We start from the raw sequence: 144,179 nt of genomic DNA, 5'->3' as shown, positions 1-144,179 counted from the left end.
AATCCCTGTAATTTTGGGCACAAAACAAAACTGCAATAAGCTTGAGAGTGGTTGCTTTTATCGCAGATAGGTGACAGATCTTGGTAGATTTAGTTTGTTTCACATTTGAATGATGTAACCTGAGAATCATTTGGAACTGTATAACATGGTGCCTTGTATTAAGAGCATACTGGTCCACAGATCACGTGGCCACCAATTGTTTCTGTATTCACTTGATCATGATCCTGTAATAAATCACATAAAACTGAGATGACGTGCATCTAACCCTAACTCTAATATACTGCAAGTGAAGCAGAGAGCTTACTTTTCTGGCTCGCCATTTGCAAAGTTATGAAGGTGGGTTTTCAAGTGTGACCTGAAGATACCTAAAATCAGAGTGGGTGGGAGGAGTGATGGAGGCATGAGAGGAGTGATGAAGGGGTGAGAGGCATGATGGAGGGGGTTAGAAGAGTTATGGAGGGGTGAGAGGAGTGATGGAGGCATGAGAGGAGTGATGAAGGGGTGAGAGGCATGATGGAGGGGGCTAGAAGAGTTATGGAGGGGTGAGAGGAGTGATGGAGGGGGTGAGAGGAGTGATGGAGGCATGAGAGGAGTGATGAAGGGGTGAGAGGAGTGATGGAGGCATGAGAGGAGTGATGGAGGGGATGAGAGGAGCCATGGGGGGTGGGAGGAGTGGTGGAGGGGTGAGAGGAGTGATAGAGGTGTGAGAGGAGTGATGGAGGGGATGAGAGGAGTGATGGAGGTGTGAGAGGAGTTATGGAGGGGTGAGAGGAATGATAGATGGTTGAGAGGAGTGATGGAGGGGTGAGAGGAGTGATGGAGGCATGAGAGGAGCGATGGAGGGATGATCTTTAGAAATGTTGTATTACTCATTTAACTGTCTTCAAAATACTTTGACAAAATGTGTATGTTTTTATCAGCAAAATGAGGCTTAATGTAACTGTTTTAATAGTTAGCTTTAAAAAAACAAAATAAAACAAGAAAAAGCTCAAAGTGCCTTCAACAGTTTGTGTGTATATGTGTTGTGTCTTTGAAGTTTATCCTACTTTTCTTTTCATCAGAAAAAATAAAAACAAAATGTGCTTTCACTGAGCTTCACGGGGTTCATTATACGTTACATTAATTTCAACAGCGTAAAGCAAAAAGAAGAGACACACTCCTTGAAACACACACATATGAATGCACAGACTTTAATGTAAGACACTCATGGAAATACAACCATTTAACCACTTTTCAATCCCACACAACAATCTAATTCGTTGCCTGCATAAATATAACGGCTAATTACACACCACAGACACACAATCACAGCAAAACCTGGCAACATCAAAACCGTCCATGTGAAGAGAGAGACACAAGGTGTGTGAAAGCTCATATCTGGTGGTGCAGGCAGGTGCTGCAGTGGCACTCGGTTTGATTCATCAGCCTCAGCTCGTTCACCTTCACCTGCAAGACGGCGCAGAGGAGGCGGACTGCCGTTAAAGTCACAAAGGAGTGACGAAGAATCAAGACGATTTCATTCAAAGGGTCACATTCATGTTGTTTCATCACCATTGACAACAAGTATCCGTGTGGCCGATGTGTTAATCAGTGACATTTACTACACTGTGAACGCTAATGAAAGAAATGCCATAATCACATAATGTAAGGAAAGTTGAAGTCACTCATTGTCGTTATTCAACATGAATATCATCTGAATTGAGGACTTTTGTTGGAACCTATTGAAGTAGATCAACACGTTTTCTTTTTCGTCGAAGTGGACTAATGATATGTCGCTAAAGAGAAATTCTTAAATTAATATGTATTTTCATTTAGTTTATAAGTTGTTGGTTTAAAAAAAAAAATTGTTATATCTCGGTTGGTAGAGCGGTCGTCTCCCAATCAGAAGGTTGTCGGTTCGAATTCCCATCTCTGCCATCTCTGCCTGCTTACAAACCGACGTGTCCTTGGGCAAGACCCTGAACCCCAAACTGCCTCCAGTGGTGTGTGAATGCGTGACTGTGATGAGCTATGCAACGTGCTTTGGGGCTGCTCACACCGCTATAAATAAGCACTCTATTAGTGAAATCCATTTACCATTTTGACCATTTCATTGATTATAAAATGGCGCAAATGAATTTGAAGAACTCTTCGGGTTTCCTCAGTCGAGGTTGCGTGATGTCAATAAATGATTTTGTCCACTGGGTGTGAGGTTCAGTAAAAGTTTGCCGGTATGTCTGTGACGCTGAATAGAGACGTTAAAGTGATGGAGAGGAGAGAGGGTCCATGTTGACCCTGGTGTCCCTCCAGCTTCCCGTACCTCATGGTATTCCTTGGCCACGCAGCACGTGGCCTCTGACGTGATGTTCTTGCGGTTGAGCATGGTCTCCATGGCCCGGAGAGGCGTCGGGTACGCTCTGGAGAAGCAGCAGCCCTTGCACTGATAAATCGGATGGTCTAATGTGAAAAGGTCGTTTCTCTGCAGAGAGCATTCCTCACAGCCCACTAGAGGAGGTTTAGAAAAGGAGGAGTTCAACACTGAGGTCAAAGCAGCGTGCACTGTTGTACTAGAATCATCTGCTTCCTGAGATCACCATTGGAGTGCAACGTGTCCGAGCTTCGCGCCCAACGTTCAATAGATATTTGCAACTTTCATTCATGATCAAAATGAGTTCTCTTAACCCAGGAGGCATCACACCCGGTTCTCCTACAGACACCTCGGGGCGTGCGACAAACACAGCAGACCACATGCTGGCCCCTTCACATACACACGTATAACCTCTGTTTATCTGCTGTCTAGAAGCGATATCTTGATCGCTCTCAAAAGGTGGTAATTTCCTCTATTGCAAATGATTAATTAGCCGGAAACCTCCCAGAAGAGGCAAATTGACAAGGAAACAAGTCTTGATAGTTTTCTGTTCTGTGAGATTATTTCCAGACTTCTGTACATAGATTGAAATCCAAAGCCAAGAAAAAGGCTGCGTATAGAGTATGCATAATAGAATAGTATATGTAGCTATAGTTCTTTTTTTGAGCATTGATTTTGAGCATGGATGTTTAAGAGCTCCATTTTCATTAGCCCTTGTCTAATCGCTGATGCAAATTCTTTAAATGTGTCTTACTGTTGGGTGCCTCCATGTTGGGGTAGGAATCCACTACGTGAAGAAGCAAACACAACAGCAGAAGAGACAGTCCAGCCCACTTCACTGAGCCCAGCGCAGGTACAGCAGGGACCTAGTAACACGGGAGACAAAAGAACATCATCAGACTGAAGGTTTGTCGAATCAAAGTCCAGGAAATCAGACTTATTACCATGTTGAGAGGAAGTTTCTGTCCGTGGATGGGACTCGTTTGTGTTGAAGACAAGTCCACCTCTTTATATACCGTCTCCTCCTGGTTACTACCTTGATTAGATGAACCTTATCTAAGATCTGAGCGAGCCGCTGGCCACTGTGTCCTCCTCTCCTAATCCCCTTCAAGCCTGCGACTGATAAGAGCAAAGCCTGGGGAAAGCTAAACACCCGGCCAGGTTTCAGGTTGATGGGGTTTCTGACTGACCGGAGGACGTTTGCACGTGTCTCAAACTACCATAAAATATCAAACAGGTCTTTATGTTTCTGAAAGATAAAAAGGGCAAAGCTTTGACGCTAGGATATCAATCTTTGGTGTAAAACTTTCTAAGGCTTGTGTTTAAATCTGCCAGATCTTTCGTCTCGTCACTGTTGCAAAGAAAAAAAAGTAATTGATCAGATTCAACATGAATAGATTTGAAAGAATTCTCTTCACCTGATGGGTTCAGTGATTTACTCATTTCATTCAAATTTAGTCCATGAAAATAAGAATGTGATTGTCATACTTATGTTATGTTTCGTTGAAAAATCAATGTGTAAACAAAACTGTGAAAATCAAACTTTAGTGTGAAACAGTTACAATATTTAGTGTTTATTAAAGCACTTCATACACATCTTGGGATCTTTTTATGTTCATGTGTCCCATTTTCCCTCTTTGATCCTGTTCTAATGGGAAATATGACCCATTTTCATATTTCTGAATAATACGAGAAAGGCCTGGATGGAAGAATGAATGAATTAATGATGAAGCATTTGATATTTATCCACCCATCCACCTCCAACATCTGAAATGTCAAGGATGAATATTCACTTCTTCTCCTAGATTTTAATAGTGTTTACAGACATCTCCATGTCTTGTCCTTGGTCGCGATGGTGACAAATCCTTTGACCTGAGCTCCGGATTTTCCGCTGACTAAATGTGAAAGACAAGATGTTTACCCACAGAACTATGACGCTCTTTGACAGTCTGTAGGTATTGTTGCTGATACACTTCTACCACTTTAATTACAGCCTTAGATCAGGGTTTAGTAGTACTCGTTGCTGAATTGTTTTTGCGTCGTCCATAAGCTAGATGAACTTTAAACCAGAAGTGTCCAAATGAATCAATTCGGCCAAGTCTGGTCTCAGTGGGGCTACCGTTTACTCCGCCATCGTTTGCACATATGGACGTTAGCCTCTCGGTTCCCCGATGTGGCCCAGGCTGGCCAGAGAGCGGTTGGCTAAGTGAGTAGCAAAGTGTAGTCCACGTTTTTGGTTGTTTTTAATTCTCTGAAGTGCAAAATATCAAAAAGTGCAGAGTGCATTGGAGAGTGCAGGAGTGTGGCTTCTCCAGAACAGAGAATAACGTCACATTCCCGAGTTTGATCCGGACTGGAGTTCTCTCCAGGGAAAAACTATTTCGTTTGGCCGACATGAACACTCTCACGAGCTCTGAGCCAGATCAAACAAGCAATCTTTGGTCCCCTTCAAAAGCTCGGTCTCAGTTCGTTTACAAACTATCCTCCTAGTGGGCGGGGTCAGAGGACAGGGGGAGAGGACGCAACGAAGTGAGCAATGCATTCTGGGTACTAAGCAAACAAAGCTAACCGCGTGAATGAGAAGAAGCAGACACAGAAAGGAAAAGTTGGAAAATATTTTGCCGGCAGACATGGGAGAGGAAGAAGTAATGAAAAAGACACGTATTGATATCTGGTCTGAAGTCTATAGATCGTGGTTATTTGTGGCTACTCTTTAGCCATGAGCTAACTAGCCTAGCCCCAATGGGCTACAACAGCGGATCAACCAGTGTTGGTGTGGATCAATCAATAAGTCATGTTTCTTCTTTACTTCCTCTCTGGTCAGTCTTTGTCTCAAACGACAGCGCCCCCAAACCAACAGCTGTTGTAATTGCGTAGTATTTTCCAGGCGGTTTGATCCGGTCTTAAAAATTCATGTGAACGCCACTGAAAAAAAGCACACGTGTCCATGTTGTAACAGGGCATCAATTTCACTGTGGGATTGCATTTTTTTATTCATTTATTTCAAAAAAAAAAAAAGAGTTTTTAACATGGCTTCATGGTATGGCAGTGCACTGGAGGGAAAGGGAGATTAATTACTGCAAAAATACAGAATCACACTGCATGTTTCATCTCTGTTCATTAAGTATTTGCTGATTGTGATTCTGAGGAGAGGAGATTTCCTTCTGAGGCAGTAGGGCGGAGTTACGTGATGCACCTGAATGCATCACCCATGTATTATCAGCATGAAGTTCGTTTGCCCGTAAAAATCCACAAATTAGCGTCACTGTTGAAGCCGCTGGTTCAAAGTGTGTGAAAAACGTCTTACCGTCTTGTTGTCCAGAAGCTACAGAACGTTCTGGTATGCACCGTACACTGGAAAAAAAGTCCTGGTAATAATGAGGGGTAAAACTTAAAGGTGCATACTGACCCACTTAAAGCACTGTCTGCATAGGAGGAGAACATTTCTTCAACCAGATCCTGAGTGGATCTCTGCAGTGCAGAAAGACAGAGAACAGGAGCTGACAGTCTAACATGGTGAACTGCAAATAATAAATGGATTTCACTTATACACCGCTTTTCAACCGCATGAGCAGTTTTACATTGCTAATTACAGTCACACACCAATGGATGGGCTTTCGTGTGGTCCCACTGAAAAAGTAGTGGTTGGTGCGGGGAAAAACTGCGACCACCGGCTACGATTCATTCTTCACCCCACCGTTGAGGTACCTAGCAGTGAGGAACGGCTCTGTGAGGAGGAGCACTGCCATGTGTGACCTGTGTGACGTAGGTTGTCTGCTCTCAAAGAACTTTTGGAGTCGCTCAGGTTGGTTCAAACAGCCATTTATTGCATCCTCCTGGACAAATACAATTGGAAGGGAATAATGACTTCTTGTGGTAAGGGCACATTTAGCAGCCTGTAGACAACACAATACTAACAGTGAGCTACCTCTTTTTAAAGTGATATAAAAAAAACCCCAACAAATACAAAAGCTAAACTTCACGAAAAACATGGCGAAAATAAAGACAATAGTACAAACAATAATTTTGGTACAGTAGTGTCATTATTTCAATCAGTATATGCATTTTTAAGTGGATATTTTCACAAGCCCTTCAGCCACGTAACCTGCAGTAATTCCCTCATGAAAAATAAGGAATTACCCACAATCAGTGTTGACAACTCCTCAGTAAGGAAAGTAGCTATTAGCTGTCCTCAAAGTCGCTGGAAGTTGCTAAATGACATCATCACTTAATTTGGATAATTGGACATTGGCCTGTAATTGTAAGGCACGCTGTCAGAAAGAGGAATAACGTCGTGGAAGAGACGAAGGAAGCACAAAAAAAAAAAGGTCCCGAATATGTTTAGACCTGCAAATGAGCTTTCCGCTGCTGATTCTAGTTTTTTTGGTTTTTATTTTTGTCACTGAGATAAGCCATCACTTCTCAAAATAACTTCAAGCCTAATGCTTTGTCTAGACCACATGTGGTCTGAATGTTGACCCGTGGGCCTTGAGTTGAGAATGTGTGTTTGTTAATCCAGTAAATTAATGACATTTATGTCATTATAACAGGGCTCCAGACTGCAAACCATATGGCTGCATACGCAACCTTTTTTTTAAGAGTGTCTAAGTTGAAATTTAACGTGCAAGTGAACTGCAACTGGTGCTAGTCTGCAGCTGCTTGCCAGTGTACTGGAGCCAGCATGTGAGGTGTTTAGGGACCATCAGTAAAATGTGGCATTTATCGATAAGGGACATGTTCAGCCTGTGTCCTATTCATGATTGATACCAGAAGAGGATGGTGGAAATACATTTATATGTTCAAATTTAAATGTTTTACAGATATCAAGTCTTGTATTACTGAAAGTCAATGCACCATAACTAGGTTATACAAAATCAACTACTCATCAGCATGTATGGTGGATTAATAGCTGTGGCCATGCAGAACCAAAATAAGGAGGTGAGATGACCAACTAAGAAAGTTGGAGAATTTAGTCTGGAGAGCTGTCATATAATATAATGTAATATAATATAATATAATATAATATAATATAATATAATATAATATAATATAAATCCTGAATTAAGACTGCTAAAAAGCTGAGTATGAGCATAAAATTGTTTGATGGTCTGGTACATGCTGTGGAGGAGAATGAGAGCCTCCTAATTTCAGTAATAAAAAAAACTGTTCCCAAGTCTGGCTTTTTCTTTGCTGAATTCTTAGAACAAATTACCATATGTTTGATGATCCTGGTCGAGAAACACCAATAGAAGCTTTTCACAATCCTTCAGCCTCGCTGTCTTTCCATTATCGCTGATCAGGAAACAATCATCATGCACCGGAACATAATCATATTTTTCAGATATTTTTACATGGATGGTGAAAAGGACACACAAGCCTACATGTGATGACCAAACCAGGTGTTTGTCTCACAGTTCACGTACCAGGTCAAACAGACCCATTATTAAACTGACATCAGGTCCACCTGGGAATTGATCCGGAGATTAGTAAAACTAAGACAAGGCTTATTAACATTAGTATTCACTTTGTATTCACCAGTGCGGGTGGTATGCTTTCAGGTGACTGATTTTTCCATGACAAGGTTTTTAAAAACTGCACATATCACTCTCCAAACTCTGTCCACGAACCATTTTTACTAACCAACAAACACAAAGGAAGTTTGTGTTTCTCTCCCTGGGGTGCAGTTATTGTTTCAGTCACTTACCATATTGAATATTATTTTCAGCATATAATTTCTTCCAGTAGAGATGAAGACAGCAGCAATTTTGTGTTCTCTTGACAGTATTTAAAAAAAACAAACCTTTATTGATATGTATCTTTAAAGATCTAAACACTGAAGCGGATGACATTGGTAAGTAACCAATATTAACTTTGGCAGGAAACTGGAGTTATTGAATGAAAAAAGAAGTGCAAGAGGGTTTTCTTGTGTAATTCTTAATATGTGTGAACCCATTTTCTTAGGATATCAAAAGAAATAAAGCCAAATAAAAGGATGGGACATTATTTAGCATTAAATATGGACAAAAACACCCATTACACTATTACACTGTGAAATAAAACGCTGAATTTGGTCAAAGTAAAGTCACACTGAAGTTAATACTAAGACATGTGATCCAGTAAGAGTAGAGTTCGCGGAGTAGATGAATGCCACATCCTGCAGAAGAGTGACACAGTGTGGTGAAACGTGGGATCTGGCCTTCCTCACAACTCACAGGCGAACTGCCTCAAGGCGCATTCTGCTTAAACCTCGTCCCTGCAGTCGCTAAATCCATCAAACTCAAACCCCCTTCACTGGGGGTACTGTGAGGGTTGGTATTATGTTGTCACATTTTAGTTTCCAAAGACAACTTTAGATATTTTCTAATGTGTGTATCTACATTGTAAGTACAAAAAGTGACAGTGTTGTGTGTGTGTGTATAGTATAAGCATTATCTTTACACAGTTGTGTTCTGCATATATATTATGAGTACTAGTGTTGTGTGTGTGTGCTCTTGCCTCATGACAAGGTTGTAGGTTTGAATCTGGTCAAGGAGTGTGCATGTTCTCCCAGTGTGTGAGTCTGTGTTTCCTCCAGGTCCTCTGGTTTCCTCCCACCGTCCAAAAACATGATGGGAGGCTAACTGCTGACACTAAATGTTCCCGAGATGTACCCCCCCTTACCTGTCCAGATCCCCCCTTACCTGTCCAGATGTACCCCCCTTACCTGTCCAGATCCCCCCTCACCTGTCCAGATGTAACCCCCCCCCCCCCCCCCCCGTCCATTGTACATTTTCACTGAAGGCATATAAACTTGAATGAATCAGCAGATATAAAATTATATAGTGAACAAAAAAAGTGTGACATTTCTGAGTGGAAAAAAAAAAAGATCATAACTTGTTACCACCCGTCAATAACTCGTGGTAACGAGATAATAACACGTTCCCACGTACAATCATGTAAATTATATACGCGTAAAACTCATCTTAACCCCCCAAAAAAACAGAGGCTGCAAACCTCGGCAGCTCCAAGATCTGCCCTGCTGAATAATGCATTCTTCTCGTCACTATAAATGAATGGGCTCGGGGCATAATTTTCAACATATCAGCATTACATTGTGAATATCTAACCTGCTCCTCCTCACTCTATTCCTGGATGTGCCTGAATCAGCTGCTACATCACATATGGTCTTCATAAGATGAAAGTCATGTCTGACCTCGGCTGAAACAATAGGAGATGCTTGACTTACCACCTATAAGGAGCAAAGAAGCACCCCCCCCCCCCCCCCCCCACACACACACACACACACACACACACAATGGTAGATCGCAGCTCTTCAGCTGTTAACGTAAACACGCGCCTTCAGATAAAGCGCCATTAAAATGCAAATTTTAACGCTAAGAAATCCAAACGTTCATGACCTATGTACTTTGGCTGTTTTGTAGTTACTGATACACCAGACTGAAGGCATCGGCTCATGACCAAGATGTTCTGCTCTGTGGAAAACTGTGTAGTGGAGCTGCATGTAGAACAGTGTGCAGGTGTAACTCGGCATAATACCTGGAGGCGACGTTGGTCAGCAAAAAAATGTGGCGAGCTGCATGGATCGATGACAAAAGGAAGATTTCTATCTTTTATACTCCCTTCAACTGTTTAAGGATTTTGTTGTGACACAATGAAAATCGATACATTGGCGAGAAGAGATCAAACATATTACACCTTCTTCTTCTTGTTGCACTTTTTACCTTGTTTACTGTTCTTCTGTGTGTTGCCAACTAGACTTGGCAATAAACCTGATTTTATGTTAGATTCATGGTCTCTGGTTCTTCTCTGGAGGAGCTTCATGAGGTCTCTGGTTCTTCTCTGGACGAGCTTCATGAGGTCTCTGGTTCTTCTCTGGACGAGCTTCATGAGGTCTCTGGTTCTTCTCTGGACGAGCTTCATGAGGTCTCTGGTTCTTCTCTGGAGGAGCTTCATGAGGTCTCTGGTTCTTCTCTGGACGAGCTTCATGAGGTCTTGGTTCTTCTCTGGACGAGCTTCATGAGGTCTCTGGTTCTTCTCTGGACGAGCTTCATGAGGTCTTTGGTTCTTCTCTGGACGAGCTTCATGAGCATCTCATCCAAACATCTGGACTGTAATAATAATAATATAATAATAATAATAATTTATTGAAAAAGCACATTTGAACAGGTGGGTTATTAGGAGTGTTTTGAAGTTTTGGATTGAGCCTGTGTTCCTGATGGGTTGTGGGAGTGAGTTCCAGAGGGCCGAGGCGGCAAAGGCTCAGTCCCACAAACTCAGTGGGGTTGATGAGGAGGTCGGTGTCGGCAGAGCGGAGGCGGCGGGTGGGACAGTGTTGTTGCAGGAGGTCGGTGAGGTCGAGAGGGGCGAGGTTATGGAGGAACTTGTAGGTGAGGAGGAGGAGCCTGTACTGAATGCCATATTGCACAGGGAGCCAGTGGAACTGTGGGAGGATGGGGGTGATGTGTTCTGAATGTTTTATAGTTTTTGTAAATGAGTGGTGGAGGGTCCATACAGAAGGCTTTTGCAATAATAGTGTCTGGAGGTGATGATGACGAGTATTTCAACTGTGGGAAGGATGCAGGTGACATTACAGAGGTGGAAGAAGGATGTTTTAGGTAAATGGTTGACGTGTGTTTGAAATGTGGGGCTGGAATCCATTAAGATGCTGAGGTTGCAGACAGAAGGGGAGGGGGTGACTTTGTGGCTGTTGGCAATGAGGAGGGTGAAGTTCTGTACAAAGGGAAGATGAGATTTGGCTCCGGTGATGAGGAGTTCTGTTTTATTGCTGTCGAGTTTGATAAAGTCCATCCAGGTTTTGATGTATGAGAGGCAGTTATTGATGGTGGAGATCTAAAGTTGGGTATGTGCACTATATATATATATATATATATATATATATATATATATATATATATATATATATATATACACACACACACACACACATATATATATACACATACATATATATACATATACATACATACATACATACATATACATACACACATACATACATACATACATACATACATACATACATATAAACACACACCCACACCCACACCCACACACAATATCGGAGTTACAGTATGTCGGCCGCTCTCGTGCCCCGCCGCTCTGCTGTAATGTAATATACAAGGAGAGCCCCTGCAGCTCAGACCGAGAAACCCCATCGACGAGACAAAACTCGAGGCGTGAACGTGGCAGCCATTTTACATCATCACAGTGAATGAGTGGAGCCGGACCAGTGCCGGGACTTTTACACTTTTTCTGTCTTTTAAATATCACATACCTAAGTAATCCGCACCATACACGTTGGTGTGCCAGCGGCAGGTAGGGCGAATGCTCGTGACGGGCCGGTGATTGTTGGTTGTTCGCTGGGTTAGAGCGCGGGTCGCGGGGCTGTTTGAAACAATGTGAAACTGGTTGTTCTCACCGGCTTTTTGAAATGGACTCTTCCTCTGTTGCGGCGACACGCGGACTGAACACGACCCGCAGGATCCGCCGCTGGCTCTCGAAGCCTCGGTGGATCGTACTGAAAACGCGAACTCGTGCTTTGTCATTCCGCGAGGTCCGTGGCGACATGTGACGTTGTAACAATGGCCTGACAGACCGGGGAGCAGCGTGCTAGCTGCGGCTAGCCCTTCTGACAGATGCTCATTGTCACTGAGTGCTAACAGCACGAGCAGTCAGACGCCGCCTCGCGCTCCCAGAGGTCGCAGGACACGCGTACCCGTGTACAGACACGCGATCTGTCCAGCCGTGGAGCCCACATGGAGCTGCAGAGGTGGAGCGGACTCCCTAACGCTTCATGTTATTGTCCTGATGAAGGTCTGTTTAGCCCGTTAGCTCCGCAGACTAGCCGCTAGCTGCTAGCTGGCTCCAACGTGTGCGAGCCAGACCGCCCCTACCCCCACCTACGCCCCCTCCCCTGCCCGACCCGACCCCCTCCCCACCAGCCGCCACCTTTCAATCTGGGCAATAACAGCGTCTGCATGTGAAAGCTGTCAGACTATATGCCGAGGCCTCCCGGTGGCTCGTTAAGGCTGCCGGACTCTGGAGCTCAGAGGAAACACGTGCTGAGCGACATGTAATGGTTAGCAGACAGCTCTGGACGGAAGGCCAGGCCAGACCACCACAGTCTACCACAGTCTCGCTCTGTCTGGACCAGACCACCAGAGTCTCGCTCTGTCTGGACCAGACCACCGGAGTCCAGCTCTGGCTGGACCAGGGTCCAGCTCCGGCTGGACGAGACCACTAGAATCCGGCCCCGGCTTTACTGAAGGCCATACCAGACCACCAGAGTCCAACGCCGGCTTTACTGAAGGCCGGATCGGACCACCCGAGTTCCGCCCCGGCCGTACCAAACCACCAGAGTCCGTACCCCAGCTCGACTGAATGCCGGACCGGACCACCAGAGTCCCAATCCGGCTGCAGCGAAGGCCAGACCACCACCAGCTGTCCACGTTTAGTGGGGTTGTGGAGTCCAGCGTGGCTGGACCCTGTGGGAAGGTGGTGTGATCACGTTATGTCCTGCTAGAGACGAGCCTTGTTCGTTACATTGATCACCGTAATCTTTAGCTTGGCGTCTCAGTGAAGACTGTCAGTACTCACAACGCGAAAGGCTGTGCCTGGTCAGTCTCTATCTCTCTCTCTCTCGCTCTCTCTCTCTCTCCCTCCCTCTCCCCCTCTCTCTCTCTCTGGGGGAACAGTGTGTCAGCTGTCTGTCCTGTGCTGAAGTCAGCACTGAGAGGCTACTAACATATCATTTAAAGAGCAGAGCACATAAACTAGGTACAACTGACGAGCCACGATGGAACATCCTGCCACATGGCCTCTAACACAGCAGCACCCACTGTTTTTTTTTTCCTTCTTTTTTTTTTAACAATGTGGGGTTTCGGGGGTAATTTGGATTGTGCATTGTTTATGTTTTACACAATACATCCAGGGTGTGGGCATCAATTACATTCAAGAGTTCCTTTAAGTGTCAAGTTAGTGAAGAGTCTCCAGGTTGTGATGCTCCACATTAGTATGCTAATCCTTGCTCTGCTTTAATGTTGGTATCAATAGTAACGATGTCACACATAATCAGAACTGTAACCAGTCAAGATGGCTCATGTGTATTTTTTAATGACTTTTTGCTGTCAGTTCTGACTTTACACTTTCTTGATCATACTCTTTAAGTCTTGCCCTTGACCCAGGATTAATTTGGCTCATTGCATCTACACAGATTTCTGGAGACATGGCCACAGAACATATTAATGGAAATGGTCCAGAAGACCCAATGGACACCTCTGCTGCAGTTACCCATTCTGAGCACTTCCAGACTTTATTAGAAGCTGGTTTACCACAGAAAGTTGCTGAAAAACTAGATGAAATTTACATAGCAGGTAAGGAACTATATAAATATACTTGCATATTCAATATGCACTTTTTATGTTTATCAATTTCTTGCATGTATTGTCATCTTATCACCTTTTTGAATGTGGGAATTGGGATCCTGAAGCAACTTTTTGTGGTTTCCTACCAAAATGGGTACTGCAGTGCTACGAAATATTAAATTACACATTACTTGAGTGAAAATGTGTAAACAACTGCAGCATTTGCATTCCCAACATGGTTGGTGGCGTCAGGGCGAAGGGATAGTCTTTTTCTAGCAGTGTATAGTAGAGTATTGCATGTAATTAGTGTTTTCCTGTAAATTCCGTCTGCATTTTTTATCTTGTGGTGTGAGCTCCAGCTGAAACCAGTGTAGCCTGGGAAGCCAGACATGTTTGTAGGGGGTTGAGCAGCAGTGAGGTAGGTTGTTTGGGTGCTCACGTGTAGAAAGTAGTGGTGTGGACCTTTAGCCAGATGGGACTGAGGCAGAAACAATGGTACCAGGTGTGAGACTCTGCTGGGGCAGGTGACGGACGGCCTGTAGACGTATAGAGGGGCGCCGACAGATCAAGTTTCAGTGTCACATCTGTTGTGATTAGTTCAGTAAAAGTGTGCTGGGTGGAGAGTTAAGTGCGGCCTGGACACTGAACCCATTAGATTAGATTAGTCCTGCTCCTCGCAGCTAATTGTAGTATCCATTACTTATTCATTACCCATTTTGGAGACAAACATGTGAGATGCCTCCATTGGATGAGTTCATTTGTCATTTCTGTGCTTGCAAGTGATGTTTGCTGGTGTGAGTAGCTCCTCATTTCCTTCTCTTGTTTCTGTTGGTCCTCCAGGTTTGGTGTCACACAGTGACTTAGATGATCGGGCAATTGAGGCTCTGAAAGAATTCAACGAGGAAGGTGCTCTCCAAGTCCTCTTGCAATTCAAGGACAGCGACCTCTCACATGTTCAGGTATGTGTACAACCTCGCCGGTACGCTGTGTGACGCAGTCCGATCTCATTCCATGTCTCCTTGTCTTTGACTGACACTTCCTGTACGTTCAAGCGCCTGAATTTTCATGTTGGTTGTTTTTATTAGTCTGATTGTATTTAGAAGCTTCTATGTTTCTCTTAGAACAAAAGTGCCTTCCTTTGTGGCGTGATGAAGACGTACAGACAAAGAGAGAAACAAGGGACCAAAGTGTCGGACACCAATAAAGGACCAGATGAAGCCAAAATCAAAGTGAGGCCCCCGGCTCGCTCTCGTCACTGTCAGCTATGATAAATGCCTGTCCAGTCTGCAGTATAATGAATTCGCCATGTCCATTTAACTCCCAGGCTTTACTGGAGAGGACTGGATACACACTTGATGTGACAACAGGACAGAGGAAGTACGGCGGCCCCCCGCCAGAGTCGGCCCACTCTGGGCCGCAGCCGACCATCGGTACAGAGGTACCAGCAGCACCTGAGCAGTCCAACCAATCTACTGTCGCCACAAACATCATCAAATCAAACACTGCATTTTCCTGTTTCTTTAACCAGATATTTGTAGGCAAAATCCCCCGAGACCTTTTTGAAGATGAGCTGGTTCCACTGTTTGAGAAGGCCGGGCCCATCTGGGACCTGCGCCTGATGATGGATCCCCTCAGCGGCCTGAACCGCGGCTACGCCTTCGTCACGTTCTGCACGAAAGAAGCTGCTCAGCAGGCGGTCAAACTGGTGACTTGATAATGTTTTAACAAGAGCATCGAATTTAATGCTGACCTCTGAAACGTGTCTGCTAATAAGCTGTGCGCTCCGTTATACGTCTGTGTTTTGACACTTGAACTCTCCCGTCTCCGCAGTGCAACAACAATGAGATTCGACCGGGTAAACACATTGGCGTGTGCATCTCCGTGGCCAATAATAGACTGTTTGTTGGCTCCATCCCCAAGAGTAAAACAAAAGAGCAAATTGTTGAAGAATTTGCTAAAGTCACAGGTGAGTCACAGTGGGTTTCCTGTCTGTCCAGATGATGACGCTTTTTTTTATTTGATCGGAGTGATTCACGTCACTGTGATGGTTTACCGCTAAGATCTGATTGGACACTAAACGTGAGACGATTGATTCACAGTCGTCATTTTAACAGTAGAATTTAAGTCCCAACTTGCCTTGGTGTGAATAATTGAAGCTGTTTGTCTGCCTCTCTCTTGTTTCTGTCTGCAGAGGGTCTAAACGATGTCATATTGTACCACCAGCCTGACGACAAGAAGAAGAATCGAGGCTTTTGCTTCCTGGAATATGAAGACCACAAGACGGCAGCTCAGGCCCGCCGCAGACTGATGAGTGGGAAGGTGAAGGTGTGGGGGAACGTGGTGACCGTGGAGTGGGCCGATCCCATTGAGGACCCAGACCCTGAAGTCATGGCCAAGGTGAGAATCCCGGTGCAGCTGCAGCTCACCTCGCTCCTCTTCCTGCCACCCAACCAACCAGCTGGCCGTGTCTCCAGGTCAAGGTGCTGTTTGTGAGGAACCTGGCCAGCACTGTGACGGAGGAAATCCTCGAAAAGGCCTTCAGTCAGTTTGGGAAGCTTGAGCGAGTGAAAAAGTTGAAAGACTACGCCTTCATCCACTTTGAGGAACGGGACGGTGCTGTGAAGGTAAAAACACACCTCACGGTCGGCTTCTGCTTCCAATTGGTTATTGTGGTTTCAGCTTGTCAAACCGGGTTGTTGATGAATTTTGCCAGGCTTTGGCTGATCTCAATGGCAAAGACCTTGAAGGAGAGCACATCGAGATAGTGTTCGCCAAACCACCCGACCAGAAGAGGAAAGAGCGTAAAGCCCAGAGGCAAGCGGCTAAAACACAGATGTAAGTGGAACATCTCCGCACGAGAGGGAGCCGGCTTCAGGTAGCTTCATGCTGATGTAGACTGTCTCTCCTCAGGTATGATGATTACTATTACTACGGGCCCCCCCACATGCCCCCACCCACGAGAGGCAGAGGAAGAGGCGGGCGGGGAGGCTACTCCTACCCTCCGGACTACTACGGCTATGAAGACTATTACGATTACTATGGGTATGATTACCACAGCTACCGAGGCGGCTACGACGATCCGTACTACGGCTACGATGACTTCCAAGGGTCCGGGAGGGGCCGAGGAGCGAGGGGGAGCGTCCGCGGCGGTGCCAGTCAGACCAGGGGCCGTGGTGCTGTGACGGCGAGGGGCCGGGTGGGCTTCTCCCAGCGAGGTAGCCTTGGAACAATCAGACGTAAGAACAAAACCTTTTTGATACCATCATGCTGATACACGTCCGCTGGGGGAAATCCAGTCGCTCACACTGGGACTGGTGAAGCCACGTTTCTGCTCCACATTTCCTAATTGACACACACGACCCCTGATCTCCACTGGGCCTCCAGCTTTTCTTTTTTTTTTTTTTTTTTATTACCAGTGAGGAAATGAAAGCGCAGAGGAGGTCGTGAGGATGGAGTCGGGCCTCGGTTTTCCTGGCTGTAGCTCCGATTGGCTGACGTGTGCGCGTGCTCACTCTGTCTTTGTTCTGATTGGTTCAGCAGGGAAACGGGGCCGAGGGCGGTCCTGACCTGTCACCGTGGATACTGACTTGATGTGTGGGGTAACACCATAAGCTGCAATGGAAGTTGAGACAACGACGAGCACGATGAAAAGGTCCAATGATATTCCAGCCTTACAGAAGAAGCATCTCCCTTCCCCATTTTTTTTTTTTTTTTTATACTCATATTTTTGTCTGAAACTGCCACCTTAAAGAAAAAAAGAGCGTGGGATTCTGAATTCTTGCCACAGCCTCTTTGCCCCGAGTCCCTGTATGTAGCCCTGCTCTACAGGGTTTTATTAATTGCCCTTACAATCTCCCCCTTCCCTGTCCCTGAACATGCCATTTTTGAATAATTATTGAAGAAATTGCACTTTTTAAGTTGTTAGGTTTGAAGTGGCTCAAAGGAGCTTGATGTATATTTTTGTGCTAATGGCGATTTTTATTGTGGGAATCTCCATGTTAATAATTGTTTGATCTGGATGTTTGAAAGAGAACATTTGCAGGGTTTTACGGTGTACCCACCTGGCATGGATAAGTCAGGCATTCCAGGAAAGTGGTTCTTTTTAAGAACTTGTCTTTAAGGGTTGGTTGACTACCTCAGTACAGAGGACTAAACTACCCGGCCTGTACTGTAAATAGGGAAACTATATTGATGAAAGCAGGGCTTGTTTCCAAACAAAATATGCACAAGAGCTGCAGCGCAAAAACGATGTACTTAATGTAATATAGTCATTTTAGCTGCAGCTCTGCAGACTGCAAACAGTCAAACTGGGCATGCAAAACAATCTCATATGATGAGTCCGAACGAGCCCTGCTTTGATCCTATTTTGAACTGAACTAGCCACCTTGCTTCTTCAGAGTATGTAGTTACTGGATGTATAGGTTTTTTGGAAAATGTTACTTTTGTAAAGGCTTCAACATCACAGGCATACCAACTGCCTTTGATTTAAAAAAAAGAAAAGAAAAAAATAAACAAAAATAAAGCCCTGCAGTGTCCCTTTTGTGCCACTGTATTGATCCAGTGGGTTTGTTTTTATATGGATACAACACATTTTCCAACGGTGTCACGATAATGTCAGAAGTTGATGAAATCTTCATCTTGTTAAGATCATGTTTGTCTTGGATGGTCCAACACAGCAGCTACGTGAAGATCTTTCAGGTTAATCTTGATGGATGATGACTGAATTGCCATATTGCCCCGCCAGTGAGCAAGTGTGCCTAACACCCGCTGCTACGACTCGGCCGGGATGAGAATCCCAAAGTGGTAGAAGGGATACTGCAGTGAATGATTTCCAGGTATAGCATCGAGGAAACTGCTCTTCAATCCCAGTTTTCTACACAGTTAACTCCCTCAATAAAATCATACCAACCACCTTTTGAAAAAAAGATGTTCGCAGTTTTAAACTATTGTTGGTGGCCAACAACGTTTTTTGCATTCCTGCAAATAAATTGTTTTATACTGTAAAATGGAGGTGAGTGTAACTTATTTTTGTAATAAAGTTTTTGATTTCTATGTGTGTCTTACTCTTTGGTTAAAGTCTTCATTAGGTACAACGGACGACACCGCTTCTATTCCTCAAAAGCGACGTGGACGTAGGTCATCATGTGAGATATTTCAATAGGTGTTGAGGTGTCGGGGCAGATTACACCTTCAATCATTAAAGAACTCAATACAAACAAGGATGTGAGGAATTAACATACTTGGTCACTTGCAGTAAAAAAAAAAATACATTGTGAGAATTTTTCGGTCATAATCACATTTTTATATCAAAGTTTGTGCTGAAAAATCAACATGCCAGCCTACTACCAACCACATCTTGAGTTCAGAGGTGACGGATGTCACAGTTAGAGGTGTGTTCCACAAAACATCAATATATTCTCCTGCTTCAGTGCATAAACAATTACACTTGAAGTATACTTTTCTCAATTTAAGCAAATTAAGGGGAAAAAAAGCCATTTCATTATTCTGGCCTCATAAACGAGAACAAAAAAACTGGCTTTTACAAGTTGAGCCTCCCTGTGATGCTAATGAATTGGCTCAAGACTGTCAGGGACTACTTTACTGAAACATTTTACTTTGGGTTAAAAAAATAAAGCTTTTCTTGGTCCTTTTGACTCTAGCAGTAAAAAAAAAGAAAAAACTTCCCAAAATGGCAAAATAAAGGGAATAAGAAAATTAGAACAACTCTTCAATAATTATTTATTCCATTTAAAGATCTAATAGAAACATGTGGAATCGGTCAAAACAACTATCTGGAATATCTTCAGTTTAAACCAATAATACAAATAAAGTTTAATCTCCAGCAGGTTGACCTGAATTTACCTCAAACAGTAAGAAACCTCCTGAAGATCTCGGCACCAAAATCACTTTCTAAAATCATTTAAATCTTGTCATGTTCAAATATCTCAATATCCCTGCCCTCCTTCCAGATGGGAAGAAGATATCAACATCAGTTTGGTCACAAATCTGTTGAAATACATTCAAAATGAGCAAAAAACACCAATATACAGCTCATACAGGACAATATCCTTCACAGAGTTCATCACACAGGACAAAGGATGTTCAAGATGGGTCTGACTTCCAGGGTGGTTCTATCTGGGTCTGGTTACCTCAGGTCCCCGGGGTGTTTCTGCGGAACTCCCCACAATATGCCCCAGCAATACCCTGTGGGAAAACACACACATCCCATTACAAACACACACAGTTGTATTTGACTTATTTTTGTATTTGTTTGTTCGATAATCAGTTCATGTTTACATCTGGAAAGTACTGCTCAGGTACATTTAGTTCCACATCATTTTCTTGTTAGAAGGTGTTTTGCATCGGTGTGGTAACTGTGTGATGTCATTATGTCATCAACCGGTAGTGTCTCACTACAGTGTGTCTCACCACAGTGTTTCACTAGTGTGTCTCACTATAGTGTCTCACCACAGTGTGTTTCACTGAAGTGTCTCCCCACAGTGTGTCTCATCACGGTGTGTCTTAGTAAAGTGTCCCAGTACAGTGTCTCACCAAAGTGTCTCACTACATTGTCTCACCGCAGTGTCTCGCCACAGTGTGTTTCACTAAAATGTGTCTCACCACAGTGTGTCTCAGTAAAGTTCTCATTATTGTAGTTGGACTAAATCTCCCTAAGTAGAAATAAATGCACTGGGGTCGCGCGGGGGACCCATCCAAGATGGCGGCCGCAATGATACGTATATTATATTATGCTTGTGGTCCTCTACTGCGCGCTGCCGCTGCGCGCTCCCGGGGAGGAGCTTCTCTCCACATCGGCGCTGCGGTTAACGTCACGCCGGGCAGCGCTCGCTGACAACCAGGCTTCAGCCTTCAGACGGACTCAAGTGACGTGATGTCACCACGGAGCTGAGGCCGAGCCGAGGCCTGTCAGGAGGACGCACTGACTCCCGCAGACCCGGGGAACCCGCAGACCCGCAGGCCTGCAGACCCGCACGACATGCAGGACCGAACCAGGCTGCGTCTGTTTTCTGCAGATTCATGATGGAGTCGCTGCACCACAGACACGAGACGACCACCGACCACTGACAGTAAGAGCTGCGAGTGTGTGTGTGTGTGTGTGTTTGTTTGTTTGTGTAATGGGATGTGTGTGTTTGTGCGTGTGTGTACCTGTATGTTTGTAATGGGGTGTGTGTGTGTGTGTGCGCGCGTGTGTGATGAGGTGTGTATGTTGACAGCATGTCTCTGTTTAACATCAGAATCGTTGATGAAGATGATGAAGGTGATGAGGATGATGAGGATGATGAAGGTGGGAAGGCTCAGAGAGCTCGGTCGTCAGTATCCAGTTTTCTGCTTCCTGTTGCTGCTGCTGCTGCTCTGCACCCTGCTGCTGAACAGGTGCTCTCACTCTGTCACTCTCACTCTCTCACTCTCACTCCATCACTCTCACTCCATCACTCTCACTCCATCACTCTCACACGCTCACTGTCACTCTCACTCTCACTCTCACTCTCACTCTGTCACTCTCACTCTGTCACTCTCACTCTGTCACTCTCACTCTGTCACTCTCACTATGTCACTCTCACTCTGTCACTCCCACTCTCACTCCGTCACTCTCCCACTCTCACTCTCCCACTCTCACTCTGTCACTCTCACTCTGTCACTCTGTCACTCTCTCTCCCACTCTCACTCCGTCACTCTCACTCTCCCTCTGTCACTCTGTCACTCTCACACTTTCCCTCTCTCACTAAGTCACTCTCACTCTGTCACTCTCACTCTGTCACTCTCTCTCACTCTCCCACTCTCACTCCATCACTCTCACTGTCTCACTCTCACACTCTCCCTCTCTCACTCCGTTACTCTCACTCTGTCACTCTCACTCTCTCTCACTCTAACTCTCTCACTCTAACTCTCTCACTCTCACTCCATCACTCTCACTCCATCACTCTCACACGCTCACTGTCACTGTCACTCTCACTCTGTCACTCTCACTCTGTCACTCCCACTCTCACTCCGTCACTCTCCCACTCTCACTCTCCCACTCTCACTCTGTCACTCTCACTCTCCCTCTCTCACTCTGTCACTCTCACTCTGTCACTCTCACACTTTCCCTCTCTCACTCCGTCACTCTCACTCTGTCACTGTCACTGTCACTCCCTCACTCTCACTCTGTCACTCTCTCTCTCACTCTCCCACTCTCACTTCGTCACTCTCCCTCTCTCACTCTGTCACTATCTCTCTCACTCTGTCACTCTCTCTCCCACTCTCACTCCGTCACTCTCACTCTCTCACTCTCCTTCTGTCACTCTGTCACTCTCACACTTTCCCTCTCTCACTCCGTCACTCTCACTCAGTCACTCTCACTCTGTCACTCTCTCTCACTCTCCCACTCTCACTCCATCACTCTCACTCTCCCACTCTCACACTCTCCCTCTCTCACTCCGTTACTCTCACTCTGTCACTCTCACTCTCTCTCACTCTAACTCTCTCACTCTCACTCTGTCACTCTCACTCATCACTCTCACTTTGTCACTGTCTCACTCCATCACTGTCTCACTCTCACTTCGTCATCCTCACTCTCACTCTGTCACTCTCACTCTGTGAATTTCACTCCAACAGTTGGTCACTCTTTCACTCTGACTCAATCACTTCAACACTTCAACACTCCATCTCTCCATCTCTCCAACACTCCATCACTCCAACACTTTGTCATGCCATCGCTCCACCACTCTGCGACTCTATCACTCCATCATCCATCACTCCTTCAGTCCTTCATGCTCCTCTCAGGTCTTCATGTTGGTGTTCTGCAGGTATCTGCACATCATCATGGCGTTCTGGTCGTTCCTGGCTGGAGTGGTGACGTTCTACTGTTCACTGAGCCCCGAGTCTCTGCTGCCCAGCGTCCTGCTGTCCATCAGACCCAAGGCCAGGGTGAGTCCTCATCCCCCTCTCTCCTCATCCTCACCCCCCTCTCTCCTCGTCCTCATCCCCCTCTCTCCTCATCCTCACCCCCCTCTCTCCTCGTCCTCATCCCCCTCTCTCCTCATCCTCATCCCCCTCTCTCCTCATCCTCATCCCCCTCTCTCCTCATCCTCATCCCTCTCTCTCCTCGTCCTCATCCCCCTCTCTCCTCATCCTCACCCCCCTCTCTCCTCGTCCTCATCCCTCTCTCTCCTCGTCCTCATCCCTCTCTCTCCTCATCCTCATCCCCCTCTCTCCTCGTCCTCATCCCCCTCTCTCCTCGTCCTCATCCCTCTCTCTCCTCGTCCTCATCCCCCTCTCTCCTCATCCTCATCCCTCTCTCTCCTCGTCCTCACCCCCCTCTCTCCTCATCCTCACCCCCCTCTCTCCTCGTCCTCATCCCTCTCTCTCCTCGTCCTCATCCCTCTCTCTCCTCATCCTCATCCCCCTCTCTCCTCGTCCTCATCTTCCTCTCTCCTCGTCCTCATCCCTCGCTCTCTCTATCATCAGTGGACTGAAAGTCAGCAGAGCTCATTAAAAAAATAATAGAATCATAGACTTCAGTTTGTCGTGATTGATCTCACTGTCGGAGGGCATTTTTGAAGCAGAGAAACTTTGTTTCATGGAGAAGCTTTGAGAGCTCTTCACTCTCTCAATCGACACATTCTGTCATGTTTCCCAGCATTTCTTCCTTTCGCGTTGTAAAACACATGATGAGCGTTACTGTCATGATCCTGCAGACGTTCCAGCAGGAGTTGTTTCCACTGGGCCACAGCTGTGCTGTTTGTGGGAAGATCAAATGTAAACGACACAGGTGAACACACACAAACACAGTGTCCAGCTGTTAAACCATGGAGATGTTATGCTGCCCCCTGGTGGAGAGAGCACTCTAACTGTTGCGTGTGTGTCAGACCCACTCTGTTGCTGGAGAACTACCAGCCGTGGCTCGACCTGAAGATTCCCTCCAAGGTCGACGCTTCTCTCTCGGAGGTAAAACGACGCCGGCGTTTTGTGTCACTGCCGCGTCTGACGTTCGGCTCGCCCACTGAGCCCCGCCTTGTTTCTTTGGCAGATCCTGGAGCTGGTCCTGGAGAACTTTGTGTACCCCTGGTACAGGTAGGCTGCTTGCTGAGCGGCGGTGTTTTGCGCCGAGCGGCTTGAGCTGACGGGCGCTCCTTGTCTTCCAGAGACATCACGGACGACGAGGCGTTTGTGGACGAGCTCAGAGTGACGCTGCGCTTCTTCGCAGCCGTGCTGGTCCGCCGAACGCAGAAGGTCGCGCTCAGATCGCACGCAGTTCGAATGTCTCAGCTGCAGATCGTACTGATCTGACCCGCCACTCTCTCCCTCTCAGGTGGACGTGGCGTCGCTCATCACACAGAAGCTCCTCAAAGTGTCGATGAAGCACATCGAAGTCATTAGCAAAGCGAGGCAGAAAGGTACCGCTGCCGTTGCGACGCCGTCCCGGTCGGCTCCTTCGGAGAAACTGACGCTCTCTCTGTTTGTGGCCGCAGTGAAGAACGCGGAGTTTCTCCAACAGGCTGCGCTGGAGGAATACGGCCCCGACCTCCACGTGGCCCTGCGCAGCCGCAGAGACGAGCTGCTCTACCTGAGGAGGCTGACCGAGATGCTCTTCCCCTACATCCTCCCTCCCAAAGCCTCGGACTGCAGGTAGCTGCAGGGGCAACACGCGGGCCTCAGAAGAAGACCTGGCATGTTGTGACCTCTCTGTGACCTCCTGCTGCTCTGCTCTCCTCTCAGATCTCTCACTCTGCTCATCAGAGAAGTCTTGGCTGGTTCTGTCTTCCTTCCTTCAATGGACTACTTGGCTGATCCTGTGAGTGTAGACGTGTTCAGGGCAGGAAGTCAAAACCTCTGTGCTTGAGTGTGCCGGTTTTAGAGGACAGATCGGGACCTGGTTGATTTGATCCCGGGTGGGTCGGACCAGAAAGTGATGCTTTAATGAGCTGAGATCTGTAAGAAGATGATCGTCTGATTCACATCCAGATACGAAACACAGTCAAATTTTTGTTTGCGAGCGGGACTGTGAAGGACGAAGAGTCTTCACGTGTCATGGGGTTGAAAAGAAAACGGCATTTACATGAGTAGCTTTTGACAGAACCTGAATAGGTTCAAACAGACAACTGTGAAGCTAACTTCCTGACGACCGCGTAGCTGTGACAGATCTCTGACTCCTGATCGCCGATTTCTGACTCCTGATCTTTTGACTCCTTATTTCTGTTCTTTGATTCCTGACCTCCGCCCTCTGATCTGTGCTGGTAATTGGAGATGAGGGGTGTAGATGATCAGACTCGGGGTGGTCCTGCAGTTGGTTTTCTGTGTTTCTGGCGTGTCGCCGCTCAGCTTGTCGAGTTGACAGTTTTCACTGTATCGGTTTCAGGACACTGTGAATCATTTACTGTTGATATTCATCGACAACTCCCCGGTAAGTACCTGCTGCCCGGCGCTTTGTATCCCGTGTTTTAACAAGTTGAGACAAACTGTGTTTTTTTTCACCACCAGCCTGAAGAAGCTACAGAGCCCTCCTCCTCACCGGTTCCTTTCCTTTATAAGTACTCGGATACTCGGAACAAAAAGCCCTCTGTGAGTATTTTATTCCACGCAGCAGTGTGTGTGTGTGTGTGTCTCACGCTGCTACTTCTTATCTGACCAGGTGCTGAAGTTGGAGTTGAAGGAAATCAGAGAGCAGCAGGATCTTCTGTTCCGTTTCATGAACTTCTTGAAGCAGGAGGGAGCCGTGCACGTGCTGCAGTTCTGCCTCACCGTCGGTGAGTTTTTGCACTGTGGGAGGAAACTCCTGCACACACACAGGGAGAACATGCAAACTGCACACAGAAAGGCCCATACAGTCCAGTTTCCTCTTGAGCGAGCTGGACCGGCAAAACATTCCCATTATGAACTTTAAATTGACACCTGCAAGTTTTTCTTGCTGTCTACTTGATGAAATTGTCTGTAATTTTGCAAGTACAAACAATTACTATTGAAAATTACTCCAATCTCAACGTAGTCAATTTGAAAGAAACATTCTGGTGCAAAATCCAGTGAAATGTCCCGCGGGGGAGGAGGTGATTAATCCCCAAACCAACGCGCCCTGCTAACGACCCTATTCACATACGTGAGGTCACATTATGAATGTTATGAATGTGCCCACGAATGACAGGCGAATGATATTCGTAAGGCGTCGACGTGCAAATGCAGCGTTAACCAACATCTCAGATCGATGATCCAAATCTTAAAAGCGTCAAAGCAGCTTCTGCGCGTTTGGTTGTGATTGTGTGATTCAGGCCGAGGGAGGTTGTCTTAATGTCACCACCATTTGTCTGACTTGCTCGCCTTCAGAGGAATTCAACGACAAGATCTTGTGCCCCGAGCTGTCGAATTCGGAGAAGATGATGCTTCACGAGGAAGTGAAGAAGATCTACGAGACCTACTGCCTGGACGAGAGCATCGACAAAATCCGCTTCGACCCTTTCATAGTTGAAGAAATACGCAACAGTACGTGAGGAAGACTTGTACCTGAATTAAAACGCCCCGAGCAAGCACATATATACAACTTTGTCCTAATAAGCATGTTAATCGTGTGTGTGTGTGTGTGTGTTACCCTTACAGTTGCTGAAGGCCCGTATTCAGAGGTGGTGAAGCTTCAGACCATGAGATGTTTGTTTGAAGCTTACGAACACGTTCTGTCGCTGCTGGAGAACGTCTTCACCCCCCTGTTCTGTCACAGTGACGAGGTTTTCGCACACACACACACACACACACACACACACACACACACACACACACACACACACACACACACACACACACACACACACACACACACACACACACACACACACACACACACACACACACACACACACACACACACACACACACACACACACACACACACACACACACACACACACACACACACACACACACACACATTTCTTCAACCAAGCGGAGCTCCAAGTCACACACCTCATCCTCTCTCACTGGTAGCAGACGAACGAGCCCACTGGGTATCCACATGTTGAGCCGGGAAACCTTCCACACATGTCCCCGGTATACGGTATTAATGTCACTAATTAAAAAAATCTGTCACTTTAAGTCATTTAAACATCAGTCGCTCATTATCATAATTTGATACAAAGTGAAAAGTTTCACGAAAGCAACACAATAAATAGTATATTGTGATGTTATTATATGAAGCGTCCGTCACGCAAATAAATAATGTCTGTGAAGAGACGGAGCCTCTCCGCCCTCCTCTTATAATTATTCAATGTGTGGATTCACCTGATATGAGCCTCCGTAGAGCCAAATAACATAATAGCAGTTTCCCCAGAGTGAAAAATGAATAAATGAATCACAGACTCTGGCTTTCCATAAAACGAACAAGTTGTCTGGAGGGATTTTTCCCACTGGGGTGTAACGGTGGGATCGGACAGCAACATACATGGTGTCGTGTTAACTGATGCAGCCGTCAGTGGTTCCCTGACAACGAAGACGTGAAATTCTTTTCTGACTTCACGGTAAAAATCTGGAATGTTCTGGAAAAGTGTTTCCATCCAGACAGCTTGTAGTGGACAAGGAGAGTCTTCAGAGGCGGCGTGACGTCTTGTCTTCACTTTCACTTCTTTTGTTTTTATTTTATGAACTTTATTTGTTGTTTTTCATTTGCACACAGAACAAGTCAACAAATAGACGCTCACCCCAAGGCATGGGGGGGGGGGGTGGGGTAAGACAAAAGATGTCACATCGATAAACTTTTACTAACTACCACCTCCTGATGCAGCAGTGAAGAGAAACATCTCAGCCTCCTCAGTTTTTTTTTCTTTTTTTTATTGCGTTTTTTACTTTAACAAGGCAAATTACAACATCAACAGTAGAAATACATAAACAAATATTGCTTAATTAGCATCCATACAATTAAATATCAAGGTGCCTTAAGAACAAATAATATTCGTTAAAGTATTTTTGAAAAATATTAGGAAAAAACAATACACAAATCCAAACAAACAAAAAAAAAAAACGGCCTCCTCAGTTTTAATTGAAAACTCGCCACACAAACAGAGGTGCTGGACAAACTCTCATTATTGAGGCATGAAAGAAATTCTATTTAACAGATATCCTGTCCCTACAGGCCTGACGGTAATGAAACTGATACCGTAGCTATTTTAAGATACCACAGGACGGTGCATTACCGTGGTGTCGCCCGACGCCAACACCCGCGGCTCAGCTGTGACTCACAGTGGCCGGCTGAACGTTTTAAAAGGAGGATGGAAGCAGTGCTTTTCATGAAAATGTTTTGTGGGTGAAAAACCAATGAAAGTGATACAGAAGAACGTTTCGGGGCTCCAGAACCTCTTTCTCCTGTCTTTCAGTACTTCCGCCAGCTCCTCAGAGGCGCCGAGTCGCCGGCCAGAAACTCCAAGATGAGCAGGTGGGTTGAAAGCACTTCCTCACTTTTCCCTGATTTTGCTGTCGGTTTCGCAGAACTTTCCACGTCGTCCGATCGGTATAAACTGACCGACGAGCTGAGTGACGATGAGGAGTTTGGTCGTGGGGGGAGGGGGGGACTGTCGGCGCGAGGACTGTCAGTGTCTCCCGCCGCTAACTGCTCACTGTGCGTATTGTTGCAGAACTAGCCTCAGTATGGATGACATCCGGTGAGTATGAGGCGCCGGCGGCGTGCCGATGGCTCCGGCGGCTGGCTTGAGCAGCGCTGCTCCATTCAAGACGCCTCATTGTTACCAGCCTGTTCGGTCCGGGCTTCACTTTCACCAGACGGCGGAGCCGCACGGCTCCTCTAATGTTTTGTCTGATGGCGGGAGCGTTCAAACTCTCCCGCTTCAGGCCCCTGCAGACTCCCTTTTTAAAGCCGTAAGAACAAGACGAAAGTTCGGCAGTGACATCAACAAGCTGCCGAAAAAAACGTTTGTTCGGGCAGGACTGTTCATACTCCACAAGACGGTGCTTGAACTCAAAGCAGGCCACGCCCCCTCAAAGCAGGGCACGCCCCCTCAAAGCAGCCACACGTCTGTGAAGCGGCGTTTTTCAACTTTTCGGCTGCACAGTTTATTTCTCACTTCCTGTGCTGTCAGAAATGCATTTCTCTGAACTGTTTCAGTAATAAAAGAGCAAGTTTTTGTATGTGTGCAATGTTTGTCCAGTTTTAACTGCAGGAGCTGACCACTTTGAGTGATGCGTTCAGGTGCATCAAAATATGACTGATAGTGATTAGTGAGCTGGAACACGCATGCGCAGCACAACTCGGAAGTTTCGGCAGCTGGGCTCCTCCAGAGCTCGGCCAGGACGGTCCCGCACTGCCCACACAAATTTGTTCGGCCAGAAGGAGCCGGCCGGCGGAAGTGACATCATTTTGTCCGGCAGCATACGTCACTGCCGAACCTTTGTCTTGTTCTTATGGAGTATGAATTGGCCTTTAGACCGAGGAAGGCGAGCAGGACTTATTGGAATGTTTGATTGATGAAACTAATCGGGTGGTTCAGGCTTTAATTCTCATGTTTTATGATGCATTGGCTCTAAAATTACACAACTGCACTGCAGGGAAAAGTCCTTTTTGGTTCTTTTCTGACATTTTTTTTTTGCAGTCGTCTTGGTATGACGGCAGACCGCACACCGGAACTTCCACACACATTCATTGTCGTGACCGCTCCCACCGGTGGAGCCGGAACCCCCTCCATCAGGCCGTTCGTTTCTCCCATGCGTGTCTGTGTCCCCCCCCCCCCCCCCTCTTCATGGCCCCGCCGTGTCCACTCTGGTCCTCGTCCCCTCCATAACTGCCTGCCTGGTCCCTGTTCTGCTTCTAGCTCCTGGGACTGGAGCCCCGAGTCCCCCTCCTCACTCTTCGCCGCCTCTGGCAGCTCCTCACCTGCATCCTTTAACTCCCTCCATGCCCAGTCCACGTTCACAAACCTCCCATACGGCTCGCTCTCCCACCGCCACTCATCGCCCAAGTAAGTCAGGGTCCATCTGACGCGGTGTCCGGATCGCGGCTCCTGCATGCGTGCAGCTCCTCACGGCTGCGCACTTGATCACACAACTTGTTTAATTATGGTCCATTGGAATCGAACCCGAGGTTTGTCCATCAGATCCCCGCTTTCTGCTTTGAGCTGTTTTCGTTTGCGTCGGGGCCCCCGGCGGCGCTTCGGCGGAAACCTCCGGCGTTTCATTGTACGGTGGCTGTGAAGTGGCGTTCTGGCCTGCGTTTGGCTGCTGTGGGTTTTTTTTCTTCTTTTTTTTTCCCTGCCCTGCACAGTCTGCTGCCCTCCCCCTCCCCCCCCCCCCCCGTCTCTTCTTTTCTTCTTTCAGCTGCATGTGCCGTGTGGAGGAAATGTGTGTGTGTGTGTGTGGTGTTTTATTCAGCGGCGCTGATGCTTCATGTCGGAACTGCAGGAACACGTCAAAGAGGGGCGAGTCCTTCGGGATCAGTCGCATTGGCAGTAAAATCAAAGGAGTGTTCAAGAGCACAACCATGGAGGGAGCCATGCTGCCGTCCTACGGGCTGGTGGAGGGAGAGGACGACATGGTCAGCGTTAAACATTCATGTTTTTATCACACACACACACACACACACACACACACACGGTTGGAAACACGGCAACCCAAATCAAACATCCCGTCGCTGCTCTTCATATTTACTGATGGAATTGAACGATTCATTGAACCAAATGGCACAAATCCTGACAGCTTTGACACTTTCTTCACACTTTAAATGAGAATGGCCACACGGAGGCGCTGGTGAGTAAAGAAAGGAAGGCTGTGAGCTGGCAGGCCAGCGAAGCTTTGTTCCCGTGGCAGGTTTTGAGAAAGCTTCAGGAAAAAGGTCCAAAGTGTTTTCTAAAGAAACAAAAGTCTGATTTTAAACAAGAGCGGTCAGATTTCTGACCTCCGTCAAGGGTCGACACAGACATGTTGCACATCCAGATCAGCTTTATTTATTAGGTTTGATGATCAACGTGATTTTATTTTATCATTTGAAAGAGCACAATATAAGACAATACACTGCAAAATGAACAATTTTGTATTGGAACAATTATTTCTTTGATCAAAAGGAGCTCCGTGTACCAATTTTTCTTTGAAGATCATTAGTTCTCGAGATATCTTGTTAACAGACAATAATGACCTTGATCCAGAGCAAACCTCCTGCTTCAGCACATCTGAGCCATTCAGAGCTTGAACACCATTTCCTGTGTGACGGTAGAAGTGATGCGCTCGGTTCTTGCGGACACGAGCAGCAGTTTTCTGAATCGGCTGGTTCAGAATATTCCAGGAGAACCAGGGTATAGACAGTGTTACGGTCTGCTGGAGACAAAAGCACAAAATACTTCATATTTAGTTGATGTCCAGGGTGTGAACCAGTTTGAACCATGGAAACACGAAACAGTAGTGAGCCCAGGATGGATCCCTGTGGAACTTCATGTTTGCTTATAGTACCTCCCCACTTCAAGAAGTCCTTTTAGGGACAAAGCGGCAGGTTATTGCTGAGTGGAATACTCCCACCTTGTGTTCAGTCAGTCTTCAGATGTACGTCTTTGACGATGTTAGAGAACCGTACGTTTATACTGAAGATATAGCTGGCAGGTCAGAAGCAGCCCGGCACCATTCGATTTTCAGAAAAGAAACAACAGCTGACAATTTCAATCAATTAGCTGTTGTTTGTTGTTGATTTGCTGGGACCACGTAGTTTAATAGTGGACATCACACACTTGTGAAAGCTGAGCCGATTATTGATGAAGCAGTATTAAAACCAGTGAAGGAGCGTTTGGATTAACATGAAGAAAACATCCAACACGTTTCCAACATTGTGGGAAATAAACTATGTTGAGTTTGCATTATTTGTCTGAAAAGCTTTCAACTTGCTCAGATTGTGTGAAAGTAAAGACGAGTCATTTAACCATTTAACTGCCATTCTAACCTGTTCAACTCCACTTTGTTATGTTTGGTTTGCAGGTGGAGGAAGCCATGATGGTGCTGGAGGACGACTCCCCGATGGAGGCCGCTTCCACCCCGAGCACCCCCCGGAACCTCTCCGCCTGGAACATCACCATCCCGTACGTCGACTTCTACGATGACGACATCAAGAGGGAGAGGATTCCTGTGTTCTGCATCGATGTGGAGCGCAATGACCGCAAGGCAGGTGAGGCTGGGTGGAGTCACCTCGGAGGGGTGGAGTTGCCACGGGAGGGGGAGGGGGAGGGGGAGGGGGAGGGGGTTATTCAGTAGACTTTTCCCACTTCCAGTGTGAACAGAATTGATGGTTTAGTTTGCCGAGTGGCGCTCACCAGCGACAGGAAGTGAGAGCTGGAAACAGGAAGCTGCTGTGTCTTTCTCCTGCAGTGGGACACGAGACGGAGAACTGGTCTGTCTACCGCAGATACTTGGAGTTCTACGTCCTGGAGTCCAAGCTCACCGAGTTTCATGGTTCGTTCTCAACGCACCATTTTCACCTTTTTGCTGCCTTACTGATGATCTAATGAAAGGCTAATAAAAGAGAGTCTGACTTGAGAGAAAAGTGAGAGTGAAAGAGGTGTAATGCACTTCCTTCTTTGCACCTCGTCCTTTAACGTCTCTCTGTCCACAGGCTCGTTTCCGGACGCACAGCTCCCCTCCAAGAGAATCATCGGCCCCAAGAATTACGAGTTCCTGACGTCCAAGCGTGAGGAGTTCCAGGAGTACCTGCAGGTGAACAGTCCCGCCACTCTGCACTTCTGTTAGATGAAACACAGGATTGATCGATTGATTGATTGACAGTCATATAAGAAAAATCTCCAACACATGCCGCCCCCTGAGGTCCAGGGTTGGACGACCTCTGTCTGCAGTCGCATCTGACGACCTGGAGAAAACAGCTAAGAGATGATGGGGGAAGCTTGACGCCACATGCGACTGCAAACAGAACATTAAACATTGTTTAAAAACATTTCTCAGGATGGAACATTTGTCCTCCTTCCCCAGAGGAAGTTGCCAAGAAATCCACAGTCAAATGTTGACCTGCTGTCGGTTTCCTGTTCCTGTTCCGTGTGTGTGTGTGTGTCCGTCTCCAGAGGCTGCTGCAGCACCCAGAGCTCAGTAACAGCCAGCTCCTGGCCGACTTCCTGTCCCCTCACAGTATGGAGTCTCAGTTCCTGGACAAGATGCTGCCTGATGTGAATCTGGGTACGTTTCTCTTCCTGTCCACACTTCCTGCCCACACTCGAATGAGAACGTGGCCGATGACTCGCGACTGTCTTCACGTTTGAACAGGGAAGATCATCAAGTCCGTCCCCAGCAAGCTGATCAAGGAGGTGAGACGCCGACCCGCTCGGGACCCGCGGAGGAACAAAGTGTCGTTCGTGAACGCGATGTGCTGTGATGTTTTTGTCAGAAAGGACAACACCTGGAGCCTTTCATCCAGTCCTTCTTCAACTCCTGCGAGTCTCCCAAACCCAAACCCAGCCGGCCGGAGCTCACCATCCTCAGCCCCACCTCGGAGAACGATAAGAAGGTACCGCTGCACTGCAGCCGCCGTGTTCCGGCTCCATTCAACAAGCTGATAAACCAAAAGTCAAAGTGTCGACATTTCAGTTCATTTCTGCATTATTGTGATTTTAAAATGTCCTTTTAACCCTTCATGTGGCCACTTCCACAGCATTTTTGATTAGAAACAAAAAATGTATATAAAATGGGATTTGCACTTAATACTGGTACTTTAAAGGATGAAGGAGCTCATGAGGATACAGTAGAGTAGAGTACAGTACAATACATGGTGGTCCTGTCGTCCACTTTCCTTTCACAAGAGTGTGTTTGAAAGGTTTTAAAAGGGTGTGTGTTTCTCTCCCTCAGCTTTTCAATGAGCTCTTTAAAAACAATGCGAACCGGTCGGACATGGCGGAGAAGAGACACAATCAGAACTACTTCATGGAGATGATCACGGTGGAGGGTGTGTACGACTACCTCATGTATGTGGGTGAGTGTTTCTCTCCATCTCACTCTCACCTCAACATTGGTCTGCTGATTCAGGAGTTCCTCACTCCTTTGGCTTGGTTTTCATCTGCAACGCAAAGAGAAACCCATGATAATCCAGGTCCACATGTTGATAATCCAGGTCCACATGTTGATAATCCAGGTCCACATGTGGATGGTCCAGGTCCACATATTAATAATCCAGGTCCACATGTTGATAGTCCAGGTCCACATGTTGATAGTCCAGGTCCACATGTGGATGGTCCAGGTCCACATTTTTATTCGAACCTTAAATTCTGCTGAAGACGATTCTCTATTTCGCCAAACGGCTAAAATAAGTGCAAAATGAAGCGAGAGCACTTTTGGTTTCTGTCCAGGCCGAGTGGTCTTCCACATCCCCGACTGGCTGCACCACCTGCTGATGGGAGGACGGATCCTGCTGAAGAACACGCTGGAGGCCTACACCGACCAATACCTGGAGCACAAGCTGCAGCAGGTGGTGCAGGAGCACCGGCTGGTGTCGCTCATCACTCTGCTCCGAGGTGAGCGGCCGTGCAGCTCCACCGTCCTCCCCGTCCTCGCCGTCTTCGCCGTCCATCAACGCTGACGCTCCGCCTTCTTTCCGCAGACACAGTCTTCTGTGAGAGCAGCGCTGCCCGCTCTCCTCAGGACCGCCACGCCAGGGCCAAGAAGACGTTCGGGGAGATGCTCGGTTACATCCCAGGTAACTTCCTCTCCTCGGCACGCCTGTCGGCTGTCCTCCTCAGCACCGCGCAATATTGGACTCACATTTAATTGATCTGCAGACTTTCTGGCAAAATGTATCGGCGAAGACGCCAAATACGACGGCGTGCGCCTCCTGTTCGACGGACTGCAGCAGCCCATCCTCAACAAGCAGGTGTGTCAGCACAACGCAACGTCCCTCTGTTGCTTTTTTCTTTTCTTTTTTTGGACGTGAGGATGACAGTTTGCTCCTCCCTCTAGTTGACGTACGTGCTGCTGGACGTCACCATCCAGGAAGTGTTTCCTGAGCTCAACAAGGTATCCGGAGCCACAGTGAGTTCATTCTGTCGTGCCGCCGATGTGGAAAACCACGTTTCTCCTTTAGAAACACCCACCGGAGTAAACTCTGAACGTTAGCCATGTAGCATTAGCATCAGATTTGATCAATGCGAAGGATTCGTAAACAAAAGACGAAAAGAAACGTGTTGGGATTGGATGAATTGGTTTCAGGTTTCTTCTTTTGATATTTCTGCTGTTCTTTCTTCATGAAAATGTGTTGTAAAAAAGATGGATCCAGTAAATGTGAATATTTCTAAACTCTTTGCATTAAAACCATGTGTTAGAAGATGACTCTGCTCCGGTCTGAAGACGATTCTCTCGCTGATTCCTTCTCCAGGTGAAGTGCTGGTTGGAAACTTGTGGCCTGACGTGACTCTGAGGTTCGTCTCTGTTTCAGCAGGTGCAGAAGGAGACGTCCATGATGGCTCCGTGGATGTGAAGCGAAGCGACATGAGACATGACGTCCTGCAGCTCGTCCTGACGACGTCCTGCAATCCGTCCTGACGGTGTCCTGCAACTCGTCCTGCAATCCGTCCTGACGGTGTCCTGCAACTCGTCCTGCAATCCGTCCTGACGGTGTCCTGCAACTCGTCCTGCAATCCGTCCTGACGGTGTCCTGCAACTCGTCCTGCAACCCGTCCTGCAACCCGTCCTGATGACGTCTTGCAACTCGTCCTGCAACCCCTCCTGACGTTGTCCTGCAACTTGTTCTGACGATGTCTTGCAACACAGAGGACAGAAACAATATTTCCTCCACGACACAAACAAATCCTGTGGAGACTCGCTGCCTCTTCTCCTCTCCCTGCTTCTGATGGACATTCATCGCCCGACACCACCACCTCCTCTTCCTCTCCTCCTCCTCCTTTCTTCTTCTTCCTTCTCCTTATCCTCCTCTTCCTCCCCCCACTCTGAACTGTTCATCTCTCTCCAGTTTGTATTCTGGTTTGTCCGCTCTGCAGAAGGAGCGTCGCCCTCAGTGATTCTCTCACCATGTTTCCTGTATGAACACCAGTGAAGTAAATTTTTTCAATGTTTTAATAAAGATCAGTGTGTCGATGTGCACTGCCTTCCTGATGAGGTCACACACCGTCAGGCTACTTGGCGGCGTCCTGATGAGGTCACACACCGTCACCAACGTGGTGCCGGGGTCACTAACGAGCTTCTGGGGTCACCAACGGTCACCAACAAGATTCTGGGGTCACCAATGGTCACCAGCAAGATTCCGGGGTCACCAACAAGATTCTGGGGTCACCAACGGTCACCAGCACGATTCTGGGGTCACCAACAGTCACCAGCAAGATTCTGGGGTCACCAATGAGATTCCAGGATCACCAACGAGATTCCGGGCTCACCAACGAGATTCCGGGCTCACCAACGCGGCCACCAGGTGGCCCTCAAACACCACAGGAGTTGCCTGCAGGCCTGTTCTGAAAATAGCACAACTCACAAATGACAATGTGATTTTATTCTGTTGCTAATCTTTTTTCAATCAATCAATCAATCAATCAGTCAATCAATCAATCACATTTTATTTGTATAGCCCTTTACAATAACCCAGTGGTACCCAAAGTTCTTTACAACAAAGCTATAAAAACAATACATTAAGAAACAAATACAAGAATAATACATAAAAGCAATAAGTAAAACACAGGTGATGATTGTGGGAGGTGCGACAGTGCTGCAGGTTGTTGGAAGCCTTCCAGAGATTCACACAAACAAAGCATAAAAATTCGCAAAATGCTGTCAAAAAAGACCTGGAATTAATTATTCATGCTTTTATATCCACAAGACTTGATTACTGCAACTCTGTTTTTACCTGTCTAAATAAGTCAGCTCTAAACAAACTGCAAATCGTTCAGAATTCTGCTGCGAGACTTCTAACAGGTGCACCTCGAAGGTTTCACATCACGCCAGTCTTATCGGCTCTCCATTGGCTCCCTGTAAAATTACGGATTGATTTTAAAGTCCTAGTGCTGACTTTCAGAGCCTTAAACGGTCAGGCCCCTCAGTACATCCTGGACCTTTTGAAGCCGTACTCCTCTGGCCGTACTCTTCGGTCATCTGGCCAGAACCTGCTTGTGGTCCCTAAGACACATTATAAGACCCGAGGGTCTTTTCAGTCCGTTGCCCCTCGACTGTGGAACGCTCTGCCCCTATCTCTGCGCCTGGCGGACTCTGTTGTCTCTTTTAAGAAGAATCTGAAAACATGTTTATTTAGGAGAGCTTTTGGTTGATGGATTTTTCACTAGTGTCACTTTAATTTTACACATGTATATACATTTTATATTGTTGTTTTTACCATTTTCTCCTGTACAGCACTTTGTGATTTTTATCTGTGAAAGGCGCTTTATAAATAAATTTTACTTACTTACTTTTACTAAAGAATAAATACATTGCCCTAGGCAGAGTTAAAAGCCAATCTAAAAAATTGTAATCACACTTACATTAACATATATTTAAAAAAAAGACATTCTAAAATAGAATAATTTAAAACATGTCTATTATCCATGAAGAAGCGCTGCTCCCTCCATTGTGCAGCTGTGTTACTTTGTCCCGATCTCTGCGTCTCCACTGCGTGTTGTTGTGTTTAAATTGGTGTTCATTCTGTCTCGTTCATTGGATTACTGGTTTCTTTGATTTTATATTTTGAATTTCTATATTTTATTTGATTGTTTCTTTTCCCCCCCCTTGGTCGTTATTTTCCTAATGCTCGGTGTATTTACTGTTTTTCTTTTCTGCCTGATGGGAGCCGTGGGTCCTCGCTGTGGCAGCCACGCCCCCTGGTGGCAGTGTTTCCCTTTTCTTTGCAGTGTCGCTCATGTTTGGTTTCCTTGGTTTGGTGAGTCACGTGGTGCCTCGGGCAGACCAACCCCCTGGTCCCTGTACAGTTATTCCTTTTTTTTGCTCCCCAGCAATAGCAACCCCCAACCCCCCCTTGTTCACTGTATCTTTAATGGTTGACCTGGTTTTAATGATCTCAGTACCCCTTTTTAATTGAGCATTTAAAATAAAGTTAATTGTGTGGGAAATCATCACTTCCAGCCCTGATTTGTGAGCGAATCTGCAAGTTCTTTAACGCGCCGGTCGTGTTCCGGTCAAACCTGACCTATTTAAACTTAAAACACTCGTAAATATTGTGTTTTACATCTGATTGCCTCAAGGCTTTATGGTATCCTCCACACTATGCATTTGAACATATAAAAGTGGTGATCACCTCTTTCATTGAATTTTGAGTGTTTTAATCAACCTTGTTACACCTGTGGTGTTCCCGGTCAAAAGTGACCGCCATAGGAAATGAATGGGCAACCCTACTATAGTCATCCATAGTCATCCTCCCTCATGATTCCTGATAATACAATGTATCATATCGTCACACAGACTTCACAGGTGTCTGTTATGTAAAATCATCTCTTTGCCACACTTTTGTAACCATCCCCCACCTGAACCACACCTTCCACACTAAACAATGTAGCATATCTTCACACAAACTAGACAGGAGTCTGTTATGTGAACCACACCTTCCTTCTCTGTCGAAGAGGTTCTGGTCCAGCTTTTTGGACATGATGAAAAGTGCACTAAAATTGAACCAGAGCTAGAGGAGGATGTCTCGGAAGTGGGAGACAACAAAGATTTTGATCCAGACTTTGAGGAGACTGACCAGTCAGCAGATGGAGAGGGAGAGGCACCTGAAGAACAGGCACCTGAGGAGACATTCCAGTCTGAGAGGACACTTGCTCTGTTCTTCATCCCCCCAGGACAGAGGAAATAGAGCGAGAGTGGAAAACATCATAAAGATGACACCAGGGCCAACACGGTATGCAACATCTCATGTGGGTGACATCAAGTCCAGCTTCCAACGCTTTTTACCAGAGTCCATTGAGGGAATTATCCTGGAGAGGACAAACCTGGAGGGGAAGTGTGCGTTTGGGGACACCTGGAGCAAAATCGACCTGGTCGACCTCCAAGTCTACATCAGTCTGTTGATTTTAGCACGAGTATATTGCGCAAACTACGAGGCTACAAAAAAGTCTGTGGGATGCAGAGTCTGGCAGGCCTATATTCTGGGCATGTCCTGACAACAGTTTCATGTCCTTTCAAGAATTATTCGATTCGAAGACCAGCCTCTGCCAGACTGATTAGGAGTGTGCAAGCCCCAGCCCCAACCTCTGCCCTGGCTGATCTCCCCCCCACACACACACTTTTACATTACATTCATTGTATTACATTAATTTTGTAATACATTTTTGCTGCCGATTTGTATTTTCACTGCAGTCATTTTATTCTATAAATTCATGTTAAACACAACTTTGAGACATTGTTCACAGCTAAAGAATGTTTGCATAACAATTTGGTGGTGAAAAATGTTTTTTTGTGCTAATTTAAGAGTAGTTGCAGTAAAACAGACCGGTCAATTTTGACCGGGAACACTAAAGTAAGGGGCGGGAGGTGAACACCACCCGAGGGTTAAATATTTTTTAAGTATCTCCTCGGGCGAAATTCCCCAGGTAGTGTTGTCTGCATCCTGTTTAACAAAAACACCCTACCACTCTGCCACATTAGATTTAATGTATTTCTTTTATAGCTTTAATTATATTTCTTTGTAAAGCTTTTCTGTATTTCTTTAATTTCCTTGTAAAGCATTGTGAATTTGGATGGTGATCTATAAATACATTTGCTTCGCCTTGCCTTTTTTTTTTTTTTTACATTTTTACATAGCATTGAGGTTAAAAATCTATATTTGCAGTGTTTCTTCGTTTTTATGTCCAGAAGATTTTGTGGCTGATCGACCCATGTGGGGAAATTTTTTTCTATGAAATGTTGATTTTGTTGTTTTGCTTATAGTAATAGAAATAAAGTGAATGCTGATATTAACTGTTTCCCACCTCGTTAAGTCGTTGATAATTATTGTGAGGAATCATTAATGTGATCAGTGCCTTCACATAGATGAGTATCATTAATAATTACATATAACTAAAGGCAAACTGAGAAAATATCTTATTTCAGAGGAGAGTGTCAAACCGGTAGCCCTTCGTATGACTCTGTACCGCTGAAGTTCTGAAAGGTCGTGACCTCTGTTTCGTGAGTGTCTCTGTTAAAGGCCCAGTTATAAAAAGAGTTTGAGTGTCTGTGTCTGTGTCTGTGTCTGTGTCTGTCTCTGTCTCTGTCTCTGTCTCTGTCTCTGTGTCTGTGTCTGTGTCTGTGTCTGTGTCTGTGTCTGTGTCTGTGTCTGTCTCTGTCTCTGTCTCTGTCTGTCTCTGTCTCTGTATCCGTCTGTCTCTGTCTCTTTCTGTCTCTGTATGTCTCTGTCTCTGTATCCATCTGTCTCTTTCTCTGTGTCTGTCTGTCTCTGTCTGTCACTGTCTCTGTATGTCTCTGTCTCTGTATCCATCTGTGTCTGTGTCTGTGTCTGTGTCTGTCTCTATCTCTGTCTCTGTCTCTCTGTGTGTGTGTGTGTGTGTGTGTGTGTGTGTGTGTGTGTGTGTGTGTGTGTGTGTGTGTGTGTGTGTGTGTGTGTGTGTGTGTGTGTGTGTGTGTTTGCCCATAGTGAGAAGTGATCGGCTCCTGAACAGGACAAGCGGGCCAGAAGACGGAGGGACAGATGGACCCAGCAGCGCCCCCCAGTGGGCAGACAAGTTAAATTAAACATGAGATGTAAACCTCTCATAAATCAGACATTGCAGGTCAGGGTGAAACCGAGTGGGACACAGTTGTACATAATGCTTCAGATTGATGCCTTTCACTTGTGTATCTTGCGAGATGAGCTCCAGATGAGCTCCAGCCCTCAGCGCTTCACGCTCGCGTCCTTCATCCTGTGTTCAGAGCTCATGGCGAACATTTCAGATGGAAGTAGGTTGAACTCTTCAGGGCAGTTTCTTTGCCAACCAATCCTGTTTTCTGAACACCCATCTAGAGGTTTGCATTTACAGAAGTGCCGCTGAACACACATGACAGTAAGTGTTGGAAGAAAGATAATCAGAGAGCGAGTGGGAACGTGGAGCGACAGCTCAGGGATCGACACGGTGGAATCAGCAGAGAGGGAAAACTGAAAATAACTCAATCGTACAACGCCCACGTGCGATTACAAGAGGTGTGCATCGCTGCGAGAAGGTTGCCGCTCTGGTGAACGGCGGAGAGGCTGAGCGGCACAGGGTTCTGTCGATGGAAGCTTTACAGCCGTGAGACAGCTGTGAGCGCCGTGCAGATGGCCTGAGTTATTCATGAATCATCTCACTTCTTCCTATGCTTCTCCACACGTCACCACCAGCTCCTGGTAATAATTCATGGACGTTTGTTTATTCATGCACATGTGTGCCGAGCACAACAAGTCAACTCAGGGAGGGGCTGCGTCAGACTGCAGGGTGACAGTGGACCGGGACCTCAGCGCTGGTGGACACATTCAGTCACATTGGGTTGGTTGGGGGTGGTGTGTGTGTGTGTGTTTGTGTGTGTGTGTGTGTGTAGGTTCTACTTTCTGCCCCCACTTTAAATTTGCACCTCAGTCACACACGACACGCCCACACTCGCTGCACGGAGATGGAGCTTCACTGTTGCGGTTATTTCCATTTTTAAATTATTCATTGACTCGTCACTGGGAGGAAGGACACCTTCCATCATCCACCCAGCACACCAGGGGTCTTTCCAGGGTTTCTCCACAGTTCATCCAGGGTTCATCCAGGGTCTTTCCAGGGTCTTTCCAGGGTTTCTCCAGGGTTTCTCCAGTGTTCATCCAGGGTTCATCCAGCGTCCTTCCAGGGTGCTTCCAGGGCCTTTCAAGGGTTTCTCCAGGGTTCCTCCAGGGTCTCTTCAGGGTTCCTCACTGGTCTCTCCAGAATTCCCCCAAGGTCTTTCCTGGGTCTTTCCAGGGTTTCTCCAGGGTTCATCCAGGGTTCATCCAGGGTTCATCCAGGGTCTTTCAAGGGTTTCTCCAGGGTTCATCCAGGGATCATCCAGGGTCTTTCCAGGGTTTCTCCAGGGTTCATCCAGGGATCATCCAGGGTCTTTCCAGAGTGCTTCCGGGGCCTTTCCAGGGTTTCTCCAGGGTCTCTTCAGGGTTCCTCACTGGTCTCTCCAGAGTTCCTCCAGGGTCTTTCCTGAGTCTTTCCAGGGTTTCTCCAGGGTTCCTCCCAGACGTAGGTAGTTGTGCGTTATAATTTTTCTGTTACATTTACTTGAGTAACTCTTTGGATTAATTATACTTGTGAGAGTTAACTTTATTACAAGTCACTTTTATTTATACTTGAGCACAATTATGAAGAAATAACACTACTTTTATTTTGAAATATGTAAAAACAATCCCATTATTTTCCTCTGGTGGAGAGACAGCAGCCTCTGATCAACAACAGTGGAGATCTTCTGCAGGTTGGACTGCCTGAGCAAGCCTCATCAGTAGAACTCTTTCCAGATTGTCACACAGTCCATAGCTGAGCTACCAAGAACAAAGGTGCAGAAAATGGCAAAAACAATCTCAAGAAACAATCTCTACAACACTGGGCAACATGACCGCAAGTGCACCTGTACCATTTAAAAGTCAAACGTGGTGGCAGTACGTTGTTTCAGAAATGGAGGGCACACAGCAAACTCTGCCACAGTCATGCAATTGAAAGAGGTTCTTCACGTTTGCAACGACTTTTGTTGGGCTTTTCTATTCTCTCTGTTAAAAGCACCGAGGATTGACTGCGTTGTATTTGGTGCTTTATAAATAAAGTTGAATTGGGTTGAATTGAACTTGTTACCGAAGTCAGGTTGCGAGATACTTAGAGCTCCGTCGTCGCTTTGAAAGTTTGAAACAAGACAAAAAGAAACTCCTGAAGGAAAAGGAGGATTTGCTCGGAGCTCTAAAGTCCAAACAAGGAAAGTTGTGAGCTGAAGAACGAGGCAGATGAAAGTATACCTGCCCTGAACTCTGAGAATGAGGACAAATTCAGCTGATTGAGATGGTTTCACGAGATTTCAGCCAAATTTAGATTTTGTTTTTGCTTTATATTAATAGAAATATAGTGTTGAACATTGATATTTTGTGTTTCCCACCTCGTTAAGTCATGGTTGATAATTATTGTGAAAAATTTTTAACTTCTTCAGTGTCTCCACATTGATGAGTGTCATTAATAATAACATATAACTAAAGACAAACTGAGCAACCTTGTCATTTCAGAGGAGTGTGTCAGTGAAGTGGCTCTCGGGTTCAAAAAGGTTTGTGGCCATTGTCATAGACCAGAGATGTCCAGCCTTTTTTCAACCAAGATCTACTTTCCAAGTAGCCAACCTCCCGAGATCTACCAGTCCGGTGTCAACTCTGCAAACCCTGCAGTAACTAACCTCACAACACTTGTTCTTGTCGTCTGTTATGACCCAGAGGTGTCTAGGGGTGTCGGGTGTAACAATCAAACTGCCCAGGGGCAAAAAGAACAAAAAAGATGACTGAAAACCCAGTCTGAAAGGACAAATAAAGGAATTTATTCACAATAATATTAATCTCTCTCTCTCTCACCCACACATACACACAGTGTATACCTGAAATGGGTGGACTCCACCACTCCATAAATTCCGTCCCCTTGTTGGACTGAGGTCTGTGATGAAGAGGTGACGGACGCTCTGGAACAAACAGTGACTGACTGACAGGCCGGTATCTCTGCTGCATCGTTGGCACGGCGCAGCGAATCAAGCCTACGCTCGCCTCTCCTTCTCAAGCCGTGGGCCGGTTTCGGCTTTTAAAAGTGCTGATAAAACTCTGAGCCGCCTGCAGTGAGTTTCCTGTCTGGACTCTTCACTTTCTAAATGGACTCGGATCCACTTTCACCCTGGGCCAGAGGAGGTCTGACCGCATGGCCTGTTTATCAGTCAGCAGTTATCTTCAGCACTCAGCTCAGTTCCTGTCACGCTCCCCCCTCGCGGGAATAACAGACGACTCCTCGCAGGGCAGCTCCTCCCGCGGTGCTTTGCGGACCTTCCCTGCAGCTCGTCTCAGCCAGGGGCCGCCTCGAAATGGGACACGTCTTTCTTGAAAAGTGGCACAAGTGGCATCCTACGTGGCGCTCATGTAATCATGAAATTTGGAAAGTTAAAGTCCAATAAGCCTCCCCCAGTTCATTTTTAGCCGGGGGGCCTCTGAGAGCTTATTGGCGGAGCAGCAGCAGCAGCAGCAGCAGCAGCATCCATCAGGACGGCTGGAGCTCGCTGAGAGCTGCTGTCCTATATTCAGCCGTTGTAACGTGAACACGGCATTCCCTTTCAGCATTACAGCATTACAAAGCCAGGGAGAGAACAGTAACAGGATCATAAAACTGAATTGACTGAGAGGAAATGGAGACGTGCAGGATTTGTTTTCACGCCATTAATGCTCATGAGCGCAGAGGCATTGAGCTGGAGAAAGGGAAGGAGTGATGCTTCGTCGTGTTGGGTCAATTATTATCTTTATTTATCATAATTTTTTTGGCTTTGGTTTGTTTATTTAATGCGGTCGTTTTTATTTTGCTTTGTTGTTTTGTCAAACTTCATTGATTTCTCACACGTCTGAAATAAACGTCTCAAACTCAAATACTCAAATTTTAACAGAATGGTGTTGTTTCTTTTTCGGTGACAGTTAGTAAGGAAAAATCTGTTTTGCCTGACATGCTTGACGTGTGATGAGGTGTGATTTTATCAGAACCGGTCATGGTCATGAACCATGGTGGATCCAGAAAGCCGTGGAGATCTGGTAGCGGGCGACCGACCCCCCCCCGTCAACCAGGACGAGGGGGGGGCCTACACCCTCTCACACACCAAACATGTCATGTAAAAAAGAACTTTCCCTTCTCATTGTTGCTTAAAAGAAATAAGATCTTTTTTTCTTTTTCTTGATGTGATGTGTGACTGTGCTGGAGCTTGATAAGAACACATTAAAACTGCAGCTCTGCATGTGTGTGTGTTATTTAATGCATGTTGTTACAATGAAAACATCGGGAAGACGTGTTGTTAACATGCAGTCAGTCCTCCACCGGCTGTTTGAAGCTGTGGCAATACTTTGAGGCCACACAAACATGACTGACCCAGATGGTCACTTCTCCCATGTTGCACCTCATCTCATAAACACTCGGATAAGAAGGATGTCTTCCCCACAGCGACGGCTTGGGCAGGGTGGGGAGGGGGAGGTGGGGGGGGGGGTGAACCTCAGAACAACAAGGGATCTGCCCTGATTCGGGTTTGGCCTATTTGGTCTCACATGCTACATCTGTTACTGATCCAAGATAGAAAGACAGAAAAACCACAATAAAAAAACAAAAATGCCCCCAAAAATAAGTTGAAAGTGTTTGTGCTGAACTTCAGAGAAGAATCATTTGCATTTTCAAGTTAAGTTCAGATGCGAAGGTTCACGCTCCAGCTTCACATTTATTGATAAACAAATTTGCACGCTATATTTTCTTGTGTTTTATATTATTTATCTGAGGAATATACTTAGATGAGGTGTCAAAAAATATGGCCCAGTTGTTCAAACCGGCCCACCAGAACATTCAGTCTGGGATTATCTGGAAAGGTGTAAAAATTACACATAAAAACCCCCCCAAAAAACGAGTGAAACCTGTGAGATCGGAGCTGATAGAGCTGAAGCTGTGAGGAGATGAAGCTTGTTGAACGCTGCAAACACTCTCCTGACCTACAATGTAGAGATGGTATACAGCCAGGCAAAATTCATTTAATCTCCAGTGATAATAAAACGTCCAACGGTTTAAAACATGGATATTACTCAGAGGTTTCACATGTAATTAAGTACAGGACATTAGTACAAATCGTGAATCTTTTTTCTACCTATGCAAATACCTGATCATGAGGTTTAAATGGTCTCGTTGCAGGAGATGAAGTCAGTTTTCCTGTGTGCTTTTTAGCAATGCCTGGAAGTCCAGCAGCAGAGCTTGATGAACACAAGACACAAGAGCAGCTGAAAAAGTCAGCTGTAACTAGAATTAACTGGGTTTTTTTTTTTCAAATGAACATTCAGAAACTGCAAATCTCACACAGCTATTTTTGATTTTACACAGATATCTTCACACAAACCCCGCTCTGAACCCTGAAGGAAGAAGCCTGACTCACCTCAGAATGTGTCTCTGAAAACAGGTTTGAACAAAATCCAGTTGATACCTCAAACCAGGAAATCCTAATAAATCTACATCTGTACATGTGACTCAGTGTGTCTATCTGTAGCTTCAAGACTCCAGAGATCACCCATAATGTAGCTATAAATACGGCCCTCAGTCTCAGTGTGAGGTTGGAAGTTGCTGGTTGCTGTAATGTGTTGAGATTCACAGGAATTGCCCCATACTGCTGAAGCTGGGGTTGAACTGGGTCACACACACATATATATGTCTAAAGAAGACTACACTTCTCAGTACTGTACTTTAACGTTCTTATTTGACTGTCTGTGTGACTTTGGCTCTATTTTTGTGTAAAACAAACCAATCATTTCAATGCTCCGCTGCATGATTTAAACTCTGTATTTGTGATTATGGAATCTGCTACAAAAGAAGCAGCACAGTTGTAGACATGTTGTAGTGTTGTGGTGTTTTAACAACACAGGGCTTGTAGTTTGTGGTGCTGCAGCAGTGTGAGATGTAGTCTTTACTCCACTTCCAGTCACCATCGAGCTCTCAAGAGCTAAAAGGAGAGCAGAGTGCACAAGTAAGTCCTTTTCCTGGTGGTGTTACAACACGACAGGTCAAGACTTCATGGTGCCTCCTTAAGGTACACCGTGGGAACTTGGTACCTTGTGGCCCTGGGCTAAACTGTGAGGGATCATCATAGCCGGTTGAGGCCCCCGAGATGCAGTGTGATGAGCCACCAGTATGTGGTTACACTCGGACACTCACCAACTCAAACACCTGCTGCCTTGCAGGGAGTGCCTCGGCAGGCAAAGGCTCAGAGGAGGCAAACTCCCATTTTAATCCTACGACCCAAGGACCTCGCTGGTACCGGGTTCTGAGCAGGTACCAGGTCATGAACAGGATGTAGCTCAAGGTACTGTGGGGGGAGGAGTCTGGCTCCTCCAGCTGCTGCAGATGAGACCAGAAAGGTCTTGTAGCAGATCTAATGTTTGTGATCATTTTGTTTCTGGAAAAGTCTCATCAGGTTTGATCATAAATCAGGGTTGAAATATACGATCAAAGCAGATCCGCTGGAGCAAGGGTGTCCAATCCAAGTCCTAGAGGGTCGCCATCCAGGTCCTCCAGGACAGAGATGTTCCAGGTCTGGAGGTCTTCCAAGACAGAGATGTTCCAGGTCTGGAGGTCTTCCAAGACAGATATGTTACAGGTCTCGAGGTCTTCCAGGATAAAAATGTTCCAGGTCTGGAGGTCCTCCAGGATAGAGATATTCCAGGTCTAGAGGTCTTCCAGGATAAAGATGTTCCAGGTCTAGAGGTCTTCTAGGACAGAGATGTTCCAGGTCTAGAAGTCTTCCAGGATAGGGATGTTCCAGGTCTGGAGGTCTTCTAGGACAGAGGTGTTCCAGGTCTGGAGGTCTTCTAGGACAGAGGTGTTCCAGGTCTGGAGGTCTTCTAGGACAGAGATGTTCCAGGTTTCGAGGTCTTCTAGGGCAGAGGTGCTCCAGGTCTAGAGGTCTTCCGGGACAGAGATGTTCCAGGTCTAGAGGTCTTCCAGGACAGAGATGTTCCAGGTCTAGAGGTCTTCCAGGACAGGGATGTTCCAGGTCCTAAATCTGGACAGGGATTTTTCCATGGAAACATGAGAAATAAAACATGACAAGAGCTCCAGATCAGCAGAGGCATTAGCATCAAAGCTAATCTGTGAGGGTGAATTTGTGAACACATGAATACTGCAAGCTGCAGAAAACATTATTATCCAGTAAACAATTGCTGACGGGAGACGTTTTTTTTCTTCTGGACCGCTTGATGTATTCTGTATCTGAAAGCTTCTTAAAACACAAAATTTTCTGTTTAATTTTTTTCTCTTACGTCGACATTTTCAGGTTTCTTTAAGGACATTTTAATCCACTGTGGATATTTATTGTGTTCATCACTTTTGGCACTGAAACAAGGAAAATGTGGGACTTATGTTATTCACAAGTTATGATGCCGAATTTATCCAAATTCGGTGGGGGGTGTAAAGGTGATGAATAACATGAATAAAACTGAACTAAGAATGCCGGTCCACTGAAATGAAACAACACCACCGGTGTGAGTTGAGTGCACCAACATGGAATTCCATGTCCACGGACTGTGGATCTCGTCTGCAGCCTGAGTGAAGCTGTTCAGAAGATTCCCTCAGCTGCAGGGTCAATAGCGGCGGTGGCCGTGTTCACACATCACTGCCAGAACTGGCAGGATAAGGCGGGTGTGAACTCCTCGTCTTAAAGCCTCCGTGCATTTACTGACGTAAAGGATCCAAACGGAGCCGCTGCAGAGGAGAGGCTGAGGGTCACCACAAACCCTGTGAAAGAACTGGGACTTTTCTCTGTTTGGCCTCTTCTAACAAAACACACATAGGAAACGTAACAATGTAAAGAAATGTAAAGTGTAAAAATGAAAGAAAACTAGAGTTCGATTTAATGAGTCCGTTTAAAAAAAAAATACCAGATGTTGATGAGCAGCAGCCTGAGGATGTGTCGGCTCACAGAAAAGATCATCAGTGACATTATGAATAACAAGAGGAAGACAGATCTGTGATGGTTTGTAGAGAAGCTCCCGAAAGGAGCCTCTGATAGGATGCTGCTCTGCTACTCTGCTGCTCTGCTACTCTACTGCTTTGCTGCTCTGCTACTCTACTGCTCTGCTACTCTGCTGCTCTGCTGCTTTGCTGCTCTGCTGCTCTGCTACTCTGCTGCTCTGCTGCTCTGCTGCTACTCTACTGCTCTGCTACTCTGCTGTTCTGCTGCTCTGCTACTCTGCTGCTCTGCTGCTACTCTACTGCTCTGCTGCTCTGCTACTTTGCTGCTTTGCTGCTCTGCTACTCTACTGCTTTACTGCTCTGCTGCTTTGCTACTCTGCTACTCTACCGCTCTGCTACTCTGCTACTCTGCTGCTCTGCTGCTTTGCTGCTCTGCTACTCTGCTGCTTTACTGCTCTGCTACTCTGCTGCTCTGCTACTCTGCGGCATTACTGCTACTCTACTGCTCTGCTGCTCTGCTACTCTGCGGCTCTGCTGCTACTCTACTGCTCTGCTACTCTGCTGCTTTACTGCTCTGCCACTCTACTGCTCTGCTACTCTGCGGCTCTACTGCTCTGCTACTCTGCTACTCTGCTGCTCTGCTGCTCTACTGCTCTGCTACTCTGCTGCTTTACTGCTCTGCTACTCTACTGCTCTGCTACTCTGCGGCTCTACTGCTCTGCTACTCTGCTACTCTGCTGCTCTGCTGCTCTACTGCTCTGCTACTCTGCTGCTCTGCTGCTACTCTGCTGCTACTCTGCTGCTCTGCTGCTCTGCTACTCTGCTGCTCTGTTACTTTGCTGCTCTGCTGCTCTGCTACTCTGTGGCTCTGCTGCTCTGCTACTCTACTGCTCTGCCACTCTACGACTCTACTGCTCTGCTACTCTGCTGCTCTGTTACTCTGCTGCTCTGCTACTCTGCTGCTCTGTTACTCTGCTGCTCTGCTACTCTGCTGCTCTGCTACTCTACTGCTCTGCTGCTCTGCTACTCTGCTGCTCTGTTACTTTGCTGCTCTGCTGCTCTGCTACTCTGTGGCTCTGCTGATCTGCCACTCTACTGCTCTGCCACTCTACGGCTCTGCTGCTCTGCTACTCTGCTGCTCTGCTGCTGCTCTCCTACTCTGCTACTCTACTGCTCTGCTACTCTGCTGCTGCTCTGCTACTCTGCTACTCTACTGCTCTGCTACTCTGCTGCTCTGCTGCTTTGCTGCTCTGCTGCTCTGCTGCTCTGCTGCTGCTCTGCTGCTCTGCTGCTCTGCAATCAAAACCAAAAGTAGATCAGATCAGATCAGATCAGATCCCAGATAGCAAAAGGCATTGATTCAACGTTGGATTTTGGTCAGATTGGTAATTTTTGGTTGAGGTTGAAAAAGCTATGTTGTTTCAATATTTAATTACAGTTACTATTTCAACAATTGAAGAACTGTTGTTGAATTAATGAAGTATAGATGTTGCATTTTCAATGTTGAAATTCCCTACATTGATTTGACATGGTTTCAATGTGGGCTGCTGATATTTTTATTATTATTATTACTTATATGGCTTAAAAGGCCTAGAAATGACACTGAGACAAATGGACAACAGATTCTGAGATTTGACTCACTAGGTACAACTGACATGAACTTGATATCCCGCCCAGAAGTGCCTTAAAATCAAGGTCAAATTTCACAAGGTTGAACTTTAATGTGATATATTTTGCAAATATTGCAATTATTCTACTCAAATTAGAGTGTCATTACATTTTTGTATTGTGCATTGCATCATAGTCAAAAGGAGCTGCATACTTAATCCGTATTTGATTAGATATGTCAACACAACCATATGCATTGGAAAATCTATAGCGGTTCCAGAGTTATGGCTTTAAATGATATATTAATTTAATATAGACTGTATAATAAACACATTCAGATATACCATGCATTTGATCCATATTCCAGAAAAAAAATGTGTGATTAGATATGGCCGAATAGAACATATGACAAACTCCAAAATGCCTATACTGCACAATATTTTGTCTTCATGTCGCATACTGGGTTCGTATTTGACCAGATATGGTGCATATCAACAAAAATATACTTTAGAGACGTCCATATTCTAGACCGAATCCAAAAACAGATATAGGGATTCTGGATATTTTCACCCTGAGGACATTTATGGAACATCAAATCAAAATATTATTCATATCATTTTATAATATATTTTCTTCATGATGTGGTTTATATTTGACCAGATATCTGCTCTATTTGCGAGCAATGAAAATCTCATGAGATCAAGGCAGTAGCAGTTTTAGGCAGCTGCTCCACTGACTGCGGCCGCCTGCACACCTCAGAGCAGGATCTGGCTGTCTTCAAGGAGATATGCTCTCCATGAGGACCACAAACTATACATTTGGTGTAAAATCCTTTTTCCTGTAAAATTGTTAAATTCAAAGATTGCATGTATCTCGTATAGTGGAATAAAGTATATTCCACTACACGAGATTCATATCTGTTAAATGTATGTTGTTGATGATCATGATAATGATAATAATAATAATGCTAATACAAAAGGTTTTTCATACAACACTTATCAAAACGAGCAATTTCAAAATGCTTGGCAGACGTAAAGTGAAAAAGGACAGAATACACACACACACACACACACACACACACACACACACTCACACACACACACACACACACACACACACACACACACACACACACACACACACACACACACACACACACACACACACACACACACACACACACACACACACACACACACACACACACACACACACACACACACACACACACACACACACACAGTCCCACATGTACTATAACTACAATTAATGCAATTTCTTCTGCCACGATGAATTTCCAAGCCTGGTGCGGATGTTGACTTCTGTAATTAAATTCACGTTGTGCTTTGCAGACGGCTGGAAACTGTCTGGAGATTGCAGCTTTATGTCATGCCCCACGATGTTCATTATCGTGAGAACGCACGTGATCTCGTCACGCGCGCTTTGCATAGTAGGTAGAATAAGGTGTGATCGCTGCGGGAGGGGTCTCATTTAGTGATGAGAAACCCGACTCCTTGAACGGACTCACGGGTTTTTGAGTCGTTCATCCAAGTGAATCGGTCATCCAAGCTACTTAATTAAGAAGAAAAACAAAACACATAAAAGCACAGATTTTTTTTATATTGCAGCTTTCTTAAGTGTAAGAGACATAAAGCAACACTGAGCCCTGAGCTGAGATACAGGTGATACTGCCTCAAAGTCCATCTGCAGCTTTTGATTGTTTCCCTCCTCGATCTCTTCAGAGTCTGAAAAACATGAAAAAAATGTCAGTTTGGAAACAATGAGCAGTTCTAAAACCATCAAACATTTTAAAGGACTGTTTTTCAAAGACAATCTTGTGAATGTCGCAATTGCAATAATAATTATTAGTTACTATCATTAGTTGTCCAGGGTTGCAGTTTTGTCGGCAAGTTGTGATACGATAGTGAGCATCAGCATGAAGCCTCGTTCCTCCACACCTCTGCTGAGTCTGCAATATTAAAACATCTCATCTGTCGTAAAAACTCCCGTTATTGTTCAAACTCCCGAACTGTCACTTGGCCTGGTGGCGTAAAATAAAGTTTGAGTTCTGGAGGGGATTTCATCCTTACACACTGTGAGAACAAATTAATTAAACCTGAAATTGACATTTTTGGTTTGTGGGAGAAAAATCTCTCAAACTCCACACAGGCACAGTAATAAGATGTAAACTCCACACAGAAAAAACACGGGAACAACAATTAGACGATGTCCTCTGCTGTTTGAAACCTCAACGATCTGAACAGAGGCATCTGGAGCCCGTCTCTGCTGACATTGAGCAAAAGGCAGGGATCCATGACAGAGTGAGATGGTGTTTAGGGAACCTTGGTTTGTCAAACTATAATGGGGAGATTCCTAATCCTTTAGATCTTCCTTTGATGACTTCACATTTTAAAATTAAAAACTTCATTTTGAGCCACTTGGCCACTTAAACGAATGAAATAAACTATAATACAAGGAAAACAACATTCCTTCATACCTCAATAAATAAAACAGGCACTGGGTGTTTTTAAGACTTTAAGGCTTACTTATCATAAAATAAAAGCAACATCTCATTTAAAGTGCAACAATGAAAACCAGCCAACACTAAAAATCAGTCTCACACAACATAGCACTTAATATATTTAGTCACATCATGAATTTACACATTCTATTTAAAGTCACAATGTATTGCCTTTAATATGTCTGCTGCCAGGCTTTTGTACTTGCAAAGTCATCAATGAGGTCCTCATATGCCAGACATCTCATGATTGATGCTGATTATTGCAGGACCAGTGAAGCGATCCTGTCCCTGGATGACCTCTGACCTCTGGTAGGTCTCGAGCTTCAGCTTTGAGAAAAAGTTGGCTCGTTTTTATTTATTTATTTATTTAATTTGACCTCATACTGGTTGTACCAAAAACAGGCCACTGACCTTATAAATCTGCAGATGAAGATGGTCCTACTGCTTCCTGGTCAGGAGAAGGTCCTGAAGAATGGGATGGTCCATAAAGCTGGAAAGATCCTTCTGGTTCAATGCCGGGAGCTCCAAAATATTTAAGAATTGCTCCTGTAAAGAAAAAGCTCTTTAGGTTTTCAAGCAAAAATTGTCATCAGCATATATTCCTATTTCATAACTGCAGTGATGTTGCAGTAATACACAAAATTAAATCAAATTAACCCGCTATTATCTTGAACATTGTAATGTCCAGTGTCCCATTTAAAGCATGTACATGATTATAAAATTATTGTCTTTAAGGGGGATTCTGCATTATATTACACACTGTACAAGTTAAAGTAATACAACTAAGATAAATGATCTAATACCACAATAGTATAAAATAAACATCAATAGGCCAAATAGTTAACATTCACTTCAAAATAAAGCTTTACACTTCACATGTGTAATTGCAGACCTATTTAATGCACACTACAATTGTTACAGTACTACTAAATATTGACAAAATATTGTTAAGAGTCAAAATACTGAGAGACAAGCCACACTCACAATTAATTCAGAAATGTTCAAATTATGCTTAATCTCCTTTGTTTTCTGTGTTTAAACACTCAGCTACATCTGTCTACAAAAAGTGGAGTACAGATTGAGTATTTTCCGAAGGTTTTGTGCTGCTGTCTGGCGTGTGACCACTTTTACAAACAATTGAGATCAGAAGTGATCAGGGTGGAGCTGTTGACATGTTTTTGGGCCTGTGAGCAGGTTGAAGTGTTATAAGGTGTCAGAGGAAGTTTATATACAAGGAGCTTTACGGAGTTTTGTTTGACTTATCTGATTAACTCTTGTCAGTTTATCTTAATGTGGCTCCATGTTTTCATGAGGTTCTGTTTTTAAATCATGCTGTATACTGTAAATTACACTTACAGATTGTTGAGTCCAGTTTACACTTCTGTTATTTTGATGGTTTAACACAGTAACAACACTGAAATGCCAAATACAATCTAGTTTCAACTGGCAGAGTTGGAAAAACATAATTTCACATTGTTTTCACTCAGAAGCTTTCGACAGTTCATTTTGTTGCAATTCAGTATATTTTAAACATTTATCTTCCTGTGAATTATCTTTAATTAGTATTAATTAAGTATACTTATTTTAGTTATTACTATACATTAGTTAAGTATTAATTAGCATTAGTCTAATTAGCATTAGTTGTTGCCACAGCTATTGAATTGTGGTTTATGTTCATTAGAAATGTTACCAGTTGTGTTGATATATACTGCTGTGAAATCATAAATTCAGTCATTTCTGATGTTAAAAATTATTAGTTCCAGTGTTTATATCATTATTCTTGTAACACATTTGGCTTTATAGTCACTGAACCTCATTCTAATATTCAACGCTTTTTCCATCTCTAGAATGAATGTTGTCGAAGATCAGCACAATCCACTGATGCCAGACCCGGGAGAGTTCCTGGAGGAAGCACAACATCACCTGCCAGAGTATGTGTTTACAAGTAACATTTAACACAGTGTGTTTTTGATCAGCATTAGTCGTTGCTACATCTATTTAATTGTGGTTTATGTTCATTAGAAGTGTCATCAGTTGTGCTTATATACTGTATACTGCTGTGAAATAATAAATTCAGTCATTTCTGAAGTTAAGAACTATTAGTGTTCATATTATTCTTTTAACATGTTTAGCGTTAAAGTGACTGTGAAACTCATCCTAATGTTCAATGATCTTTTTCCATCTCCAGAACGGACATTGACCATGAATGCAGAGATTTTGTGGAGGAAAGCTTCCCGGAAGAACTGGTCCAGTTCATCTTGGGTGAAGGAGGCGACCAGATAGACGTCTCACTCCACCCTCCTGAGACGACGCCTGAACCCCCTGCTGCAGTCGTCCTCCGTCCGGTCAGTGCTCATCTCGACTCCAGACTCAGGACATCAAATCAGGCCAGAAATCTGGGTGTAGTTCTGGACTGTAATTTCAGTTGAAAGCAATGTGGGACTGTTCAGGAGATGAGATATAAATTAAATGTCCACAACTGATGGTTGATCATTGAGTTTTAAACGTTTATTGTGATCGATAAAATACATCTCTTTTAATTACACAAGAAAATATGCTTTAAAAAAAGACACTTTTGATCCAAATTACATTGAATTTAATACAAGGGATTATTTAACCCTTTAATCAGTCCACAAAAACGAACCTTTCCTCCTTCAATTAGCCTTTAAATATCACCTCACTACACGTGTGTGTTGCCTCATAATCAATCAAAGTGATCTGGTGTCTCCTGGTGTTGATCTTAACAGTCTCTCAACTTGTGGAACTTGTGCATTTAACACTTTTCCTTTGTCTACAGTGTGTTGTGAACCTGTCCCAGAGCGTGGCTCCTGTCCCCCATGCTGCTCCTGCTGCCACCGGCACTTCAAGGTGAGTTCACCGGTCCACTATCTGGCACAGCTAGAAAACCTCTGTTTATTGAGTCTCAGTGAGGCCTGAGTGTGAATCACATGTTTGGGTGTAACACCATAACATCCTACTACATGTCGATTTATGTTTGAAATCTTCTTAAATGCTTGCTCTTAACATTTGTTTTTGGTGCCTGCAGAAAACGAGAGCGTGGCAACGATGATGGAGATGCGGGGCCATATGTAAAAAAAAAAACGCCGAATGCCTACATGATATTCTTAAAGGAGCAGAGGCCCGTCATTGCCACTGAGCTGGGCCTGACAGGGAGCGCCGCTATAAATGCAGAAGTGGGAAAGAGGGTAAGTTGTCTGCTCCTACATTTTAGAGATACAAATTCAGTACTCATGTTTAGAAGCTGGCTTGTCTTTGTGTGTCTGTGTGTGTGCTGACAATGTGTTGTCATCTGTCCACAGTTGAGGTCGTTATCACAACAGAAGCAGGCAAAATATTACGAGCAAGCAAAAGCCGAAGCTCAGCTCCACGAGGCCCAATATCCGGGCTGGTCGACCGCATCTAACTATGTATGAACTCTCTCCTCACCTTAAACTCATTGATGTTCACAAGGCGTCACTAAAACTGCTCAAGAGTTTGTTTAAAAAAAAAATCTAAGTTATTAATGTATTTTCTGTTTTTAGGGGAGGAAAAGACCATGAAAACGAAGTCCTACCAGGAAACAAGATCAAAACACTCCACAGGCACCCAACCCAATGGTTTACCCCACCTGCTTTTACCTGGACAACTTTGGCCGGATCCACTATTACCAGCCACAAGTCGGCTCTTGGATCACCCAGACACAGTTCCCTGCTTCTGCCTCATAGCAACCACAGACCTGTAAATAAATAAAAATCCAAAAACAAAAATCATGCTCTCATGCCATCATTTTTTAAAATTACCATATGAGGAGTAGCATTATTTTATATTTTATTGTGTTGGGCACCTGGATGGAAGTTCTTGCAATGAAGTGGGTGTGTCGGTGACGGGGAGGTGTTAAGAGGACGTCCAGTCACGCAGGTGAAAATGTTTGACAGGTGAACTGGAGGCAATAAAGGAAAGCAGACTGGACTCCTTCGTTCCTTCTTGTTTTCTCATCTACTTTCCTATTTAACTTGAATGCCGCATCATTTCTGCTTGGTAAACAACCTTCAATATAAAACTTGGTCCAGCAGGAAGTGAATTTGAATTCTTTAAATCTCAATTGGAATGGTCTAATGGTCTAATTTGCAATTGAATCTATTGAATGGGTATCACAATAAAGTCATGATGACCCCTGGTATTTGTACCGGGATGCCAACCGGCCAGTTGACCACCGGGAACATCGTATTTCCAGTTAATATTTGTATCTGAGGAGTTTATGCCAGGCAAAAATCGTAATTACGGTCATAAAAGCCATTTCTTGTCATCTGTGTTCGACGAGTTTAGCCGAGTGCAGAGTCCAGTATGCGTGGCACAAAACATTGAATCGTAAAACTGAATTTTAATGGAGAAGTGAATCTGAAAAGTGAATGAATTTGGGAGCTCTTTTAAAAAAAATGTATTTAATGAAATACAGTTTAGATTTTATTCATGCCTTCATCTGTGTTCAAAGTTAAAATCAGGAGGACTTGCTCCACTCAGGCTCAAAAAGCACATGTATGGTCACAGGCAGCGCCACCTGGGGGACAACAACTCTGCTTGTTGCTTTAACTCTGCTTAATGTGGAGCCACTGAAAAACTGGATCTTTGTTAAAGCAGGACTGGTCCTTCCAAGAGGTTTTGTTAAAGAACAGATTCATTTCTGATTCAGCAGTAGAGAGACAGTATAATAATCTATAAATGACAACACCAACTGGAACCATTTTTCATACACACACACACACACACACACACACACACACACACACACACACACACACACACACACACACACACACACACATATATATATATATATATATAATTTGTTTATTTTTTCATCAAATAACCTCATATATGTCCCTGGAAAACCTCAATAAACCCCAACAAATAATTGAACTGAGGATATTTTAGGTGTTGAGCAGAACTTCTATCCACTACAGTCATTCTGTATTTGATGTGATTTAATCGGTAGTCAGGTTTCTGAACTGTCCAATGCTCCCTTGAGACAGATTAGACAGAAATGGTGGCATTTTTTGTACGAGCATTAGTGTGGATAAATTATATGAAGATGAGGTCCACAATTGGTAAGGTGGTCCTTTAAGGTTGCCTGAAAATCAATAGCAAATAAAAAGGTCACCGGACATTTGCCACTTTTGAATGGAGCGTGATCACTGCTGCTTTTATAACAAGTACCATATTTCCTTCTTTCTTTTTCACAGCGGCTGCTCGTCAATTTGACCGGCGGCTGACTGAAAAGCGGTACGAGGATGCAATGCAGAAGTGGCTGCGCTCTGCACCTGAGAGGAGTGGTGGCGTGCCAAGGAAGGAGAGGCCACAGAGCTGACATGTTTCATGGGGACTAAAAGCTGTTCAGTGGTTTTCAGTTCGCCCCCTTGTCTCCCCACCCCCTACCCCATGTTGAGTTGTCCCTTATTTCTGAGGTCTGTGGCTTTTTGGTTTTAATAAAACACTAATTTTACTGATATCCTCTGCACCTGAGTCCTGCTTCGAGTCCCAGCCTGACAGCAAGTAAAGCAACTGTTCTCAACCTTGGTTTCCTTAAAAAAAATGCCATCTGCAAGCGCTCTACTTATTTTCGAATATTTAACTTTTAATGGCATAATTGTAATCAATTTGAGTATATAAAGTGAGGTCTGTATAAAAAGCTTTAGAACCACTGCAGTATGCATACTTAATGAACCACTTCAGAATGTTTCACTCTTCCCCTGTATTTTATGATTGTAAGAAATTATCATGTGATTCTGGTTTTAAAGTTCTGCAGTTGTTGCTCCAAACTTGGTTTTCCAGCAGTGACATCGCTTCCATTCAGGGCAGTCATCTCACTACTGGATGACTTTTGCATGACCCCTGTGGAACTTCACTAAAATATAGACTAAAGTGATTATTTTGGCTTTATTTGACACATTAAAAAATAGAGGAATGTTAAAAGTGCTGAAATGGCCATTTGACAGTAATTTTTCAACGTGTATATCTCGTTGGATCAATGTTGATGCAATTCAATGTTAATAACATGGTTGAATCAAGGTTGATTCATTGTCTGGGTTCATTGAAAATTCAATATTCTTTTAATGTTGATCATAGCGAGCAAACTCAATGTTATTGTCAATGTTCTGACATCAATGTTGATCTCACTCTTCAGCCTGACGAAATTACAATGTTGATTCAATAACTTTTTGCTATCTGGGATCAGATCAGATCACCAGCAGAGCATCTTGTGTTAGAAATGGTCAGTGAGGGTTTTCTGACTGCGGAGGCCGGGAGCTGCCAGACAGCTGGAGACAGTCCTGGTGTCCTCGTCAGCAACCAGACCAACAATCATGACAACAGGCCTCAATGTTGGAATTTGTTTCAAAGGAAAGTCTTTGTTTCAAGACTTTTGATCATGTTAACAATTGAAACGACCGACGTTACATGTTCAACAGTGGAACTGGAACCGTAAAGAAACGGGTGTCAACCTTTAAATAATGAGGGAACCTCAGTGATGCAGGTGAGAAACTTTAGTAACGAAGTAATAATAATAGTTCAGATTATCAATCAACTGCCAACACACACACACACGGATTCACACACACACATATTTGAAACACTGGGCACTATGACCCAGCAGATAGTGATAGAGGGAGAGAAAGAGAGAGAGAGCGAGAGAGAGATGCAGTGAGAGAAGATACAGAGAGACAGAGAGAAAGAGAGAGAGAGGGACAGAGATAAAGAGAAAGAGAAAGAGAGAGAGAGAGAGCGAGAGCGAGAGATGCAGAGTGACAGAGAGAGAGCGAGAGCGAGAGATGCAGAGTGACAGAGAGAGAGAGAGAGAGAGAGAGAGAGAGAGAGAGAGAGAGAGAGAGAGAGAGAGAGAGATCAGTGGATGATTTGATGTCAGTGTGTATAAACGCCAGTTTCTTCTCTCACATTCAGCGCAGGAGGCCTGAGGAGCAGCTCAGGAGAACATGTGTCCTACATGCGGCTTCATGTGTGACGTCTCCCCAGATGTTGGAGCGTCGGGATGAGCAGCTCGACAGTAACGCACGGCTCAACAGTAACGCGCAGTTCAACAGTAACGCGGCAGCTCCAGGATTTGTGCGAAACATCACTTGGGAAGTTTTTCTTTTATGGCTAAAAGACGGAAAAAGTTTGATTCTTCATTTGTTGGTCATCTGATGAACGAGAGGGAGATGAGAGCCACGTGAGGAGACGTTGGAGTGATGGTGCCATTCCCCCGGACGGGTTGTAGCGGACGATGAGGCTTGCGACGCGGGGATGGGACGGTGTGAGAGGGTGAAGTTGAAATATGAGTGAACGCTATGGAGCCGCTGGGTGAAATGGAGCCGGCTCCTGCAGCGAACAGCACCAACGACAGTTTGCGGGTGGATGCGGGCGCAGAGAGCCTGGCCGTCCAGCTGAGCCTGGCCGCGGTCCTCTCCCTCATCACCCTCGCCACCACTTTGTCCAACGCCTTCGTCATCGCCACGATCTCGCAGTCCAACAAGCTGCAGACTCCCGCCAACTTCCTGATCGCTTCTCTGGCCGTCACCGACCTCCTGGTGTCCATCCTGGTGATGCCCGTCTGCGTCCTGTACACCGTCATCCACAGCTGGACGCTGGGGCAGATCGTGTGCGACATCTGGCTCTCCTCCGACATAACGTGCTGCACGGCGTCCATCCTCCACCTGTGCGTCATCGCTTTGGATCGGTACTGGGCCATCACGGACGCGGTGGAGTACTCCAAGAAGCGCACGCCGGGACGCGCAGCCGGCATGGTGGCCACCGCCTGGGTCATCGCCATCTCCATCTCGCTGCCGCCGCTCTTCTGGAGGCAGGTGAAGGCGGAGGAGTTGACCAGCTGCAGCGTCAACACGGACCACATCTTCTACACCATCTACTCCACCTTCGGGGCTTTTTACATCCCCACCTTGCTGCTCATTGTCCTGTACGGACGGATCTACGTGGAGGCTCGCAAACGGATCCTGAAGCAGTCTCCCAGGAAGGCGGGTAAGCGGCTGACCTCGGCACGCCTGCTCACCAACTCGCCCGGGTCCGTGGCGTCCAGCGACACCGCCTCCTCCACCGCCAGCGACGGCCAGGTGAAGGTGACGGTGTCGGACGCGCTCCTGGAGAAGAAGCGCGTGTCCGCGGCCAGAGAGAGAAAAGCCACCAAGACTCTGGGCATCATCCTGGGCGCGTACATCGTGTGCTGGCTGCCCTTCTTCATCTACACGTTAGTGGTGGCGACGTGCGACACGTGCTTGAATCCAGAGCTGTTTGACTTCTTCACCTGGCTGGGATACTTAAACTCCCTCATCAACCCCATCATTTACACCATGTCCAACGAGGACTTCAAGAAAGCCTTCCACAAGCTGCTGCGCTTCCGGTGCTGCAGGTCCTGAGCCGAGAAGGTTCAACGTCTGCAGAATGAAGACGTTGAACTCAGACTGCTGGGTTGACATGAACGGGTTTTTTTTTTATATATCAGACACCGAACGTCCAGCCAAATTAAACTGTTAAATGGCTTCAAGAGGAGGAGCGCGCACACACACACACACACACACACACACACACACACACACACACACACACACACACACACACACACACACACACACACACACACACACACACACACACACACACACACACACACACATCTTTTATTCTGTAAAATAGTGAATTGACCATGTGCACTTGGGTGATTGAAATGTGGGACTAGTGAAGACTTTGTGGTCTGTTCTTGGATTCCGTGTCAAAGGTCATCCATCCACTTCTGCCGAATGACCCCACAGACCCTGTTAGTATTAGGCTCTGTGTAAAAATATGGTCGGCTTCTTTAAAAAAACAAAAAACAGACTCACGAAGTCTAGGTACATGTTGATGCTGTTGCTCTTACTCTCTTTGTAAGCGGTCAGGGATGCGGAGAGTCGGCCGCTCTCAGAAACAACTCATCACAGTCGAAGAAACTGCAGCTGATATCTACTCATCACAAGTTCAATTTTGCTGAACAAACATTTGCTTGTTTTACTGTGTTTGCTGCGACATTAACTCTGTAGCAGTGTGTTCCCATAATGTGTCACATGGTTTTGACACAATATGGCTGCAGCAGGGCTGTAAAGATAATGCAGACTGTGGACCAACGTGTTAACAGTTAAGCCGCTCATGTCAGAGTTTCGGTGCAATAAATTGTTCCATGATTAAAGGTCTGGATGCAGTTTTCTGATGAAAGTGTCCCAACTGTGCAGATACGTCAAAGAAGCACAAATAATGTGGGTGATTAAGACTCAGAGTGATGGGAGAACATGGAGGTATGTAACCATGAAACCAGCGCCCTCTACAGGTACATGAGGATATAAAAAACAAACACTGAAAATTAAGTCAAAAGTATCAGCTGTCCCTGTTTCAAGTCTCCTCTCCGCATGTTGAGTCATTCCTGTTGGAGGTTTTCCTGTGGTGTGCTCACCTGCTGCTCATCTACTGCTCATCTACTGTTCACCACCTGCTGCTCACCTGCTGCTCGTCTGCTGCTCACCTACTGCTCACCACCTGTTGCTCACCTGCCGTTGCTCACCTGCTGCTCACCTGCTGCTGCTCACCTGCTGCTCACCTGCCGCTGCTCACCTGCCGCTCACCTCTTGCTCACCTCCTGCTGCTGCTCACCTCATGCTCACCTAGTGCTCACCTGGTGCTGCTCACCTCCTGTTGCTCACCTGCTGCTCCTCACCTGCTGCTCACCTCATACTACTCACCTGCTGCTCATCTGCTGTTCACCTGCTGCTCACCTGCCGCTGCTCACCTGCTCCTCATCTGTTGCTCACCTCGTGCTGACTGGTGCTGACCTGTTGCCCATCTGCTGCTCACCTGCATCAACTAAAACATTTTTCTTCCAAAAATGTTAATTGAGCAAACTGAGTTGTGCTCATAATACTGGTGTGAGTGTCTGCATGAATCTTCTTAATCTTTATAAATATTTAATATAGCATTGCTGCTTTTCAGTTTGTGGACAATCAAAAGACAATAAACTGAATCCCACATACAAAATGTGATTTTAAAATTGACATCTGTTAATTCTTTCTGTTTAGAAAGCTTTTGCTGTATTATTGCATTTATTTCTTTCCTATTCTGATGCTCTCGCCTCGTTCTCCAGTTGAGTTTTCATAGATCTGACACTTTACACTCTGCTTTCCTTGTAATTAATTAGTCAATTGTAAAATCCCAATAATCTAATTTAAAGCTTTTTTCAGGGTCTGTGTTTGTTCTGTGATGTGTTTGCACACACGCACTCTTTTTCTTGTTCTTTTTTCTCCCACACACACCAGTCTGAATTCAAACCTGAGGCCTTCTCCTCATGAGGCGTCTTTTAAACTTGCTGACATGTTACTGTTGTATGACGTCACGTGAAACGAGGATTTCATCTGTTTCTATTGTAACGTTGTTGAGGTCTTGTGCCAGTTGTTTTGAGTTCTTACAGTGATGTTGTGTTGTGCCGCCATCATAACAGACGACATTGACAAAAAAAGAGCAGGACAAACACATCAAGAACACACTCACATAGTGTCAATATCTCATATGGGCCACAAACAAAGGAGAACAACAAGTTGAGACTAAAGAAAAGAAGAAAAAAAAGAAAGAAAAACAAAACACGGAATAATCAGATAAGAGGAAGAACAAGATCACTACCCTATAGAGCCGAGCGTTAACAGTACTCATACAATGTAAAATGATCTATCTATCTATCTATCTATCTATAACAATAAATCTTCTTGGCTTGGTGAGGAGAAGTGACGGGGTGAAAATAGAGCTCAGGAGATTGAGGCTGAACAACAACAGAGAGCGTTCCAGTGTTTTCAGTTTTCAATGATCCTCATTCCTGCTGTGCAAAGCAATCAGAAAAAAACATGACGAGTACAAATATGACAACACTTCGTTCTCATTGCTTTTTCTTATTTTTTTGTGGCACCCAATCTTCACACGGCAGCTGGTGATTGCCGTTGCTGCTTCTTTACATGCAAAGCGACCAGATGTGTGTAAAAGCTGAAAGACAAAAGGAGCCACACAGACGCGTCCGCTAACGTCCTCCAGCCAGCGGGACAGGGGTTCACACAGGACAGACGAGACGTCTCCTGACAACTAGCGATGCGGACAACTGTGATGGCCTGGTGGAGGTCCAGAGCAATCCTGGCTAAAATAGGAAGATGAGAGAGCAGATCAGTAATCCTTCAAGGATCATGAAATGTTCAACATTCAAGATGGTCCACTGAGGCTTCAGATCGTCAGTTGAATTTGAAGTGGAATATCACTTTGACCTCACGGTGGGAATGTCCAGTCTGGACATTTCAGGTCCGCTCAGGTTCTCTAACGTGTGTCTTTCTTTTTGTCAAAAAGATCATTAAACATAACTGTTTTCCTAAGGTATTTGTTGATGCACCAAAATAGAAGCGAACAGTTCAGATGAGTGTTGGACGAGAGCAGACTGGTATTGATGCTTCAGCTACAAAGCTGAGTTAGAATTCTTTTGGTATATTGATTTTTATTTTTTTATACCCATTATAAACACTTCTCAGTTCACATCTGAACGTGTAAAATCACAGTTTTCAGTCGTGTGTGTTCTTTTCTTGTTTCACGGAGAATCAATGGCCAAAAGCAATTTCTCAGCCTTTTACAAGTCGGAGGGTTGGATTAAAGCTTCTCTGCAGTTCACAGATAACACGTCATTCTGCTGCACTCCTCTTGGTGGAATGGGTTTCTCCTGAGATCCAGCAGTGATTGGCTGCCCTGAAGACAATCCAAGTGAAAGAATGTGGAAGTGCCTGTGGTCCAAAAGACGAGCAGGAGGAGGCGGATCGATCGCTGAACTCTCAACTTCAGCTCATGTCTCACAAGCAACACGTCACCGACCGACACCAGAGGACGAGGAGTGTCACCAGCCTGGAGTGTGGAGCAGTACAATCCATCTCTCTGTCCACCCACCCATCCATCCATCCATCCATCCATCCATCCATCCATCCATCCATCCATCCATCCATCCATCCATCCATCCATCCATCCATCCATCCATCCATCCATCTATCCATCCATGGAATATAATCAAAGTCAAAAGTCAAAGTCACTTTATTGGTCAGTACTACTAGATGATGCCCCAGTGCCACTAGTTCTTCAGACTGCTGGTCCTGGTCCTCAGACTGCTGGTCCTGGTCTTCAGACTGTTGGTCCTGGTCCTCAGACTGTTGGTCCTGGTCTTCGAACTGTTGGTCCTGGTCTTCAAACTGTTGGTCCTGGACCTCAGACTGTTGGTCCTGGTCCTCAGACTGTTGGTCCTGGTCTTCAGACTGCTGGTCCTGGTCCTCAGACTGTTGGTCCTGGTCCTCAGACTGTTGGTCCTGGTCTTCAGACTGTTGGTCCTGGACCTCAGACTGTTGGTCCTGGTCTTCAGACTGCTGGTCCTGGTCCTCAGACTGTTGGTCCTGGTCCTCAGACTGTTGGTCCTGGTCCTCAGACTGCTGGTCCTGGTCCTCAGACTGCTGGTCCTGGTTGTCAGACTCTTCCCTGGTTGCAGCAGGCTGAAGGAGGTGTGTGACGGGTGGGTGGGATTGCCCACAATGCCGAAGGCTTTGCATGTGAGGTGGGTGGGGTAGAGACACCAACATCTTCTCCGCTTGAGGTGATGCAGGAGATGGAGGAGCTGGATCACTAGTGCACACTGTACGATAAAAACACATGGGTAATGTTACAAACTGGAGGGTGGTGTTACAACCTGGAGGGCATTGTTACAACCTGGAGGGTGGTGTTATAACCTGGAGGGCAGTGTTATAACCTGGAGTGCGGTGTTACAACCTGGAGGGCGATGTTACAAACTGGAGGGTGGTGTTACAACCTGGAGGGTGGTGTTATAACCTGGAGGGCGGTGTTACAACCTGAAGGGCATTGTTACAACCTGGAGGGTGGTGTTATAACCTGGAGGGCAGTGTTACAACCTGGAGGGTGGTGTTATAACCTGGAGGGCAGTGTTACAACCTGAAGGGTGGTGTTACAACCTGGAGGGTGGTGTTATAGACCCACCCATCCATGTTCTGGAAACACGAGTGGACCAGAGCACTTGAAGCAGTGAAGCCCAGCAGATCAGAAAGAGCTTTGTCTCTTTGCTTGAACTTAAATGTGTTCTCTGTCCCCTGTGGAGTTTGAAGGTCCTGCAGCTCCAGCAGCTCCAGTCATTCTCTCTCCAGAACCTTCAGGGACCTGCATTCATCTCTTGTTACACTGGGAGTGCACTGGAGGCTCAGGGTTTTGAGTTTAGCTTCCCGATGTCCCACCGCTACTGTAAAGAACTGTATTCAGACTTGGTCACAGAACAGTTCGCCCAACACACATTTAAAGAGTTCCTAAAATCAGTGTCAGAAAATAAAGTGATTTTAAAATGTCACTTTTGCACTTTATTTTGTTAATGAAAAACACCAGAGGAGCAGTTCTGAATCACATCAATTGGATGTTTCAGAAAGTCAAAGCGTGGAGGAAACAGACTGTGGTTGGAGGCTGGGTGTGGTTCAGGGTGATTTCCATCCACTCGTGGATCTGCAGCAAACTTAAAATCACCACCTACAGACAAGTACCTCTCATTACAACATTACATTCAGTATCTAAAAATATCATCATCTCTGTAGCCTTTGTTGGGGCATCAACATTAATAAAAGTCGACAGACCTTCAAATCAAATCGACTTTGAACAATTTCCTCAGATGAACAAGAAATGGGAAAAAACTCTCTGCAAAATGAAACGGCAACACCAACACTGTTGCTGCTTCAGTGATGTAGAAACAATCCCCGTCCCATTCCCTGCTCCAATCATCCTCATCCTCATCCTCATCCTCACCTCCAGCAGCCTCCAGCAGCCTCCAGCAGCCTCCACCTGCCTCCATCTGCCTCCAGCATCATCCACCTGCCTCCATCTGCCTTCACCAGCCTCCACGAGCCTCCATCTGCCTCCACCAGCCCCCGCGAGCCTCCACGAGTCTCCAGCATCCTCCACCAGCCTCCACCAGCCTCCACCTGCCTCCATCAGCCTCCACCAGCCTCCGCCAATCTCCATCTGCCTCCACCTTGACCAAGTTAACCAGCCAAGCTTGGTTAACTTGACTGAATCCTTCTCATAAACAAACTCAAAGACTCAGAAGACACTAAACAACTGGCACATGCATGCCACAGAAAAGAAACCCAGAAGAAGAAGAAGCAGAAGAAGAAGAAGCAGAAGAAGAAGCAGAAGAACAAGAACAAGAAGAACAAGAAGAAGAAGAGTAGGAAATCAGAGATAAATATTGACTTTCAACCTTGATAGACAGACATGTTTATCATTAAATAATAACAAATATAACAACAACGACAGCAAGAACAGCCAAATACAATGAAATTAAATAAAACATTTTCCTATGATCAATGAACTATTTGGTTTTGTATTTTATCATTTTACTGAATGATCCAAGGGCAGACCTTCATCGTCAAAAGTGTCAATACTTTATTACTTTATTACTTGTACTGCACTCAGTACAAGTAATCCCTTTACTTGTGAGTATTTTCTGCAGTAACATGTTGGTTTGCATCGTTCTGGTGAATAAAAACAACACCCGGCTGCATTCCTGTTTCACGGAGAGCTTTAAAGAATATAAATAAGGGCTTCCCCTCACCCTTGGTGAAATTTACATATTGTTGATTAACCTTGTGACATTAAACATAAGAAGGTGCGTTGAGATGGAAATTACACCAGCATGTTTAGAATTTCCCATTTTCACAAGCAATAACAACACAACATGTCACTGAAGCCATTAGCATGAAATTCACTCGACACAACCGAAACCAGCCTCTTTATTTTCTCCCTCATCTGCAAACCCTCAAGCTTCGCGTCACTCTAATAAGCAGGTTCCTCCTTACACAAGCCTTCAAATTCAACTTTCTGCTCCAACCAGACATTGTGAGACAGGCTTGGTATTTAAAAGCTGAATTAGGCGTTGTTTACCTGGAATAGGCTCATATTAACCTTAAACATCCTCTTCCAACCTTTTAGTTTGTGTTCTGGCGTGCCTGAAAGGGCAGAGCTCTGAAGCTGCTGCACACATTATAGATGCAAGAGGAAGTGGGACATTTATTTTGCTCCTCAGTAGACTATGGGGATGGAAAATAAACTGACCTTTTCCAAGCAATATTTTCCTGTCAAATCGAAGTCCAGCTCCGTAACTTTTGAACCAATGAAATTACGGAGCTTTGACTTGACATGAATTCAATTTTATTTAATTTCTGTTCATGTTGTTTATGCAGTGGCAGTCAAAACATGGTCACGCTGTGGCATTTAATTTGAAAACAGCGAAGGGTGTTCCAGATCCAGATTCCAGAGGAGCGTTGTGATGGACGAGCTGGTTTAGAGGATCATCAGAGAGAAAAGGACTGAGAGCAACAGACATCCGGCAGCAAACTCTCCCACACGTAGGCGAAAGGTACGCCTCAGCAAGGTCCAGTTCGACTGTCAGGTACGTTTGGTGAGCGAGAAAAGAAAGAAGCTCAGTGCTTTAAAAAGCTCTGCCAGCCTTGGACACAGGTTTACAAATCTCACTGGCTTGTGGCGGCGAGGCGTTCATCGTGATGCCTGGGAATGTGAGCTATGGGAGTTTAGAGGTTGGGGGTGGTGGTGGTGTTATTGTGATGATGGCGATGTTGTGTCCCACAGCAGGATGTTGCAGTGGTGAAGAAAAAGAGAAGAAAGAAGAGAAAACATCCATCTTGGTTCCCTTTCAGTCCGTATGGCGTCATGTTGGCAGTACCGAGAGCAAAGAACCAGACTCTCTGTCCCCTGTAACTTCCTTCAGCTCTCCTGGAGACTAAAGGCCCAACCAGGGATCTAATCTGTCCAGAGAGTCCTGGACCGACCCTGAGGTCTCCTCCTAGACCAAACTAGAGTCCTGGACTGACCCCGAGGTCTCCTCCCAGACCAAACCAGTCCTGGACCAACCCCAAGGTCTCCTCCAGACCAAACTAGAGTCCTGGACTGATCCCGAGGTCTCCTCCCAGACCAAACCAGTCCTGGACCAACCCCAAGGTCTCCTCCCAGACCAAACTAGAGTCCTGGACTGACCCCGAGGTCTCCTCCTAGACCAAACTAGAGTCCTGGACCGACCCCGAGGTCTCCTCCTAGACCAAACTAGAGTCCTGGACCGACCCCGAGGTCTCCTCCTATCCAATCCAATCCACTTTATTTATATAGCACATTTTTAAAAACGAAGCGTTTACAAAGTGCTTCACATACTGCACATAAAACTAAACAGTCCAACACTAAATAAGTATAATCAAAACAGATGAAAAACTACAAACACATTAAGAAACTACAAATAAGAATAAAACAATTCAAAAGAATAAATAGAAAAATAAAGACGCTTAAAAAGCAATAAAATAAATGAGAACAATAAATAAAACAATAAGTAAAAGACACAGGGGACCACACGACTCACGCGGCGTTAAAAGCCTGAGAATAAAAGTGGGTTTTAAGACGAGCTTTAAAACAGTCTAAAGTGGAGGCTGTTCGGACGTGGAGGGGCAGAGCGTTCCACAGCTTAGGGCCTACAACGGAGAACGCTCTGTCCCCTCTGGTTTTGCACTTGGTCTTAGGACCCATGAGCTGGAGCTGGCCCTCAGACCTCAGAGCGCGGGGGGGTTGGTAAATTTGAATGAGGTCTGTAATATACTGAGGGGCCAGTCCATTCAAAGCTTTAAAAACAAACAACAAAATTTTAAAATCAATTCTAAAATTAACAGGGAGCCAGTGCAAAGATGCGAGGATTGGGGTTATGTGTTCTCGTTTTTTGGTCCCTGTTAAAAGTCGTGCCGCAGCGTTCTGGACTAACTGCAAGCGGGAAAGTGCTTTGTGGCTAATGCCAGAATAAAGTGCATTGCAGTAGTCCAGACGAGAAGAAATAAAAGCGTGCACGACTTGCTCAAAAAGATTAAAAGATAAAAACGGCTTAACCTTAGATAAAAGTCGAAGATGATAAAAGCCCGATTTTAAAACGCCATTTATCTGTTTATCAAATCTAAAATCACTGTCTATGGTGACGCCAAGACCAAACTAGAGTCCTGGACTGACCCCGAGGTCTCCTCCTAGACCAAACCAGAGTCCTGGACCGACATGTGAGGAGCTACACTCGTGTGAGGAGCCTGTTTGAATCTGTGGCTGATCTCCTGATCTCTCCTCCGTCACTCCTGAAAAAGACCCAAGATACTTGAAGTCCTCCACCTGGGGAAGCTCCACCACACACACTATCTATCTCACTATCTATCTATCTATCTATCTATCTATCTATCTATCTATCTATCTATCTATCTATCTATCTATCTATCTATCTATCTATCTATCTATCTATCTATCTATCTATCTATCTATCTATCTATCTATCTATCTATCTATCTATCTATCTATCTATCTATCTATCTATCTATCTATCTATCTATCTATCTATCTATCTATCTATCTATCTATCTATCTGTACATTTCTCCAATATGAGCAGTCTGTTGAAGGCCTCCTGCAGCATTACAACAATCAATGGAAGTGATTGAGAGTTAGCATTATGATGACATAATCAACAAGTTTAACTCAAAGCCCAGAAGAGTCCGCCCTGTGACAAACTGCAGGCCAGACGGTGGTTTTATTTGATGTATTCTCGCCCCCCCGTGGCGTGTTGATGATTGTTGCAGTGTGAGAAAGTTCTAAAATGAAACTTATTCAATTTATCTGGAATGTCTGTTGTCTTTGTCCTGCTTGCTGCATAGACTCCTGGTGCAGCCGTAGGGGACAGACTTCATAAGGCGTCACAAGGACTTTGTCTTACACCTGAGACTGGTCTGAAACATATGGCAAGGAAATGAACTGTCCAAGGTTCTGAACTGGTGTCTGGAGCAGAGCGGCTCTCTGTCTCCCACAAACGTCGGTCTCCCACATCATCAGTTGACTCCCGATTCAATCATTTCACAGATTCTTACACACACACTCCATATCAGCTTTTAAATAATCCGGCCCATTCAGATTTTTCCAGGTCCACCTGACACAGTAAGTCATGATCTGCCTCTGCCACTAACACAAGATCGTGTTCATATTGTTTTGGTGTGTGCTGTGGTTATATTCCATTTAATGTAACTATATCAGGCACATTCACACACACACACACACACACACACACACACACACACACACACACACACACACACACACACACACACACACACACACACACACACACACACACACACACACACACACACACACACACACACGCAGACACATCTCATATAACCTGTGTGTCGGCGCACTACTGCTTTGAAACACACACCTACACAAACGGACACAACTTGTCTGAATGTAAACAAACGTTTTTACTGTAAACAAAAATGAAAAATATTCCACAATAGTCTGAACTAAAACTGATGATGTTTGTGATATTTTAAATGACATTTTCCCTGTTATTCTGATGAGTCCCTCCAACACATACATAGATACACACCTATATAATTCTGTGTATGTGTATGTTCAAAGGTTATTTATGTATGTATTTATGTATTTATTTATTTGTTTATTTATTTATTCACATGTTATTTAAGACATGTATAAGTGAGTATATGTAACAAGAGTTACAACAACAAGGGAGAGATTTTATGCCACATACCAAATTCAAACACTCACATCATCAGCGGTTCACATTCAGGCAAATGCTGAGAAAGATTCACTTCAGTTTATGTTTTTGTCAACAAACTACAGGGCAAAGTGACTCATTCTGCTTTACGTAACTCCGGTCGACTCTGGTGCTGGCTGAGAGTGAGATTCTTCTTTTTAATTGAACGTGAGCATTTACAAAACTGTAGTGGTGGCCAATCATGGAATCATCCATTATAAAGAGAAGAATAAAAAAAACCTCAAACAAATAAACAGAAATACAAGGGAGCAATTAAAAGGGGGTAAATAAACCAATACAGGTTAACAATCAAACATTCTGGACTTTTTACATTGAAAATATATACAAAAGAGAATGAGACATATCTTTGTATATTTTCTTAGAAACAGCACTTAACATCTTTTTTTTAGACATGAAAAATAGAGTTGAAACTTATTTAAAGCAGTTGAAGGAGGGTTTCTCATTCCTCAATTTATTACAATGTAAATGAGATTTTCCCAACAAACGGAGTATATTGATATCGTTAGCTAATGCTGGATCTGGATGCTTTTTGTAGAAAAAATATCAGAGAGGTCTTCTATTCTTAGAATAGAGAAATGCCCTATCTAATATGGCGGTGACGTTGGTTTCTTCTCCAGGACAGAATGAGGCGTCTACCTGTGTTATGGGGCTTGTGGATACACATTAGTCACGAGCTAATTGGCTCCCATAGCCACCACTGGCTAACTCAGCGGGACTTTTGGTCTGAACCATTCAATGAGCCATGTTTCTTCTTTATTTCCAACGGTCAGTGTTTGTTTCAGGCAATAGCGCCCCCAAACCCGCAACTGGTGTAATTGCATGACGTTGTCCAGGCGGTTTGATCGGGCTCTCAAAGTGCAGTCCATACCTGGACTCTCCTGGTGTGAAAGCACCACCCGAGGATATGACGGAGCCTGTTTGTTAAGAGCTTTTTAAAATAAAAATTAGGATATCAAATTCTTTGTTTAGTTTCAATCTGTGACAGACCTGATCATCTGTACTCATTCAGATGTATATATTAACCAACAGTAACTGAAGAGAAAGACTAAAACCTTGGATTACAGGAAAGACAATCATAGATCAAAGCAGCTGAGTAAATGTCTCCAACCAGAGCAACCAGAGTAAGTCCAGTATGTTGTCACGTGGGATAACGTGAGTGTAGCAGAGAGGCGAGGCAGTGGACCTGATTCCCATCAGGTGCTTAATCACCTCTCAGCCCGTGAAGGAGGAGCCGCCCAGAGACACAAGGTGACAGGTGGGAGACACAATGCATCTATTTAATAAAAGAATAGTGTATGGATGTTCTGGCTCCGTGCCTCTGTGGGTGAACCCGACTGTGACGTGCTTCAGTCGGGCTGACGTCGGAGGTGAATTCATAGCGTCGTCGCTTCAATTGGGTTCTTTTTTTCTGCCAGCATGCTCCCCTTTTATGAATCCAATAGAGGAATTCTTCTCAGTGTGGCGGTGGAGAGTCCATGACCTTGACCCATACAAACAGCGCAATCTCCTGGAGACAATGGTGAAGGCCTGCGAGGACATTTCTCTGGAATCCATCCAGGGTTGGATCCGACACACAAGGGGATATTTCCCACGCTGCCTGGCAAGAGAAGACACAATATGTGAAGTTGATGAAATACTATGGCCTGACCCTGACCTGAGACTAGATCATGCCGCTGCTGATGAACCTGTATTTGTGCTCAATATGGAAATACTGTGAATGAAACGTTTTGGTGGCAGCGTGTTGACAAACACTCCCGTCGTCTCTGTTTTGACAGCTTGTGTGTTTTGTTTGAGGGTAAAAACTGAATGGGACCCACAAGTTAGATGTTTGTACTGCTGGGTGTGAAGAGTTGAGGAAAATGCTGAGTTGTTCCAGGAATTGTGTCTCAGCAATTGTGGAAAAACTCTAATATAAACACCGCTTGTACATTTGGTTCAGCCCAGCCTGTCCTGATTGGACCGACTCAGGGCAGGCTGGGTGAGTGTGAGTCTGCCAGCTTGCTGCGAGGCTGGAAGTGAATCGTTTTTATTTCTTCTTCTTCATATCTTTTGAAAAGTGAAAATTCCAAATAAACTTATTTGAATTTCGAAACACCGATTTGCCACCTCATCCTTTGGGACCCTCCAAACCATGTCCATGCCAAACAATTCCCCAGTCGGGGTGACCACTCGGTCCCTCACAATCAAGAAGAACAAGAACACTTCAAATAATATCTCTTATCGTTACATAAGTTTGCACTAACCTGACAAAGAAAATGTATTGTTCCCTATCGGCTCCAACACAGGTGTTCTAAGAAAACGGTGAGAATTTCCTTGCCACACAAGTGCAGAAGAAAAACACTGCATCTTTAATAAGTAAAAAACATCACATGAAGTTCTACAGTAACAGAAATGAAAGTGAGAATTGAAATGTCCCTCCTGCCCAGCTTCACTGGATGATCTCACAGGAGTTAGTGAAAAGTGAAACATGGAAACTAAAGGATGAATAATTTGTAATCAGATCAGTGATTGATCAAGGTCTCAGACAACAGAGGCGCTCCTGAGTTTACTTGGGAGGGAATTTTGGGAGAGAAGAGAGGTTTGTTGGGGCAGGAGCTCTGCGAGCTTAAAGTTTAGTGTTGCCTCCTCTGGCTGTTTTGATATGCTGCCCCCTGTTGGTGTGAGGAGGTGATATAGCGGTAACAGGGAGGAGTCAGAGAAGGCAGGTGTGACATGAGCAGCTGGTGAAAACGAGCTGCACGAGAGTGAAGCTCGTCTCAATTCAATTCCGCTCAGGTTGAAACAACAACCTACCTCAGCAAAAACACACACACACACACACACACACACACACACACACACACACACACACACACACACACACACACACACACACACACACACACACACACACACACACACACACACACACACACACACACACACACAAAACAGCTGTTGATAACATCAAACAAGACATTTTAACAAGCATTAAAACAAAGCAGGAGAAATAATAATATTCATTAACTGCTTGTCGAAATGAGAGGTCCAGGAAGCTGATCCCAGATGACTACAGTATGTGTATAGGCAGGTTACACCTGGACCGCTGAGCAGTCCATCAGTACGGAAGTTTGCTTTAGTTGTTATTCCCTTTTACAAGAAAACAAATCAAGCAGGAAGCATTTTGAAAAGTCTGACATGTAATGCTTCCAGTGCTTGTGGCCGAGTACCGATGATCTTGAGCCTTCACTGTTCATGCAATACGTGTGACCCTTAAAACGCTGCAGATTGATGGATCATGTCAGCGGTGATGTGAGCCCATCCTCACACACGAAGTGCAGGTCAAAGAGTTGATGTTGACACTTTCACTGCTGGCAGAGTGGATCAAAGTGATAATCAGCCCAGGGCGGATTTTCTCAAAGAGCGGTGTTACGACAAGCATGCCTCTAATATTAGCCTGGCAGCCAGAGGCTCTCCAAGACCAGGTTCGACGCTGAGTGGGAGGAAATCTCACAGTTGGCCTATTTACATGTTTTGCCGAGAGGGGAGACCCACGACGCAAGGTGGAGGTGAGAAAAGGAATCAGATTACTGCCGATCTCACAGCGATGTTGAAATCTCCCTCACAAAGCAATCTGTTGATTAAAAACCTGTAAAAACACATAGCCATAGAAAAATAAACAGATCCTTTATTATCTGTTCCAGCTGGTGACCCACAAGCTTGAACCTGATTTATTAATTATTATAATTTCCAACAATAGAGATGCAAGAGGAAGCTCAGTGAATCGTGATGAAATCCACTGGAGTTCATCTCTAAATGACGGCGTGGGGATTATTAAGTGGTTGCATTTTGTTGGAATGAGCTTGATTTACAACCTCTTTACCTCCAAGTTATTTACTGTACACTAAACTAGTGACTCCACGTCTCATACTTTCTGACGTCATCCATTAACATTTGGCCCTCAGGTGGACACAGTTCCATGCTTTTCACTGTCACCGTGATGAAAGCTGCTAATTTAGGATGTACAGACACACTTTAACTTCATTTTTTAGTTTTTATTCCAGCAACTATGTTTCAAATGGTGGCAGGTTGTCTGTAAATCCTGCGGTTGATCCTGCGGTTGAGTACAAACATCTACTTGACCCACAACAGTTTGGCTCCAGGACTGGACGGGGAGGTGACCATGCCACTGCCACTTTATTAAATCTGCGTTTTAAACATCTTGAATGGAGTAAAAAACCATGCTCGTTTTCTATTTGCATATTTCTTTATTTTCAGCCCCACATTTTAGTTTACAAACCTTTTAACAATTGTAACCTGGATTTTAATATTCCAGGCTGGATTCTTGACTTTTTAACATTCAGAACACAGAGAGTGAAGGAGAATGGATGCATGTTGGGTGGAGATGCCATCACCCACCGGGTCTCCCCAGGGCTGCGTCCTTTCCTCTCTTCTCTACATTTTATACACAAACGATTGCTGCAGTCGGCTTGACAACAGATTTCTAATCAAATTTGCAGACAACACTGTTATAGTCAGTCTCCTTCAGGACCATGAGCATTCCCATGGTCCTGTCATCAATGAATTTGCAGCCTGGTGTGATGATGGTGCTTTCCTCAAACTCAACATACAGAAAACAAAAGACATGTGCATTGATTTTAGAAAAAAAACCCCCACAACAATCAAAAAACTATCATCAAAGGCCAGGCAATAGACACAATCGATAGTTATAAATATCTTGGGACGACTCTGGATGACAAGTTGAATTTCACTTGTCATTCAGAAAATTCCCCCCCAAAAAAGACCAACAAGGACTGCAGACATAACAGGTATAAGAACTCCTTCATCCCTAAAGTCATTTCCTTCCTGAATTTGAAAAAGGGTTCGCGGAGACATACCTGATTTGAATCCGACTTGTGGTATGAATTTATATTCTGATGGTATTTTAACAATCTCGATTTCAAAGTTGATTTTGTTTGTTTGTTTGTTTGTGTTAAAAGTCATGAATGTTAGGGGGACTGCTCACCTGTCCAGGTGGACCCGCCGTCACACTGGGAGCCGGATCACATCAGATCAGGATTTGAGACACTGAACAGGATAAAAGAGGACAGAATAAATAGTCTGTACGTGCTTTTAGTAAAACATCTTGAATTGTTGAAGACAGACAGTTAAAGAAACATCATAAAGAATGATTCTGTCAGTGTGGTTTCAGTATCACATCACACACACGAGTCTTACGTATTATAGAAACATCCATAAAACCAGTTCAGCCCAAAACGATGGATTTAAGAGCAGACATGTCTTTTGCTGTGTCAGGCTGTTCCAGCCAGCTCCACCCTGACTCTGTCCCTAATGAAATAACCCTTTCTGACAGACGGCAACTACCGCGCTTCCCTGTGCTGCATAATTTAAAGTGAACGGTCTAATTGGACAATGATCCAAGTCATCAGCTGCTATGAGAAGGTCAGACTTGTCTGAAAGAAATCCTGCTGCAGACAAACAGAGGTTCATTTGTCTTCGGGAAAATGATCAAAGTTGCTCAAGAATATGAAGAAAAGCGTACGGCTGGTACATGACAGTGTTACCAGAATAACAACGTTGCATTAGTGTCAGCTGCCATTGTATACAATCGATGTCAAAGCAAAACCTGCTCTGAACCTGAGGTCTCTGACTTAAGCTCGGTCAGGACCTGGAGTGTGACCCCAGGTTGTAATCCTGGAGGATTTGGGTCAGGGTCAGAGACTGGAAAAGCATACTGGCCCGTGCAAGCTGGATTATACAACACAGGCCAAGTGCTGCCAGAAGTCAGCCAGCTTTCATTTGATTCACGTCTTTATTTTAGACAGTAATCCAGTTTCCTCTGGGCCACGTTCACACGCTTCAAAGCATCATGTGACATCCGGTTGTTTCGTTAACACGTGTCCAGCCTCGATACTCGCCAGCCAGCTGTTTACCCGCTCTGCGCTTCCAAACGCCGCCTTGTCCGTTCACCCCCCCCCCCCCCCGGCACCCATTCTGTCAACGGACCCCCGGACTCAACTCCACTCCTGTTAAGCTCAGCACCCGCTCCGCTCCTGGAGTCGCTCGTCTCACTGGCCAAGTGCTCCCAGAAGTCAGCCTTTATTTTAGGCAGTAATCCAGTTTCCTCCGGGCCACGTTCACACGCTTCAAAGCATCGTGTGAGCGTTCAACCCCTGATGTCCGGTCTTTTTGTTAACACATGTTGTGGTTTTCACACCTCCTGCCACCCTGTTCACAGTTCTACTGAGTCCTTTCCACTTTCTTCCCAGAGTGTGACCTGTGTGTTTGTGTATTTATGTTGAACCTTTGCAGGACGTCCAAAGGAACGTCAATAGGAGTCTTACTGGAAGATGAAAACGACGGTAATGACTGCATCTTCTTTTTAACTGGATCCAGCCATGATTGGCTTTACGCAGTTAGGATTTAATAAGAAATATTTTGTGTCGAGGAAATGTTGGAGGCAAGAATGCGACAAGGATGAAGACGCAGAGATTACAGTTGAGCATATTAATGGTCCTTTAATGTAATGACAGAAACTTATCCATCAGACTTCAGAGAGGAACGTTCTGAGTTCCTGCGAGGATCCAAACTGTTTGCAGTTATTGTTATCAATAGGCAGCCTGTTTGGCGCTGACATGACTATCTATGGAACGCCTGTGGCGTCTCACAAGATAACATGTAGGTCAAACAGTGGTGTGTATCTAAGATGAATTAATATGAAGCATATAAGGAAAAGTCCATAATATTCTCCTCTTTGGATCATTCTTGATCACAGAGATTAAACATACCATACAGTTCCCAATAGCAGTGCAGTGTGTGAGTGCAAAGCTCGCGGGTGCGCCTCTAATGGGAACATGAATAGTTTTTGGCAGCGAGCCTCTCAGCTGTCATCTGGACGATCGATTTTTGAAAAAGACGGCCAAATAATGAGTGTAAAGCTTGCTCAAAGCCGTCTAAAATATGTGTACAGTGGATGAGGGAACCCATAAGAGTGGACAAATCGTTGTGCATGGAGAGGTTTTAACTCTTAACACACTAACGAGCGGACAGCATCCCCTGCAGCACGGTGTTGCATTGTGACTCCTGGCTCTCTGTGGATGATCCTCCCCTGCGGCGAGCTCAGGAGGAAGTAAAATCACAGGAAGCAAAAGCGAGGCTGTAGGGTCGGCCAGCTAGCATAGCTAAAGAGAGCTTCTCGGAGGTGCTGTAGCTGCAGCCGACACATCACTGGGAATCTGGGAATGTGGGTTCTGGGAATGGCCGATCACAAAAACCTGGCTGGAACCATCCGTAGTGCATGCGGCTATCGAGTTAGCAGGCCTCTCAGTCCAACGCCATGACAGGAATGTCCAATCAGATAAAATCCGGCACACACTGCAGGATAATAAGGGTGATTTTTGTCCTGATCTCCTCCTCCTGAGTATTGAGAGCACAGGCCCGATTGTGTACAAACAAATGGCGTTGCATTTTCCTGTGGTGTGGGGTGTGTGAAGAGCGATTTTGTCTGGTCCGATCCGGTGGGAGAGGTCTCAGATGGAGAGATTGGCAATAATGAACATGTTCAATAGTAGCGACAAGAAATCCGGTTGTGTGTGTTCTGCTCTGAGAGGATCCGCACAGCGGGGGGTGACGTCACATGTATGAAAGGCAACCGGGCTGAAAGTAGTGGCGGCTCAATGACGCTTCAATGACGCTTCAATGACGCTTCAATGAGATTCATGAACCACTTTCTATATTTTCTGACTCCACCAGATGGCGCTCTTGGTTTGCAGATTGAGTCTGAAAGACTGGCAATGAAGTGTGTTTTCAAACATTTGATAAACAGACAGTGCCATCTAGTGGCTTCAGAAAATAAAGACAGTGGTACATGAAGCTTTACTGAAGCTTCATTTGGTCATCACTAGCTAAAAGCAACGCTGCTGCTGCAGCCAAAGCCAGAAAGTTCCAGACTTGTTGATGCCTGGCGTTATGAAAATATAGATATTAATTCACTTGGACAATATAAGCAGACCTGTACCTCTGGTACCTCTGTCCCATTCGCTGCTGTGATTTTGAGAGGGTGATTTGGGAGCTCTCGTGGCTGAGCGCTTATATCTGTCAAGGCTTTCTGCACCCAAGATTTCTCCACTATACTAACCTGTGCCCCAATGTCTAAAAGCATCTGAAGTTTTACCCCATTAAGGCGACAAGTTACCATGCACCACCTACCAATCAGCTCTGAAACACACTCTCCTTTTGGCACATTGTTTTGTTTGAAGGACTTGGTGGAAGATGGAGTTTTCTCTTCATGTTGCAGCTTTTCTGTGACGAGGGACTCCGCCTAAAGTCTGGTCACTGAGTGTTTTCGGTACGTGTGTTCTCTGCTGGTGTTGAGGGCTTCCTCTATACTCTTTGTCAAGGACGATATGTCAGCACTATGAGTATTGCAGTGCGATTGGCTTGGACCTCTGCTGGCATCTGAACTGCTTTCTGCAGGTCCTCCTGGTGTACTGCGCATTGAACGTCTTTTGTTTGTGTGCCTGGCCGAACCGATTCTGCCTCTCTGTATCCTCACTCAAAGATGTCGATGTGACTAATGGGATGATGTCATCAGTAAACAGTTATGCATGCGATGTGGGGTTTAAGGTGTCGTTGATGTAGGAACATTTTTCATTCATCCCTTGGTAAAGACGATGGAGAAACACTCCCTGCACTGGTTTGCCGTCATATTGGAACTCAGTGCTGCTCTTCTGGCTCTTGGCGAAGGCGGACACTTCTCTCTTCTCTCCTCTCTCCCTCATCTTCCCTGCTTGCTGCTCCCGTCTTGTACTGTCTCGTGTCAGATCTAACGAGAGCCTCTCTTCACACCCCCATCCGAATTTAACCGGAACCATGGAATTGATCAGCTGGTCTCTCAATGCGATCGACCAAATTTTTTCAACACGACGATCGGGCAAAGGAGAGCCTGCATGTCCCGATGAGACGTGTACGGCCGGATACATGTTGGATTCCTGGGGTTCCTGGAGGTCCCTGTGTTTGGCCATTCTTTCCATCGAGGATGTGGAGGACCTCTACATATTGGGATTAACGATAGCAGGTATGCTGCTGATTGGGGCTGGCGGCTTTCTGATCTATCGCAAAGTTGAGAAGACACGGGCAGCTGCATTGGAAAGGTTGCCTATCGTCACTGAGGGATTGTGTCGAGCTTTGAATGCTCAGACTCTGTGATAAATGAACTCCAGAGTACGCAAGTCACGACTCTTAAACGTTTATGCGAAATTGGAACCATCTTAGAGGAAGTTAAAGCTCGGCTGGGAAGCTAAGAAATTTGGCCATGATTTTGAACAGCATGAAGACCAGAGACACTCAAGGTTGAAAAATAAAACTGAATCGCCTGAACGAAAACAAATCTAATCTACATTTCGGATTCCCAGACACCCAGTCGTCGAGCCTGGTGTTTTGTCTTCGACTCTCCTGGATGTTAGCGTGAAACGAAGGCTCTGCCCACCCCTTCTTCCCTGATAAACCCCTCACCTGGCCTACTGGAAGCTTGCTCTGTTCAGGACTCAAGGCCTTCTCACAATGACAGAAGTGGACTAACTGCAGAGACAAGCAAACAGTACCTTCCACTGCCTTCGCTCCCCCAACTCCAAGCAGAGGCTGTGGGGGGAGATATGGCTGCGTGCCTGATGGGCCGTGCGCCGAGACACCTCCTCCTAGCGGCGGGCTGCAAAACTACCCTCCCCATATCCTAAGTGCTGTCTCGAGAATATGTTGTAATCTGTCTGTGTTGACGCTTAAATGTGCCTGAGGTGGATTTTTTTTCCCAATTAAAGACTGTGCTCTGAGGAGCACAGTCTGTAATCTACTTTTTTTCTCTCCTCACCTCTTGTTTTCCTTCTTTCCCCCAACTTTCTATGTAATTTCGTTGTACCTGTTACAATGATATTAAAGACAATTCTGATTCTGATGTTGAGATGGAAACATCACACGCTGTTTTAACCCCACAAATCTGTACATAGACTGCTGTGGATTTTCTTTGTCAGTTTTCCATTTCTCAAATCCTGAAATGATTCAAAACTGCTTTTTCCCCAAAGATATGCCCTCAGAAAATGTTTCAGTTCAGTTACTGTCAGGACCTCTTTGGTGATGAACATGTCTTTAAAGTTACCAGGCTTAATTATTCTGAGCACTGTTCTAATAACCTTCATTTAGTCAATCGTCAACTTGCTTGGACAAAATGTTAAAGCTTAAATCAGAATCTGAATCGGAGATCGGACCACCTTGGATCTTAAATTCCCTGCGTGGGAACACCATAGCAACATCTGTCAGCCTTACCAACCCAGCAACTTGATTAGAAACCACTGCATGTTGGGTAGTCTCACTGATCACAGGTGCCACTATTTCTGGTTCAGGTTCTGACTCCAATGCAGCAGCTTCTTCTTCAGATGCCTGGTTTGACCCACCAACCTCCCGGAGTGATTGCAGTCCTAAACATAGTGGATCAGGCCAGAGTTCTTCTTCAAGACAAGAAATCTGTTCTGATTCACTCTTTTTGTGATGTCAGCTGATAGGATTTACTGGCCCTGGACGGTGTTGCCACAGTTATTATACTTGAAAAAGTAATCAAATTACTGATTACTAGTTACCCCTTTGAAAATAACTTAGTTACTTTACTGATTACTTGTTTTTGAAAGTAATTAAGTGAGATTAGAAGTTACTTTTTAGTTACATTCAGCAGCTGCCGACAACACACCCATCATCTCAACATGAAAATGAAAAAAAATTTGATCCCTGACTCCTGCACCATGTTTATACATATTTAACCTTTGACCTTCATTCTTTGTTGTATTTATGTCCGATTCATGGTTTTATGATCAGATTTTTACTATTACTGGTATTTATTTACCCAGAGGTGTAGTTGGAGTCTGTTGTTGCATTATTTATCTATTTATCTATTTGCACTGCCTGCTCTTAGCTACACATTTAATTGCCCTTGTTGACAAACTAGGTCTTTCATTGATTGATTGACTGATTGATTGATTGATTGAAAAAAGGGAGGGGCTTCCCTCCAAAATATCTTTTTACATGTGAAAATTACAAAAATAGTGTAACATCTCTGCAGTTGTGTTGTTGTTGCAGTGTTAAGGTTGATATGATCATATTGATGATCAGATTCTTTTGTGTCAGCAGGTCACTGTGCTGCAGGCAGCAGGGGGAACCTGGAGAGGTGGAGGTGTGTGAACACATGATGTTTGGCCGGAGCTGGATGGAAGGTGCAGAGTTGAGAACAGGAAGAACAAAGATAGCAAACAGCAGATGAGATGGAGGCTGAGGCTGAGCAGAGGGAGCCGCAGGCAGGAGGAAGACCAAGATCTCAGAGAAGATGATGGTGGAGATGATCTGCTGAGCTTTTTAAGCTTCTCAAACGCACATTCCAAATATGTTATGTACCATCTTGTTAGCAATTATAATAAATGCATGGTTTGCAAGAGGCTATCTAGTTAAGGAGACATCATTACTTTAGATTATTCTGAGAAAATCAGCAGGATTACGAATATCTCTAACAAGCTTATTTACAGCAGAAAAATCCTCACAACTAACAGAGGCAGTTAATCCTCCTCACAGGAATAGAAGCCCTCCCCCCCACCCCACCCCCTCAGGTCACTCTGCTCCGGGCTGTGCACCCCTCCACCACCCCACTTTGGTCCGGCTGTGCCCCCGGGAGGGAAATCAACCAAAACAGACAGACCAAGAAGAAAGACGAGGGCATTCAGACGTCAGAGAGAACTCCACTGTAGACCTGGCCTCACTCCACCTCCCGGATTCTGGGTCTTTTCCACGGCAGCACCCAGGGGCAGGAAAACCAGGCTGGGAGGACAAAGAGGCGGAGCGTTGCGGTCTGACACAGCAAGGCACAACAACACACAACGATGCACAAAAGGGACTTGGTGTCAGCGACAAGTCGTGCTGGGAGTAGTTTTTGGTTTGGCGTGTTGGCAGATGCCCAGGCTCGCTGATCTGACAGCTGAAGCTCCAGAAGGGGACTAACAGGATGAGGCCAGGCAGCCACGTGGCCCAGCCAGGATTACAAGCAGCAAGAAGAAGGGAGAGAGATTAGACTGCTTTTTTAACCTTGTCACTGTTGTCACACTGACGGCGTAGACGGAAACCTCTCCAGCCAAACTTGGGACTCTTCCTCTCCTCTGCTCTTCTGGCCTGCATGTCTGGTGCAGGAGCAGCAGCGTCCAGGACTCACCTCCAGGGAGTCTGACCTCCAGGGAGTCGGAGCTCCGGGGAGTCTGAGCTGGAGCCGGCTCAGGGCCGGACTGGACTGGACGTCTTTCTCACGGTGCCTGCTGACAGCTCACCGACACCCATGGACGACCTGTGCACACTCTGCTAATGGACTTGACGTAAAGACACTCTGCAGTGGATCGTCGTTCGCAACCGTGTCTTTACAAATGAAGAACACATAAATCAGCCCATCATGCTGTTGAAGTCCGGACTAGTCCTCACTTTGTGTCTGTTTACCCTCCAAGCAAGTCAAGCTAAAGGTAAGATCAACTGGAGAGGAGTCGTTTTTAGGTCTTATCTTGCAGATTTTCTGCACGAGTGAAAAATAGAAAACTCTTTCATATGACACCCGTTTTTGCAGGTATGAACGAGATAATGTTGAACAAAAAGCCGCTATTTGTATCTTATAGAGTAATTGTCATTTCCCTCTAACATTTGGAGAATCCAGATTTGTGACGTGAAGAACATGATAGTCAGTTAATCTTGACTGGATTTTGCTCAGAAGTGACAGGAAGTTGAAATCAGTGACCCACTGCAGGAGCAACAAGGTGAATGTGACTTTGCTCTCTGAGGACGTTCCTCTGCAAAGAGCCAGCTCGTCCTTGCAGAGACCTCTGAGCTTCAGAAGTCAAGCAAATGCCAAGCGCCACGGACGAAATAGGCTCTGACCTCGAATGGCTGTTCACTGGATGACAGCATCATTTGACCAGTGAAAAGGTTTTCGTGGGCACCGGTTGTCTGGTTGTGTGTGATGTGCCGGGTCAGCTCATTATCCCCATGAAAACAAAAGCCACTCTGTTCCCAGAGCTGCGGACGCTAATCTTTTCTGGCTTGCCGTTCTGTTGTGAGGCTCGTCCAGCTCTCCCCTCCTCCTTCACAGGCGCTCGTGTTCATGCATGTGCCAGCCGGCCTTCAAGCCTTCCCGTTCCCCCCCAAAAAACACACGCCAACCTTGTTGACTTGTGACTCTGAAGGAGACCGGCCCCGACGTGGCAGGAAGTCACACCTGGTTCTGACTCATGGGTCGTCCCCAACAGACTCCAGTGGTGTTCACTCCATCAATGCACAGTCGCCCACGACTTCTTTTTATCTTAGCAACACACAGGAAGTGAACAAACGCAGCTCCAACACAAACCGCCTCATGACGCTGGTGTCTCAACTTTCTTTCACGTTTGAACGATCTCACGTATATTTTTAGGTCAATGTTAACATGATAAGGGTGTAATAACTTCTCAGAGTTTGTTTCATTGGAGTTCAAAGTGAATGAAGTGTGACGTCATCCAGAGATGGTTCCTCCTGAACTTCCTCTTTAACTCTCAAACTGACGTATTGACTTGTTTCTGAATCAGACATATGAGCCTGGGAGTTTCCTTCCACATAAACGTCTGGGTGGGTTTTTCACCAGCGTCTCAACTCTGTGTTTGTCTTCTACTGTCTGAGGTGCAGACGCCACGTTACTCTTTGCTTCTTTCATCCCCACAGTGTCAAAATCAAACTGAGAGAACATGTGTTTGCTAAGTTAATTCTGCAAAGTGATCAATAATCTGCAAGCTTAAGGTTTACAATGTGGAATAAGAAGTGTTAAATAAACAATGGCAGGGACATAATGTCCCTCATGGTAACAACTAATTTAGTTAATCTGCTATTTACCAGGAATCTTTTACTTGATTATTCCATTTGTTGATGACTTTTTACTTTTACTCACATTCTGTCTGTACTTTCCTCTCTTTACATCCTAATCTGGTCTTAAACTGTGTGTTTTCCAGGACAATCGGTCTCAATTATAGTAATTTGTTTATTCTTATTTTACATTATCATCTCTTGTATGACTTTTACCTTCGACTCATAGTCAGTTTAATGTGTTTTACTTCAAGTACTCACTTTTAAAGCAATGTTTTCATAGATGAACCAAAGTTTTATCTCTTTGGCTGATTAAAAACTGAAAACAGTTCTGCCCATTGAATTATGATCTGCTGTTATGTAGTCACATGTTTGTTTTCCCCCTTCATGAATCGTTGCAGCTCCACACACAAACTCATTTTCACATTTTACAGTTGTGTTGTTCTTTGCTTACCTTAGAACCTGAAGTAAACATCTCCTCGGGGGGAGAACAGGACTAATGTTGCTCCCTGCCAGCCGACAGTTTGTCTGATTTACATCTTTTTATGCCTCCTAACATCCTCAGTCACACGATATCACCAAATAATAGCAGAGGACAGAAATCATATCAATCGTATTAATCTTGTTTACCACAGTGAAGTTATTATCCAGGGACAAACGCTGCAAAAGTTAGCACCTTGGTTTACCTTTACCTTATTTATTTATTTTTTACATACCTTTGAAGCTTTACTTGTTTTACGTAGCATTTTGAGATTGTCCAAATGTAAAGTGCATTCACAAATAAACTATTATGTATTATTATTGATACAAAGCAGAAGTAAGACGTGCCACGAACAAACTCCTATAGAGAATAAGCTGCGGCGGTGTTGTATGTTACACACGTGTCTGCAAAGAAAAGCGGTGGAAATGTTTGCAGGCTGACGTGTGCCCGTTTCAACACGCACATTTGTCCGCTGTAACTTCAGATCCAGGTTTCCGGTGGTCTGCTGCGACATGCTGAATGCGACTGAGCCCCGTTGTCTCACGGACGGCGGAGCGCTGTGTCGTAGCAGCACTGATTCTTTGCCCCTGTGGCCGGATTCAGTTTGTTATTTGGGTCCGATGACCTCCAGTCATCATAAAGCCTGGCTTATTGTCTTAGGGAGTCTCCTGAGGTTCGCCACCTGGCATCACAATGAGCGCCTTTCTTCCAACTCAGCTTTGTTCCGTTTCAATGGGGGACTGTGTTGGAGATTGTTGACTGCCACACAGGCTTTTGTAATAAAACAGAATTATTAAATGCCATACCAATGTGACTGAGCTTTACAAAGTTTTCAGCTGGTGAGCCCGAAACTCCACTTTTCTTTTGTCTGCAGGCAGAGTCTCGGACACGATTCAAGCCAACTGGCATATCCGTGTTGTCGTCTGAATGTTTTCCTGCTTTTTTCTTTCATGCTGCAGCACTTGTTAATCTCTTCAGGTTTGCTCTTCAGGCATCTCTTAATTCAGTGGTAATCCACATGCGTGCCTCCCTGCTGATTCACACACATGATGACGATGTCCGGGACAAGCTGAACCTCTGCTGGCTGCTGAGCAGCTCCAGTGGACCAAGGAAAGGCCTCTGCAACCGCCAGGGCCTCATCAGGGCGTGTCTTACATTACGCTACTTTAATGTAACTGTAGCTTCAAACAGCTCAATCAGCCGTCCACACATGGTTCTCGATGTCCTCATGTCAACACTCTGGGATCGTCCACATTGAGCAAACTGTCAACTGTGACGCTTGAAAGGACGAGGTGGTCGGCGAACATTCATCCATCCCTCGTTCACCACTTCTTTACACCGACTGATCCCGTCTTAAAAAGAGGAAAAGGAACAGCATCAGGAACCGGTTTAGAAGATAATAAAGCCTTCCCCTTCATTCTGCAAACACAGCATTGCACTGCACACACCTGTCCAACATTTCAACTACTGAATAAACAGTTCCTGTAAAAGGCTGAGATTGAAAAGTGTCCCGGACGACATCATCGTGAAACGCAGTCATCAGTCTTCTTATGTCTCCGGTTTGGTAGAAATGAGAGGTGACAGGAAGTGTGTGTCCTCTGTGATAAGAAGAGTGTTGGTCTCCTGCAGAGTTTGGTGACCACGGCCTGGCCGGACTCAGGGATGTGAAGTACAGACACTTCTTGGAAGCGTCTCGACCCGTCCGACATGCGACCAATGGGAGAGCAGAGCGGGACGGACAGCGGACCAAGAGGTCGGTGCTCCTGTCCACCGGCGTCAAGGTGTGTCCTCAGGAGACGATGAAGGCCGTCGTGGGGAGTCACCGGGCGTACTACAAGCTGAGAGGTGAGACGCCGCAATGCCGCCACACGTCATTGCCAAGCTTCAACCCAGACGAGCTGCGAGCTGCTCGTCACGACTCGATCTGATGAACGCATCTGAAAGCTTCTGTCGTGGGAGACATTTGCATTGTGGGTCATTTAAGAAGCCATTTCACTCAGTTCGTAATACAAATAATTCTTCTGCTGCTGTGACAGGTGATTTTAAATCATCTGGATTCTCACATGAATGTCAGACGTTGTGGTTTCAACGCTGAACAGATTAACTTTGTCGCATAACGAGTTGTAGAGACAATTAACCCCCAATATGAATGAAGGCAGACTCCCAACATTCAGAGCAGATTAATACCAGCAATCCTCTTTATTCTTGGTAGTTTCATTTCGTCATTCTGTCTGGTTTTGTTGCCAGGATAGAAACACACTATGCAACACACTGTGATGCCCCTGCTTTAGGTAGAAATGTGTTCAAATCAGTGCTGTCAGTCGACTAAAAAAATGAACTAATTAATGGCACAATTTTCTGTAATTAATTGCGATTAATCACATTATTTTTCTACTGACTACTGAAGCTTGTAATGATATTTATTCAGGGAAAACCACAGAATTAATGTCGACTCAACACATACTATTAGATTATGTTTAAATTAAAAGACTATTTTTAATAATGTGCTTTTAGCTTTGCGTGAAACTGTTTCTCTCTAAGATCAGCAAAATAATAAAAACATAAATTAATGAATTAATAAACATCAAACATAAGTCTGGGTTTTGTTGAAGTGCAGGACCACCACTTTGACTATTTTGGCAATGATATACTGTAATACACACACACACACACACACACACACACACACACACACACACACACACACACACACACACACACACACACACACACACACACACACACACACACACACACACACACACACACACACACACACACACACACGGTATAGAGGAGAACCAGGGAAAGGGAGAAGGAGTATAAATTAATATTTTACCAGTTTTTTCTCCAGTTTTAGCAGTTTGGTGGCTCCTGGTCAGCCAACATGTCAACCTGCTGTTGTACTGCAAAATTACTTCTGTTGACGTTAAATTGGGCTTTTCAAAGTAAAGCTAATGACTTTCACTTTGTCAATCAGCCGTCAGAGCAGTTTCTAAAGTAAAACTTTCGGCCTTAATATTATTCTACTAGGTATGGCGCTGCTCTGTCGTCACGGTGCTGCATCCAGAAATCCCAGTTTTCCTTGTAAAAACCTGTATCTTTGTGTTTGACCTCAGTGGAAACTGAAAATCTGGAGTTTGAAAGTGGATGAATTTTTTTTGTTTGGGCTCTTTGTTCAAACTAGAAATGAACACAAGGGGGTGCACCCCAAAACATGAGGTTTTGATTGTTGTTTAGATGGGAGGCTGATATTAATAACCCTCCTCTGGTATATTTAGCCACGAAGTGTTAACAGGACCAGTATGGACCTTGAAAACCATGTGCTTTACACATCAGCCTCATTTTAAATCTCTGGGATGTTTTGCTCTGTGGCAGAATATGTCTAGATGCCCATTCAATTTTTATGTTCTGTATGATCAAAGGACTGCTAAGCTGTCGCAATGCTATCGCTATGCTGTCGCTATGCTGTCGGTCTATGCTGTCGGTTGCTACACTATCGCTATGCTATCGCTATGCTGTCACTAAGCTGTCGCTAAGCTGTCACTATGCTATTGCTATGCTATCAATGATTGACAGTGTCTGAACCAATCCACGTACGCCTAACATCTGTACCAGTCAAGATCTCTCATGTTCTTTCATAAGAGGTAGTTGGTATGAAAAAGGGTCAGAACGAGCTCTAGGTTTATTTTTGTTCTCGAAATAAATGTTAAGAATTGATATAAATAAAGTTTAAGTGACACTGGACACTGAGAAAACCAGCTGTTGACTCTGTGGTGGGAACTCCTTGTTTTTATAAGTCGCCAGTAAATTTTCCTCCTGAATGTGACGTGTTTGTCTGCAGTGTGTCAGGAAGCGATCTGGGAAGCGTTTCGGATCTTCTTCGACAGAGTGCCGAACTCGGAGGAGTACGGATCCTGGGTCTACACCTGCCAGCATGAGAACCTGTGTATGGACGACCTGGCACAGAACTTCAGCAGCGCTCGGGAGCACCTGGACATGGTGGCCAGAGTGAGGGCCTGCACACACACACACACACACACACACACACACACACACACACACACACACACACACACACACACACACACACACACACACACACACACACACACACACACACACACACACACACACACACACACACACACACACACACACACACACACACACACACACACACACACAGTGTCGCTGTGATGTGTAAACGTGTTTTTGTGTTTTTTCCAGAGAGTGGCAGAACAAGCCCAACTTGAAGGGTAGGTGCAAACTGACCTCTCCTCTGATGAATATGATGAATCATCTTTTCAGGTATTGAACACTGTGACGTGGTCACAGATCATTTCTGGCTTGTAGCTTTGCTTTATGGGTAAATTATTCTTTGTTGGTATCAGACATACGACTCCGGACCAGAACCAACCCGTCAGAGTTCATTTCAGAACATTTAGAGTCACCAGCTCACCTCCAGCAGGTGTTATAGTGCCAGGAAACCAGAGCAGCAGCAGAAGGAGGAGGAACATGGAAACTCTGTGTAGAAAGGCCCTGCATGAGGAGAGAGTAACCACCATGACACCACCACCATGCCACTACCACACCACCCTGACACCACCCTAACACCACCACAGCACCACCACCATAGCACTACTACACCACCGCCACACCACCATGACACCACCGCCACACCACCATGACACCACCACCATACCACCATGACACCACCCTAACACCACCACCATAGCACTACTACACCACTGCCAGACCACCATGACACCACCACCATACCACCATGACACCACCCTGACATCGCCACCAGAACACCATCCTAACATCAACAGCCCCACCCACCCCCAGCCACCACCACCCATTACTGTCTCAATTTTCTATTCCAGCTGCTGGGGGTTTAGACTCATGGTAGTTAAAGATGGATATTTACTGATGGAGGTTTACTGATGGAGGTTTAGACTGATGGAGGACCGACACTGAGCTTCTTTCTCTTCACACTTACCATGTGTCACTATTGAACTTCTCCACACTCGGTCTGCCTGTCCTCCTTTTCTCTCCTTCAATCCTCTAACCCCAACGGGAACAACAGAAACATGTGTGAGTGATGTGTGTGAGTGATGTGTGTGTGAGTGGTGTGTGTGACTGGTGTGTGTACAAGTGAATGAGACTGCTTCAGTGGTGAAAATGTATCATGCAAGTGTAAAGTCTTTGCACCATTTCATCTGCTCTGTGTCTCTCGGGCTGAAAACATGTGGATTTAATCGTTGGAGGGGAGAGGAGCCTGCAGGAGGAACTGCATATCTAACACAAGGGTTTCCTCTTCATTATCAGGATGGCAGCTGGAAGCCCGGAGCTGGATCCGGATCCGGATCCGGAGCCAGACATCGAGTGTGAGTGTGACCAAGCTGCTGTTACGTGCCAGTGAACACAGTAGATTTCATCAACCAAGCAGACCATAAAACATTTGTTAAAGTGGTGAGTTTCTGTGTTTTTCAGGCCTCTGGACTCCTGCTGCGGTCGAGGTTCCCACTGCGGCCGGCGTGGTCAGTTAACAGCTCAAAATGCAGACCTGATGTTTTATATAAAAGTTTGAACGCAAAACACTGCTGGATTTTATCCCCCAGATTAAAGAGGAGGCCAACCTGCTGAAGGAGAACTCGGAGGAGTACATTGTGGAATTCAGCGTGACCATCGTGGACCCTGCCTTCAGTAAACTGCTCAGTGGCCCCGAGGCACTTCAGTACGAGCACATCGCACGAGAGCTGACAGAAAAAGTCAGTTTTTCACCTTTCTGCAAACACAGATTTCAAAACCTGCTCTGCTCGCCGCGTGTCTTCTGTCCTTCAGAGCTAACGTCCTCTGTCTTCACTTCACCTCAGTTCTGTCGCTTTACGAGGTGTAACGCTCACCCTGATAGATTTAACAGCTTTATGGTTGCATCCAAAGGACTTAGGATAAATCTTCTAAACAACGATTAGCCTGGAATAGTAAGATCTAATCATATAGATTATCTCTGAGTAAGAAGGCATTGAAGGAGACTCCAACCACAGTTGTTAAGAAAGACGTTTGATGGTGACAAACCACGAGAATTTAGAATTGTCCTCTATGGACCTAGAACATGTCCAAACTAACCCCCGGCTCTTCCACAGCGGAGTCTAAATATGGATGATAATCATCTGCAGATACAAATGTTTGTTATCATGAGCTGTGTTTGGTTAAAAACTTTCCCGAGGAGATTCAGTCACTGCTGAATTGGAACTAAGGTGAAAGGGTCTCAATGTGAATCACCTTGATCGAATGAAGAAGATAGTCTGACATTTGATTTGAATTTGTTCTACTAAGACTCCATTGTCTTCTTTTTGTAGATGCTTCATACATTTAAAAAAGTTCCAGGGTTCAAAGAGATACGTGTTCTGGGGTTTCGGTGAGTTGGATTCAAATTTCATCAAAGATTTCTGAGTCTAGTTATAGTGTCATTTATATGTACTGTATTGTGGTTTTTAATCAGAGTAAATAATGAAAACAATTAAAAAAATACTTCATGGGTTGAACCCACTTAGGAACAGTCTGACTGTGATGAATTCCGTCCTCCTCTTCCTCCATGAGAGGTCTGTGGTTGGTGACGCGTTCTGTGCTTGGTCAGATCAGAGGACGTGTCTGTGCGCTACGCTGTGGTCTTTAATGGAGAGACGGAGCTGAACGACGACCCCGAGGGCTTCCAGGAGCCTGACGTGAAGACGGACCAGGACTTAAATGCTCCTAAACTGAAGAACATCATAGTCATGGCCTTGAAGCAGGAGCCATCGCTGCCCCTGGACATACAGACTCTCAGCTTCGAGGCTGGTGAGCATCACATCAGTCACGTCGCGCTCACATCCACCGGGGGAGGTTTTAAAGTGATTGACGCATTTTAACTTTTCTTTTTCCAGTCACCACAGTTTACCCCGTGGCTGCACATGGCATGAGTCCTGCTGAGTCAGCAGTAACAGAAGACCACGGCATGAACCCCTCCACACCGAGCTTCATCCCCACGGTGGCACTCCCAGAAAACTCTTTATCAGCGTCGACTGTCCCAGCTGAGGTCCACACTTCTGTGCCTGTCACCCTGCCGACCCTCCCCGCCGTGGAGACTCCGTTAACGGCAGCGGTAGAGGAAGAGTCCACAGGAGGAGGAGACCAGGAGGAGGGCGACGTCACGGCACCACACTCTGACGTGGAAGTGATCCCAGAGCCGGAGGTGGAGGAGATCCCAGCGACTGGCCGCGACGACGCAGGTATGCCTGGGCAGGACGACACCGACGACGCTCATCAAAACCCGTCCCTCCTGGAAACGACTCATCAATCTTTTAGTGATGAAAACTTAAATGACGACATTGTTGTTCTCCCTCCAACCAGCTGAGACGGTCAGGGTGACTGATCATTAGGGTCATGGGGGGGCTGAGCCCCACCTGGTGTCATCAGAAAGGACTGCAGGCAACGTATGTTATTTATTCTTTAAGATTATCGACAATATTTTCTTGTCATTAAATGAAACTTCCTCCAAAATTGCATATAATTAGTTCCTCTTGCTGCTTTGGGCCGTTTCCTCCTGATCCACACTGATGGTGACATGAACGTGGCTCGCCCCTCTCTCACAGTGCAGGGTGTATTACATGGAGTACAATGTAAGTGTTCACGCTCAGGTTGTGGCCACATTCCTTCAGATCACGTGATTTTGATTCCGGGAAGCCCCGCCCACTAATAACATCGTTTAGAAGCTGAGAGCTGAGTGGCTGGCGCTGATGTCGGCACATGCTTCACAGAAATGGAGTGAGTTGTGAAAAATGCGAGCTTGTGAGCAGAGAGAGGTCACAGACAGTCGAGTAAAGATGAATGAGGTGGATTATTTACTGGAGTGCAAGTTTGAAACTCTGACTTTAGAGGAGAAACTGCAGGTGAACTGAACGACGTGGTGACAAAGAAACTTGTAAGAATGTTATATGTACATTAAATCACGAATGAGACATCAATCTCCTTTCCCTTCATGACTGAGCGTGATGGAGTGGTGACTGTTATTGATCTTATTTACATCTCGTCCTGGTCCAGTTTGTGGCCTCCGCCGTGTCTACGGTGTTTCACCACAAATGAAACCCTCCCCTCCTGGAAACTAACATATTGTTGCCGTTGACTCTGGTTTGTGACTGTATGTTGAGTGAAGAAGCTCCGGGTTGGTAATTAGTTGGAAGCTGCTTCTCGCTGCTGGTTGTTGCTAAGCTAAACTAAGCCAAGCTAGGTTAATCACTCCGTGACTCAAGCTCGGTACTTACCATGAAGAGGAGGTAATGGTCTTCCCCTTCAACACCCAGGAAGTAATTAAATATCTGGCAAGCTGCTCTTTAAAGTTCCAATTTGATATGTTTAGTCAACTTAAAGTGCTGTTACTAAAAAAAAAAAAAAAAAAAAAATCATGGTTCAGCCCCTGGACTAATTTTTAATTTCTGTTCCAACCTCTTCTTACAACCCAAAGGTGTGTGTGTGTGTGTGTGTGTGTGTGTGTGTGTGTGTGTGTGTGTGTGTGTGTGTGTGTGTGTGTGTGTGTGTGTGTGTGTGTGTGTGTGTGTGTGTAGGTATATAAGGCTGGATCAACTCGGCTCTTTCTGGCAGGAATATGTTCGATAAACAACCTTGCAGGTTATAAAGAATGTGTTTCGGTTTTGTTTCTCGGAGCAGAAGCTGAACTTGCTGAGGACGACCCCGAGGTGCAGAGTGAGCCTGAAGAGGAGCTGACTGCTGCTCCTGCTGCTCCTTCTTCTCCTTCTTCTCCTGCTGGCGCCGACCCAGCAGAGTTGACTGATCCCACCAGTCCATCTCCTCCAGAAGCTCCAGCCACCACGCCTCTGGAGGACAGTGTCCAGGGTCTGGAGCCGGACCTGGACATGGGCTCGCGGGACGGTTCCGAGGACAGCGAGGCTCCAAGAGGAGGGTACAGTGGGGTGACTGCCGTCTCCACGGAGCCTCCTGCCCATGATTCAAGCACCGAAGAGGAAGCAGGAGGAAGGGAAAACAGCACAGACGCAGAAAGGTCCGATCCTCTCGAAGAGGAGATCGGCAGTGGATTCGCCTCGGAGTCGGACGAGCGACCGAACGAGTCGACGGCTGCACCGGCCATGCGGCAGGCCAGCACGCCGGTGATGACGGCGGTGCAGCACAGCAAAGAGCTGGTGGTTTTCTTTAGCTTGAGGGTCACTAACATGATGTTTTCTGATGACCTGTTCAACAAGAGCTCCCCAGAGTATAAATCCCTGGAGAATACCTTCCTGGAGCTGGTAGGTACACAAGCTTTTGCTCTTGATATTATACTGATCCATGCTTCACTCTCATACTTACTCTTATAGACCTGTCAACAAGTCAAACAAAGGAAAATGTGGTAATGTAGAGTTTAGATTGGGAGTCAGACTTTGCGTTAGAGCCCATGTTGGTGCTTCACATGTCGTCCTGCTCTGTGCAGTAAGCCTTACCCTCACTGCTTTTTTATCCACAACGGGGCAGTCAAACAGATAAAGATCTATTTTTTCAATAAGAAATGTATTTTTTTATAAAAGTGTTGTCAGATCTTCTGCAGGATCTAATGCTTCGTTTCCGAGGACTGACAGTGAAAGTCAAAGCTGGTCCAATGATTGTGTTTCGCTCAGACTCAGCACTCTGCGTCCAGGAAGTGGCCAAACCCTGGAGCTTCCAGTAAATCTGGGCCTAAGAGACAGACAACGTTAGCCTCCATTCCGGTACTTTTTTTTTCCATATTGGAACTTGCATCTCTAATGCCTCAGAGAGAGCGCGACCTTTCTATTTGCTAACTAACCTTTTCCAAATGCAGTATTTTCAAATTCCAAAAGCACCCGATGCATCTAACCTTTCTGAAGAAACTTCTTGCTGTAGTTTGACTTCTGCTTTCACGCTTGGATTAAACGGTAGACGATGCTACTGCTGCTTCTCGTCATGTGGTTTTGGTTTCATCTGTAAACCTGATTGTGATGTCAAGTTTGTCTCTGTGTGTTTTGCCTTAATGTGCTGGTTCTGGTGATGATTTGTGCTCCCGGGCGTCGGCCCTGCTGATTATTGACGGGCAGGCACCTATTTGTCTAAAACCTTATTTAGCAGAGATGTTGAAAGACACTCAGAAAATGTGATTTCAGGATGTTTCATCTGTTAATTGCCCCCTTTAATGATGCTCCTTGTTAGCCACTGCCAGCACAGATGAAACGTTTTGCTTATACATAATGTACATTCAATAATACCTGAAAAGCACATATTTATTCTGTGAAATGTTTGCATGCAAGGGGTTTTTGAGGCACTTTAAAAAGATCATATAAGCAGGCATGTTAACTTTTGAACTAGCCGGAAGTCAAAGTTTAGCCTCTGGAGGTCGGCACACGTAGCCAGCGGTATGTTTTACTTGTATACAATGGTAGGATAGTCTTTTGAATCAGTTCAATACTAGTTCCATTTATTGTATTAGTGAGCTTTATTTCAAGGTGAAACTCTGTAATGCATGTTGGCTAAAACTGAAGACGATTAATTATCGTCATACATTAAATCATGGCCCATAATTCTGCCGATTCCTTGTGTTGGACGTGCTCCATCACAGTCTGGCTCTCTGTGGCTCAATATGTGTTTCAACTTGCTTCAACGACAAAGAGATTACTGGATGTTTGAATAAAAACAAACTCAATATTTCCCATCATGCGTTATTCCATCTTATTACTGATAAGGTTTGGTCAAAATACCTCAATCAATCTGATTGTAAAAGTTTAGTTTCTGTTTGAATTTAAAAGTTATCCATGGTGTAAAACCACAAGACTTCTGTAATGAAGAAAAGCATTGAGGTGGCACAGTTCTGGTTTTCAGAAAATATTTATGAATAATAAAATCAGTAGGAAAGTTGCAGAGGGGAGCAACATTACTCATAGATTTCGCAAGTGTAGAAGTTGTTTATATTCAAGTATTTTTCATTACTTTTCTGTACGATGCGATGTCAGAAGTCTCCACTTGGTCGGCCTCAGTGTTCCTCAAGACATCCAGTGTTTCATGGAGAACTGTGATTAAATCTACTACCGATCATATTTTAACCAGTCAGGTGATGTTTTGGACGGGTGAGAGGTTACAGAAACTTTAACAGGCGGCACTTCTGAAAAATCATTGTGGTGTGCACTTAGTGTTCTGGGTGTTGTGATTGTCATGAGCTCAACATTCTGAGTCAGAAACAGGAAGAAATGACGAAAAATGGAAAATGTGTTCATTTGGTTGACAAAAGCAACCGTAAAAGTCCATTTGTAAAAATAAATGGCTTTTGTGGGTGAACAGCAACAAAACATGTTGAATAACAAGGTAATTGAGAAAAGCAACCAGGCATGTTGCTCGTTGGTTATAATTAACCCGAATATCTGCGCATGTTCGATGCCTTAAAGTGGACGACTGAATGCAGCGGAGCCCGAATAATGCGGCGATAGGATTAGTGAATATATCTGGAATGTAGCACGGCATTTTGTGATGCAGCGTGAATCATGGGACCGGGTTCGGCTTTGGCCATTGGTTTGTGACCGGCTGTAAGAAGCTTTTAGTAATTCTGCTCTCTTCCAGCGCCGCACACATTGTGCTATTAATGGTTTCAATCTGCTTAGTGCCATGTCAGTCAGGTGTGAGCATCTGCAGCTGCAGGGTGACGGACGCACTGCGTCAGGCTCACGAATAAACCCGTCAAGAATCGGACAAGGTGTTTGATTTGGGAACGTATTTGTGCGTTTAAAACGTTGCGAACATGATTTTCTTTCATTTTTAGAAACACGTTGCTCTTTGTCTATATGTAAAGCGTTTTTAAATTAGCAGTTGGCGTGCCGGTGAGGACTTTTAACCTGCACATTTGAAGACAAATTCAAGTATTTCGTCTGAATGTCGTTCCATGGCTTGGGCCTGTGATGACAGGAACATATTTTTAGGCTTCTTCTAGCACCGTCCTGTGTTTAGTGTTACGTAAAGGCCTCAAACAGAAGATGCATCAACATACAAATTGGAGAGCTTCTCCGCTGCAAAGCCTGCAAGCAGAGCCGAGTGATCGATGAAGCAGGCAGTTTTCTGTTCGACGGAGCCGCTTCATGTTCTGGTCACTTTTCAACAGATGTTCTTGCTTTTCATGGTGTACGAGAACAGCTGGAGGCGTGATGATTCATGTTACAAGTGGATTTCTTCTGATGCCTTTTGCATCAATAATGTGTGAATCGGGGGAATTCTCCCAGAAGCAATGAAAATATTCACACACACACTACTTCCAGAAAAAAAAAAGCCTAAAGCAATGACATGAAGATATAAAACTCCATCTCCAATCTTTAATGGTTGCCCAAACCGTGGTTTCTGCAGTTGTGCTTGCTAATTGATGCATTTAGCTTCCTGGCCACACTAAAGCGATCAGGCGTTTGAACTGGTAAGTGTTTACCGTATTGTACACACTCTATTGTCAGTAACCCATTAGGAATTGTCCCCTTTAAATGGGCTATTTAAGAAAAGCAGAGACACATCAAAGTGTATTTTTTGTAACTTGTCTAAAATGCTTGGTAAAGGGGTCATATCATACAGCGTTTTAACAATTTTGCATGGATCTCGCTGGTCCAAAAATGTTCTTTGTTCTATGTTTATTGCCCCAAATCCAGCTTTATCTTGATTTTCCTCCATTAGAATGTTCGACCATAGCAGCTGCATTCAGAATCTGCTGTGTCTGTGTGAGCTGGACTGGCTCCGCCCACACGTGCCCATCTATGGGAAGAGGAGGCAGTACTTCCTCTCGTGGCACCATGTGCCAGAGCAGAGCTGCCTAATTGTGAGAGGAGTCAAAGGGGAGGAGCCTACCTTGATTGTGATTGGCTAAACCCCCAATGACACTATATAGGGTTTGATTTCTGATTGGCTGGTTGGAGCAACACACTTTTTAAAACCTGGAACAAGCCAGGGAGAGATAGGACACACTTTCTTCACTTCTGGGGCGTCGCTCCAGGTATGAGGATGGTTATTAGTGTTGGAAACCCATTAGAAAGTGAATTTTGCATAATATGACCCCTTTAAATCACTGGAAATATCAGCAGCAATAAAGCAGTATCAGGCAGTGTAACCCATTTAAATGGACACAGTGTAATGCTTTGTGGTGGCTAATGGAGCGCGTGCACGTGTGTGTGTGTGTGTATATATCATTAGCCTGCTTGCAATTCCCCCCCTCCTAGTTTTCTGTGGCCCTCCAATTACTCCTGTACCTACTGGTTTGTGAAGCAACCAATAAAATTGGACATGGAGGTTGGAACGACTTGACTCGATACAGTAAATTAGAAAAAATCTGCTTGCATGGCCGCATTGTACTCCTCTTTTGCCTTTTCTTGTCATCACCAGGAAAAAAAAAACGAATGGTAATGGTGTTTTGTATTACATATTTTTGCTAAAACGAGAACCAGTAGATACATGCGTAAGCACAGTGTGTCGGTCATTGAACTTTGGTTGTGTTTGTGCCACACTTCTGTTTGTGTCGAGTTTCAGACTCCGCTGAGCTTTCTCGTACAAAAAAACAACAACAAAAACCAAACAAACAAACTTGGCTTATGTGAGAAGAACTTGAACCAGATTGGTAACCTACAGGAGATGTTAATGACCCCCATGTTGAGCGTTCAGACAGACTCTGCATGCGGTTATCGGGGGGGGGGGGGGGGGGGGCTTCCAGCCCGGAGGAGCTCCCCTCTGCTCGTCGAGAACTCTGTAAACTGCCTGCCAGTGATCAGCGAAGTAACCTGATCGGAGTGGAGCTGCTTAAGCCCTCTTATCTCTGGCTCAACAGCCAGGCCAGCTAAAGCAACGTAATCTCTGGCCCTCGCTCGCACTGTGGTGTAAACACCGAGCGGCCGTGAGCCCGGCAGAGTGGTGCAGATCGATGGACGCTGACGCAGGTCCATTACTCCTGCAAGCCGATTTCCTCTTCGTCATCTTCACCACCAGTCTGGATAGGGAGGCTTTTTCTCTGTTATCTGAGCTGCAGGTCTGCATCCTCGAGGAAGTATTTTGGAAAACAATATGAGAAAGTTCAGTCAGAGCTGAAACTGAATTTATGCTTTGCAAACAGGTGGAACTGAAGATGTGCGTGTGCTACTTTACTGATGGAGGCTGGGAAGTCCAGTACAACCCAACAGCTTCTTTTTCTTTTTCCCTCGCTCTTTCCATCTGTTCATTTATAATGTCGTACATGTGCAGCATCATGCTGTTATAATACACGTTAACTGCTCGTGTGGAACAAGGAAATCATGCTTCTTTCCTCAGTAGGACGACTTTTAATGGTCGTATCTTGCTATATCACATTACATTTACATTAATTACAAACAGGTTGAAGCATTATTTTCCCCCCAGATAGTTGTCAGTGTACTGCTCTCTGGTTTCAGTTTAGTGCTTGTTTTGATGAAGTGATGCAGCCACTTATCACTCAGCAACGTCAGCCTCCGCCAAACCACAAACTCCACCTGTTTGTTTTTTTCTGGAGATGCATTTATGCTTTTTTTTCACCGCACCTGATTTCTTCATCTGCTTTGTGACTGAAGTTAACGCGTCCTCTGTTCGCTGATGAAAACCTTTCCCAATTTGTATTTTTTTTTTAATCAGCCCGTCTGCTGCATTAGTGGCACAATTTCACGCTCGCATCAAAATTTAATTGTGAACTATTCATATCTTTCTCACTGTAAAATGTGACCTGAATAATTAAAAGTTGGCCATGAAACGGCAACCTCAGCAGTGTGATTGTGACGGTAAAACCACGGGATGAAATGAGGACATTACAGTTTTCTGACAGCAGACTTCATGTGACCTGGATTCTCAAGCGATCATCTCACAGGAAGTGTCACGTTCAGAAATGCAGCAATCGGTGCTTTTTTTTCTCTCCACCAAGTACAAGTGGCACAACATACTAACCTCTCAGAAACAGACAAGAAGTGGCAAACTGAATCATTAAACAAAATCTAAACTGTGAATGTGACAAGTGAATGTTCTCCTCTTGCTCCCCACAGCTTTTACCATATTTAGAGTCCAACTTGACTGGATTCAGGCAGCTGGAGATTCTGAACTTCAGGAATGGGAGTGTTGTGGTGAACAGCAAGATGAAGCTGGACAAGCCCGTCCCTTACAATGTGACGCAGGCGGTGCACTGTGTGCTGGAAGACTTCTGCAGCGGCGCATCCAAGCGGCTCGACATCGAGATCGACAGCCGGTCACTGGAAGTGGAACCAGGTGAGACGTCGCCACTCCCTTTAGTGTGTATTATGAATCCCGGTTAGTTCTGCGGTTGGAGGCGGAGATGTTTGGGCCGCATGCAGTGATGCATTCATGCTTGATAATCCACAAGGTCACAGAGATGTTCTGCAGCACACCTCCGCTCTCTGAAGGATGTTTGTGTTTTGTAGATGAGGAGCTGCATAAATGTGATGTGTCTTTGTGGTTGGATGGTCCAATGATTGTGTTCTAAACACAACTTCCTGCATCAGACACTGGGTATGTCCGAAAAGTCCCTCCTTTCTCCTTGTCAATGAACTTCACCTTAACCTCTTGGATAACGTCACCGGGGTAAGGAAAGGTGTTAGGAGACTTCCTAAAGAAGTTAAGGAAAGGTGTCAGGAGGCTTCCTACAGGAGTTAGTGAATGGCGATCATGTTGGTGTGGCAGTCGGACACTTTCATTTAGTGACGTCATATAATAATGTGACGGCGGTGCAAGTTAGTGGCGTCTGCTGTGGCGGTGAAAAGAACTACAAGTTTCTGAAAATAAACAATAGAAAGCACATTTGGGTTTTTTGGTAACTTACATGATCTGCTCCTTTTTCAACCATCGTGATTTTCCCTGAACGCTCAGTTGAGCAGGTCCCTTTAAATGTTGTCGCCGCAAGGAATTGTGGGGCAGAATGAGCTGGTCTCCTTTGATAAAGGAAGCATCGGTGTTTCCTAGGCTAAAGGAGGCTCTAAAGGAAGCATCAGTGTTTCCTATGCTAAAGGAGGCTCTAAAGGAAGCATCAGTGTTTCCTAGGCTCAAGGAGGCTCTAAAGGAAGCATCAGTGTTTCCTAGGCTCAAGGAGGCTCTAAAGGAAGCATCAGTATTTCCTAGGCTAAAGGAGGTTCTAAAGGAAACAACCAGCCTCCTTTCCTTTACTTATTGAGAATCCAGACAGTCCTTATCATGGCCGCTACAGAAAACACTTCCAGGGTTCAGTGAAAGTCGATAGATAAGGAGGTTGGAGGGACTTTTCAAACGTACCCACTGTGTTCTAAACATACCTTCCTGCAGCTCTCTTCACTCGCCATGCTTCAATCGACACATCGGTGTTAATGAGCAGCTCTGCTCTGTTTCTCCCTCCCCTCTCCTCCCGTCGGGGTTCCAGCGGACCAGGCAGATCCCTGTAAGTTCCTGGCCTGCAACGAGTTTTCCCGCTGTGTGGTGAACAGCTGGACCGGGGAGGCGGAGTGTCTGTGTGATCCGGGCTACAGCACCGTGGAGGGCGCCCCCTGTCAGAGCACGTGTAGCCTGCAGCCCGACTACTGCCTGAATGGAGGCCTGTGTGAGATAATCCCCGGCCACGGAGCCACTTGCAGGTACACAACGAACTCTTCAGCTCCCCGAGGACTGGATCCTCCACCCACATGTGCTCTTACCTGCAGTTCTCAGCTCGCCTGTCACTGATCATGATGTTTGATTACTGACTCTAACATGTACGGAGATGGAATGTCGCCTCCCTCTTACCCTTGTGTTCCTCCCGATGTGCATCAGGTGTCCCGTGGGTAAACACTGGCACTACCACGGAGAGCGCTGCAATGAACTGGTATCCACGCCGGTAGACCCCCCTCTGATCATAACCTGCCTGGTGGGAAGTGTCTGCCTCGTGTGCGCCGTCCTCGGCATTCTAATATTCATCAACAAGAAATGCGTCGCCACTAAAAAAGCGGTGACTCTGGTGTAAGTATAAGTTCTCCGTCAAGACGTGTCTGTCATCTCAGGCCGCTTCCTGCTGTCTTAACAGATGTCTGCGTTCTCTTCACACTGTAGGCACAGCCTTGCTCCCTATGCCTTTGAGAACACTTTGAGGGTCAACCCCATGTTTGAGAGTGATGATGGTGTCTTAACTCGAGTGTCCACATTGGCCGGCTCCTCCAGCTCTGCCTCCTCCCAATCCCAGCAGTCTGAGCAGCAGCTGTGTGCCTCCATTGAAAATATACATCTGAGTATCGAGGTACTTTGTGCTGTGTGGCACAACTACCTGAACAACTAACTCAACAACTAACTAAATTACATGAACAACTAACTAAACTAATTCAACAACTCACGGAACTAACAAAACTAACTGTACAACTCACTGAACTAACTAAACTAACTGAACAACTAACCAAACTAACTAAACTAACTGAACTAACTAAATTAACTGAACAACTAACTAAATTAATTAAATAACTAACTAAACTAACTGTACAACGAGCTGAACTAACTGAACTAACTAAACAACTAACTGAAAAACTAGCTGAACATATAATTAAAGGACTAACTAAGCAGCTCTCTGCTGAGACGCACATGTTCTAACGAGAACACGTTCTGACTAGAACACATTCTAACTAGAACACAGTCTGACTAGAACACATGCTAACTAGAACACATTCTAACTAGAACACATTCTCACTAGAACACATTCTAACTAGAACACATTCTCACTAGAACACATTCTAACTAGAACACGGTCTGACTAGAACACGTTCTAACCAGACGGCTGCTGGTTTGTTCTGCATGAAGGAGGCGCTGCTCTTGTTCTCCAAACATTTTACTCTGAGCCTCATGACAGGTTGGATATTTAATGTGACGGAGGAGGAAGTGAGTGGTTCCTCCAGTGGAGCGATTCCTCCAGTGGAGCGATTCCTCCAGTGGAGTGGTTCCTCTGGGGCCTCCAGTAGAGCGGTTCCTCTGGACCCACCAGTAGAGCGGTTCCTCCAGCAGAGTGGTTCCTTCAGCAGAGTGGCTCCTCCAGCAGAGTGGTTCCTTCAGCAGAGTGCTTCCTCCAGCAGAGCGGTTCCTTCAGTAGAGTGGTTCCTGCAGCAGAGCGGTTCCTTCAGTAGAGCAGTTCCTCTGGGGCCTCCAGCAGAGTGGTTCCTACAGCAGAGTGGTTCCCCCAGCAGAGTGGTTCCTACAGCAGAGTGGTTCCCCCAGCAGAGCGGTTCCTCTCACTGAGCTGGTGACGTTCCTCCGCTCTGGCTCAGCTTCGCTCTGTGGCCTCCATGAGAAGATGTTTCTGCGTTCCACTGTTTTAAGTCTTGCAATGTTTATCCAGTCTCTGAGTTTGCTCTTGTTTATCCCACAGCTCTGGATAGACCGCTCATTTCATATACCGCCTGCATTATCTATTTATTTACCTATTTACTTATTGATCAGTCCCTCCACTACTTCTCCCATCAAGTCCAACAGCGGTTTTGACTGAATGGAATGAAACACAGTGAAACTCTGAGACGAACATGAGCAAGAGCTTTAACATGCAGTGTGTGTGTGTCTGAATGTGTGCTCTCCTAGAAACACACTTCTTTTTAGCCCCCCTTCCTCTTCTTCTGGGTGTCAGACTGATCGGACTGATTGACTAATCAGACTGATTGGACTGGTTGACTGATCGGACTGATCGGACTGGTTGACTGATCGGACTGATCATTCAGTTTGTATGTTGTGTTTCTGCAGATCCCCAGACAACTCTACACAACCAGATCAGAAAAGTTAGTGTCACAAATGACAGATTTCCACCACTGCGTTCCTCACCAGGTAAGCTGCAGTTCCCCCACTCAAAGAACACAAATGAGTTCTAGTGTCGGAATGAAAACACAAAAACAAAAACACATCCCTGTTGGCTTGTTTCTCTTTCTGTGTTTGAGTTGAATGTAAAGTGATGGATAATATTGTAATGACACTGAATTTTAACACCAGTTTCAGTGATTTGACAGTTTGGATGTTGAGTCGGGTTCCTAATGTTCAATAATACAGAAGCAATGAATTTCTTTCCAGCTCTTTGATGCCTGCAAAGGTAAAACAAGAAGCTAAGATTTGTACAATAAGATGCTAATTTTCAACTCACTGACCAATCATTGTTTGTGTACGTGAAGCTTTGCTCTGACACTGTTGAAGAAAACCACAGAACATCTGTAATAGAACCTGATGATTGATACGATGATGTGAACATCTGCAATAGAACCTGATAATCTCAACATCTGTAATAGAACCTGATGATTGATACGATGATCTGAACATCTGTAATAGAACCTGATTATTGATATGATGATATGGACATCTGCAATAGAACCTGATGATCGATATGATGATGTGAACATCTGCAATAAAACCTGATGATCGATATGATGATGTGAACATCTGCAATAAAACCTGATGATCGATATGATGATGTGAACATCTGTAATAGAGCCTGATGATTGATATGATGATGTGAACATCTGAAATAGAACCAGATGATTGATATAATGATCTAAACATCTGTAATAGATCTTGACGATCTGAACATCTGTAATAGAACCTGGTGATTGATATGATCCAAAGAGCTGCCAGCTGTAATACCACCTGAAGAATCGTACCATGATGAAAACAGATGTTCACAACCTCCTGAACTTCTTCTGTTTGTAGACTTGGAGACCAAATGACTACCGGACGCGCTGTCTTCTGAGGGCGTCGGATAACGAGTGTTTTGAAGTGACGGTTCTCTGACGGCCCAGAGGAGCAGCAGCGTGAAGCTCTGTAGCCTGAAGGGGCTGCGACACGGTTCGAGTCCCGCCGGGACCAGACAGTCGTGCTCAAAGAGTCTGACTCGGCAGGCGGCTTGAATACTGCGGTGGATTTAGAATGTGTGCAAGTGATATCAAGCTGATATTTATTTTAAATATTGAACAGTAGGAACATTTCCTGTATACCCTTGGCAAAGGTTGTTCTTTCCTCACACTGAGGCATTTATTATTTACAAGCTGATCCACGCGGTGGTATTGTATGTTTAGACTGGAACTCTCGGTTTTCCTGCCATTCTTCAACACTGTCATGTCCCAAAAAGAGAATGAATGTATAAGCTTTGGACTTGGACACTTTACCCAGAGAACTGTTGTTCACAGCGTCCACTTCACAATGACTGACACCATCAACCATTCGTCTCACGAAAGTTGGATTTTTTTTTTTTTTTACACATTTTACATCAATAAAATGTTTTTGCATCAAGAATCAAAACTTTTGTTTTTCACATCGAGTTTATCCAGCTGCTCTTCTAAAACTTTATGTGCAGTTTCCTGGAAATTTCCCGTCATAATAAACCTCCAAGGCCTGTTTCTGTATGGGGGGAGGAGCCTGTGCACAGGAAGAACATGCAAAACTTTGCAAAGGGAGTTTGTGTGAGGTGAGAGTAACAACCACTCCTGCATGGGAGGAATGAGCTCCACAAACTTCAAAGTTCATTGTGTGTGTGTGAGAAAGAAGTGTGAAGTAGTTCGTAGAGTTTTTCATTGGAGTATATAAAACAGTCTCCAGCTCCTGAAATAATGCTCAAACCTCCACTAGCCCTCTAATCTTAATCTGCTCGATTAACCTAATTAACCTGACAATCATCATCTGGGTGAAGACATCTTGCGGCGCATTAGCCTCCGTTTAAATAATCTACAAACTAATCTCATTACCTTGACAGTGTCGGCTCCAGCTACGAGCCGTGGGGAACTCTGAAGGAAACAAACCAGCAGAAACGATGTGGGAGGCGTTTATTTTCTACAACGCTAAAGTCTGAAGCCTGACAAACGTCAGCCTGAACCTCTCACACGCTGCCTCATGAGAAGAAACTAGAGTCAAATGATCAGCTGAGTGAAACACACAAGTGACACAACTGCACACATGAGCACACTTTCCGTTTGTCAGCTGACAAATGAGGTACAGCAGAAGAAATTGACAGAAACACACAGGAAGACAGAATGGAAGGGGTCAGATAGTCATTCCGCTTGATGAAGCCCCCCTGTGGAGCGAGGGAAGAATAAACCGTTAAACTGGCTCAGCTCTTTTCTTCTATCTATGAAACGTTTCAGCACGTCGTCATCGTCTGTCGTCTCCTTTAAGCTGCCACGTTTGAATCCCTCTTCGTCAGATTTATTATGTTATACACATTTCGACACACACTTTTAGCATTTCTGTCTAACGTCTTCTTTTACGGGTTTCAGGTTCAAATCGAGAAAAGCAGCAGGGAAGATTTCTGTCTTCGTTTTAAGGCACCACCGTTTGTCGTCACGCACACTTTAAAAAAACAAAAAGAGACTGAACACTAGCAAACAGCACGATGGAACCTTAAAAAAATGGTGAATGGATTTCACTTACAATGTATAACGCCTTTCAAGCGCTTTATATCGGTAATCACACACACATTCACACACCAACGGGAGCAATTTGGGGTTCAGTGCCTTGCTCAAGGACACTTCAGCATGCGGACAGGTGGGGATGGGAATCAAACGCGCAACCTTCCGATTGGGAGATGACCGCTCCAGCAACCGAGCCACACTGCGTTGGGCTCAGGGAGTGTGTGAGGAGGAGTGTGTGTCCACTGAAGCGTCACTTGAGCAGACTCTGCAGCATGGCCGTGGCGTACGTCGGGCGGGCCTGCTTGTTCTCGATGGCTTTCTTCAGGTACTGGATCCCGTCGCAGCGCTCCCAGATCTCCTCGAACTGGCGGGGCAGGATCTCGGCGCCCCTCTTCCTGGTCAGACCCGTCTCCTCCAGACTCAGCTCGCACATCTCCATGTCGTCCTTCCCTGAAAGCAGAGTTCGTCACACAGCAGACGGCGGGGCCGTGACCGTATGAAAACCACGAGGAAGAAACCTGCTCATGGATCCTAGTCAAATAACACTGACCGTTTAGCTTTTATAACTGAACTGAGGAAAGTCAAAGGAATTATTTATTTATTCATTCAATTTTGAAAAAAATCAACAACAACGACTTAATATTACTTAACTGTTGAGGACCTTTCATGTGTAAATGTTGGGCTTTTTATTTGGCTGTAAGACTGTCATATTGTTATTGGTACAATAGAAACAAATCTAAGTGAAACTATATTCAAGAAGAAGGGTTAGCAGCCTCCCCACAGCGCGATGCTGCTGTGACTCCTATATATATATAGAGAGAGAGATATTGGTTTAAGTATGTGCTTGTACACAAGTGAAGTGCCATAAGTATGAAATTAATTCATAAAATGTAAAAATATGAGTTTGTTTTGATTGACAACTTGCCTATTGTCTTGTATTTTGCATATGGGTTTATAATATATTCATATTATTTTTCAACTAATTAAAATATCTGTACAGTGCAACATCTACTTCTCCATCATGTATTTCCATGTGTGTGTATTGTGTTTCACCCATCATATCACAAATCAGAACATCCTACTATTATTTACCCCACTATGAACATTAAAATACTCCAAACTATGTGTCCAGTCCAAAAAATAAACTTTGCGGGAGAACGTTCCCACTTTGACCCTTGAGCAGCACATTTTGGAGATGAGGAACCTGCAGCACTGACGGCGAGGTGGAGAACTGAAGCCAGATTCATCTCATACATTTAATATCTTCAAATATCAGACTTATTGATCCACGTGATCATAAACAGCCAAGCTGCAGTGGTAGAGAGGTTTCTTTAGTGGAACATTACTGCTGAATCAGCAGCTCCATGTTCATATGTCATAGTTTCATCTTCAAATGATGCAGAGCGCTGGATAGAACTGACTGATTATCAATTGTGAAAAAGTGTGTAAACATCAGTGTAATTTCAGAGTGAACACATAAATAGAGCGGTGAGTAAAGCTGCAGTGTCGGGAGCAACACTGACTGTCTGTCTCCAGTCGATGGGGACGTCTGTTCTGTTCCAGCTGCTTTTATTAGGATTTACAGCGATGAGGTACAAATATACTGAACTGTATGAACACGGGAACAAAGTGAGTCTCTGGGAAAGTCTCATGTAAAAAAACAAACTGCAATAGAGGTGATTTACCAATGGGTTACATGTGAAATAAAGAAATTATAGATTTTATATTGATACATACGTGATACAGTTTAGTGTATTTCTACATTGTGGCTGTAAATCCTGATAAAAGCCACTCATGGTGCAGTCATGGGCTCAGGACGCAATGCTAGTCGACATCCTCGACTGTCCTTGGGTGTCAAAATGATGTGGTCGCTGTCCGTGGTGCTGAACTGCTTTCAATTTGCCTTGTTTTATTATCCGGGGCCATGGAGCCTCATGTTTTTGTTGTTGTCTTGGTTTGTTATACTTCATGTCTGTTTGATGGACTTCAAAATGACATCATTGCTCTCCGTGGTGCTGAAGCTTTAAGCCCCGCTGTTGAGAGCATGTGTATGTTGTAAAATGATGTTATGATGAGCTTTATTAGGCTATTTGTGTTTAAAGGGCCATGTCATGTGGCCCGCCTCCGGCCCGGCTCTCATTTATGTGTCCAGTATCAGACCTACATGTACATGTAGGAAATCTGCCACTAAAGGTTCCAATCCAGCCGGGTGGTTATATAGGGTCTATTGGAGATTTTATTTTTCATTATTTTGACATTTAACTGTATTTTGCACCAGAATGTTTCATTAAAATTTACTTTTCTGTTGCGATTGTAGTCATTTTTGGTAATAACTGTTTGTTCTTTCTTCACATGCTCCACATCTTTGGAAAAGGTGGGTGCTGTTCTATTGGAAACTGTACGGTAATTAAAAAAAGAAGAAAAGAAAGAAGTCTCCTGCTCTGAGTCTGGTTCTGCAGATTCTTCCTCCACTTGCTCTCGGTGAATTGTTGGTTTTTCTCTCTAAAACTATTTTGAATTGAGTCTGTTGTATTTGGGGCAATCGACATAAAGTTAGATTGAAAAAGTTTAATGAGAGAAATCGAGCCTCTACCTTAGAGAAAAGTTTTAATCATTAGGAGAGTTGTTATCTTTTCAGTCTTTTCCTTTGTGTGCCTTTAAAGTTCATGTTAAATGTTTTTTTTTTTTTTTTAGATTCTTGGGTTATTAAGACAATACAATTAAATTTGACTCTCTGTCATAACTTGACAGCAGTAGAAAGAAGCCTGAACTGAATGAAGCTGATTGAAGTGACTGATCCCGAGCCGGAGGCCTGGTTCACCTGCGACCAGTACGATGGGCCGTTTGTCCGGGTGCAGCTCCATCTGCCGGGCGATCCAGGGCCCGTCGAAGTGGGCGTACCACCAGCCCTTCTTCTTGTTCTGAGGGTCCTTGTACTGGTCGGCGGGCCGGATGAAGGGGATGCGGAAGTATCGCTGCTGGCGGTTCATGGTCACCTCCTGAGGCTGGGCGCTGGTCGGGGGAACCGGATTCTGTTCGGCTGCAGACGAACAACAAACCATCGTCACGGGCAATAAGTATTCAGTGGTCGCAGCTAATGTTCCTGAAGGCCATCAAATATTATATCTGTTACTATATCCGAGAGCTGCAGCTGCTGGATGTTCAAACTGCTGCAGAACATTAGTGTGCTTCTATCTCTGTGGGCGTGAAGCTGGAGAACCCCAAACATTTCAGCCACAACAGTGACGGTGGAGTCAGTGTGACACTTGGCTCAGCTTCATTTTTTTTTATTTCGAGAAGCCGTAATGAAAGAAATATGTATTTATTCAACTGAATGAAGATCTGAAAACGTGAGCTGCACAGTGGATTAGGGGTCTCAACGTGAAGTGTGTGTGAGTATGTGTGTGTGTGTGTGTGTTGGTTTGAGGTACTAAATAGAAGAAATGTTTGAGACAGAATGCAGCTGATCATCCTGGTTCTTATGTTTCTGGTTTTGTTTCTGGTTCTGGTTCTTTTTCAGGTTCTTATGTTTCTGGTTCTGTTTCTAGCTGATGTTTCAGGTTTTGTTTCAGGTTCTGATGTGTCTGGTTCAGTTTCGGGTTCTGATGCTTCTGGTTCTGGTGTTTCTGGTTCAGGTTCTGATATTTCTAGTTCTGTTTCTAGCTCTGACGTTTCAGGTTCTGATATTTCATCGGCTGATGGGGAGTGTAGAAACACGGCAGGTCGTCGCTTCCTGCCTCACGGCTAAAGAGGAGGAAATAACCACTCAGGTTCCTCCAGGGAGGAACGCTCACACCTGACGCTGCTTCCTGCCTGTGAACTCTGAGAGGAAGCAGACGATCTTCACTCACCGTAGTCGGTGATGGACTTGGGAGCCCTGAGATCGCTGCCGTCGTCGGTACGCTTCTTGTTCTTGGACTTCCAGGCATGGTAGACCTTGAGACGGCGGTGGAACTCCTCTCTGCAGGCTGCCAGCAGGTCAATGTCTGAACACAACGGGAGAGTTCAGGAATGAAGAAACGGTTCTTCCATGGAAGCACACGGCAGCGAAACTAAAAAAATGTGTTTGTATGGATTCTTATGGGTTCACATACAAAGCCCAACACCTTTATTTTACATCTTTCAATCAACACTCACAGCAAAAAACAGCTTCTCCCCTGTGACTCATGATAAAGTGCTGCATTCTTCTAAATGCAATATTTATGTTCAGATAATCTTCATATCTTGGGGCCAAATTTTCTTAATGTATAGGGTTGAATCTGTTTGTAACACTGCTTCATATCATTTATCCTTTAATGCTGCTACGACAGAGCGTTACACTAATTTTCATTGTTTTGGTAACAGTGACAATAAAAAACCTTTCTATTGCATCAGATGTAAAATTAAGACGTTTCCATGGGGAATCGACAGAATACAAGGTTTCGATCATATTATCAGACTAATTCTGTTCTTTGGTAGCGTTCATGGTGTCATGAGGTTCCCACATGAAGTCACAGGCCAACTGTCCTGATGAAGATCAGACTTTCCAAACATTTCCTCATGAATGAAGCAGAAAATGCTGGAGAATTTTATAATGTTGATGAGACTTTGGAGGAAGTTTGTGTGCCTCCATTGTGACGTACAGCACAAAGGAACCTTGGCATGTCCGGTGCTGTGAGAATGCAAACAGCCCATTGAACCTCATGTTTCTTTTTCCTCCTCACAACCACCGACAACGTGAAAGTAAATGGGATTGACAAATTAGCCAGATGTCCTTGGAATACCACAGAGCGCATGAGGGGCCAAACACGGATCAGAGTCCCGCTTACAGCAGCAATTATCGAGAATCTGAGAGGCAGCCAGCAGTAAAGCATCTGCTTTTCTGCTGGCTGAGGAGCGCCTGGCCGGGACGGCGAGGAAGAGCAACAGTCCGCCACCCTCCATAATGTGGGTGATTTCCTCCGCAGCACTAGAACACCGGCAGCTGTGGGAACGCTGGTGGTGCAGCTGCAGTCAGAGACTCAAAGGAGACGGGCGGGAGGCTGACGGTCCGTTTTCACTGAGCGCCGCCACGCTGACAGCAGACACACACTCACTGCACGGGAACGGCTCGTGTTCTGGACTCCTCACCGCAGGAGGTGTTGATGACGTCCCGCAGCTCAGCATACTTCCACTTGCTCAGGTCATATTTTTTCACGCCGGCAGCAGCTTTGGTGGCTTGAACCTGAGGGCCTCTGAGGTTTGAAAAGGGAGGCAGAGGGAATAGTGAGTGTATGTTAGGAGCCGGCGCTTCGACTCCGATTATGATTAAAGGGAAGTGCCAGAAACGGGTCATGAAAGTCATTTATCTGAAACCAAACTGTGGTTTAATTCCTCAAGAGGGGGCGATAGAGAGGGAACATATGGTCACACTTTAACAACTTTTCAAATCTACGTTTACAGCTTCCAAATGTTAAATCATTTACTGTTGCATGTTTACGCTTACATTTAAAACACCATGTGAGTCTTTGTTATATAAATGAGTGTAATTTGAATCGATGGACCTCGAGGTGCTTAACGGACGCCTGCGGAGCTCTGAGCTTCCCTGCTGAGTCAACGCCGCTAATTCAATCATACCAAGGATTTATCTCCTCTATTTACAGTTGACATCACTGCTAATATCGCTGAAAGAGGATTGCCCAACTACGAGCAATCATTAGATTACCATTCCCATTTATAATTCATGCTGACTGGGAGGATGAAGCAGATTTAAGATTACTGTCATTCTGGCTGAGACGAGTCATATGTCCTGGTGATGAAGCAGGAAGATGCTCTAAAGATACAAAGAAGGGAGAAAAGGCTGGAACCGAGATGGAGACCACGACTTTGTCTCTGGTTTTAGTTCAACAGGAAATGAAGGAATGGGTTAAAGAAAAGACGAAGGGCAGCCGGGAGCTGTTGGCATCGCTTTGTCTTAATGTTTCTGCATGTGCGGCTTCGCGTTCAGCTCTGCACGGCCTCTGTCCTCAGTGCCAGGTCATGCACAGCAAGACCTGGCTTGTTGCTGTTGCAGCCACAGCTGATCACAGAACGGTTGAATTTCATAGATCTGTAATTCCTGGACCGGCAGACTACGGCTTCAGGAAACTTTCTGGCTTCACACACAAAGCAGCTGCAGAATTACGTCTCTGTCAGTTCTAATTAAAACACCTGAATAGTTGGACTGGATGAAGGTATGAACATGAAATGCTTTTATATGTTCTAACTGATGTTGTTGACTCGTTTTTTTAGCATTGTACTGTGACAGTGGTTCTCCTCTGCGACAGAGAGCGGTGGACACAGCCACAGGGAATAGCTGGGGGCTTGTTCCCATTCAGTCAGGATTATTTTTTTACTTTTTTTTTTTACCAATAATCAACACTTTGAGAAAGTCTCTACTATTTACCACTAGTTAAAATCATTTGAAAAAGTGATATCTCAATTTTATGCACTGTGAAAATACAGTGTTCTTAAATGAAATGATATTGTTAGATTCCAGTTGAAGTGTTGACATTTAGATACTGAAACTATGAATAACCACCAGGTATTATCATGTCACTGCAGTGACGTTTGTATGTATACATAAAGTATTATTCTGATGTTCATGAAGGACAATTCGGTGTTGAAGACACATTGACACAGACAGATAATAAGGTAGAATGTAATCATTCAGTGAGAGTGGAGGAAAAGCACAGAGACGAACGGCCCGGTCAGTTTGTTACCGAGTGACAGAAGTAATCGAATGCTGCACATTCATTCACGATTGACTGTGCAATCTTCATTTATAATTACATCTAATTTTCCTCTGAATCATCTAAATAGTCGCCCACACGAGCATGCCAGTTTACCTAAATGTGCTGTTTCTGGCCTATCATCCACACGAGGCGGTGCTTTAGAAGCCCAATACGGGTTTTGTAAAACACGGGCCCCAGAGTGGGGAAATTCTAAAACCCCGGCTTGTGCCGTTCACACCCCGAGGGCTGAACGGCAAAGAGGTTCATCTGTGGAAAAAGATGACGTCGGCGGTCCGTGATGCCATCAAATAAGCACAACAATCAGGGACTACAAGCTCCGGTGGAGCTGCAGAAGCTACTGACGCTAGCAGCAGGAGGAGCAGGGCCATAGACCTATAGAACTCAGAGTTATATGGAGGTTAATGAGCAGGAGTCTACTTCTACATTTCTATGTGCTCTGCCTTCTTCTGCATTTTTGGGGGTGTTTGGTGAATCACAGCGCCCCTAAAGGCCTGCCATGTGTACTACATGCCCTGAAGCCTCGTGTTGAGCCGAGTTCATAGTGACGTGTGGATGGAGGTTTTTTTGAGAACCTCAGGGAGAAAAAAGATTCTGTTGGCCCGTGTGGATGTGGCCAAAGAAGCCAGGTTTTGTTTTGATCAGTGGGAGCTTAGGGACAGTGGTGGGATTAATGGAGCAGTGAGCTCTACTGTTAGTATGAGTCTGCTGGGACGCGTGCTGAGGTCTTACATGACTCTGGCTGCGGCTGTTGAGATAGGAAGAGCTGAAAAACACTCATTGCTGGGGAAAACAGCAACAGGGAAAGGCTGAGGTCAGTACTGCACGCTTGGATCATGCAAAGAGTGTCCATGGTGTTTGGAGGAGTTGTACCTGCGCAGGCCGGCGTCCATTTGTCCGTCCTCAGTGATGAGTTCAGCTTCACTCTGAGCGATTCTCATGGCTAACTCTCTGTCTCGTCTCTCCTGCTCCTGAATGGTGGCACGCTGAGCCTCTTCCTCTCTCTCCACGGCCAACTGCAGCTCCAGCTCAGCCTGGGGACACAAAGAGACCGAGACACAGACAGAGAGACAGAATGAATTCATTAAGACTATTCCCTTACAGATATAAGTTCAAATACAGATTCAATGTAATCATCCAAGCATTAGAAAAGGATTGAATTCCATCTCGTCTTCATCCAGTCTGCACCACTTCACGTACAAAAGGTTCATGTAATATAAAACTGCATGTGACAAACACAAGCCATAAATCAAAAGTGCAGAAGACTGTACAACGTTCCTCCACTTCATTACAGAAAAATCGCACTTTTATTTCCTTTTGTAAAAAATAATGGTTTCATACCTGAGCTTCGGTTTTTGATTTACCACCACAGACTGAAACACAAAAACTGTATTTGAAATCTACATAAACTATTAAAATCCTACTTCTGCCTGACATTTTTATAGTTACACAACAGGCAGACAGTTTATACAACGCTGCTGCGTGTCCAAGTCTAATTAGCTCTTTAATCCACTTAACAAAGCTTTACTGGACAAAACAGGGCACAAGGCAGAAAAACACTCAGTCGGTCAGAAAAGTTTGTTTATCAGCTGGATTCAATTTTAAACAGCTAGAGCACAAGTATATATTTTTGTACTATAACTAGTCAGGAGAGAGAATGCCTCTCGCCGTGTGTAATGTATGCCCAATGTGAATGACTGGTTAAAAAAAAGCCTATAATGAAGTCCACAATGGGTACTTTTTCTGTGAGCTGTTTTGAGTATGAATCGATGGCCAGGTGAGAACACACTGCATTATTCACACTGGAGGAGAGCTGCTGCCTTACATCAGCAGTATGAGAACCTAAACATCACTCTGCTCTGAGCAGTGGAGCGGCTCTGGATGGTTTCACAAGATGATGCGACTTAAAGACGCCAACACAGCTCCTGAGGATGCTTGTCTTTGTTGTTTTAGTGATGGCAACTTTCATAGAATAAATAAAGGATCATAGCTGACATACATAGCGATAACCAACAGAGGGATGTGAGTGGATGGTGAGAAGGTGGAACATACATAAGAGGGCTGATTTGGAGGTAATCCCTGTGCACACACACCCGTCCACTGACACACCCACCTGAGTGGGTTTGTTTGTGCTGAGGCCAATTGCCTCAGCACAAACAAACCCACTCAGCAAAAAAAACCACAAACCAACCCACCGACTAAACCCATCCTCCAAAAACGTACCCACCAAACAACTCACCCACGAAAACCAACCCACCGACCAAAAACCAAACAACTTACCCATCAAAACCAGCTCACCCACACAAAACCAACCAACTTGAAACCAACCCACCCACCAAAACCAACCCACCCACCAAAACCAACCCACCCACCAAAACCAACCCACCCACCAAAACCAATCTACCCACCAAAACCAACCCACCCACCAAAACCAACCCACCCACCAAAACCAACCCACCCACCAAAACCAACCCACCCACCAAAAAAAAAACAATCTACCCACCAAAACCAACCTACCACCAATTTAGAGCTATTAATTTAAAAAAAGTGTACCACGAAAGAGCAAAGCCCTCAATGAAAACATTTTCCCTTTATTACACACCTGTAGAACTTTGTCTTCCTCCATTCTCTTTTTTCTGTCCTCTTCCTCCTGCTTTCTTTTCAGCTCCATCTCAGCTTTCCTTACAAAGTTAAGGAGAAACATGCACGAGGTGAAAAGCATTGCTCAGTATTTATGACGGTGCCACTCTCAGCAGTCTCCTCATGGTCACATACAGTTTTCTCTCCTCCTCCTCCTGTTTGCGCCGTTGCTCCTCTTTCTCCCTCCTCATCCTCTCCTCTTCCATCTCCTCCTCGATGTGTCTCAGCCTCTCGCTCTCCTCCTCCTGCTGCTTCTTCTTCTGCATGGAGGAGAGCAGCTGCTGGGAGCAGTTCACCAGCGCCTGGTACTCTGAGTCGATCTGCTTCCAGGTCATCACTGTGGCCTTGGGATCACAAACAACAGACGGTATCCAGAATTACCATTATGGTAACACAATTAGTAATAATGATTTTCCTGAGTTTCAGCTGTTCCTTCACAGACAGTGAAGGAACTGTCCCGGGCTGTCCAGAAGAATGTCCGGTGGTTTTAGTGTTTTTGGTGACGTGAGTGTGTAAAATGTGTCTTCGCTTGTTACTGTGATATTAGCTCCTGCTCCAAAGAAGCAACCAGTCAGAGCCCGACTCCTTTCTGTCCCTCACTTTCCTGCAGCAGCAAACAAAGTTCAGCTCTCCACACGGCTGTCAGAGGTCACCTCACCGTGAGTCGCTAACTGTGCCACGGGGATGGACGATGACAAGGTCCCGTCCCCACTGTATCGAGCCTTAAATGACAGCCACTGGCGTCTCATGCACTATTCATTCAGAGACGTTCACGAGCCCTCAGAACAGCAAAAGTGTCACCAGCAGGGAGGGTAATAGGCTAACAGACGAGCACCGGGGAGCAGGAGCAAAACATTAGACGAGTGGTTCTTTAGTGTCGATCACAACTTACACACCAAAGACCACGACTGTAAAGGCACAAAGAAAAAGAATTGCTGTGGACGGTGTTGGAGCGTGTTAGACATGACTGGCTGGACCTGGAGGATCCAATCAGATGTTAATCACCGAGGGGAACCTGGAGGGCACTCTCCCAAGTTTGATCAATTAGCAAAACAGCCTCCTTAAATTCAATTACTGAAGATGAGAGGATTGTTCACCCGGCTCGCCCCCCCCCCCCCCCCCCCCCCCCGAGGTGGTTGAACATATTGATCTCCATAGAACGGATGAGAAAAGGTCAGTTCAGAAAGGCCAGCATGAGACACGAGGAGAAGGTCGGCTTCCACTGAGTGGAGAACGTCTGCGGAGCTACAGGTGTGTGCGTAAAAGCAATTCAGCTTCAAATGTCTTCAAACATAAATGAATGAAGGAAGAAGATCTGTATCGCCGCGTACATGAAGCAATGCAGCGCACTGTGGCGCTAAAGCTGCTGGTTGTGGCTCGACTGGTGGAGAGTGTGCGCGTGCGTGTGCGTGTGCATGTGTGTGCGTGTGTGTGCACACGTGTATGTGTTTTCAACATCACCTCTCTTCCAGAGTTTCCTTAGCCATTAGCAACGATTGTAATGACTAGATACTTCCTTTAAAAACACCTAGAGTTAGTATTTCCATGTAAAAATAATGTGTTGATAGATAGATGCTTATGTCTGTTGATGAGGTTGTGTTATTAACGTGTTATTAACGTGTTCTGGTGGTGTTAGCGTCAGCTGAGCTGTCAGCTCTGCATTATTTCGCATGTTATTTTGATGTGTTTCAGTGAATCAGAGTGTATTAAAACCATCTCTTTCGTTGCACTGGACTCGTCCTTTTGAAGGGAAAACACTGAACACATGCTGAATGATGTTCTTGACAAACACTTTTCTAATATTCTAATCTAATCTGTGAAAACTGCCTGCGTTGCATGTTTGCATATTCAACCAATGAGATGAGTCCTACTGCTTTCCATTGTGTTGACAACTGACAATTTTTCACTTCATTAGTTCAGCTTCAAAACAGGACGGAAGCCAGAAAATCAAGAAAAATCAATAAAACTGAAAACAAAGTCAACAAAGTTGTGAAACTGCTGGTGGGAGACAGAAAACTGAGAAATTCAATGCAGATTAGGTGTGTCTGGATGAAAGAGGGTCCAGGAAGAGGAAGAGGAAGAGGAAGAGGAAGAGGAAGAGGAAGAGGAAGAGGAAGAGGAAGAGGAAGAGGAAGAGGAAGAGGAAGAGGAAGAGAACTGTTATTTGGAAGCGACTGCAAAACAAAATACCACACATCACATATCGCATGTTTCAGGCTTTCCCTTCAGCGTGTGACTGTGGCGACCATGTGACAGCGCCTCCATCAGGACCTCACCTGGATCTTCACCAGCAGAGCGTCGATGGAAGCGGCCAGCTCCTCCACTCGTTTCGCCATCTCCTGCTTGCCCTCCTTCAGCCCGTTCACCACCTCGCCGAACCGCTCCGTGTGTTTCTTCAGGTTTCGCACCTTCACCAAACCATTGATCCTATGACAGGAAGGAAAAATGCTAAAGCACACTTTAATAACTTATAAACAAATGCAGCTTCTTGGAAATCTCCCTTTGAAAGGCACTTACTTAAATATGTGAAAACATTTGTGGACTCCGTTGATTCACAAAATACATTTATCACATTGATCCGATTCCCTTCTTGTAATTAACTAGTACAATTATGTCGCTTATGCTGAGTGTTTTTAAATCCTCTCTCAGCTCGTTTTAACAACAAAGGAAGAGAGATGATGATACCAAAGAGACACAAGCAGACTAACTAAATACTGTCCACTGAGATTCTTTGAGGGAGGAAATTGGAGAAGGAGAGCCTTGAAAACCCCTCAAATCATGGACTAAATACAAGTCAGGACAACAGGAAGTGAGACGCCAGGACCAGACTGGAGGACGGTGAAGACGACCCATGTGTTTGTGTGTGTGAGCAGGAGGAACCCACCGAGGTTTATGCTTCTTCTTACACAGCCACATGCGCACGGTCTTCTGAATCTTAATGCAGGCCGTCGCTCTGTAGCTCATCTTGTTCCTCACTATCAGAGGGAAACAACGAAACACTTCAAATGATGAAGCCCCACATCGTTCACAGATGAAATTGTTCCTGCACACATGAAAACGTTATTCTGCGAAGAAATCCTGTACACACGCGGGTTCAGCTGCTCCCTCTTGTGAATACTTTAAAGTTTAAGATTAATATCAGTCTGTCAGACAAATAATTCACCTAAAAACTCAAAGTTCAACAGCACAGAACACTGAGAAGCCCCTCGTCACTCAAGGGCTCAATTCACTGCAATCTGCAAAGTAGCAACACGGTTCATGAAATCTGAAGCAAAATCAGCTGAGCACTCGTCAAGATCCAATTGTCATTCAAAAAAATCCATCCATGTTCACAAGATGTCCGTCAAATAAAATCACTAATGTGAATGTCCTGCAACAAGTCATCAACAGTACGTCAACAATTGCTGTTGTCTTAAATGTACGAGGACGACGGATGGAAAGTAGCCCGTCGCTAAATCCAGCACGTTTACATAAAGTGACTGTACTGAGTGTCCATCACTGTGCACTGTCCCCTCAAATAAACTTATAAAGAAAGTCCAACAGTCCTTCAACAGTCTAACAGTCCATCAGTCTGGCAACAGTCCATCAACAGTCCATCAGTCTGGAAACAGTCCATCAACAGACCATCAACAGTCAATCAACAGTTCAACAGTCTGTCAACAGACCATCAACAGTCCGACAGAACATCAACAGTCCATCAGTCTGTCAACGGTCCATCAACAGTCTAACAGTCCATCAGTCTGGCAACAGTCCAACAGTCCATTAACAGTCCATCAGTCTGGCAACAGTCCATCAACAGTCCAACAGTCAGCCAACAGTCCAATAGTCAGTCAACAGTCAGACTGTCCTTCAGAAGTCTGTCAACAGTCTGTCCACATTCCAGCACTACATTAAAAATCTTAAAATTACTGGAAAACAAGATCTGGACCTAAATATTTTGACCGGCTAAAAACCCTCAAAGAAGCTGATCAGGTTTTAACTTTATTCTTCCACTAATGTCTTGAATCAGAGTGAATATATTTCCATCAATTATATGTTGAATTGTTGTCAATATTTGTACTGAAGAAAAGTGACTGATCTTCAGTGATGTCCAGCACACAGCAGGGTGCACGGCAGGACAACAGTCATTAGTTTTCCAGGTGCATGATGGTCCAGGTGAGGTGTGGGGAGGTGACGTACGTTTGATGGCCGACAGGCAGCACCACTGGACCTTCTTCCAGCGGCTGCACAACAACCACTTGTTGACTTTCTGCAGCAGCTCCGCCAGGTGATCCGGGTCCGACTTCATTATCTGGTCAAATTCTGCAAACTGAAGCACAAACTCAGGAACTCAGAAGTCTTTTCCACTGCCGCTGTGCAATGAGACTCCGATGATGCTGACATCTCACCTTTCCAGGGCGGAAAAACACTCGCGTCAGTCCAAACTTGAAGTCCATGTCATTGAGTCCCAGAGCTTTAAACAAGGCCTGCAGGAGAGCAGATCCACAATGATGCACCGCTGCTCCCGTCACCTTGTGACCACTTAAGCTTCTGTTTATCATTTTCACACATTGGTCAGTGCGGCTTTAGGCTTTTATAACTGAAAGCTATAAAGAAAACAAAAAAAAACCAAGCTGACCTTGCAGAAGAGTCGAGGATTGAGCCGTGTCAGTTTATCAGGCATGTACTGTTTGTACATGTTGTAGAGCTCGTGGAACGGAGCCCTGGAGGGGAACCCCCCCTGCATCAGGTCCAGCACCGACACCATCCCTAACACACACGCACACACACGCACACGCACACACACACACACACACACACACACACACACACACACACACACACACACACACACACACACACACACACACACACACACACAAACGATTCTATACGATGCATATTTACACATGAGGGCAAAATAACTCTCACTTTGATTTAATAACACTTTAATCACAAAGACTCATGTAAGACTGCAGCATTAAAATCAGTACAGATATAATTTCACAGGCAGGATTGAGTGTATACGTTGTTTAAAAAAAGCTTTACATATTTGACTGGTTTGCTCCGCCTTTAGCACACAATACTTCATCTTTAAATAGCACAAGAAGGTGAATTCAGCTTCTTTTCTTTGGCTTCCTGAGCTCAGGTGTTTTGTCCTTACCTGAGCACTGGAGCTGAGAGAGAATCAGAGCGCCTTCAAACTGGTGACTGACCATCTTCAGGTTGGGTTTCACACAGCGGATGAAACTGGAGCCCTGCAAACATTCCAGGATTAATAGATGGAAGCTGCTTCTGAGTGCATGCTGGGTAACAATAATTACAATACATTGTTGGACAAGCTGAATTGCTTTTGTATTGATTCTGAGCAAAAAAGAAAAAAACCTTTTTCGTTTTCTGCAGACCAAACACAACAATAAATAGATGCAAGTTTTACTCACAGTCTCACGCAACTTCTCCAGAAGCAGGTTCAGCTGGGTCTGTGTGAGAAAGCAGATTAAATGAAGTAATAATCTGTATTCCCTGATAGTAAGGAAGGTACAAAAGATGCACACACATCCTGCTCATGTGAGGGCAACAGAGAAGGTAACAATAACGCACCAGTAGAAACAGACTCTCCAACAAAAACAACCAGATGCATCTACTGAAGTCCTCAGAACACGTCATTCCAGACAAAATCACATATAAACTGCTTCACAGGAGTTTTCTGTTGTTTTAAACAGACATAATGTGAGTTTGTGTTAAAAAGTATCTCTGAGGCTGATTTTGCCAAAAAGAAATCCCACATGCAGAGTTTATATTCACCCAACAGTGTGTGTGAGTCAACATGTAAACACACACACACACACACACACACAAACGGACTCCTCTGTATTCCACCTGAAGCTGAGGTTACTCAGCGTGAACCAACTGGGGGATTTCTCCAGGGGAAGGGGAAAATGAATAAGCAGCGAAGCGGGGGTGAAAGAAGAGCGGAAAGAGAAACGCTTGAGAAAAGGTTCAAAGAGGAGGGATTTATTTAAATAGCCATAATGTAATGGAGTTTTGCTCAGAACTCTACAACACCACCCAGCCTGAAACCCTAAAACCATCTGGTCAAGCCACGTCTCACACACACAACTAAAAATGAACGGCGTCATGTTTGTGCGAAGGACTAAGGACTGCAGGTGTGTTCAATCGTTACAGGAGAATGAGAACATTCAAAATGTGAGATGAGCTTCGTGGCTCTGACCTTGAACTTGTTGCCCACGCTGATGAAGCCGAGTTTCCCCGCCTTCTGTTTGGAGTCCTTGGGGGTGTTGGAGTTCTCAAACAGCTCTCGAACAAACTGGTCTTTCGACTCACACACTAAGCTCTCCAAGGACATGTGCAGGGCGTCGTTGTTCTTTTCCACGAAGCGAGTCTGTGAGCACACACACGAGCGTTCAGCCATGAAGATGCACGTCGGTCGAACAGGCAAAAACACCTGAAGTTCACGCCACTGCCGTGTGAACCAGTCAGTGTGAGTGAAGTGGTGAACGTGACCGAGCAGGTCTTGAAGCGCTACACTGTGCTTTGTATATGAAATCCATTTAATTCTGAATGTTTAAAGTTGACCCAAACAAGTGATTTAACGACAGCAGACGTGACGACTCAAATTGACCGGCAGGGGTCGCGGCACATGAAACGGTTCAGATTGATTGACATGTCCACAGTGACGGAGAGAATGCAGAAACAGAGACCGTTTCGTAGCAGACCGCTCCAGCAAAGTGTCTGACGATGAAGCCCTCGTCATCCCGGAGGTTCCTGTGAACTGCCAGCTTTGACTTTCTTGGAACCTGAGGGGAAAAAAACAAACAAACGTTGAGGCAGGGAAAAACACAAGAACCTGATCTGGACACTGATTATGTACTGTGTTGAGCAACAAAGTTGCTGTGCAAATACCAGTGTCAAATCTCGGTTCTACCAACAAATTAAGTTAAAATGTTTCCTGAGAACAACCCTAATAACCCTAACCCCGCCCCCAACTGCTCTTATTGGTTCATTTGAGGGCGTCGACCTCAAATCCCTTTACCATCCAGTGCTCGGCCCAGATCACAACAACGTGCCTCTACAATGGTCCAACCAGAGAGCCTGGGGACGGGAAGAGAAAGGAGCGGAAGAGTCTGACCGTCAGTCTGAAGTGCTCTTTGTGTTTGCCGTGAACAGCCAGAGCAAAGTGCTGGTCGCTGGGCTGAGGAAGACGATTCTCTTCATCCAAGATGTCCAGAACTCCCACCAGCTTCGCCTCCACCAGGTCTGCACACAACAAATAGAAGACGGCAGGAAGAAGGTTCAGGAGGAAACGTCTGCAGTGAGGAGTGACCATCATCATCATCATTCTCATGTGACCCAACATGCGAGAAGCCCCAATCTTAAATGAAAAGCATCGACATGAGGGGAGAGGTGCTTTGTATCATGGTTGGGTTCATTCATGAACTGTAATATAATAATATTCTAATGTGAAGCACATTTTAAAGTGGTTGAAAACGTCCTGGCAGAAAGAATTCTACGGTATCAGTGGCCATCATGGTACAGGAGCTATGAAATCGCTTGTAAAGAGGGCTTTTGTGAGGAATTTTCACTGTTTACTATCAGTGGATCTGACTACCGGTATTCAATTGACACATGTTCACATGAGGATGCTGATTTGACTGTGTACCTGAATTATTCATGCGACGCTCCGTGTTTGGAAAATAACGAATAATTGCAAATGACATGAGAAGAAACATGGATGAACAAGCACCTGTGTGTTAATCCAGGAGACTGATGAGTGAATTAAAGGCCAACCGAAACGCTCATCTGCAAGTCATAAATGTTGTTCGTGGCTGTCAGTTAACCTCACGCCTGAATAATTGAAGCCTTTGAAATCCAATTCAAACTGCTCCACCTTGATATTCTGACCGCTTCACATTGAATCACAGATTCATTCACGGACAGACACAACAAAGACACCGAGACTCATCCTCCGGCTGCTCGCCGCCATGAACCCCCCCCCCCCCCCCCCCCACACACACACACACACACCGACTGCTTGCTCGCTCCCCGCGGACGGAGACGTGGCGCTCAGACGATCAGGAGAACTGAGTGTTTCTGTGCCGTTTGTTCACTGGTCTGATGTGGAGCTCAAAGGAACGGATATCGTGTGGGCGAACTGATGCTGCACTGAAACAGCCGGGGAGCGAGGCGTGTGTGTGTGTGTGTGGACAGCCGGCAGCGTCTGTCACCACATCCCAGTGTGTCTCTCAGACTCTATACACGCACACACGCCCGCACGCACGCACGCACGCACGCACGCACGCACACACAGGGAAGCGCTCAGACCGTAGATTGACTTACCGATACAGTCCTGGTTATCAACGTAATGCACCTCGTTCACTCCCAAGCCTTCTCTTTGATAAAGCTCTTGCTCCTGCAAAACAATTACAGATCAAAACTAAAACAGTGCCCTTTCAGATGCATGAAGAAATGCAACCAAAGGGTTTTTAGAGCGTCCCGAGTGGCCTCAGAGCAAACTCTATTCCTTCAATAATCAAACAACAAACATCAAACTGACAAGATGCGGTTTTGATAGTGAGATGCGAACTGGAACCGGAGCTCTGGCGTCTTAATTGAAGGCCTTTGGAAACAGAATAACGCTAAGTGATCACAGAGAGAACCAGCCCCACACATCCCTGGAGAAATTAGCATTGTAATGAGAGAAGTGGGAATAACCAACTGCTTCCACATGAAAGAGTCACAAAGCCTGGCTTGTGAGTGACACCATGAATAAGGTAAAGCACCGGACGACCTTCATCCATCAGGCCCACCCACCTCCTTCAGGATGCGCTCGTTGAAGAACTGCTGCAGTTTCTCGTTGCAGTAATTGATACAGAACTGCTCAAAGCTGTTATGTTCAAAATACTCTGCGGGGAGACAAATGGAAAAAATTTACATACATTTCAATCCAGCAGCAAAATGAAACATTGAGCCGAATGAAGCTAATGAAGCATGTGTACGCATCAGGCTGCTTCCGTCAGGCATCATGTTGCACAGACAAGAGAAGGGTCTGATTCCTGAAATCTACATTGGAAGAATTCAATTCCAGAAAATATTAACATATGTGGAAAATGTCAGTAATAATCGATAATCAATAATCGGCAGCATCTGCACGTCATGTGAATGTACTGATAAAAAGTTTTGACACAAGCACAGACGCTGGTCAAATGACCGGACGCACTGAGGAAACAATAAACACACATTTGCCTTCATGGATATGAATTATCAGGCGTCTCCCAGACCGTGCAGAGTTCTGGAGGAAGTTGACAAGAAAGCAGCTCCAATGTGATGAACTTCCTCTGAAATCAGCTCCTTCATCCGAGCCGTTATTGTTAATGTGCCTGGATGGCTGCTGCGAACTCGTATTCATGGACTTTAACCTCCATTGTGAATGATGGCCTTTTCTTTTTTTGTGAAGTTCAGATTTAATAGCTGTAACACTGTGACCGCGTGATAACTCCCTCCACCAAAATGTCCAACTCTTAATGTTTGTGCTTGTGGAGGTGCAGAGCTTCATCCAATCAGCCTCAAACCAACAAGGAATCAGCCATTTGCGGCAGATCGTCTTGGATCCAATGCACACGGAGCACAGATCAGAATCCTACCATGATGTCCCTCATGTTCTTATTCTCAATACGCCAGTGTCATTGAGCTGGAATTTGATTACCGAACCCGGCGATGTCCAACACTCCGATGAAGGTGGAGGAAGTCTGGAAAGGGAAGCACTGGTTCACTCGTCGGACCACGTGGTCGAACAGGCGGCTGTACACGGCCTTGGCCAGAGCGTCGCGGGCGTTGTTGGCCTGCTCCACCTTCAGAGGAACCCTGAGGGGACAGAGCGGAGCAGTGAGAGCCCAGTGTCCGACGGCCGAGCTGCTCTGACTGCTGCTCGGTTGCTGCTCGGCTGCTTGTTTAAAACGAGACCTATCTGAGCAGAAGAGAACAAATTAAAACTGAAAGTGTGCACCTTGAACCCTCCTCGGCTCTCTGATGGCGCGGTACGACCACGTCTGAATAAATTATTGAAAGAGGTTGAGTGGAGTGTCAGAGTGCAGCTCCACTGTGACCAAACGTTCGGCTCAGCGTTTCCAGTGGGAGGAAAGTTAAACGCTCTCACTTACCATATAGGAACGATCTTCCAATGGTTTTGATATTCAAACCAGCCGCCTCTCAAACACAACTCATGCGGTACAAACTTTACACTCACGCAGGCGGCCTGTTCAGCGAGGGGCCACTCCACCCACTCAGCACACTCCACCCTCTCTCCTTGCTCCACCCGCACCCCCTTTTTCCACCTGCTCACCCTGCTCCACCCGTTCCTCTTGCTCCACCTGTTCCCCTTGCTCCACCTGCTCCACTCACCCTGCTCCACCCATTCCCCTGCCTCTGAGATACCGCCTGCATTATTGATGTGGAGAAAAGACTTCCAGGCCAGGCCAGCATCTGTCCCTGCTGAAATATTCATGTCCTAGACCTGGCCCTGTTACTCCATCACCACATCATCACAGTACACAGTAGTAGTGGCCAGGAGCAGGACAAGCACCACATTCTCCCCGAAACCGGAAAACATCCAAAGTTATGTCGGAGTCCACTTCCACTCACACTGAAATCATTCACTGGATGTTTTCCACATTTGGCTACTTCAGCACTGAAGTTGCTCCGGCTGGACGTGACCAAGTGTGAACGTTTGCTGTGTGAGGATTAAGTGGAATAACAGCCGCCAGGTCACTGATTTAAATCACAGAGGACTAATCGCTGACTGTGGATATCTCTGCCATGTTCAGGTGGTGAATGGGAGGAAGTCAGAGGGCATCTGATGGAGCCTTGACAGTGAAGGTGGAAACCAGGCCTGTTCTCACTTGAACAGATACTCACTTGATTACTGTGCCTTTGGCGCCCCCTGCTGTGGTGAGCATCACCCTGGTGGTGAGGCTGACCCGCAGGTCGTCCTTGTCCAGACCCAACAGGTGAGCACAGTGAGCCAGGGTCTGGTCTGACTGATTCTTCAGGATACAGCCTCCTGAAAGGACAGGAAGCAAACAGAGTCAGGTTTGTTCCTTCAGGGCCCTTTTCAACATTTATCAGCTTTTTAGAGATCAAAGATCTGAAAACTAAAGACGGATGTCATGGATGTAACCTGAGGAGCTCCCCGTTTCTTCAAAGTCAATGTTGCCCAGATGTAAAACCCCGGCGACGACCCGGAACAGGTCCAGCTTCTCCGTGTCGTTCAGACCAATCTTCTTCATGGCTCCACACATCCTGTTGAAGTCCCCCTGGTCATCCAGCAGGGGGTCTTTCAGAGCGCCGGTCTTCACGTGCTGCCAAGCACAGCAGAGAGTCAAGACCAGAGCAGAGTTAATATCCACTCATCTCCTGAACCAGTGTCACTCTGTCGTCCTGCAGTGACTCTGGTGAACTCAGCAGTCTTTTACAAGGAGCGGCCATTCCAGAACCTCCACCAGCAGCACTACACACACACACACACACACACACACACACACACACACACACACACACACACACACACACACACACACACACACACACACACACACACACACACACACACACACACACACACACACACACACACACACGCCAGAACACAGAGACAGCCTGCAAAACCCCCTGACCCGACAGGACAAGGCTGCTCACTCTTCCCATATAGTCATGCATGTTCCGTGTGTGATTGGCTCAAGCTCCCTGCAACACTAATTGCTGTAGAGAAGATGAATGAATGAATGAAAGAAAAAAAGAAATCTGGTCTGATGAAAACAGACAACATGAATGAAACGAATGAAATGAAAAAGAGGAAGAGGAAGAAGAAGCAGCAGCATGCTGGTGTCCTGTCACGCCACACACACACAGCACACAGGCCTGAGTAGAAGAAGAAACGTCACCTTATTGTCCTACAAATCCCAGGACATGTGAAGGACAGACACAGTTAGTCGCAGACACGTCACCACATTACTACATGCTGTTACACACATTGTGACACAAACACTCACTTTGTACTCATTTTCTAGGATGTCATTTCACTCACACAAAACATGTTCAGATAGAACCCAAACTGATCTCATCTTTTGAAATCACAGAAGTGCATTTAATTATTACACATCAAAGTCCTGTCTGGCTTTTTGTTTACGACTGTGAAAAAGAAAGGCCAATTTTTTTTCCATCTAAGAAAGCAACAAGCAAACTACAGATGTGTAATTAGTCCCTTAGAGAGAAGCACGTTACACCTTTGCTTCTAATTGTTTCAGCCTCCTGAAAGCTCTGCCAGCACAGCACTTTATCAAACCTCATCCAGAAGTCAAGCTGAAGTGATTGATAACAAGTGCTTGTGCTTCTTTACTGATATATAAAGTAATTTGTCATTCAACTGTGAGCAACGTGAAAGAGTGACGTTGAGGATGGTGATGAATGGATGACGATTACCTCGGGACTCTTGCGGTTCAGCATGATTTGTTTCTCAGAGTTTCCACTGGCAAAGTACCTGGTGCATCCTCGGTTCAGGTACTGCAACAGAGAGACAAGCAGCTTCCTGAACGGATGAAACGAGGATCTGCTGGGACGTTTGTATTGATTTTCATCATCGGGACGATTCCCGGTGTTGTCTGGTGATATTGCGTGACATTGTGTGAAGTAATTGCCTCTGTTGAAGTGGGCGTGACCGTGGGGACCTGAGATGTTGATCTAAAGAGCAGCTTGTTGTTGTCTAGCATTGCTTTGTGGCGCAGAAGGAGGAACAGAAAAGCAACACCCTCAAACATTCTGAATGACTAAATACTGAATCGAAAAGCAAAGAGTGTTTGGTTGCAGAAAGGATTGTGACGCGAGCTCTTGATTCCTATACATATGATCATGAAAATGCTCAGGTGACATCTAGTGGCCGTCCTCCGAACTGCCAACCTGGGTAAATGACAGTGTGATGATTATTCCTGTCATTGAGCATCACTGGACTGACCCTGAAGCTGTCTGGAGAGTCTAAATGCAGAGTTTTCTTCAGGTCCTCGGACGCTCCGGCACACAGCCTGTAGAAGATGTGGTAGTTCCTCTCCTCGTTGCTTTGCATGCAAATCCTGGACTTCTCCAGCAGGTAATGAGAAACAAATCCTCCCACCACGGCATTCTGGAGACGCCACAACAAAGCCTAGCATTGAAAGCAGGTTCTCAAATCCACACAAATACAAACGCTGGGGTCTTTTTCACCTTGTCATTGAAGTGGATTTCAACAAACTTCCCAAAACGACTGCTGTTGTTATTCCGCACTGTTTTTGCATTTCCAAATGCTTCAAGAAGTGGATTTGCTTCGGTTTGAAACAGAACAAAACAACTCACTCAGGGTTAGTCACTCCACAAACACCACACACACTGTGATTTCATTTTCGTGTTTTACCTTCGACAATTCTCTCGTCAATATCTTGACCAGTCCCGTATGTCGTTGTCAGATATCTGCAGGATTTGGAAGAAGCGACCGTTAAAGAGACAAACACCATCGATCAGTATCGGTTAAGCTGAACAAAACAGAGACCACAGTAGCTCACACGTATGAAACGACTATTAAAACATCTCCGTCATGTTTCTAAGTGGTTTAAAGACTCTTCGGAACAAATGAACGAACTGTGGCGTGAACCTGGATAAACAGGAGAAAAGGGAAGCACACAGTTACAATACGAGTGTTTATTAGTGCTTATTGCACACAGTACAGACGTGAGGACAGGGTTTCTTGAGAACCGGTGACGGGACATCTTGTCGCATTAACTTAATCCAAACCCTCGGACTCTAGAGAGCGTTTGGTGTTTCTGTGTACAGGTTGGGGTTTGAGGCTTTGTATGGAGCTCTTCTATCAGAAGATTATTATGGTTTTCACCGACATGTGAGCATCTAGTTCAGGAGCGGCAAACCATTCAGAGACCAAGAGCCACAGAAATGATGTGAAACTACAAAGAGCCACATCGTACAAATTGGGCTGACGAATAAACTGCCTTTCTTACACAGACACAAAATGACATAATATTAAAATACATACAAAATGTACCATAGGGAGTTACAAAAGTTAGACAACATTTTGGCAAGGAGTGGATTTACAGCATTGGCAGGAAATGTTTCAGCCCCTCAATCCACACTAAAGGACAGGGACCGTCTGCAAATTACAAAACAGTGAAGCCATATACTACAAACCATATATCACCATCAAACCAAGTGTTGTAGGATGATCAGGTGAAGGCTGCAATGATTTTGGTGACACTGCAGTGAATATCTGTATCTGTATTTTTGTGGTATTTGTCTTCGCTTTTGCAGTGATTTGTATTTTGCAGAGGGTCCCTACACTCTGGTCATAACCAGCTGATCATAGAGAACAATGTTGTTTCTGCTGCTCCAAAGATGGAGACTTTTGACAAAAATTAGCTCGTAGCATATAGCCATTCTCACACTGATGGGAAAGAAGCTATAATTTGTGTGTTAATGACATTTTGTTAAAGAGTTATTGATGCCGGAACTTCACCGAACTGCTCTCAGCAGGCGTGTCTGTGTCTGGGTCTAATCCACCAATTGACTCCAACTTCTTCGCATTTCTGCTCCGTGTGGCGGATCTGAAATGTCTCTGTACATGAGCCGTTGTTTACTTGCCATTGTATGCTCTAACTAGCCCAACCCGCCATATATAGCTTAGCAACGGCTGTGGAGTGTGTTAACGCTGTCCATGGATGGTACACAGGATTGTGGATGCTACCACCCGGTACTATATTTCTATTTATCATCCTCTGTTATCATTCCTTTATTGTTCTCCCATTGTTACTATCTTGTTCAGGCAAGTTTTGTGTTCAACCTTGTGACACCAAGCTTGAGGGGGATGTTGCATTCACGTTGCTCTCAGTTATGCGTTGAGTTCCACACAAGAACTATTTAGAATTGGAGGAGCCGTACAGCGATGATTTCAGATAATGGATGAAAGAGCCACACGCTGACAGGCAAAGAGCAGCATGCGGCATCAGGCCACGCCTGATCTAGTATCAACCACCTCAGAGCAGGAAGGACCTCCGGCGTCCCTTCAACGGTGCTCATGGTAGAGCGACTGGGTTTATCCACCCTGACCGTCTCAAAGTGAAGTGCACTCAAGTCTGTCACAGCTGAATGAAATTAGCAGAGTCCAGAAGAGAAGGAAGATTCCGCAGTACCTGAGGACAAACTTGGTGTTTTCAGTCTTTCCAGCTCCAGATTCTCCAGAAACAATGATGGACTGGCTCATCTTCAACACCTTCATGTCCCGGTAGGCTTTGTCCGCTGAAACCACGCAAAGACAAAGTCACAGAGCTGAAAGCTGTCGTCAACCTTTACACCGGGCAGGATCAGGATCAGGATCAGGATCTTATTGTCGATGATGTCAAAAACAACTGAATTATGTGTAGGGGGGTCAAACATTTGGCTCAGGGGCTAAAACCAGACCAGCAGAGGCTCTAATCCGGCCGGCAGCTTGACTGTGTAAAGTGTTCAAATGATTCTGAAGGAGCTGAGTCAGTGATGCAGCAGTGAAAACTTTTCAATGTCTAAATCTGACTTGATGTGGACTGATCTCTTCCACTGAAGTGTTTTAAACACTGTTCTCTGTCTGGAGTGTGCTCAGTAGTGATCCGCCTTCAGCTTGTGGCTGCATGAGCCCATGAGTATGAAGGAGTGAAGTCCTTACCGATGGCGTAGACGTGAGGAGGCAGCGTACCCAGAGACCGGCCCTGGTACGACCTGATGGTTTCGGGCCCGTACAGCTTTGGTATGTCATAGTAAGGATTGACAGCGATAAGGATGTTCGCCACGTACGTCTGTGACAGAAACATTAATAAAAAGTGTGACCAGGAATCCTGTGAATGAGTGAATCAGCAGGCGAATACATGATTAAAATGGCTTTTCTGTCTGCCTCTCAACCGTAACTCCTTTAAGCCTCCGCAGCAGCTGAAACATAGGTCAAACAAGGGTCTACATGGCGGCAACATATGTGTACAGAAGCAAAGGAAACGTACATAAATGTGGTCTTTATTGTAGCGCACTCTGACATTGTTGAGCAGTGTGGCTTCATTCAAGTACATCAGGGAACCTGCGAACACAAACACAACATCTCTTATCACAGCCACTTTCACATGGAACAAAGATGTATAGAATACTTTAAAACAATTTTTATTTGCGAGAGAAAGAGAGAAAGGGAGAAAGGGAGAGAGGGAGTGGGAGGGAGACGGTTCAATCTTTATTCTTCACCAGCGTCAGACAGTGAATGAGTTATAACGTCTTTCTTGTTTTGGTTTCAATTGTGAAATTGTCATTTTTTTATTTTCAATAAAAAAAGTGTTCAAAGTGATATAGCACATATTGCAGTGAAAACTCACAGTTGTCATCCACATGCTTGTTGACGTCGTCTTCTGCAGGGAAGACCTGGCTCATGGCAGCGAGGAAAGTCTGCAACATCACAATTCAAGTCATTACAAGATTTCCACGCAGTGAAGAGCGTTGGGTTGAGTCCCTGTTCTCTCCTGGTGTGTGACAAAGATCATAAAGCGTGAATCAACATGAAACATTTATCATGCTTGCAGATCACGGTGATGATGTTCCCAGGCTGAATTAGTTACTGATAGTCTCATTCTATTCTGAGTTCATGGAAATAAAGTCAAAGGAACAAGGGAACAAGTCGGCTGTGAGAGAAACAAGGGAGACATGGCCGGCTCATGAATAATTTGGTGGGAGAGCAACAAGATCCGAACACCTGACTGAGTCTGTGTACGTGTGTGTGTGTGTGACTGACTGATCACCACCGCTTTAACTTACCAGTGTGTCATAAAATGGCCAGACATGATTATATTGGTAAGTTTAATCCCTTCAGTGCGTCTCGCTATAAACCATCTCATTCATTTCCATTTCCAGGTCATTACAGACGGTTTCCACCGCAGTGTTTGTGAGCTACTCTGTGCTCTGATGCGTGCTTTATGAGCACAAACGTGCTGCGACCATAAACAGCGGCCTTTGTGTGAGTGAAACAGCATCTTGGTACAAAGCAGACGATCATCCACAATAACAACATGTGAGAAATGTCCTCCCACTGAAAGTGGCGGGGGAAGAAAGGAAGCGTCCAGAGCCAAGGCACTAATGAGCTCCACGGCAGTAAAACACAAAGGCTCCATCAGCCTGTTCTTTCTACACTGGACAGTTTATTTCCTGCGATGAGACCTCCTCTGGCGATCCTCACTCAAAGGTCAAAGACAGTTGAAATGTTATCTTTTTTAATCTTGGAAATCAAATCCAGATCAAACTTTTTAAAAATACTTTTTGTTGCTGGCACAATCAGTTTGTTAGATCGTTAGATCGCTTTAATTCATGTGATCCTTAAGAGCCTTAAGAACCTCCTTGGAGCCCCTTAGAGCCTTAAGAACCTCCTCAGAGCCCCTTAGAGACTTAAGAACCTCCTCAGAGCCCCTTAGAGACTTAAGCACCTCCTCAGGGCCCCTTAGAGACTTAAGAACCTCCTCAGAACCCCTTAGAGACTAAAGAACCTCCTCAGAGCCCCTTAGAGACTTAAGAACCTCCTCAGAGCCCCTTAGAGACTTAAGATCCTCCTCAGAATCCCCCTTAAAGTATTAAGAAACTCCTAAGAGCCCCTTAGAGACTTAAGAACCTCCTCAGAGTCCCCCTTAAAGTATTAAGAACCTCCTTAGAACCCCTTAGAGATTGAAGAACCTCCTCAGAGCCCCTTAGAGACTTAGGAACCTCCTCAGAACCCATTAGAGACTTAAGAACCTCCTCACAGCCCCCCTTAAAGCCCTTTAAGAACCAAAACTGAAATCCAACAGAACAGCTCAGACGAAATGTTATACCAATGTATATGCACCAAGCCTTCGTCCTTTGAGTCTAGCCTGTAGCGGTGCTTCTCTGAAGGCGTGTTGGAAATCTGTACTCAGGTCAGTATCTACTAAAGAAGACCGTGTCTGTGTGAAGAAAATCTTCTGCCACAGACCAACAGCTCGACTGTTCCGGCCACAGGATGGCTCGGCTGCTTTCTCAGGTGATGGAATATCTTTGCAGTTTGCCAAGTTTGTGGGCAGACACATTTTTTTTAAGCTCAAATTGAAGATATGGGAGTAAACCGGAGCAGCTGTCAGGTTTGCTGCTAGTTTTAATAATTTTTTGCACACTAGAGGCCTGTAGTACGAACCGTGATCAACATATCCAGGATCTCTTTGTTTCCTGGGTTGACTGATACAGACACACCGTGATCCTGATCACCATTACTATAAAGCAGGTTATCAACTCTCTGGTTCAACCCAGACCTACATGCGTGCGTTCACATGAAAGGGGCGGAGCTTGCAACATCTGACTAATCCCAACGGGAGAAAAACAACACTGCTGCCACGTCCAAAGCCAGAACATTCCCAACTTGTTAATATTAATTCATTGGACAATATAAAGGGACGGCACAGCACTGTGGTCACTCAATTTCACTTCATAACAACATAAACGTTTAAGGCTGAACTTCCTCACTGCTCTTGTTTTAGTTTAGATTTTCTATCAGTTGTTTTGAGGCTGAGTTTCCCCCATGTGAGTGTGTTTTGTGTTGGAACAATATTTAATTACTGCAATGGCACAAGTAGATGTGTATTCAATAAATTCATGTTTCTGCAGTTCTGTCAGCGTGAGCATTATTATTAACCTTATTATTCCAGATCAACCCCCGTGGAGAAAAACACACTTGGAACAAATCAAGAAAACGAACGAAAACATCCTTCAAAGCCTCAGTGACCAGGATTTATTTTATTGTGTCAAAAATATTGTTCTAAATACTCTTTCATCCCCTCCTTTAGATTGTTCCATTTTTTTATTGTTGTATTTTACATTATTGATGGATTTTCTAATTTTTTTATTTAACTTGGTTATAAAATTTTAGGGTTTCAGATACACTTTCCAGTCAGATTCAAAATGAGAGTTATTATATGTTCTTAGCCTGGTCTCTTCGTACTCGACAATATTTCATCTGTCCGAAGGGATCTGACATGTCAAATCTTGTTAATAAAGAAAGTCTAAACAGCATCATTTCAGTAATTGTTTTTCCCCAGCACTCTACCTCAGCAGATATTTCTGACATCTTCTATGAAACAATCTTCATAGAAATGATAATGATTGTTTTAAAAGCAATGTTGGGTCCTGCTGTAGGAGCCTTTGTTCAGATCACTGGCAGAGAAATCACTTTAGCGCAAAGTCCAGCTCAGTTTGTAAAAATATGCTCAATACAAGAGGAAGATAGCTGCATCACGTTTGAAGCACACATTTCTGAAATCCAGGAAACTATTCATTTTACTTTAATACGAGTGTGTTACACACTTGAGATGGCTACTCCAACGCATCAGTTGAAACAAATGATTAGTTGACCGACCTCATACTTGTCTAAAGAAAGTGAAATTTGCATAGACGGCAATTTGCAATACAGGCAGAAGAAGCAGGAGCCGGAAAAATGTAAATGGTGAGATTTTATTTGGCTTTTTTTTAAAGATATAAAGCTAAGAAATCAGATCAGGGGGCTAAAGAGGAGAATGACAAAGAGAACAACATTACAGCAATGTCTCTAGTTGAGAGAAGACCAAGAGAAAAGAAGAAGAAATGGACAGTGTGTGATCCACCAAGCTGGGGTAAAGATGCATTCAGCATTCAGATCAGGTGTTAAAATCACCCACACTAACATATCATTCAAAAGTTCTCAGACTCATAAATACATCGTAGTTTACTTCCCAGTGTTACTAGCTGCAAGATTGTGAAGAAGACAGATGACAAAAAAGTGGAGGATATATTGATGCAGCTGAGAGAAAAGAGAATAGCATTTAACTAAATCTCAGGTATGAATGGGACAATATTAGAGGCACAATAACCCCCGACCCCAAGTGTAAAACCCCCCCAATGTGTAACAGTCTGGGGAGGAAATCACCCCATTTTAGAAAATTTAATTCTCTTGAACGCACGTCAAGATTCTGTTGTGTTTGGGTGACCTTGTTGTATCACATCTATTTGTTGCAGCATGTGACCAAATAATGTGAATTATATGCAAAGAGAGAAACTCCTGCTGTTGGTGATTTGCACACCAACAGCAGGAGTGTTTGTTCCCATCCCCGATGATCAAGTGAGAGCGAGTGACGACTTCCTGTCTGAGGTAAACATCAGAGGCTGCTGCTGGGCTCACCTGGCAGGAGGAACCTTTACCTCCTAATGAGCCGTTCTTCTCCAGGCAACGCGAGCAGCACACCTGCTGCTGCTCCTCATTTATTCATGGCTCTCTCATGTTTCTCTCTGAGCACACTGGTCCCAACGCCTCCTTTCTCAGACCACACTGAAAAACTCTCAACCTGTGTGTGTGTGTGTGTGTGTGTGTGTGTGTGTGTGTGTGTGTGTGTGTGTGTGTGTGTGTGTGTGTGTGTGTGTGTGTTTGTGTGTGTGTGTGTGTGTGTGTGTGTGTGTGTGTGTGTGTGTGTGTGTGACCTTGCCCCTCTGGCTCAGAGGTTCGATGGTGAGCGTTTCAGCTCCGATATCAGCGATGGTTCCCAGCTGGAAGCCCTCTGTGGGGTGCGGCGCCCACACTGGCTTCTCGTCGTCCATGGCTCACGTCCAGTCAGCACAGACACAACTGTGGGATGGAATCAGGAAGAGAATTAGAAAAGAGATGCAAAGCAGCGTAGAAAGTTTTGCATGTTTGCTGACACTGGAGACAGACAGGCTGCTCTCCACATTGTGTTTTATCCGAGCACGAATGACACTGAGTGATAAACTGAACACGCGTCCAAAACAAGCACGACACTCTATTAATGGTTCATGTGGTCCTGCTTCATGGGTGCTCTATCTACGCTCTGTTGTCCCTGCAGCTGATCTGCATTAGACGATTTCCTCCTGCAGTCTGACTTCAGTCTTTGTTCAAGACAACGCGACCTGACGTGACCCAACACTAGCCACTGCCTGGACTTCACAGTGTGTTTACAACCAGCAGCAGCCAACAGGTAACCACTGACAGGCAAACAACAGGTAACCACTGACAGGTGACCACCAACAGGTAACCAGCTACAGGTGATCACCAACAGGTAAGCAACAGGCAACCACTGACAGGTAAACAACAGGTAACCACTAACAGGTGACCACTAACAGGCAACCAGCTACAGGTGATCACCAACAAGTAAGCAACAGGCAACCACTGACAGGTAAACAACAGGTAACCACTAACAGGTGACCACTAACAGGTAACCAGCTACAGGTGATCACCAACAGGTAAACAACAGGTAACCACTGACAGGTAAACAACAAGTAACCACTAACAGGTGACCACCAACAGGTAACCAACTACAGGTGATCACCAACAGGTAAACAACAGGTAACCACTGACAGGTAAACAACAAGTAACCACTAACAGGTGACCACCAACAGGTAACCAACTACAGGTGATCACCAACAGGTAAACAACAGGTAACCACTGACAGGCAAACAACAGTCAACCACTAACAGGTGACCACCAACAGGCAACCAGCTACAGGTAACTAACAGGTAACCACCAATAGGTAACCACCAAAAGATAACCACCAAAATGTAAACAACAATAGGTAACCAACAGGTAACCACGAACAGAGAAACAACAAGAGGTAAGCGACAGGTAACCAACAGGTTAGAACCAATAGGTAACCACCAACAGGTAAACAACAGGTAACCACCAACAGGTAACCACTAACATGTAACCATCAACAGGTAACCACCAACGGTTTCAGTCTGTTTCTTTGTCTCCTGATCGCCCATGAACTGAGTGTGGTGTTTCCCTTGTGCTGCTGCTGTGTGTGTGTGTGTGTGTGTGTGTGTGTGTGTGTGTGTGTGTGTGTGTGTGTGTGTGTGTGTGTGTGTGTGTGTGTGTTGTGACGACTATCCAACTTTCTTCTCCTCCATGTGCCCACTGCCCCCTTGTTTGTAGATCTTATCTGATTGTGCGAATCACTGTGTGAGTGGAGTAAGTGAGCCGTGGACTGAAACTGGTTTCACACTCCTGATCTCTGCACGATCAGTTCAATAGATCACAGTTATCAAATGTCAGAAACTTTGTGGAAACAGATTATGATTGGAGCATTTTACGTGCCGGTTCCTTTGAACACAAACGTTTCTGCCGACTAGAATGATTGAGATGTTAAATGAAACAGTGGAGTTGTATTTCTGTGCAGCTTGGAGCAGTTAGAAGCAGATTATATGTGAGACGAGACCTTCGTCTGTAATGATCGACTGCAATAAAAGAGGTTTATTCAAACATGAAACCAGAGTTTTTAAGTGCGTGTTATCATCCTCAGTTAATCCCACAACCACAGAGCTCAAAGCAAAAGTGCTGAGGTAATTCAGGAGTATCCACTAAGCTCCAGGGATTGAGGTCAAAGGTCAGACGGGATCGGTGATGGAAACTGCTGATAAACCATTTCAACCAGGATTTAAAGTTCAGCAGGTACACTGACTCAGCACCGAGTCATCATCTCCTCACTTTAACCCCATCATGCAAACTCACGCTGATCTTTAGTGCCATGGATTACATAATGTATTTACTCTCGCTACTTCCTGCTTCTACACCACAGGACAGAACGAAGTACTGCCAGAATGGTTGGTCAAACAATTGATTGTTGCATGTTTATAGAGGGCCGCGCGGTGGAGCGGTGGTCAGCGCTCTCATCTCACAATAAGAAGTTGTCCGTTCATCGCATTTGAACTCATATTCAAATACGATGAATTGACGACTCGTCCATAAAACTGCAACCCCGGATGACTCGTCCACGCCAATTTTTTTTTTTTTTAAGCATTATTGATTTGAACGATTGGATTTCAAAGTATTGGTGGATTTCCTGCTCCGGGAGCACATAGTCCATAGGTGACATGGTGGACCGCAGTGGGGAAGAGAGGCGGGGCGTTTAGAATTTCCTCACTCTGGGACCCGTGTTGAAAGAAAAAATGTTGTCAGGCTTCTAAAACGCTGCCTCGTGTGGATGATCGGCCAAAAACGGTGCGCTTACGAGAACCGACGTTCTGGTGTGGACGGCCTCTGACTCTCAGGAATCTGCCTGAGCACCTCACAGCAGGGGGCCATGCAGCACGGCAGGCCTTATGAAACCCCCCCATTCTCAGGACTCAGACGGTCCTGTGAGGTCACTAACAGGATTAAAGGAGAATGGACAGCCCCCACAGCAACGACCCAACCTGAACTGCCACAGCCTCAACAAAAGCCTTTGGTGATGTTCAGGGCCCGTCCACACCAGGACACTGGTTCACCTAAACGAGAGATTTCTGGCCTGTCGTCCACATGAGGAGGTTTTAGAAGCTTGAAAACAGGTTTTTTTGAACACGGGTCCCAGAGTGGGAAAATTTTAAAACGCTGGCTCGTGCCGTCCAACCCCCCGGGGTGTGGATGGCAAAGACGGCAAAAAGGATAATCTGTGGCAAAAAGATGACATAATCGCCCCCCTCTTCCCCCACTGTGGTCAGTGATGTCATCAAATAACCACAACAATCAGGGACTACACACTCCAGTGGAGCTGCATAAAGCTTCATGACGCTAACAGCAAGAGGAGCAGGGCCATAGACCTATACAACTAGAATCATATTGAGGTTTATGAGCAAGAATCTACTTCTAAAGTTTTATGTGCTCTGCCTTCTTCTTCTACATTTTTGGTGTGTTTGGTGAGTCCCAGCACCCCTAAAGGCCTGGCATGTGTACTACATGCCCTGAAGCCTCGTGTTGAGGCTTGTTCATAGTGACGTGTGGACGGAGGTTTTTTGAGAGAAGGCTGGCGAGAAAAAAAGATAGTTTTTCTCGTCATGTGGATGTGGCCTCAGGCCTTGTTTACCTTGAGAGCCGGTATAAAAACTTTGTGGATAGAGTGGATCTGCACACCGGTGTCATGTAAATGGACCCCCAAAAAGTGACGGCCATCATATCCAAGCTGCTCAGCTGTTAGCCCAGCCTGCTAACCTTTAACACCAGAGGCCTGAATACGAAGGCATCAACTCCTCCTGACTCTACAGAGTGTGAGAGGCCTGTCACATTGGATAGTCCGGGACTCGGTTCACATAGAACCTTCATTGGGTTCGGGTGGCGTTCACATTCAGTTTTGAGACCGAACCAAACCATCTGTAAAATGTCATGCAATTACACCAGTTGCTAGTTTGGGGGCGCTGTCACCTGGCACCAGGGAGGAAGTAAAAAAGAAACATGGCTCATTGATTGGTCCGGACCCAAACTGGAAGTCCTGCTGCTTTAGCACATAGTAGCCAGGCGAGTTAGTTGTAAACCAACGTTCGGTCTGCTACAGACACAGGGTCTGCGTGCTAATGTTTGTTTTACTAACCTGGTAACTCACAATCCTACACATATCACATCAAAGATAACATCACACAGTAACTGAACATCATCTGACGACTAGTGACATTTTACAAAGCAAATGACATTCATCTCATTCTAAAAAAGGTCTTTTAACAGAGACACAAAGGAAGCAGACGCTAAAGACTAGCTTCCATGTTCTATTGTTCTCCCAGCACATGGTGGAGACCCAGAACATACTTTCTGGGTCTCCACCATGTGCTGGGAGGTTACCAGACTCTGGCAACCTCCATTCTGAATGGAGTTTATTGAGGTTTGTCACTTTGTTTGTAGTTCTAGCATACATCTCACACACTCCGACCACCTCTCTCTCTCTGCAGCTCAAATTCCTGATTATTTGTTTAGTATATCTTATGAGACTGATATGATTGACTGGGCCAGCATTTCCATTTTAATAGGCAGTGCTCCTGCAGTATCTCATACATATCAGATTACATTTTTATAAAACAATTAATAGCTTTCTTTGATCATTATTAATCATTACTGATCGCCAAACTGCCAACATAATTGGTGCTCCTTATGAGGTAAGAAATCACTATATCGCCAAGCAGCAACAGTAATGTGAATACAAAACATTAAAGAATTGAAGTTGTTTCGGATGTGAAGGGAAACAACATAAAGACAAGCCTGGAAAAAATGAGGTTCGTCTTCTTTTATCATCAAGGTGAGATCAAAGTTGGCGAAGCAGCTGATGAAGTCCACTTCTGGCTCTGATGAGCAAACCTTCATTCACTGAACAAATGCTGACTTAGATGAGAAGAGTTTTATTTTCCAGCCTCGAAACACTAACGTGCCATTGAGGTGTGCTCAAAGATGCCTCATCATTTTTTATTTTACATTTAAAATGTTCCTTCTCTGTATGGACATATGTAAACAAGAGGATAATATAGTAACATCTATTTTTGAACAAATACATGATAGTTCTTTTAGAGTTTATTCTGCTTTAAATAATCTCCCATTGAATCTGAATCTAAATGATGATAGAAATAACGTCACACCTGGATAGAAAACCAAATACAGCTGCAAAATATTCTTTTTCTGGACAAATAATTATTATAAAGATTGAAAAATGGTTCTGAATAACTTATTTAAAATAATCCAGCTCCTGTTGATTTCAATGGAATCATATAAACAGTAAATCCTGAAGGCCAGATGCAATAAAATCCTCCAACCTTCTCTCTGGAGTCTGTTTGTGCTCATGTCTGCAGCAGCTTCATCAAGAAGAAGCTCCCGGTCTACGTGCGCTTCAAATACGTGATTAAAAAGCATTTCAACCCCATGAGAGACGGTGAAGAGTAGAGATCACTGGACAAACACACCGAAACCAGAGCACACAGAGGGAACCCAGACTCAAACCCACAACCTTCTCACAAGGAGGCGAGACACAACCACTAACCACCAAAACTCTGACTGATCCCTCAGGAGCAACTTTGACTCTGCAGCCTGAAATCCTCTTAGTCTTTAACCCTAATCCACACACACACACACACACACACACACACACACACACACACACACACACACACACACACACACACACACACACACACACACACACACACACACACACACACACACACACACACACACACACACACACACACACACACAGGACATCGCCTCGAGTTTCCTGCTTCTGGTTTCCTGTGAAGCAAACACGGGAAAAAAAAACTTTGCACAAAGGAGGAATTACATTTTAAGAAGCACATTTCTAAAAAAAAAGAGGCTGGCTTGAAGAGGGGAGAAATTAACTAAAGCACAGAGACCATAGGCAGAGGGCAGAGAGAAGGCAGTCTAATAATTAAGAAAAAGGGTTAATAAAAACAAAACTATATTGGGTTATTTGGCAGAAAAGTAAATTATGCTTTGAATAAAAGATGGATGCGCCAAATTACAGGCAGTGAAATCGAACAGTGGCAAATTCAGCCACCGACAAGCAGATATTCGCATTACCTCGGGATATTTGTTCAACGGGGTCGGAATAATAATGTTGAAGTTGGCCGACTCACCGTGGGTGTCCTTCAGATAGTGAAATGTGGACTCGGGACGCACAGCCTCGGACTATTCCAGGACAGGACGCACAGCTCCGGTCTCTTCCAGGACAGGACGCACAGCCTCGGACTCTCAGCCTCCACAGGTCAGGACGCACAAAGTAACAGAGCCTCCGTGCGCTCAGCGCGCGCACTGCGACGTCACCTGGAGGTGCGTTGAGGTGGTGCTCGTAGGACTCCGCGTCAGGTATAGAAGAGTTTATGTTTTACGCATCACGCAAAGGGAAATGTTCTGACTGTAGGACAAATGGGTGTCTTTACTGTGACGGAGGTGTGTCTTATCGTCAGTATGTTGGACAATGAGGACAAAGTGAGGACACCTGACTGCTCCACCGGCTGCAGAGAAAAGCCTTGAGGGCGATGAATAATTGAGAGGCAGGTAATCCAAAACTTTGAGGGGGATTTTTGAAGGAGTCATCTAATCCACAGCTGTAACACAGGCTGCCATGAGGTTTGTAAATCTAATTAGGACATCTGACGCTCCTGTATTGAAACTCAACACATTCAAGACAAAACTGGACAGAAAATATGAAGGAGTAGATCAAATTTGAATGGACATATTCTTATTTTGATTATATGTTTATATATGTTATGGTTTTCAATACATGTTACATATTGTAAATGAAGCAAATCTCTTAATGTACATTCAGAATATGTCACAGGGTCTTAATATGTGGTGTGTAGGCCACATGTGTGTTTTTATCAGTTTAATCTGCTCTGCAAGATGAGCTCAAATATATATATATATATATATATATATATATATATATATACAGGCCCGCCCCCCCCTACAAGCAGAACACTCGCTGTGCGTAGGGCCCCGCGATCCATGGGGGGCCCCATTTTGCGCAAGTGAATTGAATTTCCCTTGGGATCAATAAAGTATCATCATTCCCTGCAAATGCGCAAAGGATGCGCGTGCATTTTGCCGAGAGGCGCGCGTAGAGCACCGCCACCAAGTCAGCCCGAGGCAGGAGAGAGAGAGAGAAAAAAAAAGACGCAATGATTGAAAGCGAGAAGCGTCACCATCTGACCAATCAGCGGTCAGATGGGCCGGCAGGCGGTTGTTTACAGGTAGAGAGTAGAGAGAGAGAGAGAGAGAGAGAGAGAGAGAGAGAGAGAGAGAGAGAGAGAGAGAGAGACAGAGAGACAGAGAGAGAGAGAGAGAGAGAGAGAGAGAGAGAGTAGAAAGAGAGAGATTAGAAAGAGAGAGAGATGGCTTCCAAACGTCAATACGATTCAGGAGCTAGCAAAAGAAAGAAAAAGTCCAAACAAGAAGAGGCTCGTGCTTCACTTGAAGGTGGGATGTTGTTGAAATAAAAAAGAAAAAACTTTG

The 144,179-nt window shown here is 45.1% G+C and overlaps 5 protein-coding genes across 10 annotated transcripts; 4 read left to right on the top strand and 1 right to left on the bottom strand.

Annotated features, from left to right (window-relative positions):
• The first annotated feature begins 11,557 nt into the window (after positions 1-11,557).
• Positions 11,558-18,783, top strand: LOC308142461 (heterogeneous nuclear ribonucleoprotein Q-like). 2 transcript variants are annotated; one of them, XM_080512883.1, is made up of 12 exons: positions 11,558-11,683; positions 13,581-13,740; positions 14,572-14,690; positions 14,853-14,960; positions 15,056-15,169; positions 15,260-15,436; positions 15,562-15,697; positions 15,923-16,128; positions 16,206-16,355; positions 16,445-16,566; positions 16,642-16,967; positions 17,269-18,783. In XM_080512883.1, exons 2-12 carry the CDS (start codon positions 13,593-13,595, stop codon positions 17,295-17,297), a joined length of 1,635 nt encoding a protein of 544 aa, XP_080369009.1. In that variant the 5' UTR covers positions 11,558-11,683; positions 13,581-13,592; the 3' UTR covers positions 17,298-18,783. The 2 variants fall into 2 exon arrangements, with proteins under 2 accessions (XP_080369009.1, XP_080369010.1); XM_080512884.1 differs by lacking the exons at positions 11,558-11,683; positions 13,581-13,740 and having other exon boundaries at positions 14,832-14,960.
• Positions 18,784-20,556: 1,773 nt separating this feature from the next.
• LOC308142051 (sorting nexin-14-like) lies at positions 20,557-35,781 on the top strand. 5 transcript variants are annotated; one of them, XM_080512346.1, is made up of 31 exons: positions 20,557-20,819; positions 20,988-21,126; positions 22,539-22,659; positions 23,430-23,503; positions 23,601-23,679; positions 23,762-23,805; positions 23,877-23,964; positions 24,044-24,128; positions 24,204-24,360; positions 24,451-24,526; positions 25,091-25,135; positions 25,213-25,293; positions 25,364-25,478; positions 26,050-26,205; positions 26,320-26,444; positions 28,083-28,141; positions 28,341-28,367; positions 29,532-29,678; positions 30,118-30,250; positions 31,675-31,861; positions 32,062-32,145; positions 32,306-32,406; positions 32,766-32,877; positions 32,965-33,005; positions 33,086-33,205; positions 33,544-33,667; positions 34,041-34,205; positions 34,292-34,387; positions 34,470-34,561; positions 34,648-34,719; positions 35,126-35,781. In XM_080512346.1, the coding sequence occupies exons 2-31, from the start codon at positions 20,996-20,998 to the stop codon at positions 35,162-35,164; spliced, it is 2,976 nt and encodes a 991-aa protein (XP_080368472.1). In that variant the 5' UTR covers positions 20,557-20,819; positions 20,988-20,995; the 3' UTR covers positions 35,165-35,781. The 5 variants fall into 5 exon arrangements, with proteins under 5 accessions (XP_080368472.1, XP_080368471.1, XP_080368474.1 ...); XM_080512345.1 differs by having other exon boundaries at positions 35,123-35,781; XM_080512348.1 differs by lacking the exon at positions 20,988-21,126 and having other exon boundaries at positions 35,123-35,781.
• A 24,005-nt stretch (positions 35,782-59,786) lies between these two features.
• Positions 59,787-60,869, top strand: LOC308142582 (5-hydroxytryptamine receptor 1B-like; the record flags this gene model as incomplete). The annotated part of the gene is made up of 1 exon (XM_080513080.1): positions 59,787-60,869. The coding sequence occupies one exon, from the start codon at positions 59,787-59,789 to the stop codon at positions 60,867-60,869; it is 1,083 nt and encodes a 360-aa protein (XP_080369206.1).
• Positions 60,870-83,658: 22,789 nt separating this feature from the next.
• impg1b (interphotoreceptor matrix proteoglycan 1b) lies at positions 83,659-105,345 on the top strand (the record flags this gene model as incomplete). Its single annotated transcript, XM_080513079.1, has 18 exons — positions 83,659-83,725; positions 87,196-87,411; positions 89,411-89,577; positions 89,797-89,825; positions 90,901-90,959; positions 91,066-91,112; positions 91,194-91,343; positions 91,935-91,993; positions 92,213-92,412; positions 92,499-92,843; positions 94,279-94,874; positions 95,241-95,330; positions 100,629-100,848; positions 101,990-102,200; positions 102,376-102,561; positions 102,652-102,835; positions 104,314-104,394; positions 105,265-105,345. 18 exons carry the CDS (start codon positions 83,659-83,661, stop codon positions 105,343-105,345), a joined length of 2,988 nt encoding a protein of 995 aa, XP_080369205.1.
• Positions 105,346-106,548: 1,203 nt separating this feature from the next.
• On the bottom strand, positions 106,549-142,914 carry LOC308142654 (unconventional myosin-VI-like). The gene is made up of 34 exons (XM_080513165.1): positions 142,802-142,914; positions 136,889-137,033; positions 132,763-132,832; positions 132,403-132,476; positions 132,075-132,204; positions 131,566-131,671; positions 129,783-129,838; positions 129,596-129,693; positions 129,351-129,515; positions 128,822-128,902; positions 128,284-128,292; positions 127,521-127,701; positions 127,259-127,403; positions 126,051-126,208; positions 125,159-125,250; positions 124,685-124,757; positions 123,477-123,604; positions 123,049-123,144; positions 122,559-122,729; positions 121,768-121,806; positions 121,491-121,584; positions 120,966-121,096; positions 120,736-120,813; positions 120,527-120,656; positions 119,232-119,322; positions 118,624-118,774; positions 116,483-116,691; positions 116,310-116,388; positions 114,581-114,741; positions 114,440-114,490; positions 112,068-112,171; positions 110,810-110,944; positions 109,780-109,998; positions 106,549-107,408 (listed from the first exon to the last, which is right to left on the bottom strand). The coding sequence occupies exons 2-34, from the start codon at positions 137,003-137,005 to the stop codon at positions 107,209-107,211; spliced, it is 3,822 nt and encodes a 1,273-aa protein (XP_080369291.1). The 5' UTR covers positions 137,006-137,033; positions 142,802-142,914; the 3' UTR covers positions 106,549-107,208.
• Between the last annotated feature and the right edge of the window lie 1,265 nt (positions 142,915-144,179).

This window comes from Blennius ocellaris (assembly GCF_963422515.1).
Source record: "Blennius ocellaris genome assembly, chromosome: 17".
NCBI classification, from domain to species: Eukaryota; Metazoa; Chordata; class Actinopteri; order Blenniiformes; family Blenniidae; genus Blennius; species Blennius ocellaris.
The sequence above is the reverse complement of the archived record's forward strand: the minus strand, read 5'-3'. Positions and strand labels throughout refer to the sequence as shown.

What these genes read in the sequence shown, in the direction of transcription:
- LOC308142051 (XM_080512345.1), top strand. Translation starts at nt 20,996, where the DNA reads ATGAAGATGATGAAGGTGATGAGGATGATGAGGATGATGAAGGTGGGA. An exon ending in TGCACCCTGCTGCTGAACAG is followed by an intron (nt 21,127 to 22,538) that starts GTGCTCTCACTC and finishes GGTGTTCTGCAG; the next exon opens with GTATCTGCACATCATCATGG. An exon ending in CACCGCCACTCATCGCCCAA is followed by an intron (nt 29,679 to 30,117) that starts GTAAGTCAGGGT and finishes TCGGAACTGCAG; the next exon opens with GAACACGTCAAAGAGGGGCG.
- LOC308142654 (XM_080513165.1), bottom strand. Translation starts at nt 137,005, where the DNA reads ATGGACGACGAGAAGCCAGTGTGGGCGCCGCACCCCACAGAGGGCTTC. An exon ending in ACAATAAAGACCACATTTAT is followed by an intron (nt 132,205 to 132,402) that starts GTACGTTTCCTT and finishes TTTCTGTCACAG; the next exon opens with ACGTACGTGGCGAACATCCT. An exon ending in ATGGACGCCGGCCTGCGCAG is followed by an intron (nt 114,491 to 114,580) that starts GTACAACTCCTC and finishes TGTTTTCCCCAG; the next exon opens with CAATGAGTGTTTTTCAGCTC.
- LOC308142461 (XM_080512883.1), top strand. Translation starts at nt 13,593, where the DNA reads ATGGCCACAGAACATATTAATGGAAATGGTCCAGAAGACCCAATGGAC. An exon ending in AGCCGACCATCGGTACAGAG is followed by an intron (nt 15,170 to 15,259) that starts GTACCAGCAGCA and finishes TTCTTTAACCAG; the next exon opens with ATATTTGTAGGCAAAATCCC. An exon ending in AGAATTTGCTAAAGTCACAG is followed by an intron (nt 15,698 to 15,922) that starts GTGAGTCACAGT and finishes TTCTGTCTGCAG; the next exon opens with AGGGTCTAAACGATGTCATA.